General features: G+C 34.9%; 1 pseudogene; it reads left to right on the forward strand.

Moving 5' to 3' along the window:
- The first annotated feature begins 29165 nt into the window (after positions 1 to 29165).
- Positions 29166 to 30629, forward strand: LOC115301279 (annotated as a pseudogene).
- Positions 30630 to 144179: the final 113550 nt, after the last annotated feature.

The raw sequence follows: 144179 nt of genomic DNA on the forward strand, positions 1-144179 counted from the left end.
AAATATAAAAAAACAGTACTCTGTTTTTACTCTTTCTCTCTCTACCTCCTCCTTCTTTCCTTCTCTTGCCAAGAACTGATGCTTTGTTACCTACCTTCTTTTTATAGGTTCAGGAACAGTTCTAAATGGAGGGGGAAAAACACCATAGATTAAGGTTATTCTGTTTCAAGGAAAGGATTAACTTTGGTCACATGATAAAGAAGCCAGACTCTTCACAGCAATCACATGGTGTTTTTAAGGGCTATAATAATATCTCCAAAACCAAATAAATAAACTAATGACATGAAGAGAGAAAAAAACATTACCAAGGGAGCAAAAAAGAATAAGAGTAATCCATTAGCCATTTCTGGCAGCCTGAGGAAGAATGACAGTGAGCAGAATTATAAAGCAAGGAATGTCAATATTAAAAGAGGCATAAGCAAAAAGGAAGAAACATAAGGAAAAATGCTAAGACTCTAATCATTTGCTTCAAGCTACCTGAATATGAATTCTATTAATGACCTTAGAGGTCATTTTTTTCATTAAACTAATATTTGAAATTATGTCTTTAACTCTAAACCATGAACAATGAATTGCCTTTTTTTAAAGAAGAGATAACATATTATCTGAGGTTCCTTTGTAGAATACTTTCACAGTAATTGTTATTCTCTGCTGCAAATGGAAATGTTAATTTTACAAATCTTGCCCACTTTTAAATCAAGCTGAGTACTTTAAACGTAAACTTTTAATACTCTGACATATGCAGATCAAAATTTTGTGTTTAAATAGCATATATTACTGCCTCTAAAGGCCAAAGACATAGTATAGTCTAAGATGAATGAAAACAAACTCAATTTCCTCAATAAATGACAACTACACTGAAGGGCAAGTTACTGGTGGTCTGCATAATGAGTGCAGAATTAAAGACTTATTTCTGCCTAAACCAGTAGACAATCCATTGGGTAATTTGCTTTCAGAAATTTATATAAATATCTGTTACCTAACCTTAAAAATGTTGTTTTCCAGATAAGAATTATTTAAAAACAAAAACAAAATATCTTACCCAGTTATATGTAATATTTTACATTTGCAGTTTATTCCTATAAATTTTATGATGGAAACAAATTCATTTTAAATAACCACTAAGTAGAGCTTTCTACGTATTCTGTCATTATATGTTAAGGTAGAGATAATCACTTATTCATCTCATCAAAGTGAAATAATTCTTAGGTAATAATAATATGTTTGTCGCTCTGTTACTCTCAATTTCTCCCATTAGAATCTTGTAAGCAAATTTTAGTGATGCCTGGGTAGTCATTTTACTGCTAGTTTATGATTCTCGATATAGCCATTTCTGCACACACCCATCAATTTATTCCATAAATTACTGCACCTTCATTGTGGGCACGGCATTGTGCCAGGCATTCTGGAGCAAAGAAAGCTGAATAATTTACAGTTTCAACTTTCAGTGGGCTTACAAACAATGAAGGCAGAAGAGCTACATGCAAAATATCTATAACACAAAGTAATAAGATTGTGAAGACAAATGGATCATTGCAACCATGTGAGATCAAGTAAGATTTGAAGAATGTGGCGTTTGAACTTTACTTTGGTATATAAATAATATTTGAACAGCTAGGAAAGGAGGAAGGACAAATCAAATAAAAAGATACTTTAAGCAAATGCATAAAAACTAAGTACAGAGCATGTTTAGGGAAATAATGAGACAAAGAGGTAGTTGGTATGAAGAGGGAAAAAAAGGGAGACAAAGCTAAAATAGTACATCATGCCAATCAGTCTATGGCACTCACAATTCACTGGAAAAAAGCTGTTAAAAATGTTTGAAAAGCACACTAAGGTCAAGCTATGGTTTTGGGGATTAAGGTATAGGATGGTTTATGTAGCATTGATCTCAGAGTCAAGGAAAAAAGTTACTTACTTAAAAAGTTCTAGCAAGAGAAATGGGAGTTGAATTAGAGTAGTTACACTGGAAATGTAAAGAAGACAGATGAGAAAAATATTGTGGAAATAGAATCAATATGTTTTGGAGACTGCATAGAAATTGGAGATGAAAAGGCAGGAGAGAAAAAAGTCAATGATAGGTTTGGTATTACAATCCTAGGTGGCTAGGAATTGTGAAATAATTAGTAAAAAGTATAGATTTAGGAGTGCTATCTCGGGATGTGAGAAGACATAACTGAAAACTAGTGTTCAGGTTTTGGCTAGAAGATTTGGTTTGAGAAGCATAAGTAGCCACGGTAGCAGACTACAGTCCTGGCTGGTTATCACAGTTATCAAAGGAGGTCAAAACCAAATAAAACAAAACTCCATCGGGAAGTTGTTAGGTTCTGTCCTAAAAAATTCTGCTTCAGTAGGATTAGGTTGTACCATGGGGGTCTTTATTTTTTTTTAGCATGATTCTGAAAAACAATCAGGTTTGGAAGTTATAGATCTATATAATACTGTGCATGCATGAAATACTGAAATAATAATTCCTCTCTTTCTGGGAGAAGGTAATGCAGAAAATGTGACAAATTTATTTTCAGCTTAGAATGCAATCAGAAAGTAACTGCTCCAAAAAGAGATCTAAAAACTGTTTCCCCATGACCAAAAAAACCCACTCTGGGTCTGATTATTGCATAGAGTGATCATCAACAAATGATTCATGTTAGAAAGGTATGGCTGCGGAGGGCTATGCAGGTGTTTCACGGATAATTATCATCCGAAAACAACATCTTGCAGGGCATTTTAGAGGAAATAGAAGACTTCTTCCAACATCAACTAATAATTATTTTGTACTTCAAAACCATAAAGAAAGAACATAAAGGGGCTGTAAACAAAACTTTAGAAAACACAGGAAAAGAAACAGAGTTAAGGAAGTAAAAAGATTAAGCAAATGATAATTATTCATATGAAGCAAATTAAGATGGAAAGAATTTTGACCAAAGGGTCAAAGCTGTAGATAACTCAATGGGTAGGACTGATCAGGTGTTTCGGGATTTGGTATTCACAGTGGGTTTTGAATTAACAAATTAAAATATGTAAATCCAGTTATCTATAAGAAATCAAGTGCATTTAAGTGGCGTGACTAAATGTTAGGTACTCTATAGAATATTTGTTGAATGTATAAAGACCAAAACCAATATTTAAAAAATTGTTTTAATATTTAAAAATGTTTATTTATTTATTTTTAGAGATGCAGAGGGAGTGTGCACTCATATGAACATGAGCAGGGGAGGGGTAGAGAGAGAGAGAATCCCAATCTGTGCTATCAGCTCAGAGCCTGATGCTATGCTCAATCCAGTCCCACAAACTGAGATCGTGATGTGAGCCAAAATCCAGTCAGATGCTTAACCAACTGAGCCACCCACGCATCCCCAGATCAAAACCAATATAACAGTTGAGAAGTGAATGGGTCATAAGAATGTGAAGATTATGAGTACATACTATTTAATAAATTTAGCATTGATTATTATTTTTTAAAATTTTTTTAAATTTATTTTTGAGAGACAGAGAGAGACAGCGTGAGTAGGGGAGGGTCAGAGAGAGAGGGAGATACAGAATCTGAAGCAGACTCCAGGATCTGAGCTAGCTGTCAGCACAGAGCCCTACCCGGGGCTTGAAACCACAAACTGTGAGGTCATGACCTGAGCCGAAGCCAGCCTCTCAACTGACTGAGCCACTTAGGTGCCCCGCATTTATTATTTTTAAAGGTTGTTTACTTGGAAGAAATTTTTAGTTTTTAAGATATTTAATATTCTACTAGGAAGAATATTACAAAGGAATACAGAGGAAAAAATTAATAACCCCAAAAATCCCAGAGTGGAGATTCTTCACTTTCAATAATGGTGAATTTGAAAATTCATGCCAATCTTTCTCATTAGGTAAACAGCAGAGTTTAAAAATACTTAGATGTTTTTATTTCTTAAAAACATCAGGGATCAATAAACCAACAAAGAATTATGTGATGAAAGTCATGGAGAGGAAATAATCAAGAGAAATTAGCTAAAGCCACTTATCTATAGCCACTTTTCACTTGGAGGGGTTGGCTGATATCAGAAGAAACTGACAAGAGGCTGAAAGCTTAAGTGGTCATTTGAAAGCATCTCCAGTCTAATGTGACCAAGATTAAATATCAGGGTATACCAAGAGGGTGAAGGGAACAGACTGGTGTGCATAATTTTTTATACTTTGGTTTGAGATAGAGGCTCCACCTTGAAACTGGAAAAAGCTAATCTAGGATTACTACTCTCCAAGTAGTAGCCCAAAGCAATCTTCCTTGGAGGAAGATGGGATTATGATAGGTCTGAAATACTTTAACAAATTTTCATATAGAAATCTTGTCACACTGTATAAAACAACCAGGTATGTGAACAGGGAAGTCAGCAGGGGGAGAAGCAAGAAAAACAGTAGAAATTCAAAGCAGACCTAAAGGGACTTGATATTAGAATTTTCACCAGACTATTAAATAATCAAGCTTCTATTCCTCTAGGACAAAATAATTAATAATAATAATAATAATAATAATAATAAAGAATTTATCAAAGAACTGGAAATAATAAAAATATATGAAAGATTAATAAAACAATTACTTTTTGAACCAATAAGAAAATAATACATTAAATGCAATACTTTCACTTAATGGCACATGAAAAATGAGGTAAAAATTAGTGAAACGAAAGTTAGATTAGAGCAAGATATTCAATATGAAACAGAGAGAAAAAATAATGAATAATACAGAAGAGAGACTAAGAAACTTAGAGAATACAGTGAGATGGATTAATAGGTATATAACCCGAGTCAGAGGAGAGATAGAATAAGGCAGAATCAATATCTAAAAAGATAATGGCTCAAAAATTCTTAGTAGTGAAGAAAGACAGAATCACAACAGAGAAAAATATACACATACATATACATTATGGTGAAAGTTAAAGAGATACGTTTAAAAGCAAGCCAATGAAAAAATATATTATTCATCAAGAACCAATAATTAGATTAGTACTTGATTTTTTTCAATATGAACAGTGGATGCCAGATGTCAATGGGATGACTGATTTGTAACAAAATAGTAATAAAAAAGCAGAAAAGATAGATATATTTTTATCAAATAGTAGTAGGTCAGTTCAATATTCATTTGGAAAAGAATGAAACCTGACCCCCACTTCATGCCACATACAAACATCAGTTCCAGGCATTTTGTAGACCAACGTACAAAAGACAAAGCACTATGTTCTTAGAAAATAACACAGGAGAATATCATGAAGTTATGGATGAGAAAGATTTCTGAAACAAAATATGTAAAACATAAAGCATAAAAAAGTGATTGAACCATATCAAATTTAAGGACTTTTCATCAGAAGGCATTAATAAGAGAGCAAAAATGAAGAAAATTAAGGCAGTGGAAAAATATACCTGTAGCTTACGTTCAAATAAAAAATGCTAAAATTTAATATATTAAACTAAAAATTCTTCTATCCAAAATGCATATAGATAGGCCCTCAAAACAATAGAGTAAACCTATAAAAAATGGATGAATAAACAACATTTATTTTAAAAAAAGAGAATATCCAAATGATCACAAAGTTCATAAAAATAAGCTTAACTTATCTGGTAAATGAAAATTAAAATCACAAATATATACCACTGCAATCAATAAGAAGAGCTAAAATGAATAATTGGTTTATAAGAAGTGTTGAAGAGGATGTGGAATGTATGAAACTATACATGTTGAAGGAAGTACATATTGATACAATTATTTTGGGAATCCGGCCTTTTCAGCAAAAGTTATAATATGCATAACCTGAGCCCCCAAATTTCAATCCTAAGTATATATCCAACAGAATTTCAGGCATGCGCACATGCGTGTGTGATGTACATGAATAATGAGTGCTCTTAGCAGCATTATATTATTTATAATAGCCTCAAAGTGGAAATAATTTAAATGGTAGCAAAAATTGAAAGGATAAATAAAACATGGCATATATTTCATATGATGGAATAGCATATGGCAACAAAAATAATAAATTATTGTTATATGTAATAACATAGATAAATCTAACAAATATAAAAGTGAGTGAGAAAAAGTCACAAAAACAGAATATATAGAATGGTGAGCCTGAGTGGCTCAGTCGGTTAAGTGTCCGACTTCAGCTCAGGTGGTGATCTCACAGCTTGTGGTTCAATCAAGCCCCGCGTCAGTCTTTGTGCTGACAGCTCAGAGCCTGGAGCATGCTTCAGATTCTGTGTTTCCCTCTCTCTCTGCCTCTCCCCTGCTCACACTCTGTTTCTCTCTGCCTTAAGAATAAATAAACATTAAAAAATTTAAAGAAAAGAACCATGTGGACATGTTAAAAAAGAAAGTGTTCAGAAAAAAATGTTTTTTAGTCCATTTCTGTAAAAAATAATAAAATCAATAGCAACAACAATAAAATAACAAGCAAAAATTAAATATAATGTTTAGGTGTGCAAGGCTTGTTGGTAAAACTATGAATAAACAAACAAACAAACAATTAAGGAAATGATCACTGTAAAATTCTGGGTAGACATTTTCCAGTGGGGGTTAGTCGGAAAGCCTAATGATTGGGAAAGGAATAGGGGTTTCTTGTTCCATGGCCATGTGGTATCTCTTGACTTTGCTTTTGGTTACATGGGTTTTTGCCCTGTGATAACTAATAGTGTAGCTAATGTATTGCGCCTTTTTTCAAAGTGTTATAATAATAATATTAATTTTTTAAATGTTTATTTTGAGAGAGAGAAAGAAACAACATGATTTGGAGAGGGGCAGAGAGAGAGGGAGACACAGAATCTGATGCAGGCTCCAGGCTCTGAGCCGTCAGCACAGAGCCTGACGTGGAGCTTAAACTCACTAATGAGATCATGACCTGAGCTAAAGGACATTTAACTGATGAGGTACCCAAGCATTCCTATAATAACAATATTAATAATAATTAATAACATATTTTATAAATATAAATAAAAAGAAAGAAATAAAAATGGTCGTAGTTTTCTACAATATTTTTGTTGTAGCAAGGATGTGATCAAAGGTATACACGTAAGATTTGAAGCATGGAAAGCAAAATGCAGTTCTTTTTATCTAAGATCTTGGAAAATCGTCTGAATGTGAGTCAGTGAGGAAATTTTAACATACACAAGGAAGTGAGTCACGAAGCTCTTATGAACTCATCATTTGCTCAGTAATGGAGCACACACTTGGGTGGTGAGAAAGTATGATTAAGTAATTGTCTTACGGAAAAACAATGGCTTGGATGTGAAATAGGTATGTTACCATAGAGCAAGGGCAAATGCAGAGCCGCATCCTCGCAGGAGCAGAGTTCACTGAGGCGGCTTCAGAAGCAGAACGTAGGGACCCGGGTGTGGACCCCCTGCTGCGTATTGTCTATCTGGGGCCTCTGCGTAGCATTCTAGCACTTCAGGCTCCGTGCTGTGGGAGAGCAAATATGCCAGTGGGCCCTGGGTTTCTGTCAGCTGTGTGCTTTGATCACCCTGAAGGGACTGTAACAACAGGCGGAGACAAACCTTTGCGCCAGCGCTCTCTTGCCCGGTGAGTGCTTGTGGGTACGGATTGTATGTGAGACATGGGCCCACCCGGTAGTCTCATCAGGGGCTCCTTCCAAGTCTTGTAGCTGCAGCTTTATGACATGGCAAGGCAGCGACAGAATGCCTCATGTCAGCGCTCGTTTGGGGGAAGGCCAGCAGTTCCCTGGCATGCCCACAGCTTTGGAGGCCCAGGAATGATGAGCTGAAGCACTAGGCCAAAATACATTTCCACAGAGAGCTGTAGGAGGCCAGCATGTTTTACGACCAGTCTGACAGGACATGGGTTGTCAAGTTCATCCTTGCCACATGCTATGTCTGATTCAAACCTATGAATTTTCCAGTATGCTATGTTGGAGAAATGAAGAAGTCATATTAGGGATTGGACAGGCATGTTTGGGATTATAGTTAGTCATTTGGTGTGGGTATTAGCTGTATTTAGCTTTATTTGCCAGGCAGCATTCCTCTGTCCCACTTTTTTTTTGGTTTAAGTTTATTTATATATTTTGAGAGAGATAGAGACAGAGCAAGCAAGGGAGGGGCAGGAGCAGACAGAGAGGAAGAGAGAGAATCTCAAGAAGGTTCTACACTGTCAGGGTGGAGCCTAAGCAGGGCTTGAACCCACAAACTGTGAGATCACCACCTGAGCCGAAATTAAGAGTCAGATGTTTAACTGACTGAGCTACCCAGGTGCCCTTGCCCTACTTTTATTTATTTATTTTTTTAAAAACAGACCTTTTTTTTTTTTTTAAAACCTCAGAAGCCACTTTCCCTCATTTTTATCCTATGTGCTTTACTGAGACTGATACTTTTCCCCAACTTCACAGATAGACCAGTGGGCTAATCAGAATCTTCATGAAGAACCCCTCACCACTCTCTGAACTGTGAACTACAATTCTGGTCACGGTTCCAATGTGTGCATGGGGTGGAGAGAGGGTTTCCCCACACCACCAAGTGATTCTCTGCAACACCAGCTGGGTGTCCTACGAATTAACTCAATTCTGACACTACCTCGAGACAGCATCAGGTCCCGCAGATTGAGTTCAATCTTACAGACACCAATCACAAGTCTCGATTATGTTTTTCTTTTTAATTTTTATAAAATTTATTCATTTTTGAGAGACAGAGTGTGAGAATGTGAGGGGCAGAGAGAGAGACAGAATCTGGAACAGGTTCCAGGCTCTGAGTTGTAGGCACAGATCCCAATGGGGGGGTGCTCGAACCCACAAACTATGAGATCATGACCTGAGTCAAAGTTCAACGCTTAACCGACTGAGTCACCCAGGAGCCTCTACATTATGTTTTTCTGATCAAGTGACTATAGGTCAGAGATTCTAATAGCCTTTGTGGGTTCACCTAATTTACAGTGTCTCACAAGATTCAGAGGAACATTTTACTTGCTAGATTACCAATTTGTTATAAAAAGATATAACTCAGAAATAACCAGACAGAAGAGATGCATAAGGCAAGGTGTGAGGAAAGAACAAGAACTATCATGACCTCTCTGAGCATGCCTTTCTCCCCAAATCTCCACATGTTCACCAGCCAGGAAGTTGTCTAAACCCCATCCTTTTGACTTTTTGTGGAGATTTCATTACATATGCATGATTGATTAAATTATTGGCTCTTAAGGATTAAATTCAACCTCCAGCCCCTCTTCCCTCTCCAGAGGTCATGGAGTAGGACTGAAATTTCCTATCTTCAAATCCCATAGTTGGTTCTAACCAACAGTCCCCATCCTTAGGTGCTTTCCAGAAATCATCTCATTAACATAATAAAAGGTACCTTGGTTGCTCTTGCTCTCCTCAGTTACAAAATTCCAAGGTCTCTGGAGCTCTTTGCCTAGAATAGTGGATGAAAACCAAATATATATTTCTTATGATAAATCACAATATCCCAGAAGCCATAACAAGTATGTAGGTCTGAAGCTTCTGGGAGTCATCCTCCTCACCAACATATTAAGAACATCTGTCTGAGAATTACTGCAACACGGAAGAAAGCAGAGCCAAGAGAGGGAGAGATGAGTTCATGACAGTATGGTTTGATTACCTGGATCCCGTGGTGCCTAAAGCTAGTGTTACCCAGAGGGCTTTTCTGTTACATGAGCCAATAAACTTCCTTTTATGCTGAGTCTGTCTGGAGTTGGATTTGGGTCAGTTGTAGCCCCAAGAGCCTGAGTAATGTACAGAGGAAAGGATCCTAAGGTATTTAAGGAAGCATAATATAATAGGTTGATCATATTGAGTTATATAGGGAGATTATGATTTATAAGGGAAGGTCATCACGAAGTCAAAAAGCAGTGAGGCAGGGGTGGAGGGCTGGATAGAATGTGTGGGAAAGGTTGTGGTGTCCTGCACGGTGGTTGGGAGTGAGGGAGTTTCACTTGATGGTAAGTGTCAGTTGTGGCTGCGATTCTTTGGGACCTGGTGAATGAATGGAGAACTCCTGGAGTGAGGAAGCTGCAAAAGTATGTGACTGAGTTTTTGTTTTGTTTTCAAAGTATATTTGGTTTTCCTGCTCCTCTTTGCTCACTACTGTTGTCTTTGTTGTTTATGACATTTTTGTTGCCAAGTTCTTTTTACATCCCCTGTAATTATTTATTATGGCTGTATTATTTGAAATCATTTAACTCTCCATACTTCGGAGACTCTCTCTCCTCTTGGTTTCCCTGGTCCTATCTGTTCTTATTTTCTTCCTACCTACCCAATATTCTCCAGTCTTTTTCCTGACTTTCTCACCTGAAGCCAACTCTGTAGAATAAGTGCATTCTGTTATTTGAATAATTTGTCTGCAGTCTTTCTGAGATATCTCACCATTTCTAATGATTTCAACTATCCTCCATTAGCTGTAGACTCCAAGAGATCTACCTTCATTCTAGGCCTTTCTCTAAATGCTGTTCCTATATAGGAACTGCCTCTCTACATCAATGCCTGAATGTTGCATAGTTACCTCAACATGTAAACATCCTAAAATGTACTTATCATCAATGTTTTTTTTTAGTGTTTGTCATGTATGTCTCTTTCTCATTCTCCTGCTCTGGTGAAGTTGCGTGGCATTAACAATTTCATATGAGAGGAGTGCCTGGATGGCTCAGTCAAACATCCCATTTCAGCTCGGGACATGATCTTACAGTTCATGGGTTCAAGCCCCACGTTGGGCTCTGTGCTGACAGCTGAGAGCCTGCAGCCTGCTTAAGGTTCTATCTCTCTTTCTTTCTCCTCTCTCTCTCTCTCTCTGTCTCTCAAAAATAAACATTTTTAAAAAAACATTTAAAAAAATTAAAAAATAAAAAATGTTAAATTATTCATAGGGAATAATTAAACATTTCCTCAGTAACTGGTGTATTTTCTGGGATGATCTTATTAACTCACAGAATTTAGATACTGTCCTAATTGAAAATGTTCAATGTCATATGGTAATCTAAAGAATAAAATCCTACCTTCTTAAATAGTCTTCTAATGCTCTGATTTCTTTTTAATTTTCTGGATTTACAACTACTATTTGCAGTTCTCATAACTGCTCTGTTCTCTTGGTATCATCTGCCCTTTGCTCTCCACCCCCATGGTTTATACTTATCACCATATTTGCATAAGCCCAAGTTAGAGGTCACTTTCAGGATATCTAGGAAAGCCCTGCATCTGGGATGGGTAAGGCTTTCCCTCCCAAATGCATCTTCATATGATGTGAGCACGAATGTGCAGTCCACACTGGTCTGTATACCTATCTGTGCACTTTGTTTGTTTTCAGCACTTTGAGTGCTTTTCATCCTCAGACACTGGGCAATATGCCTGGCACTTCATCGGCGCTGAGAAAAATTAAAGGAGGAGGAAGGAAAGAAAGTAATGAGAGGGGAAAGGAAGGAAGAAAAGTAGATAATGTTAGGCACTTTGATGAGAATGTCTCATTCTCTAAAATGCATAACTGTGGATGAAATGTAGAAAAGTGTGGTCCTAAATTTGCTTTCTTTTAGCAGTGGTGGACACAGCCACAGCTAAAGGAAACTACATAAAGTGCTTGGGTTTGAATCTCATCCTAGAAGCTTTCTACAGTCTTGCTCTAATACTTAAAACCTGGGGCAATTTGCACAACCCCCATGTGCCTCAGTTTCCTCATCTGTAAAATTGTGGCACTGGTACTGCATAACTTTAGGATGATTTCGAGCACTAATATGTTTATACCTATGAGGTACTTGAAAGAGTGTTTGGCACATGGGAAACCCTACATGGGTCTAATAAGGAAATATAGGAGTTGATGTTGGGAAATTCACCATATAAGATATAGATTATTTCTCTAAAGCTACTCATTTGTTTCCTGTGCCTCTGTATATGTCTGAGTGTGGTGACGAGTATACAATTAACTACATTATTGGCTACAGAGAAATATATTTTAATATAGAAGTATTGTATTCTATGCCAGGCAAATTTAACACCTAAGATATTTCATATCTTAAAAAATGTATCAGTCTTTGGACATTTCTTACATTTACGTTTTGAAGATGGAGAAATACTCGATTCTAAAAATTATGATTTGGGTGTCTGGGTGGCTCAGACGGTTAAGCGTCTGACTCTTGGTATTGGGCTCAGGGCATGACCTCATGACTTCATGATTGAGCCCTTCCTCAGGCTCTGCACTGACAGCACACACGCAGAGGGGTGCCTGGGTGGCATAATTGGTTAAGCGTCGGACTCTGGATCATGACTCGGGCCAGGATCTCACTATTTGTGAGTTTGAGCCCTGCTTTAGGTTCTGTGCTGGTGGTGCAGAGCCTGTTTGGGATTCTCTCTCTCCCTGTCTTTCTCTGCTTTCCCCCCAACTCATATTGTCTCTGTTTCTCTCAAATAAATTAATTGATAAAATAAAGATTATTATTTGACTTTGAGTAATAAATGTCTTCACACAGATTTATGAAGAGAATGCTATTTAATACTGTTCTTTTTGTGCCCTTCAAATTCTTTGCCTTGTAATTGGTGGTGGTGCTCTCCTAATCTTCTACACTACTAACAGAATTGGCTATACATTGGATTATTCAATTTTTTTACAAATATCATATGATTTCACTCATATGTGGCGTTTAAGAAACAAAGGGTAATAAAAGAGAGAGAAACAAACCAAGAAACGGAGTATTAACTATAGAAAACAAACTGATGGTTACCAGAGGGATAGGGTGGGGGATGGGGGCGGAACAGGTGATGGAGATGAAAGACTACACTTGCTGAGATGAGCACTGGGTGTTTACGGAGGTGTTGAATCGTTATACTGTACACCTGAAACTAGTACAGTGGTATATTAGCTAACTGGAATTTAAATAAAGTTTTAAAGACAACTTTTTAAAAATTGGCTGTACAACTTATAAATTAAAATGTGATATATTTGTACCTCATTTCAGCTAAACTTAAGTGTAAGTCCAAGAGTTTTAGCAAGGTTTTGTAAGCCTGAGCTCTCATTTCTATGAAGAATATGTCTCAGGGTATGCTTTTCAGCTTTGTTTGATGTCATTTCCAGTTATAATTGTCCCATAACAGCTTAGACATGCCTTTAAATGTCGTCCTCAAACTGGGCATGTTAGTGGGCCTAGTACTGCCACAGTTACTGAGGAGACTAGAGAGAAGCCTTGTACAATTTTCCTATAGGCCTTGGGAAGTGAATGCCCTTGATGTTTGAAGCATGTATTTAAATCAAAACAGTGAAAATGGAATAAACTATTCTAAGCATGTTTTTGAACTGTCACAAGGGTAGCTACATAAATCAGTTTGGACCCACAGGCAGAGGACACAGGGCATTTAACTTCAGATATAAATGAAAACAATTTAAAGACAGGGAAGAATTTTAATTAAATTGAAAATGTGAATCAAAGTATTAACATCATTCTGGTTTGGATTCTCATTCCCATCAGATGCATCATACTTTAGACAATAGTAAAGTTCTAAAAATTCAGTAAAATTTTGTGGCATAAGAAATTTTTTATGCTCACATGCAAGGCTGAATATTTTTGGTCATTTTGTTAACTGAACTGTTAATAATATTTGCAATTAGAAATTAAAACTTCAAGTAAAATGCTTTCTTTTTTCTTTGAAAACTTCTAGTGTTTAACAGATGTGGATAAAAATCACAAAATTATGGGTAACAATCAAATATGAAAAGAAGGAAGGCTCATTCAGGTGAATTATTTTGATAATTTTTCCTGTGCATGTGCTTTTAGTTTTGATTAGATTATATGGAAAACCTGAGTATAAATTATAAATTAACATTATATAGATAGATTGCCATAATATTCAAGAGTATACTTGAATATAATTTAATTTTTATTGTTTAATTTTAAAATCATGACTTTATATTTTTCCCTAGAAAATTAATCTTTTTAAGTATGGAGAAAATATGGACTTATTTAAATAAAAGCTAGAATATAGGTTTCTAGGGGAATTAGTGGAGGAATGGGAGAGAGAATGCGTGCTGTAAGAAAATGATAGTAAAGTGATGGAATAAGGAGACATGTAAAATATGCAGGAGATAAAAGGGAATAAAAATACCAGGAAAATACAAAAAAGAAATAAAACAATTGACAGCTGCAGATTATCATATGAGTGGAACACTATTAAAAATGTTCTTTTTCCCTATTATGTTAGATTCTGAGGAACAGTAAATACCTCCTATTACTTTCAGAATTCAGTTAGTATGAGAGAAATATTTTAAATTTCAAGTGACCATTAACTGATGTCCAAAGTCCATCACCTTGTGCTCCAGACTTCTCTCTCTTATATTGTTGAAAATGGTACACACACTTTGTTACTAGATTTGAGAAAAATTATTTATCCATGATTCCACACATCACTAAAGTTCATAACATCTAATTTCATTTGGGTTTTTGTACTAAATGGTGTTCTTTTTATTCATACATTAATAAATCCCTATTCATTTCTCATTGCAGATACTGTAAGAGTTTCATTTCCCTGAATGTCCTAAAGTCATTCTACCCTCTCACTTATTAGAATGAGCTACATTTTCCTCTAATTTACAAATAAAGCCATCTATTTTGACTTCTTTAGTCTTAGTACCCATCCCTGTCAAAATTTCTTTGCATGTTTTCTATGACTGGCAATCATTTCTATTTTCTTTTCTTTTTTTAAATGTTTTAGATTTATTTATTTGCTTATTTATTTATTTAATTATTTTTGAGAGAGAGGGGAGAGAGGGCTTGAGTGGGAGAGTGGCAGAGAGATAGGGTCAGAGAATCTGAAGCAGACTCTGTGCTGACAGCAGTGAGCCTGATGTGGGGCTTGAACTCATGAGCCATGAGATCATGACCTGAGCCAAAGTTGAACACTTGACCAACTGAGCCACCCAGGCGCCCTAATCATTTCTCTTTTCAAGAGATGAAATGTTATTACCCTTTTCCAAATTAGCATCTTCCTGGGTTCCCCAGCCCCGACACTTCCAGGCTATGCTGCTGAGAATCCATCACACCTACATTCCCTTGGTCACATTTTGCCATTGATTCTTCCTTCTTCTATTCTTTCATTTTCTATTTGTTCATTTTCTATTTACTCTCTCCCTTTGGCTTTTTTCCAAGACCTTCAATCATGGTCAGTTAAGAAATACACTAAAATACCTTTCTCATTTCTGTCACCTGATCAAGCTCTCACTCTTTCCTGGAATGTGCCTAGAAAGTTATTTTCATATCTTTATCTCTTACTTACAATTCAGATCATTGAAATCTTACTTTTACACCACCTGGATTTTAATCATTATATCAAGTCAGGAATGATTTCTAATTGCCACACTTAAGCTACTGCTTCTAATTTTCCTACTTGATCTTTGCAGTATCAACATTACTGACCAGCATATTACTCTTTAAAATTCTCCCTCAGAGCACCTGGGTGGCTCAGTCAAGCATCCAACTTTTTATTCTGGCTCAGGTCATAATCTCACAGTTTCTGGGTTCAAGCCTCACATCTGTTAGTACAGAGACTGCTTGGGATTCTCTCTATCCTCCTCTCTCTCTGACCCTCCTCTGCTCATGCTTTTTCTCTCTCCCTCTCTCTCAAAATAAATAAATAAATAAATAAATAAATAAATAAATAAATAAATAAATAAACTTAGAAAAATAAATATGAAAATGTTCCTCAAATGCAAAGACAGTAGATTCTTTTTTGTTTGTTTCCTTCTCTCATAATTCCTGGGTCTTTCACTGATTCCTCATTTTAATGTAGGCATATCCTAATGGTCTGATTTCAAATTCATTGATTTCTGCTCTTTATTACCTTGTTCATCCTGCTAGGTTTAGGTTTATTTTGATCTGCTCCTCCTCCTCCTCCTCCTTCTTTGTTTTCTTAAGGGAAAAGTTTAGATTTTTGATTTGAGACTTCTAATAGAAGCATTTCTATTTCTCTCAGCATTCTTTTAGCTATTTTGTTGCTTTAGCATTGCTTCAGTGCTTTCTCTCTAAGCACAGCCACAAATATTGATATATTCTTACTTTCATTCAGTTCTAAGTATTTTTTATTTTTCTTTATACTTTATCGTTGACCTATAAATTATTTATAAATATACTTTTAACATCTGTTATACTTACAGATGTTCAAACGTTTTTCTTTTATCTTTTTGTTCTTAGTCTAGATTAATTCCTTTATAGTTAAAGAACACATGTGGTATTATTTCATTTTTTTTTAGTTTGTTGAAGTGTGTTTTATAATCCTGAAAATAATTTATTCTGGTGAATGTTCCACATGGGCTTGAAAAGTCTGTATTACCTGCTATTGTGAAGTATAGGTTCTGTAGCCATCAATTAGATGCAGTTGGTTAATGGTGTTGTTTATCCTTCTATATCTGTGCTGGTTTTCTGTTATTAGTTCTATTACAGAAATAAAAGAATGGTCTCTACTCCAAAGACTGGGTGAATACTTTACTAAATCTGTGCTTCTGACCCTTTGAATCCATTACTTTTTTTGCCACCTCCTGATCACTGTCCTCTGAGGCTTCTTCTTCCTTCCCACTGAAGCCTTGACATCCCTCCTGTGGTCTTTCCATCTCTGATTGTTCCATGGCTAAGACAGCTGCCAGCACCAGGAATCACACCATTAATATATACAGAACACATCAAACTCAACAGGGGGAAAAAAAAACCTCAACTAAATCCTGATTAAAAATGGACAGATAAACTGAATGGACAGTTTTCCAAAGAAGACATTTAATGACAGATACATAAAAAGGGGATCAACATCACTGATCATCACTCGACATTACTAATAGTCAAGGAAATGCAAAGCAAAACCACCAGATATCACCTCACATCAGTTAAAATTGCTATCATTTAAAAGACAAGAGATAACAAGTGTTGGCAAGGGAATGAAAAAAAGAAAACTTTAGTGCGCTCTTGGTACAAAAAAGAAATGTAAATTGGTACAGCCACTCTGAAAAAATACTTAAAGGTTTCTCAAAAATTAAAAATAGAATTACCATATAATCCAACTATTCCATTTTTGGGTATACATTCAAAATAATTGAAATTAGGATTTTTAAAAAGAAAATATTTATTTAGTAACTTTGAGAGAGAGAGCAAATGCACATGAGCTGGTAGAGAGAGACAAAGAGAGAATCCCAAACAGAGTCCATGAACTCCAACACAGGGCTCATCTCACAACCAGAAAATCATGACCTGAGCCAAAATCAAGAGTCTGCCATTCAACCAACTGAGCTGCCCAGTGCCCTGAAATCAGAAACTCGTAGAGTTACCTACAGTCCCATGTTCCCTGCAGCATTACTCATAATAATCAAGATATGGATTCAACCTAAGTGTCTGTCAATTGGTAAATACATAAAGAAAATGTGGTATATATTTTATATGTGATATATAAAATGTCATCAGCTTTGAGAAAAAAGAAAATCCCACCAATGGGACAACTTGGATAGACCATGATCTTATTAAGCTAAGTGAAAAGTTAGACAAAGAATGATAAATACTGTATGATGTCGCTTATATGTGGAATTTAAAAAAGACAAACAGAGAAAGAGAACAGAGTTGTGGTTTCTGGGGTTGGAGTGTGGGAGAAATGGGGAGCTATTAATCAAAGGGTAGTAACTTACACTTTATAAGATTGATGAGGCTGGGGAACTAATGTACAGCATGGTGTTTATAGCTAGTAATACTGTATCACATACTTAAATGTTGCTAAGAAAATAGATCTTAAAGATACCACAACAAAGAAATTATAACTATATGATGTAAAGGATGTAGTAGCTAATACTAAGTAGTAATCATTTTGCACTGTATAAATGTATCAAATCAACACCATATACACCATAACTTATACAAGGTTATGTGTCAATTATATTTCAATAATGCTGAAAATAATGAAAAATAAAACATGCCTAAAAAACAAAGAAAAATCACATGATCATAACGATTGCAGAAAAAACTTCATTGATTCATTAATTTCAATACGTACTTTTTTGGTTGACTTTCTTTGTTTTGGTTGAAAAAGATAATTCAGAAATTTTGAAAAGTATTTTGTGGAACATTGGTGTAAATTGGAGAAAAAAATACTCTAGAAGATTCCAGTGAATGATTCATCAACAGATGGTTTCAATTAAACTTTTTCAAAACACATATTCAGCAAGGGTCAACCAGGTGTCTGGTTTTTACATATTCTTTCTTTTTTTTTTTTTAACATAAATCAGTTAATTTGTTTCAGTATTTGTGCAGAATATTATAAAACATTGTTTTCCTTTCTGTGACATGTTTTAGCCATACAATAGAGAAATAGGTGATTGTATGTAAGGGATTGAATAGATAAAGCTGGTCACAGAGTAGGGATATTTAAGTCATATTTGCTTATAGAAAATCTTAATATGTTTGTGAAAATCATCAGCTGCCATAGAAAGCCTTGGCTAAGATTCGGAATGCTTTGTTAAGGACAAGATAAAATGAATAAATAAGACAATCTACATTTTTAAAGTTAATTTATTTTTGAGAGAGAGCGAGAGCATGCTTGTGCACGCGCAGGCACACACGTGTGCCTCCGTGCATGAGTGAGTGGGGAAGGGGTAAAGGAGGGGACAGCGTTTTCTGAATTGAGCTCTGCACTGACAGCTGAGAGCCCGAGGTGGGGCCCAAACTCATTCAGGAACCAGGAGATCATGATCTAAGCTGAAGTCTCATGCTTAACCAACCGAGACAACCAGGCACCTCCGTATTATGCATTTTTAGACAGCTAATCAGAAATATGTTTAATTGGCTCTGCTTTTTGATCATGTATTCATAAATTGTTTAAATTGTTTAATGTTAAGAATGACAGTAGTATAGTATAACAAAAATTAGCAGGAGGTGCCAAATATTTCCCAAGCTGATTCTATAATTCTGGTGTGTCACTCACTCCAGAGGAACAGAACTGACAAGATATACGTATAGTATATGTAACTTAGGGACCAGGCCTACATCAATGGGGGGACTGGAGATTTTGAAATCTTTAGGACAGGCTGGCAAACTAGACACTCAGGGTTTCCATGTTAAAGTCATATGGCAGAATTCCTGTTTCTTTAAGAAATCTCAGTTTTTGCTTTTAAGGTCTTCAGCTGATTGTGTAAGACCCACTAGTACTATCCAGGGTACGCTTTACTTAAAGGCAACTGACTTTTGGTGTCAGCCACATCAATGTAATATCTTCACAGCAATACCTAGAGTAGTTTGATTAAATAATTGGGTACTATAGCCTTGCTCAACCGGTACATAAAACTAACCATCATGTCTGATTATCTGGTTTTGTGGTTTGCTTGCTTTTTTAAAAAAAAATTATTTATCTTGAGAGAGAGAGAGAGCAAGAGAGAGAGAGAATGTAATGAGGGATGGCCAGAGAGGGGAGAGAGAATCCCAAGCAAGCTTTGTGCTGATAGCACAGAGCCCAATGCGGGGTTTGGTTGCACAAACTGTGAGATCATGATCTCAGCCAAAATTAAGAGTTGGATGCCTAACCGCCAGAGCCACCCAGGTGTCCCTTATTTTCTTTAAAGTAAGATGTATTTTAAATATATTCGATATAATTGATAGTCATTAATCCAACTATTAATATGAATATTTAATGTTAAAATTAATCACTATTTATTACTACAAACAATATATAAAATACATAATATTTTATATTCATTGAACTATTTTTTACTTAATGTTTACTAGCTACTAGGTACTATGCTTTGTTATGAGACACATACAATAAATATATCACTTCCAAACACTTAAGAATCTTATTTTCATTGAGATGAAATATTGTCTTGATTTTGTAAACATACATATATCATCCCAAATTTTCAGCTTAAAACAGCTCTAAAATATATTGTACTCATTAAATATTAACTAGGGACTATCTATACAAGGCATTATAATATGTACTCTGTAAACTTTAAAAGGCTAAAAAAATGACCTTCTCTCAAAGAGTTTATTATCTGCTGGGAATCCATTTGACTCTTAATTTTGTTACTCTATGATATGATCAAATTATTGTAATTTGAGGTTCAGTTTACTTATCTATGCAGTGGGAGTAATACTAGATAATATTTCAGTAAAACTTCTTTATAGCCTTAAAATATTATCATTTTGAAGACTCTTTCTTTAGAAAATTATTCTCCAGTGACTAGGAATAGGATAAATATTTTATAATTTTATTCCAAGTAGGAAATTAGTAATTGATGACTTGCATACAAGTATTGAGATCTAGGCATATTTTCTCTTATTTATATCCACAGCTAAACTGCCTTCATAAAACAATGAAAGTTAACCTCAAAGACTGATGGAGAAAATCACCAATAAGTAGAAAATACAGTGGCAAAGAGCAAAATGTTAGCTTTAACATGATGTCAACATTAAATAAAAATTCCTATTTTGAGATAGTCAACTGGTTATGAACTATATATAAGAAAAGTGGAGAAGTTACAATTTGAGAATTTAAAAAACTATATTTTGTGTTAAAACTCATTAATTGGAAGTCATATTATATTTGGTCTCAAGTTAAAACTTTTTTGCAAACCTTGCCCCTCCAAATTTAAAGGAGCTCCTGCATTCTAAAGTACATAGTATAATGATATAAAGTATTTAATACTTGTAAGAAGTGATTCACTTTCATTGTTTGTACTCATTTCCATAAAAAACAATTGCATAGGGCAGTGATATTATCATGATGTTGTTAATAATATGCACACATCTGATGCTTTCTGAATCTGAAGGTAAAGGTGCGCCATTTTATGTATACTTCCTTCATGAGGAGAAAGAAAACCTTCCTTTCAGTAAGGGAACTGCCTGCAATTCTCTGCACCCACCAAAACGTCATTCTTCATACTTGCTTTCTATTTTCATAGCAATGGGAATGGAATGCATTCCTCAGTACTCCGCCATTTTCCTGACCTCTGTGTCCAGAGCATTTGACTCAGGCCTGAGTTCACCATAACCTATTTTTACAACAATCCTGAGATGCAGCCAAACCACTTGGCCATAGTTTCACTCCTACTCAGCTTGTTTTCAAAATGGGGATTCTCACTGTTTTTCTTTTTAGGGCATTTCTAGTTTCAGCATGAAACCTTTAAAATAAAACTGCTGTTATGCAAATGACTGAAGACAAAAGGCATTCTGTTCAACTCCCAGATTCTGTCTTGATTATTAAGCTCCATAAAGCCCTCTACTTTCCAGGCTTATTCACAAAGCTATTACCCAATCTGGCAATATTTTCTCAAGAAATTTCTGGTTAGTACACACTTGTTTTATGATGGCAAATTGGTTCACTGTTTTCATAAGCTGCGTTGTAGAGTAAATCTTCAACATGTGCATCCTGAATTCTTGCCTTGTTTGGTAGTAAATCACTGGAATTGTTTGTGATTAGCAGTGAGTCAAAGGGAACATTGCAAGGCTTGGGGTTGGGGCTCTTTCCCTTCTGATGTTTGCTGTTCTCCTAAGGTTTCGTTTTGCTGTTTAGTGTGTGTAGTTTAGCGCTTCCTTCCCCCCTGCACTCCTTAGTGGGTTTTTATAATAGTGTGAGTTGATGGGCTTCAAAATCATAAGCTATCATTTTCTAGTTTTTTCTTCTAAAAACAGCCCACTTCCCTTAAGCTTAGCTCTAGTGTTCTTTAAATAAAACTCGAATTGAAGAAATAGTCATATTTCTGACAAGCTGTGAGCCTTACCAAGGTCATTTTTGTTTGCTGTATCACTTAAAATACAATTCTACTTACAATTGCCTGGCATGGATGAGTGCATTTTTTTAATGTACATAATACTTTTTGACATTGGGAAAGAAGAAGCTATGAAAATAAGGTTGATAAACCAGTAAAGAAGTTTTTCCTTAAATGGTCACAATCTGCCAAGAGCTGATAAGGAAAAGGATCCTGTGGGGACAATGACAAGAAACTTACAGCCATCAACCCCATGTCAGCACTGGGCAAGAAAACAAATAGAATTCCAGACAGTTCAGAACAAATGCTGCAAATCAGAGATGATCCCAAACTCCTTTCAATCTTACACTTTTGAAACACAACTAAGAAGCACAAAGGACATTGGACAACTCCACACAAATAGTTACACTGCACCTTTTCTTTCATCTTTCTTATCTTGATCTCAAATTAGATTTGTTTTCAGTAAAAAGTTTTCTCTATGGAGTATATAATTTCATCTCCAACATAAAACATCCAAGAAGAGACTGAGGCAGAGCAAAGGTAAGTTAATTATTGCAATTACGTGTTAATGATGATAAATCATTTTTGAGCAATGAATTAACGCTTAGTAGATGTCTGTTGTGTCTTCATATACTCTGTTCTAGAGGGTATTGAAACTATCAAGTGTTATTGGAAAATGATATTGTCAGATGAGGTTAACATATCAATAATCATAGATACATAGATCACAGATATTGCAATGTGCTTAATTATTCATCAAGATAGTAAAACATTTTTCACAAACTTAGGTGTAAGAGGTATGTATCTGATTTCTAATTAGTTTTATTTTGACATTAGTATGGGTTACATGACAGATTTTGATGCTACTTCTGACACAGGATAGATAAAATAAATGGCAGCAGATAATCCATTTATCCAAGCTTGTGAAATATTTGATACTATAAAGTATTTTCAGAGTGGTTGTGCAGCAAAACTAGATGAAGGATAAAAGCTCATAACACTAATGTTTCTTAATCATTGGAAGAATATGGTGTTCAAGACATTTTTCTAAATACACGCATTACATACTTTAACCATCCTTCTCCACCACAAAAAAGACACAATAATGAGGTATTACCAGTCACATTCCAGAGAATAAAAGAAAAGTTTCTTTGGCTGCCATATATTACTTCCTGGGCTCTGAACTCCACAGCAGATGGCATCCATAAAGTCAGTGGGATCTTAGATTTAGGAAAGCCAAATAATTTGGGAAAACCCATGCAAGTACTAAATGTTAAAGCTAGAATTTGAACCCATGCTTATTCCCTTAATTTACATTAATATAAATTTATACTAATGTTTTCAAGACCTTTATATGTCTAAACAAATCCTCCCTTGTTGATAAAAATAAATCAGTTAGCATAATTCTGCCAGGGCAGAACTTAGAAAGTCAACAGAGAAGGAAAATTGTATTGAAACATGGGAGATAGGAGGTAGACATATATCTTCTCGGTACATTTGCACAATATGGAAACATTCTGCTTAAATTACATGCAGAGTGATTTAAAAATGCAACGTTCCATGGAATTTTATTATTTTTAAAAATTTTATTCTATTTTTAAACTTTATTGTTATTTATTTTTCAGAGAGAATACATGAGTGCATGTATTGTATACACACACACACACACACACACACACACACACACACACACACATGTCGGGTAGGGGCAGATAGAGAGGGAGAGATGCAATCCCAAGCAGGCCTTGCACTGTTAGCAGGGAACACGGGTTCAATCCTATGAATTGTGAAATCATGACCTAGGCAGAAATCAAAAGTTGGATACCTAACTGACTGAACCATCCAGGTGCCACAGTTTATGGAATTTAATTTAATTTATTTATTTATTCAATTTATTTTTGAGAGACAGAGAGACAGAGCACAAGTGGGGGAGGAGCAGAGAGAGAAGGCGGGGTGGGGGGGGGGCACAGGATCTGAAGCAGGCTCCAGGCACTGAGCTGTAAGCACAGAGATTGATGCAGGGCTGGAGCGCATGAATGGTGAGATCATGAACTAAACCGAAGTTGAATGTTTAATCAACTGAGCCACCCAGGAACCCCTGTAAAATTTTAAATGAGTAGGAGATACAGGGTAAAATAGGTCAGTGACAGTCATTTTTTTCTGAATATCTGTGAAGAGAAAATAAAGACTCCCTAAAATAGAGCCATGAATATTTATTTTGGATATGTTTTTCTTTCTTTCAGATATTTCTTTTTCTTATTTCAAATTGTGAAATAATACTTGCACTTATATTCCTCAAAAGGATTGTCATCCTGAATTCACTGTTTAATGTGTCAATAGTAAAGCTATTTTCTACGAAGACTTGGTAAAGTTAATTGATAGTATGAGAATAAACTAGCTTCTGGGAAAAAAATTAAAGACATGCTTCCTGAAGGGAAGCTTCTCCCTTGGTGTTGCTATGGTTACCGGGCTCAGCTTTACTCACTATTTTACAGAAACTCAGAAACTGTCAGCCTCCAGATAGCCTCTAGCCAACATAGATTGAATTAAAGAAAGAATACTTAAAATCATGTCTGCTTTTCTTTTAATTAATTCCTGTGACCTAGAGGAAGAAGAGAATGTAGATAAAAAAATTTCTTCAGAAAAGTAGTAGAAAAATGGAATGGCGTGAAAGTCCGAATATTTGAATCAACTTACAGGCAGCATAAAATGAGAATGGGGAGACTGGCTAAAATGACAATGATGCCAGTATAATAAATAATGTACTATGTTCCAATAATGGCCAAGAAGTGGAAAAGTATAATAAGTTGATAATAAAGCTAAACTTTTACAATAGAAATGATAGGGCAAAACAAACTGATATTAACTTAAAATCCTCTGAAAAAGTCTGACAGAGTAGAGCTATAATTTCATTACATTGGTTATCACATAGTGTTGGTCAGAAGTTGGGAAAAATCTTCTAAGTCATGAACATTGTATAAAATATTTGATTTTAACTAGCTGAATTAACAAATATCTTATACTTTTTTAAATTACAAAAGTGAGGTATTTTATTAAGATAGTAAATGTTATACTCACTGCATAATTTTTAAAAGACATCTACATATGGACAAATGAAAGCAGGCAGGTGCAAATTGTTTCTTTTCAAATGAACAATGTTATTCCTCACTATTTAATTTAATGCCCATAACTGATTACGGCATTTCTTCCTTGTTAACTGTAAGCTTGGTAGTAGTAAGTTTCCTTTTAAAAAGTAATGTTACAGTAAAAAACATTGACATTTTTCTAAAGAGAGCTTTTATACATCTAAAACATAATAGTAATAATTAGGCTGCATCTCAGTTAAGGATTACTGACAGAAGCAAGGAAGAATGAATAGACTATTTCATAACATAAAATTTATCTACTATATATACAAACCATTGAACAAGTATGTATGTAGTATCTTAACATTATCTCAGAAATATAAGAAAGACAACATTTTTGATGTACTGAATAAAATATAGATGCCAAATATGTAAATAAAAACCTTTTTGATTCATTAATTCATTCAATTAATATATTTGTAGAATAACTAATATGATCTTTTTCTCATGGAATTTACATTAATTGAATTTTATTGAAGAGAGTATTCAGAGGCTTATTTATTTACTTATTGGTTAATTTAACTTTTTTGAGAGAGAGAGAGAGAGAGAATAGAAAGGAAGAGGCCAGGAGAATCTTAAGCAGGTTCCACACTGAGTGTAGAGCCTCAAGCAGGACCTGAACTCACAAACCTCAAGATGATGACCTGAGCTGAAATCAAAAGCCAGGTGCTTAACCGACATGAATATGTGCTCCAAGAGGGCTTTTTTTTTTTATCTCCACTTTTAATACTGAAGAAAGCTTAAGGTATTTGTCAGCCGGGGAAACTGTCATTAGAGCTGTTCCCAGAATCGCACACGTGAAACTCAGGTAGTAGCAGGTTTAAAAGTGAGGAGGAGGTAGGCTGGTAGAAAGGGCAAACATAAGGGAGGCAATCTCTTTCAACTCAACAGAATGTTCATGTCAATGGGAAACTGGGTGCAAAAAGTTGGGGATGCCAGACACAATCTCTCAGAGGTCCTATTTCTACACGTAAATTTAAGCAACGACTAAGTCAGGAGTAAATTCAGTGCGTAAACTGAAATTATTCGGTTCTGCTCTGTCATCGCCATTGGTGGTGAGAAAAATCCCCCTTTATTTTTATTGTGGTAAAATTAACATAACAGGAAACTAACCTTCTGAAGTGCACAATTCAGTGGCATTTAGTACATTCACAATGTTGTGCAACAAAAGCATCACTTTTAATACGCGTAGCGTGTTTCAAAACTAAACCAAAACTAAACCAAATAGCTTGAAAAAATCTGATATGAAAACTCTTTGACTCTAGAGAATATAAGAGCAAAAGAAAGTAAATATGAAAATCTGAAATCAGCAAATTGGATGAGTTCAATTTGGATCAAATTGATCATTCTAATCAGTACTGGAATGATTTCACTCTGCTGACTCATGACTGTAAGTATGGTACAAAATATATAACAGACTGTTACTCCAGCTAATCAAGGATTGTGGTATAGCCATGGTTTTCATGATAGTTTTACGTTTCCTTACAGTTTCGTGTGCATAATTTTCCAGTCTTTTCTTATCTGGGAGTTATAAATCATTTAGAGCCTGTTAGGTCTTTTGTGGGCTTCGTTTTTGGTGGATTTTTTGTTTGTTTTGCTTCCTCTAACAACAAGAGTGTCTCTTCTACAACAGGCTATTGAAATCAATGTTTAAAAATAATATTTATGGTTTCTGTCTATCTCTTTCAAAAAATTCAACATTAAGATAAAATCCCTTAGTTTTTATAAAAAATAATAATATTTAAAAATAGAGTGGTAAATTGATTTTCCTAAACCTATAATTAGAGAAGTTGTTCCTGGGAATTACATTTGATGAAATTGAAGCTCGGGAAAGGATTTTGGTGTCTGGAGTGAAATGGAATAACTGCCGCATATAAGCGAGGAGATTAGGTGGCTGGCTGTTTGGGGAGGAGCAACAGAGGCTGGTGAGAAATGTGCAGAAGAGAACAGGGTCATGAGGATTACGCACGGTAGCGGAGCCGCAGATGAGTCCAGCTGGCACTGTCCTCAATAGGAAAGGTTAGTTGAGTGTTTACTCCTTTCTTTTATTAAAAACATGATGTCCTAGGCTGATTCAGAGTTTCTTTCCTGCTACTAACCTGAGATTATATGTAAAATCACACTCTAAAAAATAATATCTAGTCAAACACAAAGGAATGAAAGGAAATATTCAAGAAGTACAAAGAATAATAAAAATAAACATGGTGTGAGTTGATGGCCCTAACGTCCACAGATTCTAATCTACACAGGAAGACAAGAAAGAAGGCCTCAGGCTCTGTAAAATACTGCTTGAAAATCTTTTCATAGATATTCTCCATCCATTAAAAGTAAACTAGAAAAACTCTGTACACAAAGATGTGTTCATAATGTTTCTGTTCTGTCTAGGGTCTTGAGTACAAAGGTATAAAGACAGCTGGGAAAAATCAAAGCCGTGGGGCCAAACAGGTCTAAACCCAGCTTTCAAATTTATAATATTCACCTACATCTTTTCCTGGAATACTGAAATCTATGTAACCTTGTCAGAAACAAGGAAACTGAAAAAATATAATGAGCTGTGAAAAAAAAAAGTTTGATGAAAATTAACTCCTAAAACTCAACTTTAAAATATGACATGTGAGCCTCCATGAGAGTTAGTAGTTGCAAGATATGGAAATTGTTATTAAAAGCTAAAATAGTAGGATAATAAGGGTACCATTAAATATACACACTTAAATCTCTTGAGGAGCTAAAAAAGGAAGAAAAGAACAAATTTGAAAAAGTAAAATAGAACTAGTAAATAGTATGTGTGCAATAATGGAACTGAAAACTCAATGGAAAGATGAAAGAGATTAGCTGAAGCCAAACAGAGAATTCCTTAACTAGGAGACAGATCTAAGGAATTAGATTAACATACCGTGAAGAATACTAAGTAGCTAGTGATAGTGACTGGCAGGAAACACCAAGGATTTTCTGGAATGTCTGGAATCTTTGGCTCTTAATCTGGAGGCTGGTTATAAGGACATGCTCACTTTATGAAAATTCATTTGCGTTGTACAATGAAGAGTGATCTATTTCTCTAAAGAGGTAAAATATGTTAGGTATAGGTACATGAAATTCGGAATATAAATAACAACTGAAATTATAATAGGGGAAAAATAAAAAACTGAACAGTTTTAAAGAAGTCAAAATGGAGTAAAAACAACAAAGAAAACATGATGAGTTGATCTACAAAAGAAAATAAAAAGATTGAAATAAGTCCAAATATAAATTTGCCTCTTTATATACAGAGAATGTTAGAGTTGATAAAGTTAACAAATTTTATTTAAAAAAATCATACCTAAAATATAATGACTAATAAGGTTTAAAATTCAAGAAATGGGAAAGGATCAACCAGGTATTACACATATAACAATATTAATATACAATTACTCTGCTTTTATACAAATAAAGGGAGTCATTAATGACAAAACATAATTCATCAGGCAGACGTTGTCTAGTTCTACTTGAATGTCTGTGATTCAGGACTGATAAGAAAAATATTTTCATGCAAAGAACATGTGAGACTTTAACACTGTTGAAGTATCCACTGATGAATCTCAACAAAGATGAGGTAAAGTTTAGAAGAAAAGAGGGGCATGCAGGAAGCAAAATAAAACATACAATTGAAAGCTTATGTAACATTCTCTATATCATCACTTAAAATTGAATTTAAGGAATAACTCACTGGAAATTATAAAATATCAATAACTGGGGATGCCTGCATGGCTCAGTCAGTTTAGTGTCCAACTTCGGCTCAGGTTGTAATCTAGCAGTTTGTGAATTCAAATCTCCAGTCTGGCTCTTTGCTGATAGCTCGGGAGCCTGGAGCCTGCTTCAGATTCTGTGTCTCCCTGTCTCTCTCTGACCCTCTCCTCCTCGCTCTGTCTCTCTGTCTCTCAAAAAATATATATATATTTATATAAGTGTATATATATATATATATATATAATATATATATATATAAAACTAAAAAAATTTGCAAGCTCATGTGAATTTTTTAAAAATTGAGAAAAATCAGATTAAATGACATAAGTGTTTATTTTAAATTAAACTGTGAACTAATATCAATAATAGTGTGTGGGGAACTGCCAGAAGAAAAGACACGTGCCTTGACCTGCAAGATCAGCCACCCGCACAGCTGAGCTGCATTATCCCTCCCAGCACAGCAAGAGCTGCATTGTCACCTTCAGCTGTGGCCTTCTTGTTTACCTCCCAAGCCTTTCTTGTTAGCCTCTGGGCGGCGTGCTGACGCTGCAGTCCTGCCCTTGTTTCCTAGAAACTAACTCACGTCAACTGCCCGCCTTCTACCCTTTATAAGACATGCGTGGTCTCTCAATAAAGGAGCAGCCCGGCTTGACAGGAAGCCTTGCCTTGCCTTCACTCTCTGTGTTCCCTGCCCTGCCCTATTCTTCCTCCCTCAGGTTGAGGAACCCGCGTCAACCGACCAAGGTGGTAAACAGAGGATAGTGCTCCCACAGAATCTAGAAATATGCATATAAGTATGATAAAATTAAAGAAAATTTAGGTGATCACTTCTAAAATTAAAGAATATGTATTAAAATAAAAACAGGTTTTTGTAAAGGCTAATGAAAGAGGAAAAAATTTACGAAAGATGGAGCAGCCAAGAAAAGCAAGAGGCACAATTTTAAAATGGTAGTCCCAGGAGAAGAAATTTTTCTTGCACAGAGGGCAGTTTCAACCCATTCCACAGAGGTCCAGCTTGCCTTTCCTGATAGCCTGACCTACAGATTCCACGCTTGCCTCGTCGACCTCCACAGTCTCCTGAGCTGGTTTCTAACAGCTTGCAAAAGGGTAAGGGGCTGTGAATAGTGGCAGGCAGACCTCAGTAGATACAGCAGGAAGGCTACATGCAGAGAGCACAGCTACCTCAGTGAGAGCAGAGCAGGAGGATGGCTGCCACCGTTTCTAACACCAGTCATTGTAAACAGTCCAAAGAGGCATTGATATATATCATCTTTTGAAGGCATGGGAATCTGAAGGATAGGAAAGAGTCATTAATCTGGAAATGTTGCCCCTAAGCTAAGCTTCACCATCTTGTTCTACCTGAATGAAACAGACTCCCGCAATGGGGTCATGCGTTTGGCAGGACCTTGTGAATGATGAACTTCTCCAGCAAGAGTTGTGTAAATCCACTTTGGATCACTGTTCCACATACAATAAGAACCCATCCTTAAAATTTTCTTTCAGAAAATTGTATATATAGCTGGATGAAGACAGCCTCACCTTTAATGCCAACCCAGAGGGGGGAGTAAGGTCCAAGGGTATCTTAGATGAGTCACCAAAGGAAATAGCAAAGTTTATCTTCTGTACAGGAATACTAAATTACAAAAACAAAACAAAACAAAAGACACAAGACTCTATCTTGATGGAAAAAAGAGATGTCTTGGATGACCTTGTGATATTGCATAATATTAGAAATCAGTTCTTGCCCAATGCACTGAGAGAATTCTCTTGTCCTATCAATGCCCCTGAAGGACAGGGGAGTATCTTAAAACTCTTACAACAAAATTCTCGCAACAATTCTGTGCTTGTAACACCGATTTAATGCAAAAACTCGGCCTCAGTCCTGATGCTATCTACATACTGGGCTACTCTTTGATTCTACTTTCCCTTGACCTCACTAGACCTCATGTAAAGAATAAAATGTCAAAAAGAAATATCTGTCGTGCTGCTCAAAACATTAGTGAAGATTTTGTAGGGCACCTTCCACATGGCTGTGGAAAAGCACAATTGCTAGTACTTCAACCATTAACTTCAAACTAAAACTACCCAAGGGCTTATTTAGCAGACGTGAGGGTTATATTAGCGTTGGTCATTCTAGCCTGTGTATACAAACCAACTCGAATGTACTCCGTTTTTTGTTTTGTTTTGTTTTGGTTTTGGTTTTGCTTGTTCTATTTTCTTTTCAAGCAATTTCCTTGAGGAACTCAGAATTTTACAGTTTTTTCCTAATTTTGCTTATAACGTTTTGTGCAAAGCAAAGCCATTGTCTCACATAGCCATTTAAGAATGTTAAACTGGCATTTTCCTCTAAAATATGATACATTTGTGTATTAGATTTGCTTAAAAACTATTCATTTCTATTCTTTTTAAAAATACCATATAATGTGTACATATTTAACTAAAATGAGTTATAATCATAATTACTTTATTGTAAAGATTTTAACTAAAGCCTTTCCTTTTTTTTAAATAAATAATAAATAAAAATAATGGAGAAAAAATTATAGGTACAATAGGACAAAAACAAAATGCAATAAAACAGTTTTGCTTTTAATATTAAGTACTAGAGAAAAAAACAGACATCTATTCACAAGGGAATTGATCAATAATTTGGCATAGCTATTCAATGGACTATTACATAGCAGAAATTCGTGAACATATATTTATATGGATAAATGTCAAATATAAGTCTTCATACAAATTCAGTTTGAAGATTACACATTGCGCTATCCATTGAATGATGCTTTTAAACATACAAAATAATTATCAGCTTTAAATCTTATGTCTTCAGAGGATTCTACCCATTCTTTTTGTGTTGTCATCTAAAGCCCTAATTAGTGCTTCCCAGTATTAGTGTCATATTTGGACTTCCACATTCACATCACTCTCTCTAATATCACTACTACCATCATTCTTGATGGTTTTAACATCCACAAAGATAAACCTTAAAATTCCCTGGCATCTCAGTTTCTTGAGGTTCTCTTATCCAATGATCTTCACACTCCATCTGCCACTCTGCCCTAGATAAGCCCTCAGTCCTGAGCAGTCCTGCCATCACATCCTGTCTCCATGACTAAATATCTCTGGTTTGGCCACAACTTTGATCTTTCTCTGATTTACTGTGTTAGTTCACCAGGGCTGTTATATAACAACGTATCATAAACTGTGTGGCTTCAAACAACAGACATTTATTCTGTCACAATCCAGGGGACCATAATCAAGAGCTAAAAGGTCCATAATCAAGGGTCAGCAGGCTCCCTCAGAAGCTTTTAGGGAAGAATCCTTCCTTGCCTCTTTTAGATTTGGTGGTTTCTAGGCTTCTTGGTGCTTTGTAGTTTGTGGTAGCATAATGCCATTCTCCACCTGTGTCTTCTCATGGCTGTCTTACCTCTGTGTCTGTGTCAGATTTCCTTTTCTTATAGGTTATCAGTCATTAGATTAAGGCCACTCTAATCCAGCATGACCTCATTTTAACTTCATTACATCTGCAAAGACTATTTCCAAATGCTGTCACCTTCACAGATACCAGGGGTTAGGACTTGAATGTATCCTTTGGGAAAAACAGTTCAACTCAGAACTTACAAAACATTGGTCCTCACATTTTCTCTGTGCCTCACACTTGGCATAACCTGCTTCTCTTTTACTAGTTTATAATTCTAAACTATTACCCTCCCTGATTTCATTATTATGTTATGGACAGATTTGCTAACTTTTTTGTTATTCCACATAGACACTTGTACACCACAAGTGGCTAGAGCACACACACATACACACACAAAAACACAGCCTGCTCTCAATTAAAATTTCTACTCATAAACCTTGATTATGTGCTTTCAAGTTGTTTGACAATAATATTACATTTCATTATTCCATTTATACTTAGAAGCTTCCCCACAAGTATTTCAAGCCCACTTCTTACTACCTCACTCTCAGTTAGTGACCTTACCACCCAGTTCACTAAGAAGATAAGGACAATCAGAAGAGACTTTCCACAAGCCCCCACCATAACTTCCAATCATCTACCTGCATCTGAGTTTACATATGCTGTCCTTCTCTGCCACACATCTCCACCTTCTCACTTTGTGAACTAGATCTCATCATCTGTCAGAGACAATGTCTTTGCTCACCAGTTTTCCCTTTTTCTTGTCACCAAGTTTCTCTCTCTGCAAGTAACAATAACAACAACAACACCTTTCTTAACTCTACATCCCTTCCAGGACTGCTCCGCCTGTCTCCTTGTCTTTACTCACTTTTCCCAATTTATCTTTTCCCATTCTGTACTGAACCTCCACCTATAGGCTTTCATTGCCAACACTCAACCAAAATGGGCTTTTCTCAAGGTCACTGAGGAATCCCAATAAGAGATTTCCATGGTTATTTCCCTGTTTTATTGTATTTGGTTTACTATCATCACTTGATGTATTTGTAGCTTTGAGGGAATTATACTCTGTTTGTTTTCTTTCTAAAAAGATAATTCTTTCATGCACCTTACTTGCTTTCTCCTTGTCTCACAATCACACTGTTGGGCTTACTGGGGATCAGTACCTAGATTTCTTTTCTTTTCTATTCCTGCTAATACCCTTGGTGACCTTTATATGTCATTTATATGTTAATGCTTCCCAATTATATACCTGCAATCTTCTTTCCCCTGCAATTAGCTTCATTTGGACAGCACCTTTGACATCTTCACCTGGAATGTTGAACCCACCTATCTAATTTACTATACTCAAAGCTGAGCTTCTAATATGTTTACTCCACTGCCTCTGCATATGCTCTATCTATAGATGTTTTAGAAAATTTCTAAAATTAGTGGTAACTCTTGTCTAACTGTTGAGGACTAAATCTTTGACCTGAGCCACCATTATTTTTGTCTGGATTCCTGCAGTAGTTTCCCAAATGATCTTTCTGCTCTGCATCCTTGTCCCTACCCCTACTGCAGTTTATTTTTAACATACTAGAATTTTCCTGTCAAAAGTGTGATTGGGCTAATGCTTCATTTTTCATAATAGACTACCAATAGGTTTCCACCTTGCCAAGAGTTGAGAGTCCCTTCAATGACTTGTGAAAGGACAAAGAACATGTCTCAGCTTCTCTCAGAGTTTATGTATAAACTTGATTTTTTTTAAATCCTGACAGTATCAAAGTATAAAAAATCAGTCCTGGGAGAAGAAGTTAAGATGGCAAAGAAGTAGGAGGACCCTAGACTTTCTTCATCCCTCACATGTCATGTTCCCTCACTCAGCCCCACGTTCGGGTGCCACTTGTCATGACCGCCCCGGCCAATGGGATGGTCGATCCTTGTGGGTTCCTGAGAGAGGGAGAGAGAATTGAGGGGCAGGAAGCACAGAGAGTGGAAGCAAGACAAGCGTTTCTGATCAAGCCCCTCTTTATTGAGAAAAATACCCAGACCTATATAGGGTTTAGGGCGGGAAACTGACTGGGTTGGTTGCTAGGAAACAGGGTCAAGCTAGGGTAAAGAAGGAAACAAACTAAAGTGTTTAGCACAGCACGTGAAGGGCGGGCAGATACCACCCTGCCTGTAGGCAATTGATCTTTGTTCTTTTGGCTTCTCCTGACAGGGAGTGGCCCTTCCCTGCTTATTTTTGTAACTCCCCTCAGGGAGTGACATTTTCAGCTAGTAAATGGCCTAGCAGCTGAATCTTTGCAGCTTCCCACACTCAAACACAGCTATATGGAGTTCAGATTACTTGGAACACCCAAGAAATTGGTCTCCAAATGGTAGAAGGCTATCCACAGTTGGAGGGAGAGAGCTTGGCCAGGTGTGAGGTGGGTGGTTGTAAATTGGGGGAGAGAAAACACCAGAGCCACTGAGAGGAGGGAACCCTTTCTGTGAAGAGAAAAAAAAAAGGGAGAGGGCGTTGAGATAGTGTGGTGCCAAGTTAGCACAAGAGGAAAACCTCTCTGGACCATGGACTGGAGAGTAAGAGGTACTGAGTGTCCCAGATCTTTTTTGTAAACAGCTTTTGGAGCTGAAACTCTGAGGTTTTAGAAGTGCCAGACTTTCTCCAAAGCAGAGCCCTGGCATGCACGCCTGGGGAGGTGGGAGCTGGCCTTGAAATGTATACTGTGGTGTAGTGATCCCTGGGGCACTTTGGGAAAGAATAATCCCCTTCCTGGAGTACTTTTGGAAGAGAGTTTATTGACTCACCAAGGCCTACAGGTGTCAGCCAAAGTCCTTTCATATCAGCAGGAGGCAGAGAGAAGATCCATGCTGTGCCAGGTCCTTTAAGACTTTGGGTTTTGAACCCTGCCCACACCAAAGAAAAAATGCAGGAGAATTTTGGTGCAAAATGAGCGGACTCCCCCAGCTATTCTGTGAGAGCTGCTGGAATAGCAGGAATTGTGATTCCTGGCCCAGGGATGAAATATTGGGGTGGTGCCATTTTCTCCACCCCCATCAACATGGTGGGACTTCAGAGAGCAACACAGCAGCCCCCAGTTGAGGTGAATACAAGACCAACTTACATTAAACCCTGCCTTCCACCTCTCCCCCCTCTCCCCCATGCCTGCAACTGTTGACTTACTAGGTCAAGACTGACTCTGAGCCCACACAGCCTGCCTCTCCTCCAGAACACCAGCACAACTACCACCACTCTGGAACCAACATACAAGTCTCTTTTACTTATTTTCCTCTTTAAAAAAAAATTTTTTTACATTTATTTTTGAGAGACCGAGCAGAGCATGAAAGGGGAGGGGCTTAGAGAGAAAGAGACAGAATCTGAAGCAGGCTCCAGGATCTGAGCTAGTGGTCTGCACAGAGCCTGATACAGGGTTCAAACCCACGAACTGTGAGATTACCTGAGCTGAAATTGGGTGCTCAACTGACTGGGCCATCCAGGCTCCCCTCCTCCTTTCTTTCTTTCTTTCTTTTTTTTTTTTTTTTTTGAATTGAGTTCCTAGTTCTTTTTTGATTTGTTTTGTTTTACATTTACTTTCTCTCTCTCTCTCTCTCTGTATTTTTTGTTTTTGTGATAAACTTTTTAAAATTCTTTTCTTTTTCTTTCTTTTTTCTTTTCTCCTGCTTTTCTTTCTATATTTTCCTTTCTTAATCATTGAAATCAGCCTTACAGTTTTTTTAAATTATTCTTATTTACTTTTTCTCCTTCTTTTTCTCTTCTTTTGGGATCAAGCTTCACTCTCTTCTTCCCTCCCCTCAGGTTACTTCAACAAACAAATCAAAGCACACCTAGTTAAAGGTTCAAACACTCCACCACTGCAGGCAAGGAGGAGCTCTAGTGGACTGACCAATGGGAAAGAGGAGCCAAAACACAAGAGCAGAGTGCATGCAGCACACACCAGAAACACTTCTTGGAGTGCCAGGCCCTGGACCATGTATAATCCCTTTTTAATATAGTACTACTCTCAGGTTAAGGAAACCTAAAAAGCTTTTAAAACACTCAAAAGGACAGAGACTTATCCAAAATGGCACGATGGAGGAATCTGTCCCCAAAAAAGGTCAAGAAGAAATTGTAGGCAGAGATTTGTTCAAAGTAGATATAAGCGATATATATGAATAAGAATTTAGAATAACAGTCATAGGACTACTAGCTGGGCTTGAAAAAAGCATAGAAGACACCAGAGAAACCCTTGCTGTAGAGATCAAACACTAAAGAATTAGATGAATTAAAAAATGCTATAGCTGAGATGCAAAATGAGCTAGATACAGTGACAGGAATGATTGAAGAATGAGAGGAGAGAATAGGTGAAATAGAATATAAAGTTATGGAAGATAATGAAATTGGAAAAAGAGGGAAAGGGGATTGTTACATCATAAGAGGAGACTTTGAGAATTAAGTGATTCCATGAAATGAAACTATATTCATATCATAGGAGTCCCAATAGAAGAAGAGAAAGAAAATGGGGCAGAAGGTTTATTTGGACAAATTGTACTAAGAACTTCTCTAATCTGGGGAAGAAAACAGGCATCCAAGTTCAAGAGGCACAGAGAACTCCTTGGAAAAACAAAACAAAACAAAACAAAACAGACTAACACCATGATGTATCATAGTGAAACTTGCAAAATAAAAGGATAAAGACAGAATTTTGAAAACAGCTAGGGAGAAAAGGTAGTTAACTTACACAGCAGCAAGGTAGACACATAAGGGTAGTAGCAGACCTGTTCCCTGAAACTTGGCAGGACAGAGGGAGTGGCCAGAAGGCCATGTACTGAATAGGAAAACTATGCAGCCCAGAATCCTTAATCTAGAAAGGCTGTCATTCAGAAAAGAAGGAGAGATAGAGATCTTCCCAGACAAACAGTAACTAATGCAGTTTGTGACCACTAAATCAGCCCTGCAAGAAATTTTAAGGGTGACTCTATGAGTGCAGGAAATGGAAAAAAAAGAAAAAGAAAAAGAAGACTAATGCAGCAGTCCAGAGAACATCACCAGAAACACCAATCCACAGATAACACAATTGCATCTTTCAATAATCACTCTGAATATAAATTGGCTAAGTTCTCCAATCAAAATATATAGGATATTGGAATGGATAAAAAACAAATCCATATATATTCTGCCTACAAGAGACTCATTTTGGATGACAGAACTCCTGAAGATTGAAAGTGAGGGGCTGGAGAACCATCTATCATGCTAATAGAGGTTAAAAAAAGCCAGAATAGCCATATTTATATCAGACAAACTAGATCTTAAAACAAATACTGTAATAAGAGTGGAGAAGGCCATTATATCACAATTAAAGGATCTATCCATCAAAAAAAATCTAACAATTGTAAATATTTTTACCTCTAACTTGAAACACACAAATATATAAATCAATTAATCACAAACATAAAGAAACTCATTGATAATAATACCACAATGGGTAGGGGATTTTAACACCCCACTTAAAGGAATGGACAGATCATCTAAGCAGAAAATCAACAAGGAAACAATGACTTTGAATGACACAGTGGACCAGATGGACATATTCAGAACATTTCATACTAAAGCAGCAGAATACACATTTTTCTCAAGTGCACATGGAACATTCTCTAGAATAGATCACACACTGAGTCACAAATCATCTCAAAGCAGGCACAAAAATATCAAGATCAAACCATACATATATTCAGAATACAATGCTATAAAACTTGATATCAATCACAAGAAAAAAAATTGGAAAGCCCTCAAATATATGGAAGTTAAAGAACATCTACTAAAGAATGAATAGCTTATCCAGGAAATTAAGTAAGTAATAAAAATATATATGGAAGCAAAGATAGAAAAGCAGAAGCCAATAAAATTCAAAGCCAACAGAAGGAAATAATAAAGATTAGAGCCAAAATATGCAGTATAGTAACAAACAAACAACAGTATAAGATTGATGAAACTAAAAGCTGGTTTTTGAAAGAAAAAAAATAATTGATACATCCCTAGTCACACTTCTCAAAAAGAAAAGAGAGAAGACCCAAGTAAACAAAATCACAAATAAAAGAGGAGACATAACAACCAACACCCCAAAAATACAAGTAATTATGAGAATACTATAACAAACTGGACAATTTGGAAGAAATGGACAAATTCCTAGACACACACTACCAAAACTCAATGGGAAGAAATAGAAAATTTGAACAGGTCCCAAACCAGCAAAAATATTTAATTAGTAATACAAAATCTCGCAACAAATAAGAGTCCTGGGCCAGATGGCTTCTCAGGGGAATTCGACCAGACATTTAAGGAAGAGTTAATACCTATTCTTCTCAAACTGTTCCAAAATAGAAATGGAAGAAAAGCTTCCAAACTCATTCAATGAAGCCAGGATTACCTTGATTCCAAAACCAGACAAAGACCCTCCTAAAAAGGAGAATTACAGGCCAATAAACCTGATGAATGTGAATGCAAAAATTCTCAACAAGATACTAGCAAATTAAATTCATCAATACATTAAAAGAATTTTTCACCATGATCAAGTGAGATTTAATCTTGGGCTCCAGGCTTGGCTCAATATTTGCAAATCAACCATTGTGATACACCCCATTAATAAAAGAAAAGATAAGACTCAAATGATCCTTTCAAAGGTTCAGAAAAAAACATTTGACAAAATACAGCATCCTTTCTTTATAAAACCTTCAGGAAAGTTGAGATAGAAGGAAATAGTTCAACATCATAAAAACCATATATGAAAGGCCCAGATCTAAAATCATCCTCAATGAAAAAGAAAACAACAGAGCTTACCCCTAAGGCCAGGAACATGACAGGGATGTCCACTCTCACCACTGTTGTTCAACATAGTACTGGAAGTCCTGGCCTCAGCAATCAAACAACAAAAATAAATAAAAGACACACTAATTGGCAAAGAAGTCAAACTTTCACTTTTTGCAGATGACATGATACTCTACATAGAAAATCTGGAAGACCCTTCTAAAAACCTGCTAGAACTGATATGTGTATTCAACAAAGTAACAGGATACAAAATCAACACAAAAAAACCAGTGGTATTTCAATACCTCAAAAATGAAGCTGAATAAAGAGAAGTCAAGAACTGATTCCATTTGTAATTGCACCAAAACCTATAAAATACCTAGGAATAAACCAAACCAAAGAGGTAAAAGATCTGTATGATGAAAACTACAGAAAGCTTATGAAAGAAATTGAAAAAGACACAAAGAAATGGAAAAGCATTCCATGATCATGGATTGGAAGAACAAATATTATCAAAATGTCTATAACCCCAAAAGCAACATACACATTTAATACAATCCTTATCAAAATAACACCAGCATTCTTCACAGAGCTAGAACAAACAATCCTAAAATTTGTAAGGAACCAGAAAGGACCCTGAATAGCCAAAGTAATGTTGAATAAGAAGAGCAAAGCTGGAGGCATCACTATTCTGGACTTCAAGCCGTATTAAAAATCTGTAATCATCAAGACACTATGGTACCGGCAGAACAAAACAAAACAAAACAAAAAACATATAGTCAATTGAACAGAATAGAAATAGACCTGCTAGTGTATGGCCAACTAATCTTCCACAAAACAAGAAAAATATCTATTGGAAAAAGGACAATGCTGGAAAACCTGGACAGCAATAAGCAGAAGAATGAACCTGGACCACTTTCTTATACTACATACAAAAATAAATTTAAAATGGATGAAAAGAACTAAATGTGAGATAGGAAACCATCAAAATCTTAGTGGAGAAAACAGACAGTAACCTCTTTGACATCAGTCAGAGCAACTTCTTACTAGATATGTCTCTGGAGGCAAGGGAAATAAAAGCAAAAATGAACTATCAGGACCTCATCAAAATAAAAAGCTTCTGTACAGTGAAGGAAACAGTCAACAAAACTAAAAGGCAACCAATGGAACGGGAGGAGATATTTGCGAATGACATATTGGATAAAGGGTTAGCATTCAAACTCTATAAAGAACTTATCAAACTCAACACCCAAAAATCAAATAATACAGTGAAGAAATGGGAAGAAAAGATGAATAGACACTATTCAAAGAAGACATCCAGATGGCTAACAGACATATGAAAAGATATTCAACATCATGTTGGTAAGATGTGGAGAAAGGAGAACTCTTTGCACTATTGATGGGAATGCAAACTGGAGCAGCCACTCTGGAAAACAGTAAGGAGGTTCCTCAAAAAGTTAAAAATAGAACTACCCTACAACCCATCAATGGCACTACTAGGTATTTACCCAAAGGATACAAAAATACAGATTTGAAGGGACACATGCACCTCAATGTTTATAGCAGTACTATTAACATTAACCAAATTATGGAAAGAGCCCAAATGTCCATTGATGATGAATGGATAAAGAAGTCGTATCTATGTACAACAGAAATCAGTGATCAAAAAGAATGAAATTTTGCATTTGCAACAATATGGTTGGAAGAAGAGTTTATTATGCTTAGTGAAATAAGCCAATGAAAGACGAATATCATATGATTTTACTCATATGGAATTTAAGAAACAAAACAGATGAACATAGGGAAATGGAAGAATAAAATAAAAACAGAGGGAGACCAACTGTAAGAAACTCTTAAATACAGAGATCAAACTAAGGGTTGCTTGAGGAGAGATGATGAGGGGGGGATAAATGGGTGATGGGCATTGAGGAGGCCACTTGTTGGAATGAGCACTGGGTGTTAATTTCAGGATAAAATAGAGTTAAATCTCAATACGAAATGAAGATTTCATATTCACTATATTAGTAGATTAAAAAAGAGAACATATAGTATCCTTAAGATAAGAAAAAGATTCACAATATTAAACATTTATGATAATAATGTAAAATTTGTAATTGAAAGGTCTCCTTAATTTGTTAGAAGCTACATACTTGTAACCTTCAACAACCCTTATAAGTAATAAAATAATATCAGTATCTTTGTTTTTTAATATACTTTATTGTCAAAATTGCAGTATGTAAAGTGTGCTCATGGTTTTTGGGTATATTTCTGTGTTCATCGTTTACATACAACACCCAAAAACTGCTCATCCCAAAAAGTGCTCTTCTCAATGCCTATCACCCATTTTCCCCTCTCCCCCACCCCCTCTCCAACCCTCAGTTTTTTTCTCTGTATTTAAAAGTCTCTTAAGGTTTGCCTCCCTTCCTATCTGTTTGTAACTACTTTTCCCCCTTCCCTTCCCCCATGGTCTTCTGTTAAGTTTCTCAAGATTATCAATATCTTCTTTGAAACCAGGAGCAAAACAAGACTTTTCTTTTCTTTTTTTCTTTAACCTTCTGGGTATTCTAATGAGTGTAGAGACGATTATGTTGAATAGAAGCAGTAAAAGCAAATAAGCATTGCCTTGGTCCTAACCTTAAGGTAAAAGCAAATATTCTTGCTTTGGTTCCAATCTTAGGGCGAAAGTATACTACTTTCAATATGATGGTTAATGCCAACTATAGAATTTTTGTAGATAACTTTTATTTATTTGCATTTCATTTTGCATAGTGCCTTTTTTTGTCTTCAAATTGGCAAATCTTTTCTACTGCAACCTATGATATTTCATTAATCTCATTCAGTATGTATACTTTATTTATTTATTTATATTATTTATTATATTTAGAGAGACAGAGAAAGAGAGAGAGAGAAGGAGAGAGGGAGAGAGAGAGATAGCATACAAGCACATGCACGTGTAGGGGAGGGAGAGAGAGTGAGGGAGAGAGAGAATCCCAAGCACCATCAGCACAGAGCCTGATGAGGGGCTCGAACCCATGAACTGTGAGGTCATGACCTGAGCTGAAATCAAGCATGAGGTGCTCAGCAGACTGAGCTACCCAGGCACCCCTTGTGTATATTTTCATCCCAGAAATATTTTTTTATCTCTAGAACTTGGAGATTATTTTTTATTTAAATATTCATTATTTTCTTTTCACATATGAAGTACAGTTATATTATGGCTTAATGTCCTTTTCCACAGAATCTAACACTTGTGTCAGCTCTGTCAGATTGCAATATTATTTTTTCCTCTCATTAGAGGTCATATTTTTATGTTTTCCTTTTTCTTATCATGCCTGGCTCTATGTTTGGATGCCAAATGTGTCAAATTTTATATTCAAATGGTTCTATATAGTTTTCATTTTCTGTAAACATTTTTGATCTTTGCTCCAGGAGTTTAGTTAGTTAGAATCAGTGAACCCACTGAGTCTTGCTTTTATGGATTTTTTTAGGTGGTTCTAGAGCAGTGCTAGGTATTAGGCTCATTATTCCCCATTCCTGAAGCAAGACTCTCCTAAGCACTCCACTCAATGCCCCGTTAATCTTCAAATTTTCAAGTCTGCCTGGCAAAACAGATATTACCAGAGCACCAGACACTGTCCCCTCCATTTGAATGTTTTCCTTCACATGCTCAAGTATTTCTCTCACATGCATGTGCTGCTCAGAACTTTGTTGAATACCCGTGTGGAGACTCACTGTAGATACCTGAAATTTCTCCTGGGGTGTTTCTCTCCCCTCCAATACTCACTGTTGTAACCATACAAATTACACTTCCAGGGTCTCTGCGCAGGGAGTCTTTAGGGCTCTGCACCAGACTTGGAAGTTTTCTCAAGTCAATAAGCTGGGATCAGCCTCTTCTGGTGCTTCTCCTCTTTCAGGTCTCACTGTCTTTGGTTGTCTAATGTTCAGTGTCTGAAAATCTATCTTTCTAAGGTAGTGAAAATACTCTGTCTGGAAGCATAATGATGGGTAGATGTCATTATACATTCAGCCAAATCCAAAGAGTGCACCTCACAAGGAGTGATCCCTAATGGAAACCGTGAACTTCAGGTGATTATGATGTGTCAGTGTAGCTTCATGAATTGTAGCAAATGAATCATTCAGTGGGAGTATTGATATTGGGGAGCAGGAAAGATGATAAATCTCTCTACTTTCCTTTCAGTTTTGTGGTCTGTCTAAAACTGCTCTAAAAGGTAAATTCTTAATTTAAAAAACAGAAGGCACACTACCAGGAAAAATAACTAAAAAAGACAAAAGTAGGAAAATAATGACAAAAATATACATATTTTTCAATTTAATTAATCAAGAAACAAAAATTAAACCAGTAAGTTCTCATGAGATAAAATTTTTATAAAATGGCCAGAGGCTATCTCACATATAGCCTAAATATAGGTCTTAATACATATCAAGTATATGTATATATTAAATATATATTTCTCACATATATTTTAATACTGGTAAAATATAATTTAATACAATATTTCTGCAAAAATATGGAAATAGATTTTAAAATATGATTAAACATCTTTCTTTCTCTTTCTTTTTTCTTTTTCTTTCTTTCTCTTTTTTTCTTTCTTCCTCTTTCTTTCTCTATTCTTCTTTCTCTATGCTTTTTGGTTGTTTCAGGTGGGATTATAAATCTGTCCCTTATTATTAAATCTTTGCCACGGCTTGTACTTTATCACCCAATTTTTAAATATATTTAAAATTTATTTTCATTTGCCTTTTAAAATGCTTTTTTCTTGGGGCGCCTGGGAGGCTCCGTCGGTTAAGTGTCCAACTTCAGCTCAGGTTATGATCTCACGGTTCGTGGGTTTGAGCCCTGCATCGGACACTGGACCCTGCTTCAGATTCTGTGTCTCCATCACTCTCTGCCCCTCCCCCACTTATGCTCTGTTTCTCTCTGTCTCAATAATAAATAAAAACCATTTTTAAAAATTTAAAAATAAAATGCTTTTTCCTGTCTCCCTTCTGTTTTTCTCATTTCTTTAATACTTTTATACATCCCCTTTTTCCATCTTCTGTTTGCTCCTTACTCCTTTTTTCTATGGCATCTCTTTACTCTTTTGCTTTGTTTCCTCCCACTCCGCACCCACTATCTCTTTCTTTTTTTTCTTTTTTTTTTTTTAATGCTTTTTAATTTTTGAGAGACAGAGAGAGAGACAGCATGAGCAGGGGAGGGTCAGAGAGAGAGGGAGATACAGAATCTGAAACAGGCTCCAGGCTCTGAGCTAGCTGACAGCACAGAGCCCAACGCGGGGCTGGAACCCATGAACTGTGAGATCTGACCTGAGCGGAAGCTGGAAGCTTAATCCACTGAGCCACGCAGGCGCCCGCACTATCTTTCTTAATACCTGACGAGTTTTGTTCTATGCCATTGGTCACCCAGACATATATTTCTTCTTAAAAAATATTTATTGTAGGTATGCACTCCTATCACATTTATTTACATTGTTTTATTAACGCTGTTTTATTATATTCCTAAGGTTTAATTTGCTTAATGATTCTTAGCCCTGATTACAATGAAGTACACTAAAATTTTGAAATCAAGGAGTGCTAAATTTAATGCTATATTTCTAGTTTAGAAAAAGATACCCCTATTGAATAGCTTTTATAATAAATTATCAGTGGTCTTGACCAACATCTCTGTGTTTATTTGTCTATTTATTATTATAGTTTTACCCCTTTCTCTTCATTTCTCTCACCCTCTGCCCCCTTTCTCTGGCAACCACCAATCTTTCTCTGTTCCTATGAATTTGGTGTTTTGCTTATCTGTCATTAGATTCCACATATAAGAGAATTATAAAAGAAATAAATCTGACTTATTGCCCTTAGTATAATGCCCTCGAGACCCATCCATGTTGTCACAAATGGCAAGATCTCATTCTTTTTTATGGCTGAATAATACCCCTGTGTGTGTGTGTGTGTGTGTGTGTGTGTGTGTGTGTGCCTACTTCAAAATAGTTTTCTTCTCATTTACCTGATGTATACTCATAGCAGCCAGCATTTAAGATACTTTAAGGAAAAAATGTTCTATATATAGCCATTGACTAAGTCTGTTGGAAGAGATGAGTTCAGGATCTTCACGTGTAACCATCTTGAACTAGAAGACATTTCTGAGTCTTACATATTAAATGTTAGTCAACCTTCCAATGATTGGATAATTTTTTAAAAATTTTCTCCACCTGTATTTATCTTTGTCACTGAATTCCTGGTGTTTTTCCATTACTCATTCAAACATAAAGCTTATTTTTATTGTTTTTTCTTGTAATAAATGTGCATAGCTTTAGATTTTATTCTATTTATTACTTTCTTTGTATCCTATGTTAAATAATGAGATTCTTCCAGAAAAAATGATGGGTAGAGCACATTTTCAAACTTCACGGCTTTTTCAAGCATATGCTATCTGTGATAACCTCATTGAACTGAAGGTTCACTGTTTTGGTCCTGTTCGTTTTCTCACACTTACCTGACTGAGCCCCCCAGAAAGCCCTATCCTGTTCATTTTCAATGTTGTCATTAGTATTTGTTTCCTATGTGAGCCATTTTCCTTTGCAAGGGAGTATGAGCTTGATATAATGAAATTCTCAGGAGGATGCACTGATATAGCAATAGCCAATCTTCTATACCTGCTCTGAGGGTTTTGCATTGCCATTATCCTCTGTGAGGAATTTTCCCAGTTTTACTAGTTAATTCTCATTTCATCTGTCCAGGTTTCCACTCAGGATAAAACACATTATGTTAAGTGGTAATCATTTTTTCTGGCTTTGGGGTAAAGGAGAGGTATTTCCAGGATTTATGATAATTTTATACTCTATCATCATACCTGCTATTCTACTGCTGTTCCTTTGGTGGTTTGGTCAACCTCATGTTTATTCTGAGATTTGTAGGGATTCTTATTGACTACTTTTTAAAAGATGTAATGAGTATTTATTTTTTCCTGTCATGTAGATTTGCTTGAATTTAGAAGGAGTTTAGAGACAATTCAAAATTACACAAGTTTAATATATGTATAATTTTGACAAAATAAAATGAAAATGAAAAGAGGAAAAAGAAAATTTAATTTAAAAATTCCACTAACCATCAGGGTGCCTGGGTGGCTCAGTCAGTTAAGTGGATAGCTCTTGGTTTCAGTTCAGGTCATGGTCTCACATCCATGAGCTCAAGCCCTACATTGGGCTCAGTGTGGACAGTGAGGAGGCTCCTTTGGATTCTCTTTCTCCCTCGCTCTCTGCCCCTCCCCTACAATCTCTTTCTCTCTAAAAATAAATAAACTTAAAAAAATACCAGTAACCACAGTAAGAAATATTGTTACACAGGAATAAATGGAAAAAAGGGAACGTAATATATTTATGGGAAAATCTTGTAAAGCTACTTATAGAATAAATAAAAGAATGCTAAATGAGTGGAGACACAGATTGTGTTTGTGGCTGGCTAACCTCAGCGTTTTAAGGATGCCAGTTCTGGCCAAGAAAATCTATTCATTCATTATATTTCACAGAATTTGATTAAACTCTTCCTGAAAAATATACAAAACTGAAAAAAGCCAAAATAAGTTAAAACATTGATAAAGAAGAAAAATAAAAGGAAACTATGAATAGTTACTATAATGATGGTTTTTGTATGATTATAAAAATGTATATATACATTTGTTAGTATTACGCAAAAGAACATTTATATATACTCACATGGCAAATTTATTCAAGCAAGGGTAGAATTATCAGAAAAATGAAATAATGTTTATTTCATTAAAGTAAAGGTGAGAAATAAAATTTTAAAGATATTCAAAATGTCTATGTAATTAAATTTGAGTGATTATTCCTAATGCATTTGTTATATTTTTTCCCCCTTGCCCTTCTTTTCCTTCTTATTCTTCTTTCTTTCTCTTTCTCTGTCTACCCTATCTCTCTGTTTTTTCTTGTGATGCAGGAAATGTGATTTTTTTTTCTTTTTGTTCAAAGATACCGTAATTATTTTTTCCCCATTGGTCAATAGGGAACAGTCCTGATTTTAAAAGAAAAATATTTATATTGTTCTATTTCCATCCTCTAACTTCCTGTTTTTGTCTTGTTTTGTTTTGTTGATAGTGTGGAGGGAATCTATGAAGAGAATTTATGAGAAGAAAACAGCTGTTAGCACCAAACTGATAGAGTCCATTAAGTGTCCTTATCAGATACATTGTGCATAATTGCAGGGTTCAAGTTTTAATTTAGGTTTAAAGTCTTTTAAAAAGAATCACAATAAATTCTGGACCACCAGGCACCGAAATCCATGATGAGTAACCACTTTGGGATTACACTTTAACTACTGTAAAGCTATTTATCCTTAAAAAGAGGCAGAACATGAAATATTCTATAATCAGATTATGTAAACACTATTATACATAGAAAAATTCCTGGCTGGGGATTTCTGTGCCTGTTGTTAGGAACTGTATTTGAGGCAGAGTAAAGGCAATACAAATAATACGGCAGACAAAGAAAAACGGTTACTCACGTGGAATCACTGAAAAGATGATCACTGAGGCAGAGCTTCGTATTCAGCTACACTAGGATTCAGTGGACATTTCTGAACTGTGGGTGAGGTCAGTCTATTGCCAATGAAATTTAATAAAATGGATTGCTAGAAATAATGTCACTTTATACATTATCTTTTAGATCATCTGAAAGAGGTTTAAAACTGAGATAACATAAACCATGACAGTTGATCTAATTTCTCGTATAGCATGTTAGAAAATCTATGGAATCAAAAATGAGAAAGAAGAACATTAAGTATTTTCGGTGACTTTCAAAATGTTTGGTCATAGCTCTATAGGAGAACTCCTCATGGCACCTTGGCAAACTTGCACCTATCCATATGGGTCACACAGGCAGAAATATGAACCACAGCTAATCTGAGTCCTGACAGGATGCTGTACAATACTACCAGCACACAAGAGATAAGAAGGCATGTGGAGACATCCATAAGGCCAAACCACTCAGACCTTTCACCCATATTCCCCGGGAGGTTAACATGACACAGTTTCTTATCACCTCCTGGGTTCTGAGGAGATATGAGGCTTCCAGAACTCCACACTCAGAGCGAAACTCCAAAACATAAAACCGTGCATTCGCTGTGGAGAATGAGCCCCTCAGCAACAGGGTGTCCCACGCCCACGTTTTAGCCATTCCACTTCTTTTGTTTCAGTGTCATTCTTTCTGGTGTTGGGACAAAGACCATGGGGAGCTGGTTCCTTTAGCCAGTCATTTTATTGTCTATATAAGTAATAAAGTCTCTGAGTCTAAAAGTGACTCACTGTATCATTATTAGTAAAGTTAGTCAGGGCTTGGTCTGGCTTTGTCTTGTGCGCTCTTGACAGAGTTAAATTAAGAAATTCACTTTGCTTCATTGAAAGAGGACAATGGGTTATCTTCCCAGCATTGAATCAATCAAGTTGGTTAATCTTGCTTCATGGATCCTTTCTTTCAATCCCTTGTAACTAATCCCCTGTCCAGCACACACACACACACACACACACACACACACACACACACTCACACATTGTATCCATAAGGCAGAACCTGAAGGTTCCCTGACATCTAGGTTCTTATCCTCCCATTTAAGAGCATTATTTTGTCCAGAAATGTGATGTCACTTTTCCTGGGAATTGAAATAGTGCCCTCAAATACAATTCTTGCAACTAAGTCTCAATATTTATGTTAAATAGCTCTGAATATGACTCTTCAACTGTAAGAAGTACCTCAAGTCACTTGTTAGTCTACATCATCTCTAACTAAATTAAATTAATTTAACTTCTGTTGTTTTTACTGTTGTATTCTCATAGTATTAGACAAAGTATAGGTGCTCAATTATAATCTTTGGCTAAATGAAACATAAAATAGTATTACATAGCATAGCACACAAGGAGAATTTAAGCCAGGGTGTGATAAAACTTGCCTAGTATTTTAGAAAGTTGCTGTCCTTTTTTCCCTCTTATGAATTAAAGTGAGAAAGAATGATACTATCAGGAGTTTATATGACATCTTCAGTGCCTTGCGTAAGAAACAGAATGTGTATCTGAAAGAAAGTTAAATGCTCAAATTGTATCTAATACCTCCATAAAAAAAGAAAGAAAGAAAGAAACTGTGAAAATAACAGCAACAGGAGGAAAGCCAACCTCTATGTTTATTTAACATTTTCTATGAGTATATATTATCTGTTCAATTTATAAAGTGTCAAATATGTTTATAAATAATTCAATTGTAACATATCAGGGTTGAATGAAATAAATTTTAGCTGAGAAATGAACATGAAATTTTATTGAAAAATATAAGAATTCTGGGAGATAATAAGCTCAGTTTGTGCAAATCATTAAAAAATACTACTAAAATCAACAAATAAAATATTTCAAGTCAGTGTTGGTTTGCAACCAGATAACATCTGAAACTGACCTCCATTCATGGAGGGCAAGGAGAGACTGAAGAAAGAGACCACACTCCAGACTTGGAAGTGGCAAGTTTAATACACACCTGAATTTATATGCTAGGCTTGTCTTCAGTGGATGCAAGACAAGATCTCTGCATCCACCAGCCATAATCTTAAAAGTTTATAAAGAGTCTTAGTGGGGTTCAGTCACCTGTACTGTCCAGATGGTCCCAACTCCACCTTATGTTCTCAAGACTAAATGTTGTAAACAGATGCACGGGGGGAAAGAGTGGTGTGAGCATCTATTCCAAGGGCAGAGAAGAGGGTAAAGAGGCTCTGATGGCCTTAGCCTGAGTCCAGACTGTGGGTCAACCAGCAGTCATATCCTGTCAATAACCTCCTCTAACACATCAAAAGATTGGCACCAATTTTAACATAAGTAGAGTGTTTTTATCAGGAAAAACTGCTATTTTCCACTTCTGGAAATGTTCATGTACTGGGTGACAGATTTCAAGGCTATATATTCAAAAGTTAATTGAAAGGATTCATAACCAGAAATAAAAACAAAAAATGTAGATAAATCTTAAAGAAAAATGATATATAAAAAGTTTATAAAATTTTGAAAACATATGTAATTTCAAGAATTTTAAAAATATGAATCCTCATTTGTTAAGTTTGATAGCAATTCATAATATGATATAAGTGTAAGGGGAGCATATTGAGTAAATTACTTTGTCTACAAAAATACTGGAGTCATTTATAAAAGGAAGAAATTAAACATCAAGAATTAAACCAGTCTTTAAATTTAAATTTACCAATGTTGTGCGTACATACAACTGATTATAATTTTAATTTTAATCCTTGTTTTTTTTTCATGATTTGATATCTGAATTTAGTACAGAGTATATTAATGTTGCACAATGCTGCGCATATTGTTCTCATTTGTTATCTATTTCCTTGATAGAACTATTTATTTCTTTATAGACTTGAATTACAGCTTCTGCTTTGTTTTGTTTTGTTTGTTTTGTTTGTGCCATTACTTTTAACCATTAAGCCTCACTATGTCTCACAGTTTTCTTTTTGAACTAGCAGTTATTTCCCTAAAGATTAAAAAAATACTATTTTCTTTTCCTTTGTTTGGAAATTAGGTCATCTGAACATTTGGCAATCTGCTTCAATTACATTGATAGGACTTCGAGGAACAAGTACCATTAAATTTCAATGTCCTAAACTAAGTTGCATTGCATGTTGAGTTCCAACTCAAGGAGGATAAAGGGACACATTGTCTTGATTGGACGAGTCTAAGAGAGACATCTGCTGGCTACACTGGGAAATTTTTATCAGAGTCACTAGTTCTTTTTAAAGTACAATCTGAAAAGAAAAAAAAGAGAAAAGATGTGGCAAAAATATCTGACAATATTTCCAGGATATGATTCATTCTAATAATTTTGATAATTAGATTGTCAACAAGTTCACAAAAAGACAAATATGTATATGTTCTATATAAAAATGCTTTAGTGGTACTCAATGACAATGTCTGTCTTTCTTTTAAATAGTAACAATTAGGAGGGTCCTGGGTTGCTTAGTTGGTTGAGCACCTGACTCTTGATTTCAGCTCAGGTCATGATCTCAGGGTTGTGGGATCAAGCCCCACATAGGGCTTTGCATTGGGCATGGAGCCTGCTTAAGATTCTCTCTCTCTTTCCTCTGCTCCTCTAACCTGCTTGTGCTCTGTCTTTCTAAAAAATTTAAAATAAAAAAATAATAAGAATTAGACAATAAAGTTATATATAATATAATCATAAGTAATAGCCAAAAATAAATACTCATATAGTATGTTATTTAACTGGACAAAAATTAGTTTTTACAAGTCAAAAAATGAAACAATAATGCTAGATAACAAATATTTTACAAATACATTTTATACATTTATATGTATTTACATGATATATAATATAATAATAGCAGTTGTATAATTCATAATTATGATTTATAAAATATGCATATGCTATTATGTTTTATATTACATATTATTTATTATATTTTACTCAATGTATCACATCACTTATATATCATATAATATTATTTTGTATTATGTATAATACATAATTGCACAATTAATAATTATATAAATTCATATAGTATAAATATTTGCATTTGCGTTTGTAAATTATATATTTCATAAAATACTATTTTTGGATATTAATTTTTAATTTTAAAAGTGTCATGTATTTATATACTCTGTGTCTTAAAATCTTTCTTCTTTTGCTATTCAACTTCATTAATATACTTATTTGTATAAATATACCCCAAATGCTAATAATTATTATTATGCCTTTTTGGTTTTGCTATAACCACCATTTCCAAAGATACCAAGGAGTGGGTATAATTTCATAATTATATCTTTGTGCCACCTTCATTATACATACATTCTTATGAAAAATCCATATAGACAGAAAATTTAATCTTAAAGAATCAAATAGTTAAGGTAATTGAATTAAAAAAAAACAATGTCTTATATATGGGATTGAAATTCTGAAAAGGATTTAGCCACGTGAAAAGTCTTTCTCCTTTTATATTAGTTCTGTAAAAATAGCCAGTGATTACAGTTTTAGAAGTTGCTTATTCCTTGACCAGCTGTGTAAAAGATAAAAGACAGACTCAGTCTCTTCCAACAAAAATTTTTTTGCTTCCTATTTGGCTTATCTGGTTATGTCATCTAAGTCTTTTTCCCAAGGACACTGTTGCTTCATTGCTTTTTCTATCCTTTCCCTCTGGAGATGAGTTGCTCATCAGTGATCTTTATTCTGTTTTAAGAATTGTGTCATTTTTGGGTGTGAGAGTAAAAAGGATTAAAGACATCTTCCTGAAACCTTAGCTACTTTCTTGAATGAACAGCCTCTTAAGTCATAATGATACTTCAAGGCTGATGCATGAAACACTAGTTCTTTGCATCTCAAAGAGTCTGATATCTTTTTTCCTCTTACATTTTTTGGTAACAAAAATAATTATTTGCATTTGTATAGACTATAACATAGAACACAGTTTTGTGTTACAAAAAAAGTTATTCTAGTAGTCATACTAGAGTAACCAATTATTTTCATTTCCAACTGAGAAAATTGAGATTAAGAGAAAGTAAGTGATGTTCCCAGGGACTTTACTTAATCTTTGTTGTTGTTTATTTTTGTATGTTTATAATATTGCCCAGGCTGTTTCTCTACATATATACTTTTAACATTTCTTTTGAAAGATGTTCTCTATTTATTAAACAATAAATATGTCAAATTAAATTTGAGAATAGTGTTAAATTTCAGGACATCTGTGTGGTTCAGTCTGTTAAGCATCTGACTCTTGATTTTGGCTCAGGTCATGATCTCAAGGTTCATAAGATTGAGTCTCATGTTGGGAATTCTTGGAATTCTCTCTCTCTCTCCTCCTTCTGCCCTCCCCTCCCCCTCAAATGAATAAACATTAAAAAAAGAGATCAGTGGTATATTTTAATAACTATTCTACATCTCCAACTCAATTCTTCTCCAATATCCATTATTGGCACTTGTTCTTTCATTCTCTTGGATATTAATCTCACATCCATTCTTATTGTACAACCATGAAGATATCATGGTAGGCATTCTCAATACATTTTTTGCATATTTATATGTGCGATAAGATAGTGCTATACAAATACATGTATACATTGTGAAACATATTCTCAACATTTTAATTGGTTAAATAAACATAAAAATACATACATACCTAATGATTATTATGCTCATTCCAATTGTTAGTATATTTATAATTTGACCTAGATACAAATTATTTATTTAGTAATATGTGAAATAGGGCAAAATAAATTATAATATATGAAAATTATACAATGAACAAAATGCACCTAATCATAGCCCTGTTGAAAGATGAAGTATAGAACTATATGAGTGTACCGTTTTCAGCAACCTAACATTCTATCCTTTCACTATCTTAGCCCTATATTCTATCTATCTATCTATCTATATATTCTATATACTATATATATATTCTATATGTATATATCCTATATTCTCTTTTCAAAATAAATAAATATTTTTAAAAAAATAAACTTTTTATTTTAAGGTAATTATATATTCCCATGCAGTCTTCAGAGATAATAAATACAGAAATACTTTGTCAGCTTTTCATCTATTTTTCAAATAATAACATTTTACATGATTACAGTTTACTATCTCAACCAAGAAATCAACATTTATAAAATTGGCCAATGTTCAGTTTTCATTGGTTTTATACATACTTTTTGTGTGTGTGTATTTTTAAATGTTTGTTTGTTTATTTGTTTGTTTGTTTAGAGAGTGGGGAAGGGACAGAGAAAGACTGAGAAAGAGAATCCCAAGCAGGTTCCTTGCTATCAACACAGAGCCAGATTGGGGGTGGGGGGTGTCCATCCCACGAACTGGAAGATCATAACCTGAACTGAAATCCAAAGTCAGACCCTTAATCGACAGAGGGCCCCAGGTGTCCTATGTATGTGTATATTTCTATACAATCTTATCATATGTAGAGTCACATGACTATAGTCATAAACCATAGCCAACATACAGAACAATTCCATCACAAGGATCACTTATTATACTCTTCTCTGGCCATAGATACCTCTCTTCTTCTTCCTTTTATAATTTTTGGAAACCACTAACTGTTCTCCATTTTTTAAATATTATAATATGAAGGGTATTATATAAGTTGAATGTGTGCAAGCTTTAAATATTTTTTCTTTACTGTTTTTTGGTAATACACTTAAAAATTTTTAGGACACCTCGAAATTTACAGGGGGTTACAAAGATGGTTTAGAGTTCTGATGTACCTGAACCAAGTTTCCCTTTTATTAATACCTTACATTAATATAGTACAATTATTATAGTTAATGAAACAATATTGATACATTATCACTAAAGTAGAAGCTTGGTTCATATTGCCTCAGCATTTACCTAAATATCATCCACCTTTTCTATTCCAGGATTCTATCCAGAATACCACACTAGGTTTAGTTGCCAATTCTCCTTACTTTCTTCTTGACTGTGACAGTTTCTCAGAAATTTTTTTAAATGTTTTTTAATTTATTTTTGAGAGAGAGAGACGGGAAGTGCAAGCAGAGGAGAGTCAGAGAGAGAGGGAGACACAGAATCTGAAGCAGGCTCCAGGCTCTGTGCTAGCTGTCAGCACAGAGCCCGATGCGGGGCTCAAACCCACAAACCGTGAGATCCCGACCTGAGCCAAAGCCAGATGCTTTAACAGAATGAGCCACCCAGATGCCCCTCTCAGAATTTTTTTTATAAACTTGACAGTTTTGAGAATTACTGCACAGGTATTTTGAAGAATGTCCCTCAGTTGGATTTGTCTGATTTTTTTAATGTTTATTTATTTTTGAGAGAGAGAAAGAGACCCAGGCCATGAATGGAGGAGGGGCAGAGAGTGAGAGAATCTAAAGCAGGCTCCAGGCTTTGAGCTGTCAGCACAAAGCCTGACATGGGACTCATACCCACAAGCTGTGAGTTCATGACCTGAGCCGAAGTTGGATGCTCAACCCACTGAGCCATCCAGGTGCCACTCATGTTTTTGTTTTGTTTTGTTTCTCATAATCAGACTGGATTTATGAGTTCTGGTGGGAAGACCACAAAGGTAAAATATCATTTTCATCACATCTTATCAGGGGTGTATGCTCTCAATATGACTTATCACTGCTTATATTAACTTTATCATTTGAGGTAGTATTTGTCAGGTGTCTTCACTGAAAAGTTTTCTTGTTTTTTTGGGGTTTTGTTTGTTTGCTTGTTTTCATTTTCCAAACTCTCGGGGAGTTACTGTGTGTAGTCCACCCATAAGAAGTGGGAATCATGCTCACCTCCTTGATGATTAAGTGTGTTATAAATTATATAGACTTTTTCTTCCCCATTTATTTTTTATTTATTTTCTCAATTATTATAAACTCATGGATATTTGTTTCATACTTGTATTCCAATGGAATTTTATTTTGCTGTTTAAATTGTTTCAGCTTGGGCCATTGGAACCTCTTGTGTCTTTCATGTACCTCCATTATTGTGTGGGTATATTTTCTTCCTTGTTGTTGTTGTTGATTCCTTATTTTCTGGCAATAAAAGACGTTCCAGGCTCATCTTTTATACATACTTCATCAGTCATAGAATTAGCCATTTATCTATAGAGCCCTGTTCCTCTTACTGGAAAATGGAAACAGAAACTAAACTCTAGGTGCTAGGTTTGCTCGGTATGTATGTAAATTTCAGTAGTTTGTTCCATTTTACTGGTGAGTAGTATCACATTAGGGTAAGTCGATCATAGTTTGTGTAATTAATCACCTGTTAAAGGATATCTGGGCTATTTCCAGTTTGGGGCTGTTAACAAAGCTGCTAGAAACATTCATGTTCTCTAGGTTAAATGCCCAAGAGTGCAATTTCTGGGTCACATGGTTAGTGCATGTTTAGTTTGATAAGAATCTGGCTAAATGTTCTATGGTGTGGCTGTATCGTTTTACAATTCATTCCCACTACCAATTTATGAGTGGTCCAGTTTCTTACATCACTGCCAGCGTTTGATATTATCTTAAGCCATTTTGATAGAGGTATAGAGATATTTTATTTTGGTTTTACAATACTATTTTACTTACATACTACTGAGAAATAAGGAAGGACCAGATGAAGAGCACTAGTGAGCCTGCAGGCCTGAGAGGGTGTCAGAGTGCCCTTAGGGATGCTCCACTGACTGTGAGTTACAGCCAGATTTTAGAAATGTTAAAACTTAACAGAACAAAACTGCACCACAAAATCAGTGATTAGTAACTAATGTCTCTTCCTTATTCATATTTTAAGTAAAGGCCATTTTCTTACAGAAGCTTCACCTGATCCTGGAGGCTTCCAGTGGTCACGTACTTTAGGTGTAGCAGTTTGGTGTTTATTTTCTCCACACTACTCATAATACCGTGGAATTATATCCCAGTGTATAAATTGATGCTTTCTTTTTTCTCACTAAACTGGAAGCCTCACAAAGGCAGAGACTTTCTCCTTTGTTTATCACACTCCCTCCAATACCCATTCTAGGTTCTGGTACATAGGTGTTTAAAACTATTGCTAAATTAATACAGAGACATATTCTTCAAGGTTTCAATCAAGCAATTTAATGTTTTTCAAGTTCTATTTACTTATTTATACAGTAGAAAATTGATTTAGATCTATTCTAAGACTCTGGACTTCCTGTTACAGAAAAAATGGCATGATAAGCCACAAAGATAAAAAGAGACAATTTTATTTTCAAACTCAATACTACTACAAAAAAGAAATACCATTTAAAACTATCAATAAAGTATACTATCTTCACATATTTTCAAAAACGAGGCTAGACAATTTTTTTTCTTTTGCAGAAATTACCTCAATCCCCATCCTCAACCTGGTTGAATATTCTGAGACACTTTTGATTAAGGCACCTATCAAGGAGCCTTCAGTCTCTAGTTATCTTGTGGAAGGAGGCTACAGTTCTTGCTGTTTTTATATCCATCTTAAAGTTAACATGATACTAAAATATAAAAAATATAAAACCCTAGTACCCAATAAATATCTGGTTTGATGAAATTGCCAATAAGCAAATATTTGTCAAAACAGAGTGGTTTTGAATTTTGTTAGTTATTGATCTATAGTTATAAGATATTTCACAATTGCTTTTAAAATTCATTTTAGTGTATTTATTGAAAATAGTTTCATGACACAAATATATTGCCAAACTTATGACTAGTGGGATAAAAATTAAATTATGTGCCATGGTTCAGGATAGCCAATGCATTAAAATCTGATGTGCTTGACATGTACCCAATAAAAGAGAATGTAATAAATCATACTCAATATAAAATATTCATCAATAAATGACACATATGTGTCAGAAAAGTAAACTAAGAAAAGGAAAACTAAAATCCTGGAAAAAGGGCATTGGTCATGATAAATACATTTCAAATTAAATATATAATATTCTTCAGGCAATTTGTAATGTGTTTAAGTAATTTTAGTACATTTTTGTTATATAACTGCACATTTTTCAATAAAGATTGATAGAGTATAGCAACCTTTATATATAGAAATAATTTGAGGGATATGGGAATATTTACTAGTACATATGATCAGTGTAAATAGTTTAACTGGATAATTCAGGCCAAAGTGTTTCATATTTAAATATGACTTAAAAAATAAATAAATATGAATTTAATCAATACAAACAATTCTACTTATCTACAAACTGGTATGCCTGCTTGATCTTTATATGTCTACATTATGTCCAACTAGATAAGCATCTATGTCACAGCCTTAGAAAAAGTTGCCCTTGAATCTCTTTATTTCCACTGACTGGGAAAATAATGGTTTATTCCTCAGAAGGGAAAGGGGAGAATTAAAAAATATATAATGTATGTAAAAAAAGATATAATAAAATCAATTATTATAAGTTATTATACTATTATTATCTACATAATAATTATTGTTTTTTTCTTGTGAAATAGTACTAAATAAAAAAATGCTATGTTGCAGCTTCAAGGAAAATGTAAATGAATGGGCAAAAATGTCCCAAGCATTACAAAATGTGTTCCCAAATTTGACTTTGAATCTCCTGATAGCCAAAAAAAAAAAAAAAAAAAACGCAAGAAAATGTGATTAGTTGTATAATTTTCTTTGTCCATAAGAAAACGATGTGGTAAGGAGAAACAAGGACTTTAAATATTTATATTTTGAAGTAATTTGTGCCATGGACTTTTAATAAATGCATAGTAAGTCTGCATCTACTTTCATCTCTCTATCTGTATAATTTGAGCTAAATCTTCAAAGCTCCATGAACTGAAATCAGTTCTGTAGGAGTCCATGACAATGTATAGGCAGCATAGGAGAGTCAGGAGAGTGACCTAGTTTTGCTTGTGGATGCCCAGGAAAGTATGTGCCCAAGAAAGTATATGCCTTAACTCAAGCATATAAAAAGCCTTGGATTAGCTTGAAGACTGATAATTCAAATTCATTCAGTGTCGAAAAAGTTGATAATATTAAATGAAATTATTTGTATTAGTTATTTATATCAATAGGTAGCCAAGTTCTCCAGAAGAATCACCAAGACAGAGTTCTTTTTATAATGGCAAGGCAAGTTTCTTATGGCTGGAAGAATCTTCTGCAGAAATAATTTGTTCTCAAGGGGAACTGAGAACATAGAAAGCCTGAAGATACTTCTTGGTTCTGGATTTTTATGGTTGTCTTGATAGTTTTTCACTTACTTTCCGTTTAAGAAAATTTGTATCATTTATCTTTGTCAGCCGACATTTTTCCATCACTCTTGCCATTGACCTCAAAGGTTGGTATCAGAATATGGTTTAGCACAAAAGCTTAGAATCTGAATATTAGGTTGTTTTGGAGTAATTAGGAACAGCAACAGCAACAAAACTTGGGAAATAAAATAATACTAGATGGCTAGAATTGCACCCAGACCATTCTAAACAGAAAGCCTATAAATATTTATCAGTGATGAAAGATTGCTTCAAAAGAATGAGTATTATTTCCCATAGTTTGTGACAGATTTGCATACTGGATTAAAAATAAATTGTCACCTAAATGATAGAGATCAATTTCTCCCTTGAGATTCTAGACTCCACAGGCTTTAACCAAAGAAGTAGAAATGCCTGAAAGTTTCCAACAGATTGAAACTGAGAACCACTAGACCAGGAATTCAGTAGATAAGCAAAACCACAAATAAAACTGTGGATTCTCATATTTTTGTGCATAAATATTTGGGCTGTTAATATTAAAAGTGTTGCTGGGTCAGAAGACCTCCTCAACCCCCATTCTCTCTGAAATAGAAGTTTGTCATAAATAAAAATATACAAGAATGAGATGTTGTTTGTCTTTAACCAACTCGAAGCACCATGCAGACAGGAGAAGGAAGAGGCAGTTTGCAGAGTAAGGAAAATAAAATTTCAAGTATGGGAATTGGTATTATCTGTGTTCTTAAAATTTATTTTACTTTATTTTATTTTTTCATTTTTTTATCATAATAAGTATTCCCCTTAGTTCTCATCATCTATTTCACCCATCCTCCCCCCAGCTCCATTTTGGCAACAATCAGTTTATTCTCTACAGTTAAATGTCTGTTTTCTTGGTTTGTCCCTCTCTCTATATATATTTTTTCTCCTTTTGCTCATTTGTTTTATTTCTTAAATTCCACATATGAGTGATGTACTACGATATTTGTCTTTCTCTGATTGACTTCTTTCACTTAGAATTTTACTCTTTGGCTCCATTCATGTTGCTGCAAATGACAAGATTCCATTCGTTTTTATGGCTGAATAATATTCCATTGTATATACAACATCTCTTCTTCACTTATTCATCTATCGTTGGAAACTTGGGCTTCTTCTATAGTATGGCTATTGGAAATAATGTGTAATAAACATTGGGAGGCCATATATTCCTTTGAATAAATGTTTTTGAATTTGGGGGTAAATATCTACTAGTGCAATTACTGGATTATAGAGTAGTTCTATTTTTAATTTTTCAGGAACCTCCATAATATTTTCCACAGTGGCTACATCAGTTTTTATTCCCACCAAGGGTTCTTTTTTCTCCACATTGTTTCCAACATTTATTGTTTATGTTTTTGATTTAACTATTCTGACAGGTACAATCTCATTGTAGTTTTGATTTGTATTTCCCTGATGATGAGTGATGTTGAGCTTCTTTTCATATGTCTGTTGCCCACCTGGATGTCTTCTTTGAAGAAATGTCTGTTGATGTCATATTTTGCCCATTCTGCCCATTTTTTAATTGGATTATTTGCTTTTTGGGTTTTGGTTGTATCAGTTGTTTATGCATTTTGGACATTAGCTCTTTATCAGATATGCCATTCTCAAATATCATCTCCCATTCAGTAGGCTGCTTTTTGGTTTTATTGATTGTTTCCTTCACTGTGCAGAAAAGTTTTATTTTGATGTAGTCCCAATAGTTTATTTTTGCTTTTGTTTCTTTTGCCTCAGGAGACATATATAGAAAAACGTTGCTATGGCCAGTGTCAAAAAATTACTGCCTGTGTTCTCTTAATAGATTTTTATGATTGTGGGTCTTACATATCAGTCTTTAATCCATTTTGAGTTTTTTTTTTAAGTATGGTGAATGAAAATGGTCCAGTTTCATTCTTTTGCTTGTTGCTGTCCAGTTTTCCCAACACAATTTAAGAGATTTTTCCATTGTATATTCATTCCTCACTTGTTGGAGATTAATTAACCATGCAATTGTGGGTTTATTTCTGGGTTTTCTATTCTATTGGTCTAGTGTCTATTTTTATGCCAGTGTCATATTGTTTTAATTCTACTGCTTTGTAAGAAACTTGAAATTTGTATTAATTGGGTTTTAATATGCAATCTCTGTTTGGACCTTTTTTTTTGAATGAAGTATGAACATTTAGTTTCATGACCTATGAAACTAATTACTATAATACAAATTATAAGATAAAGGCATACTTTTTTTTTTACTTTTAGAAAATTATCTTCAGAGTATAGGATCTCAGAAATTCCTTCATAGTTGGACCATATTTCTTTGAGTGTAGAGTCAGAAGTACTTAAGTGACACAGAATTTTTATTGCTAAAATGTCTATAACAGTTTTACACCCAAATTTCTCTTTAAATGACGAATGACTTCATGATGCATCGCCAGTTAGGAATATTTATAGAATGAATGTTTGCTTAACATGTCAAAACAGTTTCACTACTAGAAGAGTGATCCATGATTCCAATGTAGAATGTAGAAAGACATGATGATCAAAGGGTTAACTAACTTTCTCCTTCAGGCTGGTTGTGTTTAGGGGAAGATATTTTGTTACATTGGAGCCAAAAGAGATAAGTGGGGGAGGCTGGAACTATGCCCAGCTTCTCCAATACCAAGATCCTTGGGAAAATAACTTTTTTCCTTTTCTCATCTCCTTGAGGTGTTTTGCTAGTTACGGTTTTTACTAAGCTTTCTTAGAAAAGGAAAGAATCTGGAAAGAAGCTGGAAGTCTGTCCCTCCTTTCTCCACTACTTTTATTTTTTTTTAAGTAAAAAGTATGTAAGTGGTGAAGTTACATTAAAAATATTCAATAAAAATAAAATCATTATATAGAAAAGACAAGTTTTTAAGTTATTATCAAAATATTAAGCTACAAGAGATCTGACAGTAGTACTATTGACCAGGAGCAGCAAGAGAAGCTGATAATAAGAAATTAGAATAAAGATCAAGGCAGTTTCTGGTTCTACATGTAAAGAGCTTAGAAGTTGTCACTGTCCAAACAAGTAAAACTAATATTACACTCTATGTTAACAGACTGGAATTAATTACTTATTTACTTGTTTACTTATTTGTTTATTTTTGATAGAGAGAAACAGAGCATGAGCGGGAAAGGAGCAGAGAGAGGAAGACAGAATCTGAATCAGGTTCCAGGTTCTGAGCTGTCAGCACAGAGCCCAACATGGGGGTTGAACTCATGAAGTGCAAGATCATGACCCCAGACAAATATAGACGTGTAACCTACTGAGCCACCCAGGCACCTCTCCCCTTTAAAAGAATAACAAATTTAAATAAAAAATTAATATATATATTGATTGATTGATAGAATTAGAACATGTGCATATGCACACATACACACATCACTAGCAGGAAGCAATTTGAAATCACTGATCAGGCTATTCACCTTTCCCATTGTTAGGTAGAATGAGGAAACTTAAAAAGCAAACAGTAGTTAGTTTCATTCTTAATCCCTCCTTTGATTAATTCCTATTACTGCCCACACCTTCATTATTCCCTTGTCAAAATTTTACCAATCTTTAATGGCTCATTTATCTCAAACATAACGTAATGTAAAAACATTTAATTTTTTCTTCCTGTCCAATGCAATGTATTATCTTTCCTTTGAAGCCAACTGTATTTTATAATTCTTGTCTTGCTTATCTTCCTCTTCCTAAAACTAAATTTGTATGTGTATGTTTTAACACTAGTAATAAATTCAAATAATTTATTGTCCTCATAATATATGTTGAATACCTTACCAGGGTCCTATTTTAGGTTCATCCTTAAACAAAATGACAAAATAATTTTATTGGTGGAAATTATATTCTGTTTGATGTAGACCAATATAATAAATACATGAATTAATTAGAATGTTGAAAAAAAATAAGTGTTACTGGGATAAAATTTATAAAAAAAGTGTAAGGGAAATGGAAGTGACAGGAGATGAGGGTTGCAAATTAAAATGAAGTAATCAGAGTAAGCAACTTTGAGAAAGTGACATTTTTGTGAAGATTTGATTGGGGTGTTAGCTGTATCCCACTCTGGGTGTGGGGGAGTTTGGCAGAGTGCGTCAGGAAGAGGAAGGAGCTAGTAGTTGAAAGACCCAGAGGCAGAATCATGGCAGGCAAGTCAGAGTGATAGAGGCCAGTGTAACTGGAGGGGAGTGTGTTTGGGAGATTGGGAGTGTGGTTGTAGATGAAGTCTGGATGATAATTAGGGGCTAGGTCGTTAGCATTTATAAATGCTTTAAAGGATTGTGCATTTATTAAGTGAAATATGGAGACACTGAAAGAATTTTTAATAGATGAGTGACATGACTTTTGAAATGATCTCAATGTAATTATTGTACTGAGAATAGGTGTAAGCAGTGCCAGATGCAGAAGGAGAAAGACTATTTAGGAGGATATTGCAGAAGAAGGATGATATGATTTCAGAACCCAGAGTATCTCTGAAAGCAGTAAACAGTAGACACAGTCAAAGGAAGTTTGCAGTGGACAGATTTGGAGGAGAATATAAGGAGTTTGGGATGCTCCTTAGACATACTATGTCTATGTTGAGTAGGCACCTGTGCTTCGGCAAAGTGTTGTTTACACATAGTCATATAGTCATTTATTATATGGGAACTAGCTATATAAAACAAGAAAGCACACTATGTTTTCTTCTTACTTAATATAATAGTATTATTAGATAATAAGAAAAGCTTATGTTCTATCCTAAGGTAGTCTACTTAGTACTTTGAGGCCTAGAGTAAATATGTCTCTCTTTTTTTTTAAAGAAATATTTTTTAATGTTTTATTTATTTTTGATCCAGAGAGAGACAGAGCATGAGCGGGAGAGGGTCAGAGAGAGGGAGACACAGAATCCGAAGCAGGCTCCAGGCTCTGAGCTAGATGTCAGCACAGAGCCCGATGCAGGGCTCAAACCCACAAACAGTGAGATCTGACCTGAGCCGAAGTCGGAGGCTTAACCGACTGAGCCACCCAGGCACCCCTAAATATTTCTATTTAATTTCTGATTCTCTGATACTGATTTTATCAAATGTATAATATATTAGGAAATTAGAATTTTGAAACTTAGGGCATTGGGGTAGCTCAGTTGGTTGAGTGTTGGATTCTTGGTTTCAGCTCAGGTCATGATCTCACGATTCATGGGTTCGAGCCCCACATGAGGCTCTGTGCTGACAACATGGAACCTGCTTTGGATTCTCTCTCTCTTACCTTCTCTCTGCGTCTCCTCTGTTCTCTGTCTCTCACACTCTCTCTCTCTCCCTCAAAATAAAAAAATAAACATTTTTTTAATTTGAAAAAAATAAAAATTAAAACTTCATGGCCTATATTCTGTAGATTGTTGCCATGCAGTATTTTTCACTGTGACAGTTTTAAGATATATCTATCATATTAACTTTCTGGTAAAGTTTCTGGTATCCTGAAAATTAGCACAACGAATGAATCAGACACACAGAGATAATGCCTCTGCCAGCCCAGAAAATATATGCAGTGCTCTTATGCTTGAGTAGCCCTTTATTCTTTTCATGATTTATCATGGAAATGTGAGTTGACAGTTTTATGTATGGAATGCAAACCTGGCTCACTTTATCAATCCCATGCATATTAATATGTATATATGGTAATTTTTGTTGCTTGTGGAATGGCCCTTAGATACTACCTCAATTCTACGCAATTTAACAGGTGAAATATTGTAAGGTACACATTTCATGAGCTATTTTTTATTAAACCAGTAAAATGTTTGTAGAAATCTGTTTGGTGATTGTAATTCTTTTATTATATTCCCATACATGATCAAAAAAGAAGTCATTGAATTATCATATATATGCATGCATAATATATTTAGCAATATATATGTTTCTATTTATAGTATTAATAACTTTATTGAAGCAAGAGAGTCATCAAGAAAGAGTTGTTACATAATGAATGCACACATTCTCATCAAGTTCCAGAAATGATCTGAATTAGAGTAATTATGAACTACCAAGTGATTTTTAGCTTTCTAATATAATTATGAAAGAAAATAAAACTTCATAATTCCTAATTATTCTTTCCACATGTCATATATCATTATCCACTAGACTTGGTTATGAAGATGAAAACCTCCCTCCATCTTTTAGCTTTCCTCACCACTATACTTCACAGATTTAAAAAGTTTTGCTTTGCAGTCAAAAAGTTACATTTGAATCCCAGATCCAAGCATTTACTAGCTGGGTGACCTTAGACAAATCTTTTAAACTTCTAAGAGTTTGGGGCCTTTGGGTGGCCTAGTCCATTAAGCATCTGACTCTCAGGGTCAGCTCAGGTCATACTTCGTGATCTCATACTTCATGAGTTTGAGTCCTTCACTGGGCTCTGCACTGACAGTGTGGAGCCTGCTTGGGATTCTCCATCTCCCTCTCTTTCTATTCCTCGCCCATGCTCTCTCTCTGTCTCAAAGTAAATAAATAAACTTAAAAAAACTCTCTATGAACCCATTTCTCCAACTATAAATTGTATATATTAATAATAATTACTTTATAGATTTTAAGGATATGATTAATAAAAGAAGTAAAGTGTTTTCCCACAGAGTTAGCACTCAATATGATTTCAATCAGAACTATCATTATTATTATATGTATATTATTTATACTTAGAGATATACCTTTACTTGTTTACAGACCAGTAAAAGTACATAGATTCTATATTTGCTCAGAAAACTTACCCTTAAAAGTATTCTCTCTGTTTTATATTCTGTAAATTAAACTGATCCATTTCTCTGTGCATGTGTGTATATGTGTATGTGTGTGTGTGTGTGTGCATGTATCTATAGATAGATATCTACATACACAGATATCTATAGATAGCTCTAGATACATATGAACTTATATATGCGTATATATTAGCATGCCCACATTTTTCCATTAAAGATGACAATAAAACCCAACTTAGATCCTGTCTTCTAACCTGCACTCCCCTCTTCCTGTTGTCATATCCTACCTCTCTGCACTTGCACCATCTCGATTTCTTGAATTGCAATGTTTTTTTCTTTTCCTGGATTCCCCATTTCACATTCACTTCTCCATGATGAACTTGACCCTCTTCCCTCCCTTCAAGTCCATCTGAGTATTCCATAATTTTTCTAACCTATAAGTACAATGAATATTTTCTCAGCATTTTCTTGTCTTACTTCAAGCAGCATTTGACAGAATAAGCTGCTTGCTTTATTTTTAACATCACATAGAATGACATCAGTTTTCTTGTTTCTCTTCTAGCTTTTGGACTAGTCTCTTAGTCTCCTTGCCTCATCCTTCAAAGCTTTTCATTAAGTGTTCTGGTTTCTCATCAACTCTTGATCATTCACCAAAGTTTACACTTTTTTTTTCCCTCAGTAAATTGTAAACAACAACAAAATACAAACAACATAAATATCTGATTCTTCTGGCTCAAAAAGTAGAGCACATAATTGATGTATTTCTTTTATTCCTATCTTATTTCCAGTACATCAATAAGTCCAGTCACCTCTACATATGAAGTATTATTAAATCTTTTATTTATTTTTTAAATGTTTTATTTATTTTTGAGAGAGAGAGAGTGTGAGCAGGGGAGGGTCAGAGAGAGAGGGAATCACAGAATCCAAAGATAGCCTCCAGGGTCTGAGCTAGCTGTTAGCACAGAGCCTGATGCAGGGCTCAAACCCACGAACTGCAAGATCATGAACTGAGCTGAAGCCAGACGCTCAACTGATTAAGCCACCCAGGCACCCCAGAAGTATTATTAAACCTAATGACTGTTCTCCATTTTCAGTCCATCATTATCTTCACTGGTATATTACAAAATAGCCATCTTATTTTTTCCTATGTAGCTATAAAATAAACAAAATTATCACATACATAGACCAAAGTTAGGTTTGTTTTGTAAAAGTGATATGGGAAAAATTAAGAAAGGAATGAACTAATTATGATCTGGAAATAGACATGGTTTAAATTGTAAATAAGTACTTGAACATAGACCACATTGAAAAAGTGACATATGAATGAATGTTCAAATGTATTTACTCCAAATAAATATCCTTAAATAATTTAAACAACTTTAAATTTTGTAAACTAAAATAAATAACTCAAGGGCTTTACAAAAATATGATTCATTGTAAAGCATAATGTGTGAAGAGGTAATATATGAACCAATGCTAAATGTGATCTTAAACATTTTTTTCTAAGTTTTCACAGAAACCCATGAGAGCAAATGGAATAGGAAGAAATTCTCAGTGGAGTTTCTGTTTATGCAAAGTCTAAGATATTGTGAAAGAATATCTGCTGACTTTAGCCCATAATGTACTTGTGGTCCACATAAAAGCAAGGGAAGACATGCAGTATGAAGTTGAAGACATTGTAATGAAAGTTTTCCTAAGAGAAGAAGAGTTGCTGATACATTGTGCGTTTCCTCAAACCTCCTATGATGAGACAGTGCCTCCTCCTTATCTCAAGCAAAATAAGAATAGACTCCAAGTGAACCAAGTCTGTATTAAAGTCTGAGAAGTCTAAATGCAAGAGGCTAGAGTTGGTTCCACAAGATTAACAAGGTCAAAAAGTACTACTCTGAGAGAGATCGGTACTTCAGCTAGCTGCCAAACAGCTCTTTAGTTTTCATGCAATAGAGAAGAATACCGACCAAAGGAAGCAAGAGGGAGCCATCTCTAAAGGACACTTTCCTTGATCCCAAGGACTATTAATTAGATCATGGACTGAGCCAAAATCAAGAATTGGATGCTTCACTGATGGAGCCACACAGGTGCCCCAAAGACCCTTTCAAGGAGGACTTCCAACCAGGAGTAAAGTATCCTCCAGAGGAAAAGCTAGAAGTCTAGTACGGACTATAGGAGATGACACTTGAGTGATAGGGACACAAATGACCACCTATGAGAAGGAACACATCAACCACTTTAGGAATTCTAAGAAGCTATGCAACTACGACAGAAGTCTCACAAGAGAAAAAGTTAGCTTTTGGGATATATTTAACCCAAATGGTACTAATATTGGATTACAACATTTCCAGGCAAATGAGACCTTCTGATACTTCTCTCCCCCCACTTCTGTTGGCTTTGAACCTGGAGAGTTCCCTGAAGATCCACAGTGTGGGGAAGGAGGTCAGGAAAAAGCAACCATGCCTTTCCTTTCCTTAGCTTGCTTGTTAGCTGAGGAGAGAGACTCAGTAAATTGATTTGATGTTAAAGTGAAAGGGATTTGTTTCATCTTAAAATAGCCAGAAATCTGAGATCTTCTTGATTTTTTTTTTGTTTAGACCTAAAGAAGAAAATCAGTGTAAAGGGTACTCTGAAAAAAGAAGTTAGGTGGAAGAAAGTTTCTCCCCAAATGCATCCTACCTACTACATCCACTTTTTCATTAAACTAAATACATGTAATTTTATACATTTCATTGTTTTTTATTGAGTTATAATTGGCTGCTTTGAGAACTTAATTGATTAAATATATTTATTCTTTATCTGAAATTAGATATAAGTTAATAGGAACACATTTGCAAATTATTCTCAATAATATAGTCATGAATAATTGTGAATGACTTTGAAATGCACAAAAAAAGATTACTGGGTGTCCTGTCTAGTTCATCCTTCAGTATCATTGAGTTATGTTAAGATTCTGAATTGTAAATAACTGATAGCAATGGATATGATTTTTCTCATAGGCATGAAAAATAAATTTTCTCCTGTGGAGGTACTATTGATCTTCTTTTCCTCCCTCCCAAAAAAGTCAGTTTTCTATCTATTGATCAAGTTCATTACAACATTCCTGATTACTTAATATGTACCTCTTAATTCTCCCTCAAGCTGTTTTGTAGTATCAAACTGGTTCTCTCATTAATGTATGATGATCATGATTCCATCCTTTAAGAAAAAATATTCTTTAAAATATTGGAGGTCCCCCTGGGCAATTCAGTTGTGTTGCCTGGCAGAGCAGGTGACAAGGAAATACATTTCATGCTGCTGGTCTGCTGATTTTTTTCCTGGCCTTCAAAGTGAAATCCCAGTGGTAATAGAACTTTAATTGTATTGATTTTGTATTTCCTTCATTTTTTTCTCTTCTCCTCATTTTATGTTTTATTTTGGTTTCTGTTTCACTTGTGTATTTTGCCTTCTATTGTCACAGTAATGATTAGGAATTTGGTTTTATGATTGAACTTTGGTGATCTTTGTAGATGGAGTACAGAGACCTATTCTCAATTGTTGGGTGAGAGATGACATGGAATAAAGGTTTTTTAAATTGCTATTTTTTTTTAAAAATTTGAATTCAAATAAATTAAGAAGTATGTGTCCACAGGAAGGAAAATTGTTCTTTAATATCTATAATTCTATATTTACTTTTGACCTGTGGCTGAAATTAAACATCTGAAGCTATAAGCATTCTATGTATCTTTTTGTCTGTAATTCTGAAAGTTCTTTACCTTCTATTGTGTGGGTGTGAAATGTTTTACTATCTCTAGAGAATATGAACAAACTAGATTATAAAATACCTTAAGTTATAGGAACCCTGCTCTGATTGGCTTGTAGAGATAATATATAAACATTTATGTGATTTAAATATTCCTAAAATTTCCAGAAAATTGGGGCTTGGCTATTATACGTATTTAGTTTTCAAACTTCATGAGGTAGGTATAGATTAAGTAAAAGACTGAAGGCCACACAACCACAGTAGAAATGGATGGAAAAGTCAGGTTCTCTGTGGCTTAGAAAAATCTAATCATGTTCTGATTGACTTCTGGAGATAATATATAATCATTTATGTGAGTTAAATGTTCCTAAATTTTCCAGAAAATAAGAATATTAAAATGTTAATAATTTACATGTCCTAAACTTAAAAAAAACCTTCTTCTTAAAGAAAATAACTCAGAAATGTTTTAAGATACTAGCTAATTAGGATGACCTTTGATAAGACTAGTTGAATAATTTTTTTGTTTTAAAAACATCTAGCTGTGTCTTATCTCTGATTTCTTACTATTAAGTATAATAAAAGTATTTATTTTATTCTACCTGGGTTTGTTTTTCCTAAAGTCTTATAAATTTACTGATTAAATAAGGTAATAGTTTCTCATGAATTTTAAGATTAAAAAAACTTTGAATTTGTTCAACTAAGTTGAATAATTATTTTGTCTAACTTTTTATTTCTATGCTAACTATGTTTTGTAGTATTCCAGCTCCAAGGAAATTTTCTGAGATCTTTAAAAATTTTAAAACCTCAGTCTTATGTTACCTTGCATTAATTAATGGATACTCATTGTATACCTAAATAATTTTTAAGAAAGATAGATTATCAAAGTTTGGTTACTAAGCATCGTTTTTATTATATACTTTTACTTCAATATTTTATACAGAAGCTGTGTATAGCCTTGAGTCATAAATGTGTAAACAAGATGTTTTTGACCTTAAAAAGTTTCATTATGTGTCTATATATAATTGCTAATTTGAAAAATTCTTGTGTAAGACAGACAATTCTCATTTATCCAATACCTTGCTTTTACTGTGAAGTAGTAGTTCCTTCAGTTGAAAGTTATAAACCTTTATAGAGTAGGAGCAATGGTGGCAAAGAAATACAGTTGTGTGTGTGCTTTTGTTTATCAAAGAAAAAAAGTCTAGGTTTTTCCTACCCCAGCATTTCTCAGGCTTCTTATGAACCTTATATATTTTTGTGAGCCTCAAACAGCTTTTGCTTATGTGTGTTCAGTATCTATATTTTATGTATTAGAAATAGAAACTGGCATTATAAACACATCAGTTTGTTTGAAGATAGCAATAATGAACACAAACATAAACATAAATGAAATCTTGGTACTGTTATGAAATTATTTTGACCTTGCAGACTCCTTGAAAGAACTGCTGTCCTAAAGTGAAGTGTCCTTTGGTTCCAGAAAATGAGAGGACATAATGAAGGATAACATTTAGAAAATGTATTTTATTTGTCTTGGCTTATAATACCTGTGTTTGGAAAGAAAAAAAAAGCTATGTAATATGTTAAAATTTTAGCAAAGTCCACTCAATTTAGATGGGCTTGCTTTCATAGTTTCTAATCAGTGCCTTTAGCTACAGTAGGAGAGGTTACTTTTCAATTTGATGCAGTCTGCCTAGATGGAGATTCTGTGTTGTAGCAGATTAATTTTCTCTGCCTTATGCTGAATTTATAACCTTCTTTAAAATATTACTTACAAGGAGGAATCTACTTTGAAATAAAAAGAAGGAAAAAAACACTAGAGGTTCTGTATTTATGGAATAGCTATAGTTCTTTACAATTATTTTATTTTCTATTTGTCCTTAAAAAGTTTTGTCATTCAATTAAATTTAGAGCCAACCATTGCTTCTCACACACCCATGATCCTATCTTAATCAAACGTCTTATATCGAACAGCTCTTGATTTTGCGTTGCCAAAATCTACAGTAAACTTGTAAAAAACACACATAAAATTTTCTTTGACATTTTCCAGACAGCTTGTGAAAAATCATGCATGTCTCTTTTCTCTCTCTATATATAAAAGGAGATGCTAGAAATCATTAGGATTTTTATGTGTTCCTATTATAGGGGTCACACAGAAAATTGTCACATTAGAAGATATGCTCAGCCTTCCCTAAGTTTGTATAGGTAAAGTGTTACTAATACAAATATTTTTTAAACTGTACACCTTATGGGAAGACTAGGGATTTGCTAATATGCTTCTTTCCATTATAGTGATTTATCCTCAGGGAAAGCACAGATCAAAACTCTTATGGTATAGTTATATATTATATTGCAATAGAGAATTTTTCTCTCTTCTGCACTGTTGGTTATAGAAATAAACTAACTACAAACAGGAATAAATCTTCTACCTACAGATAGTTTTTATTTTACTATTAGATTTTCTTGAAAGTTCTGGTACAAGCTATAGTACAGAGAATGTGTTTTTAAGAAATAAAGAAATTTTTTTGTGGAAAAAGTTCTGTATCAGATATTTCAGGCTATTGACACTAAAGAGTAGACTTAGGATATAGGCTCTGGGCAGACATCACTTAGATGACTTTCAGACCATATCAGTGACCCGAGTTAGGAATTCCAGGACTCTTTTTGATCCAGAAGTCAGTCACCTGCAAATGGATGGGTAAACTAGGATCCAGCAAAACAAAAACTAATTACCTAGGACTGAATGAACTGATGAGAGAAATTACATTGTGTTCATTTATTTCCAACATTGTTGATGTTGTTTTAGTGTTCTATTTTCCAGGTATACACGGAAGTCCTTTTCCTTTTTTCTTAAGCTATGTACAACTCACAACAATTTAATAACTCTGCTTTTATGCTTGGGATAAGACATTTTTAAAATGATATTTGATTCTCATTGATCTCCTAGAATTCATAAAATCTTACTGAGTCTCTTTACTTTTCATGGTAAAAAAAAGTAGATTGGGTAAATTCCATAAGAATCTGGACATTTTACCGGTACATAATTGACAAGTTATATAATACCAGCCATACCTGCAGGGTCATATTTGAAAATGATGCTCATTAACTCAGGCATGACAGGGTAGTTTTAAACAACAGTGTTGGTTTTATTGACAGGCTCAATTTCTGCACAATTCTTTTAGGAAAACTGACCTTACACCTCCTTTCAGGGTTGGGCCTTTTAGGTGTAACGAAGATAAATATCTGGCAGACCAGAACCCCAGTTTTGAGTATCTTTGGAAGAGAAGTCACTCAAATTTATAGACACTGTAGTTGAAATCTGGTGAAGATAATTTCATGGATTTTTTTTCCTCTCCTCTATATAGCAAATAAACAGTCATTTAAAAGCATGATCTGAGATTCTTTTTGATCTTAGATTCTTCCAGACAGAAATGAATTTTGGCCTTGTGGGTTGTTCAAAGCTTTAAGGCATTCAATTTGCAAAAGAACACTAAAGAAATTCTACAGCGTTAGTTAAAACACTTACCAGACTGAGATAAGTGACCAGACCAAACCTAAAAAGAAAGACCAGTCTAATTTCTCTTGACTAAAAATAGCTTCCTTTAATATTATTATGAACATAAGTGAGGGGAAATTGTCAAAAAATAAATACAAATGGGAAATTAAAATAGGCAAAAATTATTGTTGGGTGTCTTGTTTAGTGCAAACATTCTACTTATCTCTGTCTTTTGTAGTTTTTGAGCTATGTTACAATTTTGTAGGTAGTAGATATGTGATAGTGATGCATATAAATCTTGTCCATAGATAGAGAGGTAGACAGATAGATAGATGCATTTTGACCAGTGGAGATATGAATGATTTCCATAAACTCTGTTGAATAATCAAATTCTTTTATCTATTAAGCATATTAATTTTAGCATGCCTGTTTGCTTATATATGTCTCTGCTTTTAGGATAATCCAATGGCCAGATATAATAATTTTCATGCTTTCTTATTATTAAGGAGTGAAACTATACATATGAAATGGTGATCATATTATATTTTGATGACAATCATTTTACCTCTTAAAACTATACTTTAATATGTATCATTTCAATTCATGTTTCAAGCTTTTTCACCAATTGTTACTATTCAAGTAGATTTACAAGTCCTTTCGAGTCTAAGAGCCACTCTACACCGTAGGTTATTACTATGCTTATTTTATATCTACTGAACTGAACTTTCAAGATAGTAAGTGGTGAAGTTATGGTTTAAACTGTTTTCAATGCTTATGCTTTGAGTAAAAGTTTGTAAACTTTAAAAATGTTTAACAAAGCTCCCAAGTGAAAACAATTAATATTACCAGTCATTATATATCTCAGTGCAATTGAATTTGGTTTGTTTTGAGTATCAGTCAGGATGTGAGCTATGTAAAATATTACTCTGGAAAATTTCTCAGTGAGATGAAGGAAGTTGGTGGCATCTATTGTACGCATTCTGTTGGCAAAACACACACACAACCTTGTAAATAACCCTGGAGAATTTACTGGCATATCATTAATAGTATACCTCTATAAAATTGGCCAAGTTCCTAACTTCCAACCTTCCGGCAAGCCTATTAACCTTAGCTGGTCTTGTTTTGAACAATTTTCAGACTCATCTACTTTATCACCAAAAGCCAGGAATTGCTTTTTCATTTTTACGTTGTTTTCAGGGTTTTTTTTTTTTTTTATAAGAATAAAATCCTTGATGGAGGTGGCTTTCTTACATACTTCAGCAATATAGCTTGCCCATGCTTAGATATGAGGTAGCATTTTGAAGTTTTTTCTCTGTCTAAATTGCAGTACCTTTGCATTTTGCTGTCTTTTCAAAGTTTTCCTTATTCTATAACTATAGGTTTTCAGGAACTATTTTTGTGAGAACAATAAAGCATTACTTCTTCTTGTCCCCGAATTCTGTTACCAAATGTCTATTTGTCTTCAGATATTCACAAGTTTTGGCTTTCTCCTAAATTAGAAAGTCCAGAACAAAAACTTTTCTTAGGCTTCTGATAGTTCCGAATAGCTTATATGTTAATTTCTGTTCATTTATTTTATCCTTCATGATTAGATTTTGATAAGCCGCAAGAGAACCTGACTTTCCCATTCATTTCTACATGTCCAGCTGCAGTCGTGTGGCCTTTATCTTTACTTAACCTATGCTTACTTCATAAAGTTGTGCGAACTAAATACATACAATAGCTAAGCCCTTTCTGACAACATAGCAAACTTCAATTTCCTCTCTCCCTTCTTTTTCCTTAATGTCTAATTTTGTCTTTATCATTGTAGAACTAATTACCAACAATGCCCTACACAGAGACACTACACTCAGTCTCTTCTTATCAGGATTAGTTCCTCTACACATTTGAAAGTTGTCTTCCTCCTCTACCTGGATATTTCTTTGGAAAAGTGTGTTTATGCTTTTATGATTCATTGATCTTCTTTTTCTGCTTGTTATGTGATTTTATGTTTGTTTTCTTACTCCATGACCCCATATTTAATTCTTGAGGCAATGTGTTTTACATTCTATTCTCTCCTTTATAGCCTTCACACATTCAAATAGTTTCAAATATCCTCATTGTCTCCTTATCCTGGGTCTTTCAGTTGTATCAGGATATTTCCAATATGTCAGTCCTTCCTCAAAATTAGCAAGCCAGAAATATGTCATTTGAAAATCCTTGATTCAGTATCACCCTATCTTAATACCAATCTCTATTCAAAACTGGTATGGGGAGAGTTTGGGTGGCTCAGTGGTTAAGTGTCTGAGTCTTGATTTCAACTTATGTCATGGTCTGTGGGACGGAGCTCACATTGGGCTCCTTGCTGACGGTGAGAAGCCGGCTTGGGATTCTCTCTCTCCCTCTCTTTCTCTGCCTTTCCCCTACTTTCTCTCTCTCTCTCTCTCTCTCTCTCTCTCTCCCCCTTTCTCTCAAATAATTAAATAAACATTAAAAAATAAGTTGAACTGGCAGAAAGCAATCCTGGAACTATGTGACTTATCTTCTCATGTACTTCCCAAGGGTTGATGCCCTCATTGGCCTCTGCTTATCTTTTCTCAAACCAGGATGATAATTTATTCTTAATGTATTATTTTTTTCTACTTAAACAGGTAATATTTTCATCAAAGCCCTCATCATTTATGTCTGGCTAGTTGAAAAAGAGCTAATCTTTCTGTTTTCTATTGTCACCTTGCTGTAACACAACTACATCTTACAATTTCTTAAACAAATTTTACTTTCCACATATTCTTCCATTTTATCATGTTTCCTCTAAACTCTTAACTCTTTATTTGAAACTCATCATTCTTCAATGCTCATATACAGATTCACCTATTAAATTCTTTCATTTACCACTGGCTCCTTAATTTGACTTATCAGTTATATTCTGTATGCTTCATAACCATTAAAATTATATTGCTGACAAGTCCAGCATCTTTTTTATTTCTTTGTTTGCCATATAGGTAAGTGCTATAATTTTACAATGCAAGTAATACAATAAAATGGGAAACAATTTTTTGACAGAGGTATGGTCTAATATTAAAGTCTGGGAGGAATTCCTTTTTTATTATTATTTTTAAATAAAATTTATTGTCAGATTGGCTTACATACAACACCCAGGGCTCATCCCTACAAGTACCCTCCTCAATGCCCATCACCCATTTTCCAACTCCCCCCACCCCTCCATTCACCCTCAGTTTGCTCTCTGTATTTAAGAATCTGGGAGGAGTTCTTGAGAAGTTGCCATCCATATTTGAATTCAGAACCAAAGGAATTCTCTTTATCCATTCTGACTCTGGCACTGAAGGCAGAGTTTTCATTCTACCCAGTATTATAAAGATACTGTGGATCATATTTTTTCTTCTGTCAATCATTCTTTCATTCCTTTATTCATTAATTAAGCACTTTGAGGATGAGTTCTATATCAAAACCTGGTCAATGTATATAAAAAACAAAATGTCACTGTATGATGTTTCATGACTAAGGTGTGGGGAAATGCTATAGAAGAAAAACCTCTGGAAGTCTTGGTATATTATAAAGGAAAATGAGAGCATTGACTTCTGTCTGGAAGGAGAGATGGCATAGTCTTCCAGGAAGAAAGATCACTTGTAAAATGGCAGATAAATGTGGGAGAGCAATGCTCAAGAATGATGAGGAGTTTAGTTTGACTTTGTATGAAATAATTGTTCCTCCCCCTTACTGTTCTTGTTTCTTCCAGTATTTCACTAGAACTTTCCCTTAATTAGGACCAATTCTAATCTGATGCTTTGTTTTCATGAAATGATAATAATGTTAAAACTAAATTTGAAAACTGTAGTTGGATATACTTTATTATTCTTTATAGTCATAGCATTTGAACTGAACTGTCAAAGTAACCTCTATTTAATAAATGGAATAGTCATGAAGTAAATTAATGAGTGTTTCAAATGTACACATCTGCACCTTTATCTAGACTTTCACACAGACAGCTCTAACTGGTTTGGCTCAGATTCTCTTCAGTTCATACACTCAAGAACACATTTATCAGGCACCAGACAGCAAGGCTCCTTTAGACAGTCAATATACTGCCGGAGAGACACTGAAAAGTGAAATTCTAATTAGTCTTGACATAGGGCATTTTAAGGGTGTTTCATGCCAAAGTAATGAAAGTTATTTTTCTTCAGAAATCTGAAAGATGATGCAGGAGGTATCTTGAGGTTTCCATAGAAATGGAATTAAATAAAAAACATGTGGCACCTTCTGATGGATACAGATCATACTGAAATCACTTCACATCTGTTGGTTAAACAGAGAAATAACTATAAATCTTTTGAAAAACAAAGGAGAGAAAAATGTAGCAGATCTATCAAGTAATATCTTTATGGCATAATTTAGAATGAATCTATAAAGAAGGTTAGTTATAATAGCAGAATTATTTGGCACATAACTTTTTTTTAAAAAAGAAAATAAAAATTATAGATGTGTTATGATGTTTAACTTGGTCTTTAAACTCTAGATATTTCACTTTGCTGTTTACAAACCTTATTTTTAATCATTAGCAACATTGTGAAAATTTAGAAATGTTTGTATTACAACATGATGTAAGCTTATATCATTAGGATATTTTAAGCTTTTTTAAAAGTCCTCTGTCAAAATTTAAATGAGTCTTTCTTGCTTTCACATGTGCATGCATATGAAAAGAGTTATTCTGAAAGAGTGTTAATAGTGGATCAACGTATGTTTCAGAATAAATTATTTATAACTATATAAATAAATCGTGGGAAAAGTATATAAAGCTCATAGTTAGCAATTCAGATATTTCCACCTTCTAAAACTGTTTCTGGAAAACACTTCTCACCATGTTTCATTTCCAGTAATATACACTTTAATTATTCAACACAACTATGTAAGAATTTTTATGTTTTAAACCTAACAATGGGATTAATTTTTTAAAGTTTTTTAAAAAATCTTTATTTATTTTTGAGAGGAAGAGAGACAGACAGAGCATGAGCAGGGGAAAGGCAGAGAGAGAGAGAGACATAGAATACAAAGCAGGCTCCAGGCTCTGAGCTGTCAGCACAGAGCCCATAGCCTGATGTGGGGCCTGAACCCATGGACCATGAGATCTTGACATGAGCCAAAATTGGACACTTAACCAACTGAGACACCCAGGAGCCCCTGGGATAAGTTTTTACTACTTTCATAACACATACATTATAATATATATATCCATGAAGGTTAAAATATACATATTACTTAACAATTTATCATTATATTACAAGTCTTATACTTCAAATATATGAGGAACATATATTATCCCTAGGTAAGTGCTCTCATATGACAAATACAAAAATGACAGATTCTCATAGATATGCATATAACAAGAGAAGATTATGACCTTCAAAAAGCTCTGTTTTAAATATTTTTTAATGTTTTTTATTTATTTTTGAGAGACAGAGAGAGTGCTAGCAGGGGAGGGTCAGAGAGAAGGAGATACAGAATCTGAAGCAAGCTCTGGGCTCTGTGCTGACAGCTCAGATCCAACGCGGGGCTCAAACCCACAAACCATGAGATCATGACCCGAGCCAAAGCCAGACGCTTAACGGACTAAGCTACCCAGGTGCCCCTTAAATATTTTTATTGTAATACAGATTCATGTTTCCCTTAGCTCTTAGAAACAAACTATTAATTTTTTCATAAGAATCAAGTAAGAAAGAAAGGAATAAAAGTGACCTCCTATTCCATTCAAACTTAACCACGTAGACCTGGGTATCGGTGGTGTTGCTGGAGGCAGAGATGCTCTGGGAATTTTCATCTAGCAGCATGGCTTTGTATACTAATAAATACCAAATTTGCTTCTTTGTCCTCTCCTTTACTTTTTCAAATAATTTTCCAATGGCCTCAGCTACAAAAGTGAAAGCTTCAAATTTGACTGAGAAATGAGAAAGGACTACACCCTGGGTGAAGCATCTGTCTGATTTGAACATTAAATTGTAGTTTTGTATGCCATGCTTTTTTTCTCATACTAGAGGTTGACCCCTATTAAATACCAGGGTCTGTGATAAAATTCTAGACTAGTATGAATTTTCAGCCAAAGAAAAGAAAACCATTTCGGGAAACTGCTATATAAGATACTGAAATGTAATGATATAATTTAAGTGGTGTAACATTTTGAAGGGATATTAGAGGTCAGAGTTAAACTTCCTCATTTTCAGATGTAGGGAGACTTAACAATGAGTTTTAATGACTTGTTCAAGGTCATTGTTAGCTGCCATTAGATGTAAATTGCATATTTTATTTAGTTTCTTAGCTTTTTATGCCTAGTGGTAATTCTCAACATTTTTTCCACTCCAACGTAAGATTATTCATGGGGATGGGGACTGCATAACAGGGACATAATCCTACCTCTCAAGAAAGAACAGAGTGGTCATTAAGAGATGCTGTGGGGGGATGGCTTTCGTTTAGAGATTCCCCTTTTTTCCTTCTTGTCATTCAGGTTTAAAGGACATCATTTATCAATCATTGTTCTAGACTAGGGCTTTAATTAGTTCCCAGAATTCTTAGAGAATTCACAGGAATGATGTGTTATATTGCAACAAAGTCATTGAACCTTAACATCCTGTACCCTACACTTTTTATGGTATTTCCTTAAAAGAGGGAGAGGGAGAGGGAGAGGAAGATGGAGAGGAGAAAGTAACAGTTAAATAAAGTGGTAGAAGTATAATTTCAAGCTGCCTGGATGTGTTTCATGTGCTAAGAGATGACACTTGGTATCAATAGTCTCCTGAATATTTCTTCAGCATTACATAGAATGAGTGTCTGTCCACTTCATAGTAAAGATAAATGGAGGGCATATAGCTCTTTTGTTAAACCCTGATAACCTTTTTAGGAATCACTGTAATTGTTTTGATGGGAAAAGAAGAAGATTTGAATGAAAGGCAACAGAAGGGCATCTGGGTGGCTCACTTGGTTAAACATCCTTTTAACTACTCTTTCTCAAAAACAAACAAACAAAGCATGAGAAATTCACAAAATGAGGTGTTAATGGGTCTCAAGAGTAGAGTGGTATGTAAAGAAGAATTTATTACCAATGTCTACTATATATCTGGTCTCTTATTTAATAGCTATAAAGAGCTTAATCACAATAGCACTGGTATAAGTGGCATGGAAACTGTGCCACCTCCCCCCAATCCCACAAGGAAGTGATCTGATTACTTTTGAATGGAACAAAGAGGTAAATAGGAGAGAGAACGCAAACTGTTAAGGTAGCTCTAATTCACTGACTGTCAAAATCTTTACCATCTGATTAAAAGTGACACCCTCATTCATTGTCTACTTTTCTGTGTATTGTCTCATTGCATTCCGTCTGTGACAATTCAAAATTTGTTGCCAAAGTTACTGCATGATCTGTGGTCAAATCAGTACCCTTTCTTGTACTTTTTGAGAACTGCCTGAGTGTGGACTATAATAATGAGAACCACGTTTATGAAGCCTTGGATGACTTCTATGAAAATCACAGATTTTTGGCAGTGTATGGAGATTACGTTGTAACTTTCCATTTCCATTCCCTTTCAACAGGACTTGGTCTTAAAACTTCCAAGGAAGAGAAGTTGAAATATTTTACTTCAGGAGTTAATATATAAAATGCTCACTATAGCAAAGCTACTCCTTCAGTAAATATGGAGACTTGAAGAGAAAAAGTATCCATTTTATATGTGCTTAAAACAAAGAAGCTGGATATATTCCTCATGATGCATTAGACTTGGACACTTCTAAGCAATCTGAGAAGTTACAAGTTCTTCAGAGCCTCTAATCTTTGTCATTAATAACATGTTTACAGATTTCCAATATGTATTTTTATCTAATTGCTCCACGACACATCTCACCTGGCTGTTAGCTAATAAAGAGTTGGGGTAAAAAGAAAGGAATTGGTATTTACTGAGCATGCAATCTGTGCCAGGAACTATATTTCATGTTTCACATTTTTAAAAAGTTTAAACAATAATCTTATCAGGAATATATATATTTTTTTATTATTTAGACCAAAAAAGAAAAGACTCAGAAATTTAAGGAAATTGAACATATATCACTTTCTAGGACATGAAATAATTCTTGAGATATTAAGGCTCTTTATCTTTGCCAATTGTGAGCTGTGATCATTAGTTCCTCCCTGATTAATTAAAGTTCTAATGGAAAAGATAAAAGCTTCTGACTTAATATTTGACTGATATCAACAGATTGCTAATACTGGTATCAGAAGTAAAGAGAATCATTTCACAGCTGGTCCGTCTGTGATGCCGAAGGGTGTAAGTGGAGAAGATGGTCTATGATTTAACCAAAAGTGTCCATCACGGATATCTTTGCAATTAGAGAACACAAAATGAAGAGGAGGCACAATTGAATTGCTCTCAATTCTCTTCATATCTTTCCAGATCTGGGGCAACCACTTTACTCCAGGGAGCCGTCCTTTCTTTCCTGCAGTCCCATGATACCTTCTTAACTGAGCTTCCTACAATAATATACATGCCCTTTTGATGCAGCATTCATAGAGATATTCCCAATGATATTCCCTGAACTCAATTTAGTCATGTTACTCTCCAACTTTTTAATCTTTTCCTGGCTTCTCATTTTTTGCATTTGCATGACTGAAATACAACATTCTTAAAGTGTTCTTTCTATTAGCCCTTATATCATCTGGTCCCTATAATCTGGAAAATTAGGATATAATTTTCAGGAGAAAAGTAAACAGACAAAAGATATCACCAGATGCAAAACAAGTAATTCTATATAAATATATTGAAATGTGTTTGCAATAAATATTCATAAGTTTTCACTTTATCACAAAGCTATCCTGATCTTTACAGATTTTGAAGAATTTTAGAAGATGCTGGAATTTTTTTTTCTTTCTAACCTTTTAGAAAATATCTGTGTTGAGTGCAAAGCACAAGAAACAGTTATGTGTTAGTAGACCTCAGCCTATTATTTTGACACCATTTTATAAAACTTTCTGAGTAAAAAGTATTCAATTATAAAATATAAAACATAGAGAGCAGACTATAAAATATATTCTGTTCTTGTGAGAAAACTAAGTATCAGAGAGAAAAAAATCACCAGGGTCAGGCAACAGTTAGAGCTGAGCTAGTCTTCAAAGTCAGTGGCAGAATTCAGGTATAATTTGTTGCTTTTTCAACCACTCCATAACCACCTGCTTTCTATTTAAAGATAGATTTCAGAAAACATTTAGAATCATCCTTTCTACTCTTTGTTCTACCAGACTAATACATTGCATTAGAGGTTATTTAAATAGTTTCCATTCAAATGAGCCTTGTTTTTCTGCCAGGTACTTTGGACAGATGATGAAAAGGGTCAAACTTTAGAATATGCATGGTGCCCTACATTGCCATATAATTATTTAACAATTACACATATATGTTTATTTTAAAATAATGAATAAAAGGAGCTGAGCATTGAGTGGAATGTAAGTAGGTGAAACCACTGTTAATGCACTAGGAAAAAATTTGTAATAGCTGATATGTTTCCTACTTAACCTGGTAATATTTAATGAACTAATTTTTTTCTGTATGCTAAAAATCATAAAGTTGTATTGTGTAGTTCCAAATGAAATATGCTTTGTTGTTTTTTTAATTTTAAGTTGATTAATTTATTTATATTTTAGAGAGAGAAAGGGTGAGAGAAAGAAAGAGTGAGGAGGGGAAAGGGCAGAGAGACAAAGGGAGAAAGAGAGAGAGACGCCCAAGCTGGCTGCACACTGTCAGCATGGAGGCCGATGAGGGGCTCAAACTCACAGAGAGCTCATGAGCTGAGCCAACGTCATATACCCCTGCTTTGTCATCTTCAACAACACCGTGGGTAGTCTATGTATCTGCCATCAAACTCCATCAGGAAAATTTTTAACATAATATTACCTACTGCTTACTTATAAAAATGAGAAATTTATTTAAGTCACTATATGCCCCAAATCCAAGTCACTCTTTTGTATAGAGATATAAGCAGTAGGCTACCTATTTAATTGATGATGTACTAAAAAGACTAGTCTGGAAACATTTAATGGAGTCATTCCTCTACTACTTAACAACTGAATAACAGATGCTAAGTTGGTAAGTTATTTTAGCTTCAATTTCTCCAACTAAAGACTATCACTAGCTTTTGATAGTTTTAAAAGCATTTAAATCTATAATTTGTCCTGAAAATATTTTATACATGGTGAAGAGCCTTTTCTGAGAAATGTAGGGAATAATTTATGCATTTTTTAATAATGAAGTGTTTTGGTCAAAAGATCATAAGTTGTAAGTGCATTAAAATAGTAACAGAAGAATGATGCCATTTTAATTACAATAATCTGCATCACAGGATCATTACATACAGAATGATTCACCATATCTTTATATGTCACAGTGCACTGTACATAAATGTGAAATATCCGTTGTAGCACTAAATCACCAAGAATTATTTTTATTATTGACATATAATCTAAACTATGTTTTCTTACACATCCTGTGAGAAATTTATTAAATTGTCAAATGCTTACTATAAATGAGGTTATTAGTAAATGTGATTGTGTTAAAAGCAGACAGCATTGAATGTAAATTTAAATGACTACTAAAAGACAGTATGCATTAAACAAATATAAGGCAAAAATAATTTAAACTTCAAGTATATTAGATCATATAAACTAATAAGAAAAACAACTAGTAGAAGAATTGGTTAAAACATAACAGGAAAAGCAGAACTGAAGAAACTATGGAAACCAATACATTTGTAAAAAATAAATGGAATACTGAATTGTAAATTCAAAATAAATATCAGATATGTTCCAGTTTGACAACTGGAAATAAAATGATAACATTCTGAAAATACCAAGTGATTTTAAGGATGTAGAGCAGAGAATTCAGATTTTTTGCTGCTGAGAATTTAAACAATTACTTCGGAAAGTAATTTAAAAAAATTTAGTAAAGTTGAAAATGTACATATCCTCAAACTCATCATTCCTATTTATAGTTAAATCCCAGAGAAAGTTTTTACCTGTAGGGATATTTATCAGAACATTGGGCATAAGAGTAAGTATTTGATATGATCCTAAATGTCCATTGAAACCAGAGGCTTACTAAATTTTCAATATATGTTTACAAACACTATTTAGCAGTTAAAATATTGAAGCGAACTATATATGTATATATCAACAAAGGTAAATTTCACAAATATTTTCAAATAAGAAAATTAATGAATGAAACTTCAGCATTATGTCATATGTAAAAATATAAAAACATGCAAAATGATAGTATTATTTTTGCAGGGCCTCACATATATTGGGTAAAATTATGACATGTAAGAGGAATACAAAGCACTAAAATTCAGGATAGTGGTTTTGTGTTAGAGAAGGAAGGAGGAAAATGAGATCAGGGAGGAGACCACAAGGAATTTTAATGTATTTATAGTATTTTTATTTGTTAAAAAGGAATGATGAGACTTTAGCTTCCAGAATTGGTACACTGGTTATTTTGATCAATAGTTTTCCCTCAAAAAACTGGAAAAGCTGAGCAAAGCATAAATAAGCATGTGTTTGAAATAATTGAAAATTAGCAAGACTGTGAAGAATTAGTAGACCAAGCATTGGAAAAAACACAATTGAAGCAATTTAAATTTGGAATTTTGGATTGCTTTAGCCTTGGGATATTTGTCAATTCTGGAAAAAGTGACTGAGAGACTTTATTCTGAGAACTGCTTTGGCAATCTTGTGGGACTAGGGAAACAAAAATTGGAATCCGGGAATTTCCATGAGGAAGATGCCCCAGATAACTCCACCATATTTGGGTTAGTATGCTGAAATGTTTGGAATGCAAGAGCAATTTTAAGCTAGAGGTCGACTGACTTTCTGAGAGATTGAAGCCCACCATCAATTGAATATCATTACAATTACTTGATTTAGTTGATTTGGTTTTACTGTCGTCTCTAGATTCCTAATAGAAAGATTGTGATTACTTTTGAAGGGGAAAAGGAGGTGATTAGTGATAGGAGAGGCCAAGAGAAGAGCATGTTGTTGTTGGCTAATGTTTTGTTTCTTTGCTAGAGTGATAGTTACAAAGATAATTTTGTGATAAACATTAGGCTATATATTTTTGTTTTATGCACTTAAATGTAAGAACACGAGTCTGAACCAAACAGGTGCCATGACAGGCTTTAAGTTTCCCCTCTAAACTAGAAGGTCTAAGGGTCAGTCTCTCCAGAACTATTAGGTGGTTACACATTGCCCAAGGCAGAAGAGACTACCTTGCGGTATCCAATCAGAAAAGGCCAGTTACCTCTCCCCATATTCCTAAGGGTGAGGCCTACAGATAGAAACTTTAGATAGGACCCTGTTACCTAATGTTAAAGTTAACCTGATAGTCACTGAATAAGACCCTGAACTTGTTCTGTAATTGGTTAATTTCAAAGATACCCTAAATGTTGTAATTGGGTCCCACCAAAAGTAATGAAAGCTATGAACTATGTGTATGGTTAAACCTGTTGTCAATGATACTGTACATTACAATTGGATCGCTGCGCCTGTGTCGCGATTTCCTGTAACTCCCCCTTCCCAAAACTCATAAAAGCCCTACCCCGCCATGTTCGGGGCTCTCAGTACAGATCCACTGTGTTAGTGAAGTCTGTGAGCCAGAGCCCGAGCCCGTAATAAAGTCCTTTGCTATTGCATGTGTGACTCAGTCTCCCTGGCTGTCTCTGGTCTTTGGGGGATATTGTGACTTGGGCGTTACATAAAGACTAAAGACTAATTGAAATATTTTAACCTAAATAAAGCCAAATATAACTTATAAAAAACCGGTGGGAGTTCAATAAATGTTAATTGATATTCAGAAAAAAAAGTCAAGCAAATAAAACAAAAGTATTTATATTTAATAAAGCTGGCCCATAAGATCATGAATGTTTGTTTTATTACTTTTCTGTAAGCATTATAAAAATGATATTCTTCACAAATAAATCTTTGTCAATGACAGCTTAATGAAGCTGGAAATAATTAATAAAAGACTAAAAAAAAATAAAACACCTGTCAACAAAATGTACTTCCCCTGAAAAGAGTAAGGAAAACAAATCATTGTCACATTCATTCCAAGGAAACTAAGTATTATAACTGGCATATAAACAACTCAGAGGTGATATTTACAATAGTCTCAAGCCATTTCTGAACATTGTTTACAGGATCCAGATATCTCACCTCATACAGTGTAAGTTTTTATTGAGCTCTTTTTGTGGTCCAGAGGAGGAAAAAAAAAAACACACACACACACACACACACACACAAAGGAAAAAAATACCAGGAAGTCATTTCACAGGTCTTAGAAACAGCACTAGTTAGTGCAGCTGTAGCTCATTAAGCTAATCAAGAATCCAGCAAAAAAGACAACTAGAAACCAGGATTACAACTTTTGCCCTTTGAATTATCTAGAATAGTTGCCCAGTAGAGTAAGCTTGGTAAAAGTAATATGAATGAAAATCACATTTTGGAATCATACAACTTGATAACTTTTTATTTCCACTGCCAGAACATCTCATTTAGCATGCTCTATGTATTTTTCTTCACTAAGAGGTCAACAAAGTTGAAACTTCCTTTTCCCTATCATTGATTTTGAAAAGTCTCCAACTGAGTTACTAGGGCATTTCCCCCCCCCCCCCCCCGTTTAAAAGGAAAGTTTTATTTTTAATGATCAAGTATAGCTCACTCCCTCTAGTTGTCTGGGAAGAACTGTGTCATATACTGGGAAACATATCAATTCATTTCAAAACTAAACAAAATAGGTTATTGAGAATAATTTAAAAACATCTTAACAAATCAAATATGCCACAGGCCGGCTCCAGCAGGTCCAGGGCCCCCTGAGGGATGAACAGTGTCGGCGAAACAGAGTGAGAGAGCCTCAGTTTCTTTCTGCTCACCAGGCAGGCGTCTCTGCACTGACCAGAGTCAGCTTTATTTATTGAAAAAAATGTATGGGGTGCAAAACAGGAGTGGCAGTTGCGTTAGACAATGATTTCTGATGACAAATTCTTTGGTATGTAAAAATTTCCCAGAACATAGATTGGTAGAAGACTCCTGCATAATCTTTATTTCAATAGTGATTGAAGTAGGTGACTAGATGCTTATCACGTGGGGAAGGAAGGGATCTTTAGCATTCAAATACAAGGCAATGTTTTTAGCATAGCAAAAGCAAAGGTTAGTTCTTTGTGAGCAGAGGTCAATAGCCTGTTTTCCCTAGGGGAAGAAATACAGATTTCTCAGGAAATGTAATATTTGCTCCTATAATCACAAAAGAAGAAACTCCTATAATAAGATTTTTCATAAGGTATAATTCACATATTTTTAGCATAAGAAGGCAAGTCACTCCTGATATCAGTCAGTCAGGTGCCATGGGGGTCGGTGCTCAAGCAAAAATTGAGTGAGGGTGTAGACATGGGTAGTCATCTGACAATGGGAGGCCTTACAAACCCGTCTTACCTCACACGGAGATTTTTTCTCAACTTTGTGAGTTCAGAATCTGGCTTCCAGCACACAAAGATGTAAATTATTCATAAACCTAAGCACACACTCTATATACAGAGACTTAAAGATGTTTGGGGGTGCCTGGGTGGCTCAGTCAGTTAAGCCTCTGATTCGGCTCAAGTCACGATCTCACATGATCCCACACCAGGCTCTCTGCTCACAGTTCAGAGCCTGGAGCCTGCCATTGGATTCTGTGTGTGTCTCTCTCTCTGACCCTCCTCTGCTCATGTTCTCTCTCTCTCTCTCTCTCTCTCTCTCAAAAATAAATAAAACATTTAAACAATTTTAAAAAATGGTGTAACAAATATTAAACTTATCTATGAACTTCTAGTTTCTTCACTAGGGCATTAAGGTAAATGCTTATTTATTTACTTTGAAGAGACAGAGCAAGCAGGGGAGGAGGAGAGAGAGAGGGAGAGAGAGAATCTCAAGCCGATTCCACACTGCCAACACAGAGCATGATGTGGGACTCGAACTCACCCACCCTGATCATGACCTGAACCCAAATCAAGAGTGGTGTTTAACCGAGTGAGCCACCTCGACACCCCCCACCCACCCACCCGAGAATTTTTCAAGGCAGGTGTCTTTTTTGTTTCTTCTCAGTATTTCTAATATTTAAAATATGTATACATTTTTATTCTCCCCTGACCCCATATTCAAAACATGTCCTGAAATCCCAAGGCAGCATTTGCAGCCTCAATTGCTCAGCTCCTATTTCATTTGGGATCTTCTACTGTTGCTGTTTACTTCTCTTTGCAAATCTTGGCTTAAAAATCTGTTTCTTTAGGGCATCTGGGTGACTTCGTTGGTTAAGCATCAGCTCTTGGTTTCGGCTCAGGTCATAATCTCACAGTTTCATGAGTTCCAGCCCTGCATCCAGGCTCTATGCCTACAGTATGGAGCCTGCTTGGGATTCTCTCTCTCCCTCTCTCTCTGCCCCTCCTTCTTTCATTTATACTCTCTCAAAATAAGTAAATAAACTTTAAAAAATATTTTTAAAAATCTTTGTATCTTCTTTTAAGTAAGGATTCAATAAACACCAACTGAGTCAGTAAATAAATATGAAATCTCAGATATATTTTATGTTATCTATGATACAATCACTGTTTCCTGGAGATTGAGTGCACTGATTGGCTCTAATTTTATTGAGTCCTAGAAATGGAGGCAACCGTCCAGAAAGAAATGGACTCCCAAATGGAAAATCAGAGTTGTCAGTAGGCGAAGTGATGCTGGGGGCAGAGGGGTGTAGAGAAGTAAGGTGAAAGAAAAATGAGTATTAATTAGAAAGAAGAAAAAAATTGTGAATGTAATTTCCTTTGGGAAATGACTTTGTCTTTTTGTTCTTTTTAATCACTATTGATCGTATGGAATTCACAGTGTTATCTCATAAATTATGACATCAACAAATGTGTCATAATAAATTAGACAAGTAAGCATTTCATTATCTCCAAATTTTATTGTTGTAAATATGGAAAACCTGAGACTCTATTGACAAATTATTAAAGTTAATAAATTAATATTGAATGGGTACTGTACCAATTCTGATGCAAAATCAATGTATAAAAATAAAACGTACCTAATATTAGCAAAACATAAATTGTAATTTTCAAAAAATGCTAAGTATACAATTGTGGGAAAATTTGAGCTCTGCTGTAAATGTTGCTTGTTTAGATTAGGAAGTTAAAAAATAAAATTGTGCCCCAATCTCACACAATATTTAAATGATCTCTAGGTAGATGAAAGTCTTAAAATCACAATTTAACAAATTTTATCAATAACTTTGACAATTAACAGGTGTAATAAAAGGTTTCTTAAAGAATGAAAAAGTAAAAACACAAAGGTAATTTTTAGGATAACATTATTTATTTATTTTTATAGAAGGATAATTGACACACAATGTTACACTAGTTTTAGGTGTACAACATATTGATTCAACAAGTTTATACCTCATGCTAAGGGCACCAAAATTGTAGTTACCATCTGATACTGTACTGTGTACAATACTATTGACTATATTCCTACAAAGGTAGTTAGTGATAAATGTCACTATGAAAAAGTCTAAAATAATATTCTGTATAGGACCCCTCAAATATAAAAGAAAATCTTTGTATTGTAGTATTGACCAACGGTTAGTATTTACATTATAGGTAACTTTGACAAAACAATAAGGAAAGACAACAGTAGGAAAATAGACACAAGAAATGGGTTTTCAAAGAGATATCATAAACACTAGCCTATGAAAAATTATTCAATCTTACTAGTAATCAGGTAACTAAAATTAAAAGCACAATGAGGGATGCCTCAGTTGCTCAATATGTTAAATGTCTGACTTCAGCTCAGGTCATGATCTTATGGTTCATGGCTTTGAGTCTGTTCTGTCAGTTCAGAGCCTGGAACCTGCTTAGGATTCTGTGTCTCCCTCTCTACTCTTCCCCAATATGCTCGCTCTCTCTCTCTCTCTCTCTCTCTCTCTTTCTCTCTCTCTCTCTCTCAAAAATAGATAAACATTAAATAGTTTTTAAAAAATGCAAACTATTTCATACTAATCAGATTGGGAACCACCAAATATTTTAGATGTGGCACAACAGGGAAACCTATGCCCATGGTGAGGGTATAGACTGATATAATCACATTAGAGAACAACATGGATATAGGGTAAATATTGAAGAGCAAATTCTAAGGTATAAGTCTGTCTCTTCGTAGCCAATCTGGACGTAATTTTGCGTATGTATACACAATAACCATAAAAGTGAGATAATTATACTTTTGTTTTCAGTGGTGAAACAGAACATATCCAATACCAATATCTGGTAATGAAAATAGTATGAATTACACACACACACACACACACACACACACACACATGCACACACACACACACACACACACACACACACATATATATATATACATATATATATATATATATATATATATATATATATATATATATCTATATACCATTGCCTGAGTTTCTTCAACAACAGAAATTTCTTCTTCAAATTCTGAAGGCTGGAAGTCCAAAATCAGGGTGTTGGTAAGTAGTCTGGTTTCTCCTTTGGACTCTGTTTTTGCTTAGAAATGACCATCTTCTTCCTATATTCATGCATGGCCTTTTCTCTAGGTGCATATCTCCTCACTCTCTCTCTCTTCTCTTAAGGCCACTTTTATGACTTCATGTAACTTTAATTATTTCTTTGAAACCTCTATCTTCAAATATAGTCACATCAAGGCCTCGGCATATAAATTTTGGGGAACATAATTCAGTCTGCAACAGTGACATATTCATATAATGGATCATTGTAGACCAGTGAAAATAAATGAACTATCAATAAGGATGAATTTAACAACATAAATGATAAGCATAAAAAGCAATATAATATTTACTGCTTAATAATAATAATAATAATGTGTAGTAAAATCATTAATAGCTTTATGGGAGTAAATAATTCAAGATAGTCATTTTTTCAGCAGGGGGGGATCAGATGATTTCACAGCTCAACTGTGGCTGGGTGGTGCATATTTGTTCATTGATTTCTTTTTCATTTGTATTAACACTTACATTCAAGACTGTATCTTATGCAACAATTTTGTGCTGAGCACTTTTGTAGAATTTTGGGAAATATTGCTGAGTACAGTAATGTTACCTACTCTTAATGAAACTTACATTCTATTGCAGTACATGAATAGTAAACATAAGAAAAAGGCAAAACAGAGGCACCTGGGTGACTAGGTCAGTTAAGCAGCTGACTCTGAGTTTCTGCTTGGGTCATGATCTCATGATTTCATGGATTCGAGCCCCACATTGGGCTCTGCGCTGACAGTACAAGCCTGCTTGGCATTCTTGGTCTCCCTCTCTCTCTGCCTTCGCCCAACTAGTACTGCCTTTGTCTCTCTCAAAATAAATAAATAAACTTTAAAAAAATCAAAATGTATAGTCTTTAAAAACAGAAGAAAAATCAAGCGTATACCTTTTTCAACAGAATATTTGTTTTTCAATATTTGTTTTCATCCACAAGAATTATATTCTTTCTACTTTACACAGTTTGCAGGTTTCATACTTCATCAGAATTTTTTTGTCACTTCTACTGCTAGAGTTTAGATCCAACCTGAATAAATATGGAAGCACTTGTTATGCTGTGTGTTATGCACTTTAGACCTAGTTCTAACCTCTAATTAGATCTCTAACTTTAATGCTAACATTCTAGTAAGCTGCCTTACTTCTGTCTATAGAAACCTCTGTAATATAAGCAAACATAAACCAATGAATAAGGAAAGAACAGAAATCAGATAATTCTTACATTGTCAACAGATTAAGTACAAAAGAGCATCTGCAGTTATTCATTTATAGCATACTATGTATTTTCTTATTTCAGTAATGTTAAAAGTGCTGATCAGATATCAGCAGCCCAACTTAGAAATAAAACAATAACTGAGAACAGCCAATTCAGAAAACAAGTAATCCATCGCCAATAAGTGATAAAACTATTTTATCACATTAGTTATTCAACAAATACAAATTAAAATATAATTTAATTTATAATACAGGAAAATATATATCTATACCTGCATATATAAATGAGAAGATTGGAGAAGTAAGTTAGCTTTTCCAATGTTACTAAGTAAAATAAAATATATATACATATAATATCAAAATTGTAGTTTGGAAAAATGTTAAAGCGCATTGAAAAGACACAGAATGCTTAGTGAAAAATAGATGATACAAAATTTATGCTGTAAGAAATTCTTTGTTCCCAATTGCACAATATACACATGTACAATGAAAGGTATAAATAATGGTTGACATTTAATGAGTGTTTACTTTGTTTTAGACAGGAGCTGAGGATTTTACCAGGATTATTTCACTAAATCCTCATAAGAACCCTATTCATGTAGTTACCAATATTATCTGCATTTGACAGATGAAATGAGTTTTAGAGAGATTAGTTCATAAGGCTAGATGTTGTGGAATCCAGGATGTGAACCAAAGCAGTAAGATTCCAGCACCTTAATTACTATGCCAACTTGGAGGTCAACTGAGGTTAGTCTTTATGATAAAAATATAATTTGTTAGAGATTAAAATTATAATCCTGATTCTAATGGTAAGGCCAATGCTGCCCCCAGTATAATGCCAATTCCAGGGGCTTATATTATTTTCTTTTGATTGATAGAAGTGATATTCATCATAGCAATAGAAGCTGTGAATGTGAGAAACTTCTCTCCTTAAGAACCTTAAGTCATTCTGACACTGGAAAATTGCTGCTTGCTGCCTTTTCTTCAAGGTAGAGTCTCCTGACCCTGTTTTTCTTCCCTCTCTCCCTACTCCTCTTTCCTCTTTGCTTTGCCCTACTATATCCTGAGAAACTGTTCAATTTTTTAGCATAGTAATTTAACATTCATTTTGTTAATTCCTTCCAAGCCATATTGCCTGAGAATAATAAGACATTTTGCTAAGTGAAAACAGTGTCCAAAAACAGTGATGCTAAACATTAATGGTTATTTACTGCTACATTATATAAATATGAGAATTTAAACAGAAAAAACATATATAGTAAGCCATGTCAAGATGAAATAGAAATGACCAATATACATTCAAAAAACTTCTCAAGCTTACCAGAAATTTTTAAAAAATGCTAATATAGTCACAATACAATATTGACTTTAAAAATTTTTTAAATAGCTTTAGCTTTAAAAATGTATTACTCCTAAAATATATTACTCAAGAGTATAAAAGGTGTTTTGGCAGTATTCACTGGTGTGAGCTTTGCATTGCTACTTCTGGCAAGTTCTTTGGCACTATAACAAAAGGAATCTTCATACTAAATTTTGACCCTATAATTATATGACTATCTTCTAAATGGAAGAATATCCTTCTGTTCTTTATATATAGACAGTAATTCCTATTGCCTCTTGTCACCTCTATTTTTAAGACTACTTATATTCATACTATGGAGTTAATATTCACCAGTCTCAGAGAATTACTTTATACCGTAAGATTACATTATGCTCATTATAAGTTTTAGTGATTTATATGTGTGTTTATATAGGTAAGTACATAAGTATATACTCACTTTAATTCTAATTTTATTCACAGAGATTTGCCCCTACAGATATACAACTTATTTCTTCTTCTCATCTATACCTATGACAAATACAGTCATACTTTCTAACTTCATCTCTGAAACCAATTATCTTCATGGGTTTGCCTACCATTTTGTTCAGAGTCTCTTCATGTTTTTTTTAAATTTATTTTGAGTGAGAGAGAAAGTGCAAGCAGGGCAGGGGCAGAGAGAGAGAGAGGAGGAGAGAGTGAAAATCCCCAGTAAGCTTTGCACTGCAAGCATGGAGCCTAAGGCAGGGCTCAAACTCATAAACTGTGAAATTATCAAGTAAGACTTGAGCTGAAGTCCAACGCTTAACTGACTGAGTCACCCAGGTGCCCCATTTCAAACACTAGAATTTTAGTATTTAGTGAGATTTTCTTTCTCTCTCTCAATTCTCTTACCTGGACTGTTTGGCCCTGTGCTGTGTCTTGTTCCAGTTCCTCTTGCCCACATCCCTTCATTTCTGCTTCTTCATGTCCATTTCCATCTCTAATCCTTTCTTTATCTTAGTAGCATTTTTATTAGCCCTTTAGATAGATCTATATAGCATATATGCTCAATGTAGCACCATTGTAATGACATTTTATTTAAATTAAATATTTATTTATTTGTTTGGTTGTAATGGCATATTACAGGCAGATAATCAACCTTTCCTTTATTACTAAAATATTCTGATATTCAGTTTGGGAGGACTTAGCAGGCAAATTAGGGCCTTCAATTGATGTTTGGGAGGTGAAGGATGAGGGAAAGGCTCAATGGAAACTTTTTCTGCATGGAGGCCATGGTATATGCTCGCACAGATTTTGAATATAGTATAGTATATAATAAACTCATGTTGCATACTGTATTTAATGTAAGTGGCAATAAGGCAGCAGAGGAAAGGGTCTATATCTGCAGGCAGCCTGATCTAGAATGAAGCAAAGCATTCTTAAGCTTACTCTTGTATGGAAAAGCAAAGGACTGTCCATACATGCCTTGAAGTGACAAAAAGTATACTAGTGCCAATTGTGGGTACCTTCCAATGTTTTGAGAAATCACTGATTTCTCCAAACACTGTAGCCTGAGACTGAGCTTCTGAGCATGGGAGACAATCTCCCATGATCCTGTAGCAAGAGAGAGAGAGAGAGAGAAGAACCATTGGCTCATTGGTCATGTGACATTTGGCGTCATGTACTACTCATAGAGCAAGACATAGCTCATTTACCAAGTTAAAATTATTTATTTAAAAAAATTTGGTTTTCTTACACTCACAGGAAAAGTTACTAGCAACCCAAAGTTTTACTGTACAGTTCTACTTGGGTTGTAAAAGAAAAATTTCCCACTTGAATATGTTAAAAATTGTTTTTATGAATAACTGCAGCACCTCAAGTTTCATGTTCATAGATGTAAAGGAAACTACATCTACAAAAACAATCCAAATCTATCTCTATGCTGTTGTTATCTTTCAAGTGACTCAATGTAGGGGTGCCAGCCTTAACAAGGGATTTCTGCTTCAAATTTCTGAAAATCCCCAAGATTGCTGCAAATGAAACAAAGGAGTTGTTTGTCAGTTTTGAATATATTTGGAAAGTAAGATCCTCCAGAGACTTAAAGGTCATTGAGTCCAAGATGTCACTCTAAATGAGTACTAACTGCCCCTTGTATGTCTGCTTCCCCTGTAATATACAATTGAACACCATTAGCCCTCCTCACTGGCAACCTCCTTACCAAGCCAGAAAACCACAAACACTGTGGGTAATTCAATTAACACACACCATTGCTAGGTTTACCACAAGATGGTGAAACGCCATAGCTCCATGTTTCACACAATCAGGAAGTTTTCCATAGCAAACTTGCATAGGGAAAAAATTACAGCTATAAATGGTGAATTTCTTTCAATTCACAGAGTGACTGACACAAACAGAAAAACACGGATGTTCACCTCAAATTTCCACCAGCACCAGCATCAAAATGATGATCTGGTGACTCAATAACATTTAGTGCGGCTAGTAGACACAACACTGTTTATCTTTGACTTCCTTATTATTGATAGAGTTTTTGTCATCACAACAGAACCCTATTTTGTAGTTTATTTAACTGAGGTCAGTTTAGTTCACATCAAAAATATTTTATATGATAAAGCTTTATTGTGGTTTGAATCCAAATCCCTTTTTATCTTCAAAGGACCCTACAGTTGATGATGTAAATTTGCAGATATAAATCAATATGTAGAAACAAAAGAAGGAGAAATTCTGACTTGCTAACATCTTTTAAAGCATCAAATTCATGTAGATATTGGAGGCTGAATATAACCAATTCCATTGAATATAACCAATTCCATATATAAATAATGATATGCTTTAGGCCTAGCCAATATGTGTTGTGTTATATATATATATATACTTATATTTTATAATTTGGATGCCTCTCAATCCAGAGTTCTCTATGTTTAGGATCAAAGGTAGAAGACAAAACATGGTCACTGTACTTCCATCCCCATTTGATGGTGACTACTTTGAACTGCATCCAAAGACCCTAGAGGGCTAATCCTGCCCCTTTTTCTGGGTTGTTACACTGAAGTTTCAATAGACAATTTTGAAAGGGGAAAAGTCAGTATCATACAACTTGTTCAGTAGCGTTCTAATAAATGTAGAATTTATATATAAATCAATAATTAAGGAAGACATGAAAGAAGTTTATACATAAACCCTTATCGTATAATTCTTCTGAATCCTGTGAGATTCTATGTTCTCGTATACTAGAAAACTTAATTACAACATATTGGTTTCTAATGGATAATTTTTCCTCAGCATATATTTATATACTAGTGCACTAAATGCAAAGAGAAGTTTGTAAGTAGCTTATGGTTTATTTTTAAGATTGCAGGTGTTCAGTTCATCTGCATATAAATATGACACCCACACATGAATGCGAGTTTATTCACCAGAGTAAATGAGACCCCTCTAGCTACATTCCTTGTACTTTCTTCAGAGATCAATTCAGCACAAACCACATTATTTATTCAGGATGGCATTAAGATGTTCACTCTTCACAAGAATAAACACATTAATGATGTTAATGCCAGCACTTCATTTTCTGTGGAACACTTACACTTAAATACAGCAGAGGAGTGCATGACATTTTCTTTGCATTTTTTATTTCAATGAGTGATTATAGCTTTCTATTTGTGCTAAGTCACTTCTGCAAGATTTTCCAGATTTAATTTAAACTTTAAAATATTGTATGTATTTCTAGGTTCTCAAATAACTAAACTCAGCATAATTTAATCATTGCACTCATCGGCAGAAATGTATAGTAAAAATTTAAAGATACCCGAGGACACTAAATTTTACTTTTCCAAAAAAGCTAAAAATGAAAAACAAAAATGGAGAACACTGAAGAGGAAAGTCACGATAGTCATATAAAACTCTGGGTAAAAAAACCTCCTAAAGAAGCAGATGGGTCTTTTTACAATGAACTGAGCATTTTTATGGCCCACTGGAGCACATACTATAAAGTGTCAATGAAGAAGTTTAGGTAAGTCTATAAACTAAGATTCTGTCTTTGTGAGGGCTAGTAAACAACTCCAGGATGTGTTCGCACGGCTTTTTAAGCTCCAGCTACACAAACAATGGATGTAGAAGGCAGCATGTGGCTGCAGCAACATCCATTTTCCCCCCCAGTTTATATGAAGACTGTGTTCCCAGGCTTCTAGCTCTAGAAGTTTGCTGTTGACTGTTTAGGGTTAATATCATTTACACAATTAACTCTAGAGACTCTTGGCCCTGAAGTTATTGCTGTTCATTCAATTCTGTGTATATCACTTTCTGAAAGAAAAGAAGCGATTTCCATATCTAATTGCATAACTTTCTTATAAGATATATAGCCATGCTTTGAAAACCATTGGACAATTTCCAAATGTCAAATATAAGTAAATTTTTAAAACTGGAGGAAAAAATATGAAATAGATATTCTTCAGATCTCTGAAAGAAAGTCAATAAAAGTCAAAGATCTAAAACATATCCCAGATAATTTAAGGGATAAGTGATACCACATTGGTCAATGTTGAAATAGATACTTAAGCATATCTCTAAAGTATAGTCTTAAAAGAAAAATTTAACAGAAAATATTTTGTTCTAAGTAGAAATTACATTCAACAATATAATCATACTTAACTAAGTGAACAAATAAAACCCAATTCAATACTTAACAAAATATTCCAAATAATTATGAAGCAAATATTGTGCAAAATATATAGTTAATTTAAGTCAACTTTAGGAAAACCTGCAAAAAAGAAGGAAAATGATGATTTCATACTCTAATATTAAGGAGAAGAACTCCTACTTCTTCAGGAGCCATGTAACTGGAATCAATCTCAAAATAAGAAAGAATTGCTTAAAGGAAGCATGTTGTTATGGATACAATAGTTTCAAATAATATTTTTAAAATTTTTTAATGTTTATTTGCTTTTGTGAGAAAAAGAGAGAGACAGAGACAGAGCATAAGCAGGGGAAAGGCAGTGAGAGAGGGAGACAGAATCTGAAGCAGGCTCCAGGCTTTGAACTGTCAGTACAGAGCCCAAAGCTGGGCTCAAACCCGACCAGACTTGAGATCATGACCTGAGTCAAAGTCAGATGCTTAATTGACTGAGCCACTCAGGAGCCCCAATAGTTTCAAATAATATTTTAAAAGGGCACCTGGGTGGCTCAGTCGGTTAAGCGTCTGGCTTCAGCTCAGGTCATGATCTCACATTCGTGGGTTCGAGCCCCACGTTGGGCTCTGTGCTGACAGCTAGCTCAGAGGCTAAAGCTTGCTTCAGATTCTGTGTCTCCTTCTCTCTCTGACCCTCTCCTGCTCACACTGCCTCTCTCTGTCTCTCAAAAATAAATAAAAAACATTAAAATTTTTTTTAATATTTGATTACCTGAAAGGTAAAACTTGCAGCTAGAGAAAAATTCAATATTTACAAAAATGGTATACAATGAAAAATCAGTTTTTTCCCATTCTTATCACCTAATGTTTCCCCTTCCAGAAACAAACATGGCATCATTTAAAAATATATATAAATATATAAATATAGTATATAAATGTATAAGCATATATAAATATTTATTTATTTGTTTGTTTTGAGAGAGAGAGAGAGAAACAGAGAGACAAAGAATTCCAAGAAGGCTCTGTGCTGACAGCTAACAGCCTGATCTGACCAACCATGAGATCATAGCCAAAGCCTAAATCAAGAGTCTGACTCAGCTGACTGAGCCACCCAGGTGCCCCAAACATGGCATTGTTTTTATACAATGTTTTTTGACATGCTTTTCTACATATTATTATTATATAAAGTTCTATAAAGTTCACATAGGTCTGCCTTATTCTTTTTAAAGACAACAAACTACAAAAATTTATGTGTACATCATAATTTATTTTAGAATTTCCAATATTTTAGTGTTGCAAATATTGTTTACTGGTGATGATACTAATTTACATTTGTGTGTATATGTGTATTTCTAATTGAATATATCTATAAATAAATAACACATTTCACCAAATTTTAACTACTTATTATAACATATGCCTTTATTTTGGCTATGATAAAGAAAGAAAAACACCAGCTCATAAATAATATACACCATCAATTATAAGATACACTTCAACTTTAGAGATGTTAAAATATATCTTATAATCAACAAAATGTGGGAAGATTTGTGCATCTTACAGTCAAAGAAATATTATAATAAAAGTAACATTGCTAAGTAAAATTTCCAACTGCCACCTATCGCAGTCTAAATAATTCAGATTCCATTGACAAAGCAGGACAATAATAGTTTCTTCTTTTTTCCGAAACGCTGCATATCAAATTTTAAATCCTGGCCAATCTCATATGTTAAAAAATAGTATCTTTTAATATGTAGAAAAGACATGGGTATTTCCTATTCTCAAGGCTGCTCTACATTTTCTTAAAAGTTTGCCACAAAAAAATAAATGTGCTGACTCCCTGACAACTATTGAATTTATTTAGAGATCTTCCTAAAATTGAACTTTAGTTATTCAAAATTCTGTGTGATCTGGGGCCATTGACTTTATTATTTTAATCCTCAGTTTCTCTTTTGGCAAGCTGAAGATAGTAACATCTTATTCATGGATTTTCATGAGGATTAAATAAGATAATGAATGTAAAATATCTCTGGAACATAGTGGGTAATTATATATTAAGTATTATTCTTATTATCATTAATACTATAACTGCTATAATATCTTGCTTATGGACACACAGAATAATTTTAATGTATCACAACAGTTTTTATTCAAAGAGCTATTTTTATGGAAAGAATGCATATATAATGCCTAAAGAAAAAGACGACTCAATTTTGGGAGATGCTTTTCAACAATAGTAAGTATTATGTTCAGATATCCAAAGTGATATCAGTGATATCAGATTTTAAAACAATAATTACCACACTGAAGTTTTATGGCAAAGATATATTTGTTCCTTTAAGTTCTGATGAGTCAAACCTAATATTAGTTTTACATATTTGTTAAATTTTAGAAAAATAATATACATCTCATTGTAACAAAAAATCTTATTTATGCTAATGTGTATTTCATAAACTAGAATACAAATTAAAAGCTTACCTGCCATGAGAAGGACAGATACGATATGTTTGCACACATAGGTCTAACAGGAGAGCAGGAGAAACCTAATGGAGGACCATGGGGAGGGGAAGGGGGAAAGAGAGTTGGGGAGAGAGAGGGACATGAGAGACTATTGAATACTGACAAAGAACTGAGGGCTGAAGGGGGAGGGAGGAGGAGGAGAGGGAAAGAGGGTGATGGGCATGGAGGAGGGCACTTGTGGGGAAAAGCACTGGGTGTTGTATGGAAATCAATTTGACAATAAACTATAAAAAAAAAGAAAGCTTACCTGCCATGACCTTGAAACACACATTTCAAATAGTTTTATGTAGCATGTCTTGTGTTAACATATATTTTCATGGTCTTGTCACTTTTTTTAAAAGAAGGAAAGGTTATAAGAATATATATCTATTTATAATTTGTAAACTCTTAAATTTGGTTGGGCATTTTCCTTAAAAATAGCAATAATTGTTACAATGATAACAAAGGTCGTAATTTCTGTGATTTGTAGATTTGGTTAATGTGGTTTTTTCTGTACTTTTTTTTAATGTTTTTTTAATTTATTATTGAGAGTCAGAGGATACAGTGCAAGCAGGGGAGGGTCAGAGAGAGAGGAAGACACAGACTCCAAAGACAGGTTCCAGGCTCTGAGCTGTCAGCACAGATCCCGAGTGGGGCTCGAATCCATGAACGGTGAGATCATGACCTGAGCTGAAACCTGGCGCTTAACCAACAGAGCCAAACAGCCGCCCCTCTGTACTTCTGTGTGTTGTTAACATTCATAAAAAATTCTAGTCTTTTGAGAGGTATAGGCCCTAATATCAAGTTACATTTGTATTGTGGACTATAAAATAGACATTCTAATAAATGATTTAAAGACATTATTTTATTCAATTCTTACAATAAACCCTTGAGGTAAAAAATATTATTATACCTACTTCTTACAGAAAGAAATGAATCTTAGAGAGATATTTTTTCTCTCATTATTAGACTTTATCTAATTATATATAGAGATATATGTCTTTTGACATACTATATACTATATATTGAAATATATAATTACATTTGTTGTACTTGTTTTGTATAGTACTACTAATCATTCCATTGACTTACTTATTCATGCCACTAAATAAGAAACTTTTATGTTCCAAAATTGTATAAGGGATTAGGGACACATTTGTGTGTAAGGGGCAGTGTGCATTTCAGTTTTTTCAAAAGGCAATTAAATTTAAAAGTGATAAGAAATTATAATTAATGTTATAAAGTAGAAAAGACATAGAGTTTTATGAGCCTGTCTCTTTTATTGGTCAAGATTTTAGTCATCAATCACAAAATCCACTTTAAAGGGATTTACCATAAAATTTTACAAGTTTACAGTATTAAAAAAGAAAACAAAACCACATCTGGATGCTACACATTTAAAAAAATAATTCTTGAGGCAAATTGCCTTGCGCCTGCCAATCTAGAACATAAAATAGTATAATTTAACACAGATTTATTAGAGTACAATACTTCACACAATCTCATCTCCTTAATGTCATTTTCTTTTCCATGTTCATTATCTATAAGTGGTCATATGAGAACCTCAGATGAAAGGGGATCTAGAAAACTTTGTGTCCAGGAAGTTTTCTGTGATTAGGTGACATTTTATGGATAGATATCTGAATTGAGGTAGGGACGAAGGTGTGTGGAAATTTAAGAATAGAACATTGCAGACAGAGAGAACCAGAAGTGCAAATGAAGGGGAAAAAATAATCTTAACAGTATTACAATGACATTGATACTTTGGAGGTTTATGGAAATAGTCAATACTTATTGTAACATTGGGCACACCCCAGGCAGGAAGGCAAATATGACCATCCCTGGAATGTTGGAGTAACAATGGTTTTCTAAAATCATGGATTTAAGTACTATCTCTTTTTTTAAAATGTTAAACATTTTGAAACAAGATATGTTGGTTAAAAACTGAAAGCAAAGCGTCTAGGGGTCCCTGGGTGGCTCAGACAGTTTAGTGAGGGACTCTTCGTTTCCGGCTCAGGTCATGGTCTCACAGCTTCAAGGGTTCACACCCCGCATAATCAGGCTCTGCACTGGCAGTGCGAGTCTGCTTTGAATTCTCTGTGTCCCTCCCCAACTCACTCTGTCTCTGTCTCTCTAAAAATAAATAAATAAACACTTTTTTAAAAGGTTAAAAGTGTCTGTATTTTCTGGAGTCTTATTCCCGTTGTTTAGCTTTAGAGAGAATAATAATTACCATAATAGTTTCTTGTGTATGTCTTTTGAAATAGAAAAATAGTACATATTTGCATAAATAAAAATCAAGCACATTACAAAATTTGTAATAAAAAAGATTCTTGAGTTCCACACCTCCAAATATCTGACTACATCTAAGATGGGATTGAGAAATTGCATTTTATTTTTATTATTTTTTCAATTTTTTAATGTTTTATTTATTTTTTGATACAGAAAGAGACAGAGCATGAGAGGGGGAGGGGCAGAGAGAGAAGGAGACACAGAACTGGAAGCAGGCTCCAGGCTCTGAGCTAGCTGTCAGCACAGAGCCTGATGCGGGGCTCAAACCCAGGGACGTGAGATCTGACCTGAGCTGAAGTCGGACGCTTAACTGACTGAGCCACCCAGATGCCCCGAGAAATTGCATTTTAAACAAGCACCCCAGGTAATAAAGTTGCAGGTGGTTCAGGAATTGGATTTTTAGTGACAATGGCCAAGGCAGTGGAAACCCATCTGTTTCCAGGGAGAAATTGGCATAAAGAGTAGGATTAATCACAATAGTAAACAATGGGCAATTGTGGTGAGAAAGGAAGTAGAGTGCATTGAAAAGCAAATAGTTTTCATAGCTTTGGTAAAAAATCTGAGAAAAAAATTGAGTGGAGAGTCCTTCTAACCTCAAAATTTAGATGTGTGTGAAAATAGTATAAATTTATGATTATGTTTTAAATTGTGATGATTACAGGCAATATGGTGTTGTGTTTTTAGAGCAATACCATCTAGGTTGGAATCCTGGTTCTGACAATTCCTGGTGATGTAACTCTGAAAAGTTGCCTTTACATGTCTCTGCCTCAATTTCCTTATCCATAAAATGGATATAAAAGCAGAATATGCCATATATGAGCATTAATTGAATAGCACACTAGATTCATAATAAGGGCTCAAAGAATAAAAGGTATTATATATTATGTTTAAGAAAGAGAGTGCATAAGCTGGGGAGAGTGACAGAAGGTGAGAGAGAGAGAGAGAGAATCTTAAGCAAGCAACCTCCACACTCAGCATGGAGCCCAATGGGGAGTTCAATCTCATAACCCTGGGCTCATGATCTCAGATCTTAGATGGAATCAAAAGTTGTACGCTCAACTGACTAAGCCACTGAGGCACCCCTATATTATGTTGTTTTTAAGCATACAGGTTCTCTATTCAATAGAAATTATTTTATTTTGCATTATCAGGCAAAACTGATATGTACAATAGACCTTCTGCTTTAGCTAAGATACACACTTGTGTTTACTTTCTAAGAATGTGAATGTATAGTTGTGCTAAATATGATGTGAAATAATCTAGTCAGTGGAAACGGGTTAGTCATTCAAAATTAATGTTTCCTTGTATTTTCTGTTTTGATGGTCTGTCTGTTGATGTAACTGCGACATTAAAGTCCCCTACTGCTTTTGTATTATTATCAATGAGTTCCTTTTTCTTCTTATTAGCTATTCTATATATCTGAGTTTTCCCATGTTGAGTACATAAATGTTTACTATTGCTATCTTTTCTTGTTGGATTGTATCCTTTATCATTATATAATGTTCTTCTTTGTCATTTGTCACAAGTCTTTGTTTTAAAGTCTATTTATCATTTATAAAAATTGCTTCTCTGGTTTTCTTTGGACATTCATTTGCAAGATAAATATTTTTCCATCCCCTCACTTTCAATCTCCAGGTGTCTTTAGGTCTAAAATGAATCTCTTGTAAGAAGACTATAGATGGGTGTTTTTTTTTTATCCATTTTGACACCCTATGGTCCCTTTTTTTGTTGTTGTTTATTTATTTTTGAGAGAGAGAGAGACAGAGAGACAGAGAACGAGCAGGGGAGGGGCAGAGAGAGAGGGGAAATAAAAAATCTGAAGCAGGCTCCAGGTTCTAAGCTGTTAGCACAGAGCTCAGTGTGGGGCTTGGACTCACAAATAGCAAGATCATGACCTGAGCAAAAGTCAGATGCTTAACTAACTGACTGAGCTACCCTTAAAAGTTTGTTTATTTATTTATTTAAAAAAATTTTAACATTTATTTATTTTCGAGAGATAGAGAGACAGAGAGTGAGCAGGAGAAGGCAGAGAGAGAGGGAGACACAGACTCCAAGGCAGGTTCCAGGCCTAGAGCTGTCACCCCAGAGCCTGACTTGGGGCTCAAACTCACAAACTGCGAGATGATGACTTCAGCCGAAGTAGGATGCTTAGCCGACTGAGCCACCTAGTGCCCAAAATTTATTTATTTTTGAAAGAATGACAGAGAGAGAAGAAGCAGGAGAGAGGCAGAGAGAGAGAGACACTTGACACCCTATGTCTTTTGATTGGAACACTTAATCCATTTGTATTCAAAGTAATTATTGATAGATGTATATTTATTTTCATTTTATTAGTTGTTTTGTGGCTGTTTCTCAAGTTCTCTAATCCTTTCTTGTCTTCCCTCTTTCACGGTTTGCTGGTTTTCTTTTGTGATATATTTAGATCTCTTTTTCTTTATTCCTTGCATATTTATTAGAGTTCTTTTATTTGTGTTTACTATTAGGTTTGTATGTCATCTTCTGCAGGTAGCTGTCTATATTATGTTGATGGTTGTTTAAGTTTGAATCCATTCTTCCTCTCCTCCCCACATTTTAGTTTTTGGTGTCTTATTTTACATCCTTTGTTTTGTTAATTTTTTGATATTTTACAAAAATGTTCATTTTTACTGCTTTGTGATTCCTACCTTCATACTATCACTTTTGGTCTTTCCTTTTCACTAAAAGTCCCATTTAATATTAATGGTCAGGTACTTTTTTGGCTTGTGTTTTGCTGGGAAGCTCCTTGTCTTTCCTACTATTCTGAAAGATAGCCTTGCAGGAAACAGTATTCTTGGCTGCAGATTTTTTGCATTCAGGAATCTGAATTAATCATGCTACTTCCTTCTGACTTGGAAAGTTTCTGCTGAAAAATCTTCTAATAACCTTATGGGGTTTCCCTTGCATATAACTGTCTTGTGTTGTGGCTTTTACAATCTTTTATATATCAGTATATTTTGTCATTTAATTATAATATGTCTTTGTGTGGATGTGTTCTTGTTGATTTTGTTGGAGGTTCTCTGTGACTCTTGGATCTGAATATCTGTTTCCTACCCGATTAGGGAAGTTATGAGTTACTATCTCCTCTAACAGTCTGCCTCCATTTCTCTCTTGGCTTCTTCTGGGACTCCTATAATGCAAGTGTTATTATATTTGATGTAGTCACTGAGTTCCCTATGTCTATTCTTGTTTTAAATAATTCTTTTCATTTCTCTCTCTTTTGTTTAGCTTGACTACTTTACATTACTCTCTCTTCTAGGTCATTAGCTCATTCTCTGCTTCTTCCATCCCTTCATTCCATCAAACGTGTTTCTCATTTTGTTTGTTGAGCCCTTATCTCTGCTATATTATTCCTTATCCCTGTGTAAAGGGTCTCATTAATGTCTTCCACTCTTAAGTCCAGTGAGTATCTTTATGATCATTACTTTAAATTCTCTATCAGGCATATTAATTATACCTGCTTCACTTAGGTCTTTGGCTATGGATTTGTTCTGTTCTCTCATTTGGACAAATTCCTTTGCCTTCCCATTCTGCCTAGTCTTTATGCCTGCTTCTCTGTGTTAGGAAAGTCAGCAGTGGGGCGCCTGAGTGGCTCAGTAGGTTAAGTGCCTGACTTTGGCTCAGGTCGTGATCTCACAGTCAGTGAATTCGAGCCTGGCATCAGGTTCTGTGCTGACACCTCAGAGCCTAGAACCTGCTTCAGATTCTGTCTCCCTCCCTCGCTCACTCACTGTCTCTCTCTCTCTCTCTCAAAATAAAATAAAGACATTAAAAATTTAAAAAAAAAGAAAGTCAGCAGTGTCTAATGGTCTTGAAAATAATTGCTTTATGAAAAGATGTCCTTTAGTGCCTTGCAGTGTAGTATCTCCTATTCCCCAGGGCCTTGTGCTTCAGGAAGTGGTTCCCATGTGTGCTGCATGTTCTCTGCTTTTGTGTTCTGGCCACTTTATCCTTCAGGCCAGTCATCTCCAGAGGAGTGTGGTGGCAGTGTTTGGTCCTTGATCCAAACGTGACAGTTTAACTAGGTGTGCTCTGTCTGCTTGTGAAATGAAACCTGTCACCAGCACCACTGGGACCAAGGCCCTGCAAAACTCCTGGTCAGCAGATGCAGTGTGGGTGGGATTTGGGCTGGGAGGGGACCAACTGTGTTGGGACTGAGGAAGTGTGACTGAGAAGGACAGTTCCCCCAGAGAGTGGGAGTGCAGAGCTTAGTGTAAGTATGTTAGGTAGCAAGTGTCCACGCTCCACTGGCCCCCACAGGTTCCCCTATGCTATGCTGAGGGGAGTGGGAGGGAAATGGCACCTGCTAATTCCTTCGTTCTTGGAGTGGTCTCTCTACGAACACTTCTTCTCTGGGACACACTCCACGATGCGCAAATAACCTTCCTACTGTGTGCTCCAGGTGCTCTATATATCACTGTTTAGCAGACACTGTGTGTCTGTGAGATGTTTGCCCTGCCTTTTCTCCAAGAGCGACCCTAGTGTCTGAGCTAAGCCCTCTGATCTTTAGAACATCAAGATTTAAGCCCTGCTGGTTGTAAGAACAGGAAAATCAGCCTTTCTCATTTTCTAAGCCAATTGCTATGGGAATTCATTTTCCCTATGCACTCCCTGTCTGCTAATCTGTCTCTTGCTCTTCTCCAGGATGGTGGCTCCTTCCCACTATGGTGGCCATGACCCATTTTTCTCCCAAACTATGTCTGTACACTTCCTACCTTCTTCGATGTGGCCTCTTCCTTACCTTTAGTTGTGGAGATTGTTCTGTCTTCAGGTCAATTTCTGTGGTATTTAGAACGATATGATAGTTATCTATTTATATTTGTGGGACATGGTGAGCCTAAGGAGCTCATAGTCCTCCACCATCTTCCCCTCTCTCTTTTAAGCCTATGTTTTAGAGCAGTTTAACATTTACGACAACACTTGAGAAGAAAATATAGAGGTTTTCCATATGCCCCCTGCACCTGCATAGCCCTTCATTATCAATATTACTCACAAGTTTAGTACATTTATTATCAAAGATGAGCCTACATTGACATGTCATACTCACCAGAAGTCTATAGTGTGTCTTAGGGTTCACTCTTGGTGTTATACTTTCTATAGATTTGTACAAATATATAATGATAATATCACATAGAGTAGTTTCAATGTCTTAAAATCCTCTGCACTTTGCCTATTCATCTTTTGCCCTCCCCCTACAACAACCACTGGTATTTTTATTGACTCTATAGCTTTGCCTTCTCCAGAATGTTGGACAGTTTAAGTCATATAGTATTGTAGCTTTTTCTGATTTCCTTCTTTCACTTCTTAATATGCATTTAAAGCTTCTTCATGTCTTTTCGTGTCTTGATAGAACATTCTTTTAGGCACTGAATAATGTTCCGTTATCTGGGTGTGTCACAGTATATTTATCCATTCAGCTTCTGAAGGGCATATTGTTTGATTCAAAAATTTAACAATTATGAATAAATATACTATAAACATACATGTACAAGACTTTGTGTGGGCATGTTTTCAGCTTCTTTTGGTAAGTAACAAAGATTGCAATTACTGGATCTTGTGGTAAGAGTATGTTTAATTTTGCTAGAAACTGTCAAACTGCCTTCTAAAGTGGCTGCACCATTTTGTGTTCCCACCAGCAATGTGTGATATTTCCTTTTGCTCCACATCCTCACCAGTATTTGGCACTGTCAGTGTTTCAGAGTTTGGCCACCCTGATAGGCATATCTCAATGTTGTTTTATTTGCATTTCCTTAATAGAATATGATGTAGAGAATTTTTCAAATTTAATTTTTTTTGAGAGAGAAAGAGAGTGGGAGCAGGGGAGGTGCAGGGAGAAAGAATGACAGAATTCAAAGCAGGCTCCAGGCCCTAAGTCATCAGCACAGAGCCTGAGACAGGGCTCAAACCCACAAGCAATGGATCATGACCTGAGATGAAGTCAGACACTTAACTAACTGAGCCACCAAGACACCCCTGATTTTATGTTTATTTGTCATTTGTGTATCTTCTTTGATGAGGCATCTCTTAAGGTCTTTGGCCTATTTTTAAAATAGGGTTGCTTTTCAACTTACTGTTGAGTTCTAAGTGCTCTTTGAATATTTTGGCAATTGTTTTCTTCCAGTTTGTGTCTTGTGTTCTCATTCTCTTGCTGTCTTTACAGAACAGTTTTTAATTTTAATGAAATTCATTCAGGTATCAATTTTTTTGTTTCATTGGTAATTTCTTTAGTACTTGTCTAAAAAGGCATCACTCTACCCAAAGTCATCTGAGTTTTTCCCACATAATCTTGTAGGTGCTTTATAGTTTAGTGTTTCACATTTGGCCTATGATACATTTTGAATTCATTTTTATGAAATATGTAAGGTCTATGTCCAAATTCATTGCTTTTGCATATAAATGTTTAATTCTAGCACCCTTAGTTGAAGAGACTACTTTTGCTCCATTGTGTTGCTTTTGCTCCTTTGTCAAAGATAAGTGGACTCGATTATGGTGGCCTATTTATGAGCTCTCTAATCTTTTTTCATTAATTTGCTTATTCTTTTGCCAATACCATGTTACCTTGATAACTGTAGCCTTATAGTAAGTCTAGGACCTTAAGTTTCTGATGTAAAAATAACAGTCTAAGAACCTTAATATGATTTTAATTATTGTAGATGAAATTCAGAAGTTTTGAAAAATGATTAAGATATTCTATTCCATATAATATATACTAAATTGTTTTATTGGAGGACAATGTAGGATCATCTAGGATCTTTCTAACATGTCATGGATAACTTTTTCAGAATTTTCTCAAGGCATTTAACCCTGGGGGGAAACGTGTTACATTCAATGATCTGGGTCACATATAATTACTCCTGGATGCATGCTACAAGTCTGTTATTTATCATTCCATAGATATAAAATGTAAATATTAGACATTCCTCCATCCATCTGTTACTCCTCTAGAAATGAAGGAAAGGCAATTAGCAGCTCTAGTCTGAGTGCAGGTGTTTGAAATCATGGCAGAGAACTGGCCTTCCATTGGGAGACTCCAAAATCCAAATTTAAAAAGATAATTTTCTTTTTTTTTTCCTGTCCTTGACAGAATGTATTAAATAAGCAAACACCAAAAAGAAATATTTGCCTACTTCATGATTGTCAAGACAGTCTAGGTTTTTTTTTTTAGAAGCTATAAATTTAGCTTTATGTTTAGTTTTTTGATTTACCTCAAATATATATTTGGGCTTGGTGCTTGGTAGGGGTGAGAATTACTTTCGATTTATATATCCTGGTGTTCCAGCATCATTTGTTTAAAAGATTTCTTTATCAATGATTTACCTTGGAAATGAGGAAAAATGTTTAACCTTATGTATGTGAGAGTAATCTCTGGATTTTCTGTTATATTCCATTAATTTGTCCATTTTTAAATTAGTACAAGACTGTTTTGATAAATGTTTTACATGGAGTCTTGAAATATGAAAAAAAATTAAAAAAAAATAAATAAAAAGATAATTTTCAAGGTGATATAGTTCTCCTGAAAAGAATGATGTAATTTCCTTCCTACATGGTATGTGTTCTCAGCCCAGATACATCTGACAGGAGTCACTGTGTTATTAAGGTGATTCTTCCTTCTTTTGCTTCATATAAGGAAGCTCTCTTTGTTTCATCTCTGTCCAATGTTCTCAGTGCCAAAGACTTTCTAACCTGGTCTCCACAAAACACATTTTCTAAAGTGGGAGAAAATATATTACCTAGAGAAATGTAATGGAGGACATGGCTTATTGAAAATAATCTTTATAACAGATATTTGACCAACCCTCTTTTCGGTACCTAGCTCTACCTACATGTATCCTTTTAGCTAGCGCCTTCAGTTCTTGAGCCTTTTTCTAGTTCTGCTGCATGGACTATCTTGCTTCTTGCCGTCTTCCTCCTCTGTAATCAGTTGGTATTTAGCTTTCTCTATTCCCTTCCCTTTTTATTCTTCATTTTATATCAAAAAACATTGAAATCCCATCTGCTGTGGTTGTGTTTAATATTCCATGTTTAAACTAAAATTATATTATAAATAAATACATTGTTTCCTTTGTACAGTCCTGAATTTTTGCATGAATATTGCTAGTATCATTTCAGATTAATTAGTTTATCAGAACTGCCTAGTGAAATTAGTTTACCAGTTATTCATTTAATTAAATTGTGTTATATTCAAATAGTTCAGAATCCTGAAAAAGGCTATTCTGTTTAGCAAATGAATTTTATGAAAAGTCTTCTTAATCTGATTTTCATAAAGACACTAAGCATATTTTTACTTTTCTGGTTTGCCTATTCTTTTAGGTTTCTCATTTATAAAAATAACCTTATTGTGCATAAACAAGTGCCTCATGTTAATTAAATTCATTCATTTATGTTTCTTCTTTTTGTATTAAGAAATCTACATTTCCCCAATTTATCTATGAAATCTTATCTATCCTTTAAAACACAATTCTTTCCTTTGCTTTATGTGTTTTCCTTTTTGAAAATATTTTTTAACATTTATTTATTTTTGAGAGACAAACCATGAATGGGGAAGGGGCAGAGAGAGAAAGAAACACAGAATCTGAAGCAGGCTCCAGGCTCTGAGCAGTCAGCACAGAACCCAAAGTGGGGCTCAAACCCATGAACCATGAAATCATGACCTGAGCTGAAGTCAGATGCTTAACCAACTGAGCCACCAGACAGCCCTGTGTTTTCTTGCTTTAGAGTATCAAGTCTTCAATTTATTAAACATTTTCAAATATTACTATCAATACCCAATTTTATATCCTCATTGTCTATTTTCTGAATTCTAGTAGGAGATTTCTAGCTGGTTTTCTACCACTAGTCTCTCCCTTTAGGTCATTCTCTGTATTTCCACAAGAATTATTTTCTCCAAAATTTTCTTAAGTAATTTTTTTCCTGAAAAACGTCTCTGTTCATAACCTCAGATAAAACCAGTAGTAGAGTACAGATGTTTTTCCAGTCTTATTCTCACCTGGCCCTCTGATCCCTTGTGTTCTTCCATCTGCCATATCTATGTTTCTACAATAAAACCCACATTATGAAATATGCATATTTAACATAAAAATAGGCAAGTCCTCATTAATAGAAAATTTAATTTTTCTTCTGACATTGCACAATATATATTGGACCTATATTTAAATTAAAGGAAGACCAAATTATTATTTTTCTGGGAAGCTCAATAGAATTAGTTAATCAAATAAATAATGCTGACAAAAAAAAGAAAAAGTCAAACATGACACTCATAATTGAGCCTAGGTGATTGGGAAGATAGTGTTACTGGTAGCAAAATTCAGGGAATATGTTAGAATATGCTAGAATAGAAAAGTTTAGAGAAAGCTAGTGAGTTCAGTGTGGAAATACACACACACACACACACACACATATAATCACATATATATAATTTTAAAAACATATTTGAAGTTTATTTTTTGAGAGAGGAAAGAATGCATGCAAGTGGGGGATTGGCAAAGAGACAGGGAGAGAGAATCCAAAGTAGGCTCCACATTGTCTGCACAGAGCCCATTGTGGGACTCGAACCCACAAACCCTGAGATCGTGACTGGAGCCAAAATCAAGAATCAGACACTTAACTGACTCAGCCACCAAGACACCTCCAGTTTGGAAATATATTGATGTGCTTATAAGGATACTCTAGTGGAAAAAGCAAAGCATATTTGGAAATGCACCCATGAAGATTTGCAGAGGGGTTATGTTTGGACATGTCACTGAGAGAAACTTACATTAGTGCAGTTATTGCAAAAGCATTTAATTCACTGAATATTGTATTCATTTACACCTTTTTTATATGAAGGAAAATCTCATATGGTGGCATATTTATGCAAATCAGAAATTTTAGAAAAATCTTGGAATTCCTTAGAATGATTCGTTTATTGTATATCTGTATGCTTTTTCTTAAACCAACCTCTTGTGTTAAAATGATAATAAATACATCTACTTAAAAACAAAATAAAGGACTAACTTATTAACACATAATGTAGTAGATTTTTCTGATATTCACATCTCAGTTGAATAGTGGTACGCAGTGCTGTGCTTCTTGGTTGTCATGGTAACTGCATCTCAAGTTTACAGCATCAAATCTTTATTTTCTATGCGTTTTTAAAATACAAGGATGTGTAAAATAACAAGTTATATAATGGATCCTTTATTTTTTATATTAATATAGCAGGTGGAAATACATCTCTTGTGATATAAAATATAGTTCAGTTATAGAGGAAGTGCATTTTAATGGTGAAAACTTAGAATTAGACTAACAGGCTATTATTGATACATACGCCAACATTTAACAGCAGAGGCTTGAAAAAAAATGTTAGCTACCAGAAAGTTACTTCCATTTTCTGCTAAATATTAGCTATCTCTGAAATAATTGGTAGATGTTTTACAAAGATGTAGTAATTATGACTTTGTCAAGTTATATTTTAGCTACAATAATGTTATATATTAAATGAAAACTTAGTACTTTCTTGTTTTTTAGCTTTCTTTTTGACACACAGATGTCTAATAGACTATAAGTAGCCTCTACTGTTAGTGTTCTCTACATAAAATAGTAACAATCTCTGTAATAGATAAATACAAATGGCTTATGCCAATATTTTATTTATCAGGTCTAAAACATGGTAACTTTCCAATTCCAATAAAGTGCTTTTATTTTTAACTTATAGTAAATCAAGTGTATTTTGGCATTTAAATGAAGACACAGACTTCTTTAATGGTAGCTACAGGTGTAAAGGGTTGAAGTATGAAGAAAATGAAAAATTTCAAAACTTTAGGCAAAGTGTCTGTTTGTTACATAGGTAGATATTACCTTCTTAGTTGGAGCATCCATACAGAAGTTGAATAAATATATAATGTAGATAATTTCCAAGATAATCCTTTGTTTAATGCACTTGCATGGATGTTGTCCCTGGTGGACTCTAATACCCTCTCTTACCTGAAAGCTTCAATAATTCCATGCAATTATTTGCCTTGACACACACTTGTGAAAAGAAAAGCATAGAACCTGATATATTATAAAAGCCAACAGTGGCTAAAATAATATTTTTATTTTTAATGATTATTTTATTCAGAAAGCACAAATAATTTATATATAAGCAATTAGAATATTAAAATTTATGCCTCAAAATTGACCTTCTCTAAAATAAGTTTCTATGAATATTTCAAGTAATGCTGGGCAAAAAGTGGCAGCATTGATTTCCCCCTCGGAAAGGAAATAGGCAATGCATACAGAGAGTGACAATGTGCAGCCTTGTGTTGATGGAGATAGCTCTCTCTTCTATTTGTGACCACATGCAGCTAGGGAATGAACCATTTGGGCTGAAATGATTGGTTTTGTTGCCCTTCTGATTTTGCTGAACTCACTATTTTAAAAAATCTGAATCAATAAGCTATTCAGACAATTGTGCAGATATGACTTCTTATTCTTAAGTTGATTTGACATGTGGTGGATTTTAGCATGAATCTAATCAGAGGAGAGGCCCATTTCCAAACAGGGAGCTTCAGGCTAAGATTTCTTTTGCAGTTAAAGCCAGAAACCCATGTATTAAAATGTGACTCTGCATTAACAAGGGAAAAAGTCATGTTGCTGAAAGGCACCCCCAAAAGTCAAGACTTTTAAAATAAAATTTGATTCAGTTGTCCAAGTACTATTGTCCATCCTATTTTTAAACTCTGAGCCTCAAAACTTCCTAATTTCTGGGTTTTTTAAAGTTTATTTATTTACTCAGAGAGAAACAGTGAGAGAGAGAGAGAGAGAAAGCAAAAGTGAGAGAGAGCAGGGCAGGGGCAGAGAGAGAAGAGAAGAGAAACCAAAGCAGGCTCCGCATGGTTAGTGCAGAACCCAACACAGGGCTCAAACTCATGAACCATGAGATCGTGACCTTAGCTGAAATCAAGAGTTGTGTGCTTAACATAATGCGCCACCCAGGCACCTTGTAATTTCTGGGTTTTTTTTAAACAAATATTTTGACTTTAAGCCACTGGTGTTTTAATTATTATTCTCTTACATATTAGAAAAAGCACAAGTCTGAGTCTGAATATTCCAACATGATTCCACCACTTTGAAGTAGTGTAATCTTATACAATGAAAAACTACACTAAGCTACATTTATCTGAAAAATCAGAATACTTGTAATAACTCAAAAAGCTGTTGTGAGGGGAAAAAAATAGTAAGCCATCTGCCACCTGGAACAAAACAGGCATCTGATAATTATTAACTCTCTCCCTTTTCCCACTTTCAATTCTGGTCTTTTTAAATGATCATTTACTTTGAACTCTGTCTGTCATTAATGTACAAGTTCCACTGGACAATAAGAAACGAATCAGGCTAAAGAATACGTTGAATAGAGAAGGAAAATTTCTTGGAGCAAGCATTCGATTAGGTTATAAATATCACAAAGAAACACATGTAATGATAGTTTTTGGAACATCTGCACAAACAAAATAACCATCTAAGTAAACAGAAGAGTAGGAAATGTGATTTTTTTTTCTGCAGATATTTGGCTCCAACAGCTACTCTTTGATTTATGTAATTTTATCATTATGCTGCAACTGCTTTCATTCTGAATTATTCATTCAACATAAGCTAGCAATAAAGGCAATGTCTTTCTTCAGCTAAAAATTCTCTGACATTAAGAAGGCTGTTTAAATGAACCATGGAGTTTTTTCCCCTTCCATTTTATGGTCTAAATAGATGTTGGTCTTAGACAAACCACATTTAGGGGGAATTTATCACAGCTTTAAGAAAAGCTACACATACACTAATAGAATAGAATTGTTTTTGAGCCATGTCCTTGAATGGCCACTAATTTCTTTTCTTGGCTCCTTGCTTGTCTGGAGTGAGTTTCATTGAAAGGCCTATGAAAATAACAGCACAAATATTGGCTTCTGCTGCTAAAGATACTCCAGATGGTTGCATGTTTCTGAAAATGTATGTGCTCAAATGATTAGTTTTCTCAGCTTACACTTTCAAATGTGAAATCAAGAAATAATGGATCATTAGTGTAATATTTTGTGTCTTTATCAATAGAGCTCATATTAATATATGTAGTGCATTGAAACACAACCAATTGTTTTTTTAATTATATATTTTAAACCCAAATGTTTACAGAATATGCAATACATATTCTTTGCACAAGGCTGTGCCTCACTGAAATTATGTAAGTCCTATTATTTAATATTACTCTTTACATTACTACAAGTTTAGATATACTCTTTAAACTGGAATTTTGAATCTGCTGAAAGATATGGCAATTTTCTATTAGTATTCCTATTTTGATCTTTCATCTATATTTTAAAGATGATCCTATCAATTTTATTTTTATTAACAGTAGCTGACACAGCACTGGAAAAAAAGACATGCTTACCTAATGAATTAATTACTTGTATGTGTCTCTGAGACATAAATCAAATGTGTACAAAATGATGAAATGTGATGAGGCGCCTGGGTGGCTCAGTCGATTAAGTGTCTGACTTTGGCTCAGGTCAGGATATCACTGTTAGTGGGTTCAAGCCTGCAATGGACTCTGTGCTGACAGCTAGCTCAGAGCCTGGAGGCTGTCTTCAGATTCTGTGTCTCTCTCTCTCTCTCTGACCCTACCCTGCTCCCACTGTCTCTCTCTGTCTCTGAAAAATAAATTAAAAACATTAAAAATTGTTTTAAAAATGATGAATTGTGTAAAATAAATTAACTACCACTTGAGACAATGCATACCAAGCTTCATTATAAGCACTGAAGTAAATGCTCATAATTACTATTATTTATATAAAGTTCATATTTATCCAAAAATACATGTTATAATAACAAACATGTTTATTTATTATTTACTATGTGTTATGCATAAGGTTATATGTTTTATATTTAATCATAATCTCATCACACATTAAAAGAGGAATAGTTACCTCTATTTTTCGGGTAAGGAAACTATAGCTCAGAGAGTGCAAGTAATTTGATCAGGACACACAGAATCAGATTTCAAATCTGGTTTTATCTGACATCAACTGATACCTATCGACCAGCCAATCTCTATTGACCAACTGACTCACTATTAGCAAAGTTTCAGTTTAACATACACATTGATGAAATTTTTTCTAAAATTTGAATGGCTGCATTTAATTCATTTATAAAATTCCAAATGTTAATGGCATAAAACATTCATTTATTATATTCACTGATTCTGGGAATTAAGAATTCAGTCAAGGCACACTCCAAGGATTAGACACCGAAATGTTTCCATCAGATTAAAAGAAGGCTGAACTGAGGACTAGAATTAGCTGAAGGCTTGCTCACTCACTTTTCTGTCAATTGATGTTGGCTGTTGCCCAAGGCGTACCTGCTGCCCCTCCAGTAGCCTGAGCTTTCTTACAGTAAAGGTTAGGTTCCCAGAGTAACAAAGAGAGAGAGTCAAAAAGACATCATGTCCTTCCACTGACCCAACTTCGAAATGACAGAGCAGGGACGCCTGGGTGACTCAGTTGGTTAAGCATCCACCTTCGGCTCAGGTCATGATCTCAAAGCTTGTGAGTTTGAGCCCTGCATTGGGTTCTGTGCTGACTGCTCAGAGCCTGGAGCCTGTTTTGAATTCTAGGTCTTCCTCTCTCTGCCCTTCCCTTGCTCACATTCTGTCTCTCTCTCAAAAATAAATAACCATAAAATTATTTTTTAAAGTTACAGAGCATCATTTCCTCCATAGTTTATTGGTTGGAACAGTCACAGGCACTCTTAGGTTCAAGGGAAGAGGATATAAATGGTGCCTCTTGAAGGCAAGTGGCAGTGTTCTGAAATAACATTTGGGATGAGAAATAAGCTTGTGGCAATTTTGGAAAAATTCCATCTGCCACTCTTTTATGAGTAGCCATTGTTTTAACCAAAGGAATGTGATAGGCATATAAACACTACATAAAAATGTAATGGCCTACTATGCTATAAATTTATGGAGATTTCCTGAATATAATATATATTTCAAAGGCCTTTTACAACATAGTAGGCCAATCTTGTCTAGTAGAATTTATTTATATATATATCTAATAAATACACATCTAATAGAAATGTATATCTAATGAGAAATGCTGTTTAGATATATACAATAAAAGTAAAAGGTAAGCCCTAATTTTTCTCTTAAATTGAGCTTTCCCCAAATGATTTTTGTAGGAAGTTATATGTGCCAATAATTAAAGTACTATGATTTAGGGAGATCACTAAAAACTTTAAAAACCTTGATCCAAATTTTTGCTACTGTTTTGCTCTTTTTCCAAACTGATAGAACAGAATACAGAAAACTAATAAATTGAATCATTAAGCAGCAGCAAAATTCACATAGGAAAATCCAATTTGGATTTCTGTTTCAATCATAATTCGGCAAGTAAATCTTCTGATTTAGAGATTTAGAGCCTGCCATTCCTTTGGAAATGCCTCATCATCTGTCTGTAATTTACTACCACAAATCTACAAAAATTATCCCATCTGTGGATTTAGTATTGTAGATTTAAAGACAAATAATGTGGTTAATCTAGCTATTGATTCAAATGATTATTTTAAGTACAATATCTGTTCATATTAGTAACCGAGGCCGATGAAAGTAGGTCATCAAGAAAGGCTTGTCATCTCATTAGCAAGCATACCGGAAGCAGAGGGTTTCCTGGGCTAGATAAACGTCATTTAAGGGCTTAGTAGCTCAGCTTCTCTGCTCCTCTCTTGTCTTCTCACAGTCTCAAGAGGGTCGTGGCCATTGCAGATGTTATTTGCAGAATGAGAATATCCAGAGTCTAAAAGGAGACATCCTTGCTTTGCACACCTTTTTGAGAGCACTGACATTTTTTTCTCTAAGCCCCCCTCCAAATGTTTTCTACAGTGTTTTCTTTAAAGTTGCATCACATGCTTGTACTTAAACAGTCTGAGGAAAAGGAAATTAAATCATCATGTGTGGCTTAGTCTAATCAACTTCGTTTGCCCCGGTCTTGGAAGGGATCATGATTAACATGACCACTCAAACTGTGAACAAAACACAGGTCCTGATAGCATTGACGAAAGAGAAGGAGAGGTGCTGCGCAGACCAGACTGTCCTCTCAGGTCCTAGTGGTCATACAGTCATTTGGGGGTCTCTGAAAATGCAAATTCTGATTTTAATATGCTCCCACGTGATGTTTATCCTGCTAATTTCTGGATCACACTTTAAATAAAAAGGATAAAAATTGCCAACTATATCATCTATTAATCATATAGCATTTCCCTTTTTCTTTTATTAGTGATGTTTTCAAGTGATACAGAATGTTATGCTGATATAGAAAAGTAAAAATCAAAGCAGAATATGCAAAGTCCTTGTTAAAATGAACCCAAAAGTAAAAAAATGGGTATTTTTCAATATATATAGTATCATTGTATAATTAAATATAATTTGTGTTTGTTATTGACACAGGTACATAAACTTATGCTTTACCAGCAAACAATGGAATGGAATGTATAAGCAATAGCATCATATATGAATGAAAAATATTTATGAACTTTTCACTCAGAAATGATTTTTCTCTAGTATGTATTAAGTATAAGCCAAGACATAGTCAAAAGTGTTTTACACAACTTATCATGAGCTTTGTAGAAATTATATTATCTTTCACTCAACCCATCTTTCAATCATTAAAATATATTGACTCCTTATGTTACCAACATTAAAAACTGACTCTTCTCCCCAAATAGGTTTTAGTAAGGGATTTTCACTTTTAAATTGCCTAATAATTGTTAATTATGACCAAAATACGTATAAGTCATGAATCAAAAAGCCAAGGTTACTTTCCAGAGATGTAACACATGTCTTGACTAAATTCTTATCAGAAGAAACCTGGCCCCAACTTCATTAACTTCTAAATATGTTACCCATCGTATACCAAAAGGTAATTCCTTTAAAGAAAAATAATTTTATGATTATATATTTGGGCACTGGTACATCTTCATAACCAAAAACTTATGATGGCTTATTCTTTTAAAAGTCTATAAGTATTTCTCAAATCCTAGTGCTTGGAAACACAGTATGTTCAAGGGTATTTTCTCACCAATGTACTTCATCTCCCTTTTCTGGCTCTTCCTCTGAATGCCAAAGTTGGCCCTCACCATTTAGTGCAATCCCTCTGCTGGGATTTCTGGCTATTGTAATTAATCTTGTCCACCTGTATTTTTACTTCACACCTAGTGAAAGTGCTGATATTCAAAGAAGGCAACCCACACAAATTCATTTCTCAAAAGACAGCTTCGTAATTGGGTATAGTATTGCTCAATTTGTTCCTGAAACAGGGTGCCTGGGTGGCTCAGTTGGATAAGCGTCCAACTCTTGATTTGGCTTGGGTCATGATCTCAGAACCTGTGGGATCAAGTCCCCTGTCAGGCTCTGTGCTGACAGCGCGAAACCTGTTTGGGATTCTTTCCTTGCCTCTCCCCCTGTCCTTCCCCCACTTGCATGTGCACTCTCTCTCTCTGAAAGGAAGGAAGGAAGGAAGGAAGGAAGGAAGGAAGGAAGGAAGGAAGGAAGGAATGATGGAAGGAAGGAAGGAAGGAAGGAATGATGGAAGGAAGGAAGGAAGGAGAAAGAAGAAAGAAAGAAGAAAGAGAGAGAGAGGGAGGGAGGGAAGGAAGGAAGGAAGGAAGGAAGGAAGGAAGGAACAAAGAAAGAAACAAAGGAAGAAAGAAAGAGTTCCAGGTTTATAAAATAAAGAAAAAATGGGCAACTGGGGAAGTCATGTATTTTGTTCCACACTATATCCATAGTATCCAGAACATCCATAACCTGTCTGGCACCTAGTAGGTGTTCAGTTAGTGGTTGGATGAATAAACATATGTTAATATAAAATGATATTCCTTCTGCATTTATTCAATTAGGATTTGAAAACAATTTAATCTTTTTAGTAAAAATCCCAGTAGATATAGTGATGAAATTTCAATAATCAACACATCTGCATGAGAGATTTTTTTCTATACTACAGTATCTTTGATAAGCTTCATAGAGTCTTTCTTTGAATAACCTTGTAATATTTTATATGCAAAAAACATAATTTTCCTGCTGCCTCAATAACTGAATGTAGATGCAAAGGCCTTCAAATGTATACTTAGAAAAAATATTTGTGCTGATTAATGGAGAACTTTGGAATAAGTTTTGCAAATTCAGCTTTGAGAATTTTTAGCATCCTCCATTTCAATTGTATTCTGCACAGTTAAACTGTGGCTCATGCAGCACAGGCAGTTCCCATTTTTCTACTGTTTATTCTGCAGGCAGCATAAAACAGAATAATGTTTTTCATTATCATGATGTATGCAACAAAGGTGCCAAATTCCTAAATGAAGACTCAGCACCAAAATCATAGATCTTCTGAACAATGTCATATTTTATAATAAATCTTTAATACTAAATAATTATTTTAAAAGGAAAAATGAAATGCTTTGTCTTATAATTAAATGTAAATATATTGACCAACATTATTGTGTGCCTAGTACAATAATCTAACATTTTCTCCTTTCACACTGTTCACAGTTTAATGAAGTCCTACCTACTGAATTACTAAATACCATCACCATCAGATCAAAGAGACACCATGAGAAAACAATAGCTATCTAACTTGAATTCACAATTGCTGGATCTTAAATTTCCTCATTTGTGAATGACAGTATTGGATTAATGTGACTGAATTTGCTAGCTATTGACCAAAATTTATGGTCCTCCTTCCAGAGCACAGATTTTTCACTGAAAGGCAACTAGCTTTTCACATGCATGTATAGTCATGTGAAATGTGAACAGAAATAATAAGTACCCCTTTCTGACAAGAGGATATAAGGAACACATGAAGCTTTCCACAGTTTCTACTGTCTGGATGCAGAGGGCTCTGAGCCCTGGAGGACTGGGGGGTCACCAGATGTTGGGAACCTGAGTCTCTGAGTCACTGTAGGGGGAGGTAAGCCACCCATCCACTAAACAGGAACATTGGGCTGCATTGGACTATATTAAGTGGAAAAATAAACTGTTATGTGAAGCACTGAACAAAGTTGCTTGTTCCAGTACCTATGATTACCCCAATGAAATGACTAATCACTGTATTCTACTTTATATAACTCAAAATATTAAATGAATAATTGAATACATAAAACAAAAATAAAACCTACACCCAGTATAACACATACATAATTAAGAGGCATTAATAACATAGCATTTGGTTTTCAAATGATGGATAATTAGTACATGATGATAAAATGCCATAAAAATGCATGTTCTGGGTCAGGAACTAAACATTCATTTCAACATTACAAGGATTTGTGGATTACTTATTGTTCTCCAATGTACACATGTACTACCTGAAGCTCATGAAAGGTGATTATCTCACATTTGTAGACTTAATACGTGTTGGAATTTGGAATTAAACAGAAATCTTTTTACCACCAAAACTGATCAAGTTCCATTATTATTTGCTGCCTTCTAAATTAGCCCTTTAAGCAATTGTCTCTTTTTGCTGCTCTCTCTTACCACCACTACTTAATGGTAGTCTGCCTCAGATGCCCCCACTTTCTGGGCAGAAATTTAGCTCTACAGATCCTTGAGTCAAATCACAACTCACTACTTTGCTGAAACCAGTCAACTCAACTTTCATTTTTTTATAGATTTAAGAAGAATGTAACTCAAGAACAATATCAGAGTGAGATGTTTAAAATTACAAAGGATAAGAATATGTCTTATGCTACTATTAATGTAAAAGTTAAAACAGGAATTAACCTTGTATATGCCTATGTATGCAGAATATATTTGGAAAGATATATAAGAACCTTGTGACTGAATTATCTGGCTTAGAATATAAATGAAAAAGACACATTTCTCAGTAGGCTTTTTGTTACTCTTAATTTTTTTATGTAATTCAGGAAATCGGATAAAGACAGATTTTTCACAGAAATATGTCCACATCGTTTTTTAGTTTGCACTGTATTAGATACCTGTGACCATATTTCTTTCTAGGCAGCACGTTTTGTTCATGTTCATGCTGATCCTTCAATCTGGAATACTTTATCTTTGCCAAAATCTAATTCTTCTTTCAAAGTCATTTGAAATCTTGTCTAAATATTTTTCTCGATTTCTCCTACATGAACAGAAAAATAAAATCATACTCTAATGTATAGTTCTTTCTTGCATATTTCTTTTGATCTGAACTATTTCCTTATAAGGTCTGGATACATGAATTATCAGATCATAAACCCTTTGAAATTCAGAATATTCATCTTTGTTCCACAAAGTTTGGTCCTATCTGCAATAGAGTAACACAATAAATTATTGAGCTTTGGTTGAATCATTCTTTACTGACACGTGAAATGATATCTTCCAATTTACCCAACTACATTCAGATCTCAAGGGCTTCCCTACACTTACCCTTCCCTCCCAAATCTTGTATCTTCATCCATTTTTAGACTTAGGCTGTATTATTATTATTATTATTATTTATTCAGAAGATACAGATCTTCCTTCCAATATTCTTCATGACTGTAAGAGAGAGTTAAGGGTTTTATTTTTTTGGCTGTCACACAGGAAACACAGTGAAGTGCAAGATATGGTGTCGGTGTGCAGATACATGCATTCATCACTGTAAACATGGTATTATGTTTTAATACAAGTTTGTAAAAATATTCAGTCTTCTAAAACTATTTTAGTCCTTTTTCTCCATGTTTGATTAGCACAGATGTTTGAATATGTTTAGTATAAATTGGCAAAAGGCACACAAGTAGGAAAATTGGCATGCTTATAAACCAGAGTAAACTCCCTAATGCTCGTCTTTGTCAGCGGAACTAGCAGTGGTCTTACCGTGTACCAGCTACATACCAGTTCCTAGCGTTCCCTTAAGTCAAGCTCTTTCAGCATTTAGTTTTATTGGTAGTGATGTGATAAAAGGAACCAGCTAGTAAAATGCATATTAACTACGTCTATCTTTTCTGGGTATAGAAATTCCTTGGGAAATGAGAAAAATACATACAGTGAAAAAATTTTACCACAGGGTTGTTTTTAATAGTAATCAATAATAACATTGTGCTTGAACCATTTATAGAATGTAAAATCTTTAAGGCAAGGTAAAGAGGTAAAATTCCATTTTATGAAGAATATTTATTAAGCATAACATTTTTATAAACTTACCTTCTAATTCTGAAACCAGGAAAACACTAAGAACAATAATAGGAAGAACATTGAGCAGATTATTGAATGAATATAAGTAAAACATTTAGAACAAGTAAAACCATTATGTAAATTTTTATCAGGATAGATTTCAAAGCAGTAAAAAAAATTGTCCACAACTTGAGTGAATGATGTAATAAATGGCTAAAGCAGATGACTTAGGTCATGGCTTAAAAATTTGCTAATGATAATGGATGAGAAACTATGGTTAAAACAACTTCCCAGACAAAACTACTGAGATGTGAAAAACACGGAGAGAACTACATCCAACAGCGGCACTCAGGCAATAAATCTCCTGTATCCTCCCAGATGGCCGTGTTGTCCAGTATAAAATATGTATGAGAGATTTATATGCATTCCTTTTATGCAGTGTTTATGTAGCTTTAGCTGGGAACCTATGCCACATCATTAATCTTCAGGGAGTCCTTTCTGTTAATTATTCTCAAAGCACTTCTGGAGAAGTCAGTGTGAGTATTCAGCTCATGTTAAAGATAAGCACTATAGCATAGGTGTGTGTATGGCTTAACAACAATCAGAAGAGACGAGAAAGGCAAAGTCTGCACATTTCGTGTTGCCTTTTCACCATACACTCAATATAATTGTGGTTTTTACCTTTCACCCTAAAAGTCTATTGAAACAGTATAAATCTAGTGATACTCTCTGGACTATTTGTACATCAGTTTCCTTTAGTGTTTTTTCTGTTGTTTAATTCTTGAAGATAAAGGAGAAAGAACTAAAGTGTAATGAGCATGGTAGATTTCTGATGCATTACCCTGCATTGTGGATGGAGGAGAGAACTATTTTAAAATATTTGCCTGAGTTTAAAACATACCTTTTGAAAATGTTTCGAAAAGTCTTCAATTTTTGGAGAATTCTCTGTGTTTATGCCTATAAATAAAAAATGTGAACAACTCTAGTAATCTTGCTAGATATCTTTTGGATAATTTGTAGAGTGAGTTTTGTTTTGTGTTTTCTTTTTTCTTTTTCTCTTAATGTTGAGGTGTTTAAGGTCAGTAGAAGTGTGTGATATTAAATTCTGGCTGTTATATAGTAAACTTATTTCACAGTATAGGTAGTTAGTTAGCAGCTTTTAAAATTCTCTTTGCCATTTCTTTATTTTGGTATTTTCATTGTGTAAAAAATAACCTGAGAGTAGAATGGGTCTCAAGGGCATCTGTGGCAAGATCTATGGCACTGTTTGGGACCCAAGGGCTGTTGCTACTGTTTGTGTTGCTGGCATGCACGTCAGATGCACCCCCTCCCACCCCAAACCAGGGCTATAGCAGGTCAGGTCAACAACAAAAGGAAAAGTATTATCCTTCTCCTTTCCCTCTGTGCAGCAAGCCATTCACTAGTTGCCTCAGTTTCTGAGAGGGGCAATAACCTGCCCAGACCTATGACATTCCTGAAGACACTCAGGCAAGGCCCAGAAGTGTTGACAAGTTTAATCAATTTGGGACATGTCATGAGTTCACATCACCCAAAATGTCATATAAAACTATATCCTCTAGGCCACTGGAGAGTATAGCATGCTTGCTAGTGGTGAAATATGATGGCCGACATCTATGTAAATGGTGTCATGAACTGCTTTATATTGTCAAGAGCAGAGATGCATAATTTCAGTAGTGATATCTTTACTGGACTTTATCTAAAGACTATTTTGTTTATGTTGCTGGGTGGTGTGTCGGCAGCTGGATTGAGAACTAAGTTGTTGGAAAGTTATGGAGTAAACAATGAGATGAAATCTTGGATGAAGATTGAAACTACCTACATAAAGATATAAAAGAATTTCATCAAAGCCTTGCCTATTGGAATGTTTTGTATATTTGAGAATTCCAGAATTTAAGTTTCTTTGTAGTATGAATTTATTACAAATGAAATCATAAAAAGCAGCCATAGTGGATTGTATTGGCATGGGGAGCAGTGTCAACATTAAAAGTAAAATAGTTATTTCACCAGCAAAATGGGATTATTCAAGAATAGAAGAATAGTTGCGATTCAGGGCATCTAAATTATGACAAACCATGGGCAGGTCAGGAGATCAGAAAAGAGGAATGTTACTTTATAGAGAAAAGGAGAAAATTGGAAGGGGCTGCTTTGAACAAAGTCCACTGGAGGAAAATGAGAGGTCAGGGTGGTGATAGTTTGTCATTGGCCCAGTTGTGGACTTTTCTAATTGGATAAGCCTGTTGTGCAAGGAGAAATTTTACTTTCCTCCTACTGGAGTAACAAAGTAGGCTTCTTCCTGTTGGGGTTTGGAATTGACCAAGAGTGGTAGGATGGGAGAGCTCCCCCTTCTGGCCTCCTGTCTGCATTTTATTAAAAATACTGTTTTAGTGTTTGTTTATTTTCTTGGGAAAGAGAGACAGAGCACAAGTGTGTGAGGGCAGAGAAAGAGGGTGACACAGAATCCGAAGCAGGCTCCAGACTCTAAGCTGTCAGCACAGAGCCTGAGGCGGGGTTCGAACTCACAAACTGTGAGACCACGACCTGAAACGAAATCTGATGCTTAACCAAATGAACCACCCAGGAGCCTCATCCTGTCTGTATTTTAAATGAGGGGTTTTTTTACTCAGTCTTGGAGTAGATCAGTTTTGTTATAGTTGGAAAGGATTAAGGTAATATTCAAAATAATAACTGATATAACACTTAGTACCTAGGATAAATTCTAGTGCTGGTGAATAGAGGCTGAATATTATCCCTTGGGAAGAATGAACAATTCCCCCCCAAATAAGTGTTTTTGTTGTTTTTGTTATTTTTAATATGGAATGTCACTTTACAGCCTGTATAAAGTATTCCACTTATACAATGAATATATTATAAATATCTGGCAAATATGTATGATTTTTTAGGAGACATTTGGTTCCTTGATCTTGTTTTTCTTTATGAGAATACTTTGCCTTTTACATTTGGAAAATCTAATTCCTTAAATAATAGTTAAGGGGAAGAGAGTACAAATTTACAACCAACTTTTAATTTAATTTTATTTTATTTTTATTGAGGTATAATTGACAGCCAACATTATATTAGTTTCACATGTACAACATAATGACTTGATATCTGTTTATGTTGGGAAAGAATCATCACAATGAATCTGGCTAACATCTGTCACCTTACATACTTACAGGATTGTTTTCTCATAAGAACTTTTCTACTCTTGTAGTAACTTCCAAATATGCAACACGTTATTATTGACTATAGTCATCATGCTGTACATTACATATCCAAGGCTTATTTTTTAACAGCTGAAAGTTTGTACCTTTTGAGCCTCTTGACTCATTTTACCCATCTCCGCCTCTCCTCTGGCAACCACCAATCTGTTCTCTGTATCTATGATATTGGGTTTGTTTTTGTTTTTTTTTTAGATTACACATATAGGTGAAATCACACAGTATTTGCTCTTTGACTGTTTGACTATTTTCACTTAGCACAATTCTCTCAGGGTTCATCCATCTTGTCACAATACATTCAACTGTTGGGGTGCCAGAGGGGCTCAGTCAGTTAGCGTCCGACTTCAGCTCAGGTCATGATCTCACAGTTGCTGGGTTCAAGCCCCACGTCGGGCTCTGTGCTGACAGCTCAGAGCCTGGAGTCAGCTTCGGATTCTGTGTCATTCTTTTTCTGCCCCGCCTCCACTTGTGCTCTGCTTCTCCCGGTTTCTCAAAAATAAATAAATGTAAAAAATACAAGAAGAAAAATTTTAAATAAGTATAATCAACTGTTATATCTACTAGGAATCAATGAGGGAGAAACAAGTAATCAGAGATTGCTTGGGAAATGAGGAAACATAAGACCGTGGAAAAGAAAAAAATGACACTAATAAGTTATAACAAAAATCTTGCTGCATAGCTTTATTTGGTATATTACACCTAGAAAAATATTACTATGCCATATAAACAATACATTCATTGCTTTAATAAAAATGTTATTTTTTATTATGTGAATATAACATTGTTTCAGTGGGCATTTATTACATATTGCAGTTTTTTATAGTTCCTAATTGTTATAAGATTTTATTATTTTTTTCAAATTAGAATTCAGTAGGTAATATTTTCTTTCTTTGCTTAATTGCAAATCTTGATACTGTATCTCTGCAAGAAAATACTTTTAGCAAGGGCTGTATAAATGTCATAAAAATACTATCTGTTTCACTTTAGATTTAGCTACATGCAACAGAAATTGCAATTAGTAGTTTAACCCAACAGGTACTTATTATCACATACTAGGTTTCTCCTGACATTGTTGGAAGACCAGATAGTTGACTACATCCTGTGCCTCTAGACATGGCTTTTAGACCCCAGTGTCACTCTGCCTCTGCAAGGCAGTTAAAGCTTTCACAACCCCGGCAGGAAGGTGTGAAAGCTTCTGACATGTGTTGACAGCGAACGCTGCCACGTCTACCACTATCCATGCCGGCATAGCAGTGCTTCACATCCTGCTCTTCTTCACGCCTCACCGCGTTTCACAGCCAAATGCCCTTATGAGAGTATCTGATTCGTGAAATTTGAAATATATACAGGATCCCGGCTACATGTGAATCGGGGAAAGACAGAGATGAGCATTCCAGAATCTGCAACACTGGAAGGCATACTTACCGGGAGTTGGAACAATCTTTGAAGGAACCATGCCACAGGATCTGCCGTAACTTACTCATTAGGATGTTCCACAACAAATTTCAGAGGTAGCAGAAAAGTAACTAACATACTGCAACCTAACATAGTGCAACTATCTCTCCTACAAAAAAATGCATTTATAGTTTGGTGACAATCACTCTGCCTGTGGTTCAGGTACAATCTCAACTTGATATCTTATAGCTTATAAATTTAAATGTTATTGCCACTACCATGACCTATTCAGTGTATAGAACAAAGGAAAAGTGTGTCATTCTCACAGTCCTTTTTAATTTTTTAAATGTTTATTTATTTTTGAGAGAGAGAGAGAGAGAGAGAGAGATTGTGAAAGAGGAAGGGTCAGAGAGAAAGGGAGACACAGAATCTGAAGCAGGTTCCAGGCTCTGAGCTGTCAGTACAGAGCCTGATGCAGGGCTCAAACTCACAAATTTGAGATCATGACCTGAGCTAAAGTCTGATGCTCAACGGACTAAGCCACCCAGGCTCCTCATCACAGTCTTTTAAAGTTATGAAATCATAGTTTAGGAGTTTCCTTTGACACAGTTCTATCACTGGTTTTGTGCTCCAAGAATGTGCCGTTTACATGATTTCAGTGTGAGCGATGCCTGACTAATGCATTGTAGAGGTTCTTCTAATCTTACCATGGTTATTTATGATTTCCTCTGTTCACTGACCATTATGGTTTCCTTTATTTTCAGCCAAAAGGTCAACTCACTTATCTGTGCTTGATAGGGTGAGTCCATAACATTATCCCTGAAAATGCTGACCTTTAGTATTTCTGTCTGTATTTGGTTGATGTAGTTTTTCCACCAACATTAACCTTAGATATATGATACCAAAAGAGACCCTAGAGAATCCTCTAGAACTCAGACATGTCCTTTCCCCCATTATGTAGCAGAAACCCTTACTCCTCTTGATAGTAGGGATTGATCGCCCAAGCCAGTAGAGCAAACTCTTCTCTGACCCTTGGCTCAGAGACTCAAAGAGCCCAAATGACTAGGATTTCAGTCTCAACTTGCAGCTAGGTAGAACAATCATTGTGTCCCTGGACAGAAAGACCACTTCTTTAGAACTAGCTCTCTAAACTAAAAGACTGTTAAGTATAAAAATAAGGGAAAATAAATGTGAAGGATCATTACAAGTACAGGTGAGAGGAATAATTTTCTCTACAACTTTTTGGTTCCCAAACTAATGTATCCCAAATAAAAGAGAATTTATATCATATATTGTTATCAATTCAAAGAAATATATATTGCATCCTATAGAAAAGATTCCAGCCACTGTTAAATCTTTTTATCTAACTGGAGCCATGGCCAATGCTTCACTAATAAAGAGTGTTGAAAGCAGTAAGTAGTCATGTGATAAAAATAAAATAGTATACATTCTTCACCAAATCTGTTGAGATAAATTTCAAATGGGTCAGACTTTGAAAAACAAATATATAAGTGTTAAAATAATAATAATAATAATAATAATAATAATAATAATAAAGTGAACATATTTATAACTTTTATTAAGAGTAGGGAGAATTTTTCTAACCATAACTTTTATCCCCCTTGAAGACATGAAAAAAAAAGTTGGATAAATTTGTCAATATAGAACCTAAAAAAGATATTAGTACAGGAAGTAACGTTCTAAGAGAAGTACACAAACAAAAGTAAATTTGACAAATTGAAAAATATATTTTCATATTATACAAAAATATTAAATATTCCTAATATGGGATGAGAGGCTATAAAAAAGAAGAAAATGAAATGTGACACAAAAATGTGCAAAGAAAGCCCCAATTACCAAAGAAAGATAAAGAAATGCCAAATTTTATGATATTCTTGCCAGCCTAAAATGGAATAATTATGGCAAAATAAAAATGAATAATTACTAAAATGGATTTCACTCACTCATATATACAAAGTCCATGTGGGTTTTTGTTTTTTTGGGTTTTTTTTTTTAAGAGAGAAAGTGAGAAAGTGTAAGCCTGTGAGCAAGGGAAAAGCAAAGGGAGAGGAAGAGAAAGAATCTTAAGTGGGTTCCAATCTCAGCATGAAGCCCAATGCAGGGCTTAAACTCATGCTCTCACAATGAGATTGTGACCTGAGCAGATATAAAGAGTTGGACACCTAACCAACTGAGCCACCTAGGTGCCACTGAAGTCCATGAATTTTTAATGATATAAAAGTAAAACTTTATTGGCTATTTTTAGTGAACATTTTTAGGAAAACCAAGTGTGTACTGTTAACCACTATACTACTTAGCCACTAATTATTAGAATATTCTTTTTTTTTGGATTGACTTCCAGGAAATCAGAAATTAATTTGCAAATTAACCTTAACAATTTGTCTTTCCTGTGATCCAACTTACTAATTTTATTTATTTATTTCTGTGGTTTATAAAATCCACTTACATGTTTTCTGCAAGCCACTTCCCTTCCTTTGTAGAAGAAAATCTCCTATAAAATAATATCTTTTTCTCAATAAGTGTGACTATATACACTTACGGACATAAAGAAAAAGATGAGAGTTTGAATGACAGAGATTCTGAGGAGAAACTGGAATAAAATTTTCCCTGTATGTAGGATATAATTAGTTGTGCTGCAAACTAATAGGTGCCATGAAGACTGAGGAAAGACAAATGGAAGGTCAGGTTTGGGAGACGCAGACATAGTTCATGTTAGCAACCAATGATGTGTTATAGGGAATGGTCAGGGAAAGCCATCCTTCCAAGAGGAATGTAATGGAGCCGTGACAGATTGTATTTGGCCTGAGTGTAATTAGATATAAGCAAAGTAGAAAAGAGGAAGTGAATGAATTAGTATCACATTTAGTAGAGAGATAATTTACCACATCACTCTCTGTGTAGGACAAAACTGGTTAATCAGATTTATTTAGCAATTCCTCTCTTTCTCTCTGTATCTCTCCCACTCAGTACTGTGGCAATTTATCTACAATTTTCAAAACTATACTTAAATGGCATATAGATCAGAAATGTGACAAAATACATGTTATCTTCAGAAAAGTATATAAATAACTACTAAAAATTATTGAAGTTAATGTTGATAGAAGCTGGTAGATGTAAATAGGTTGCCTATTATTAGGTATAAACTTTAATAAACCACAAAGATGGTATCAAGCAAAAGGTAATAAATAAGAAAGTGTTATCTATGGCTTTTATGAAGAACACTGAAATTAATTTTCAGTGCAATCTAGGAAAGGAGGTGTAATTTGAATGCAGAAGATTCAATGGAGAAGGTAAACACAAACCCTGGAACTTAGAATAAAGAAAATAAGAAAATGAAGACATTAATGCAAGGAGTTCATCAGTCACAGAGCTATGATGATTTCATGAAATTATTACAGATTTGGAGACATAAAATAGACTCTCAAAAAGATGTAGAGAAGATGTGAATAAGCAAGATGGAAGGGAGATGGTAAAGTAAATGGATTCTATCATAGGACGTAATCACCTGTTTAATTTAAATCCCATATGCCCCATTTGATTATGTTGACAGTGAAAAGCACATTCATCTAAATTTTTAAAGTATTTGGACATTAACCAATATAATATGAGTCATCTAAATGGTACATTGCAAATAAAAATTAGATCAACCATTTAAATTGAGGCAATAAAAAATCACATTAAATTATTCAATGACAAATAACTCTATCCAGTTAAATGTCATGCACATTTTTAAGGAATTCACTTGTCAGAAAGATAGCTAACTGCCGAAATGATAAAGAGTATGGTAAATGCAGAAAAAGGTCAATTAGTAACCTACTGTTTTTGAAAGCAACATCTTCTGGCATTTATTCTATTATAGTTGTACTATTCTGCTTTATTTATAGAATGAAGGTATATAACTTTCATGACATACATATCTCTCATTCAGACTGAAAAGAAATTATGTTTAATATTTACATTTAATGAAAATCATAATACAGTGCTAATCAAACTGTTTCCTTTTAAGTGTCTAGATGGAAAATCAGGTGCCAAAAAAAAAAACACTTGGAAGGAAAAGAAAATAGCTATTGTAATATTTGTGACACAGACTTCAAATTAGCAAATGAAAGAGCTCATTGCAGTAATATTTAGCCAAATCTGTTTTGAGTTTTTTTTTTAGCAATTGCCAAACTATTTTTGATTTCACTTAAATGAGTTTAGTTGTAATTACAACTAATTCAAAAGAATCAAAAGTAACAAGAATAGCATTCTATGTTATTATACAGAAAGGACTGATGTAAAATTTTTAATGTTTATTTATTTTTGAGAGAGAGAGAGAGATACAGAGCATGGATAGGGGAGGGGCAGAGAGAGAGGGAGACACAGAATCTGAAGCAGGCTCCAGGCTCTGAACTGTCAGTACCTAGCCTGATACAGGGCTCGAACTCTTGAATCATAAGATCATGACCTGAGTCAAATCAGATACTTAACCAACCCAGCCACCCAGGTGCCTCAAGAAAGGACTGAAGCAATTCTGAATGATGACTTGTTATTTTCAGTGTGAAAATAAAGTGTTCCGACTTTATGATTTTTAGATTGCTAATGAATTGTTTTTGTTTGACTGAATAATACCCCCTCAGAGATACCCATACCCTAATCCCTGGAACCGGTTAATATGATATACAGTAGTCCCCCCTTATCGACAGAAGATACATTCAAAGGCCGGCAGTGGATGCCTGAAACCACTGATGATACTGAACTCTCAGAAAACATCATATATACACATCTGAACCCTATATATACTATGTTTTTTCCTATACATACACACATATGGTAAAGTTTAATTTGTAATAGGCACAGTAATAGATTCACAATAAAAACAATAAAAAGTAATAATAAAATAGGACACCCATAACAATAAGAGTAAAAAAAGTTAAGTGTGTATGGTCTCTCTCAAAGTATCTTACCCTACTGCACTCACCCTTCTTATTCTTGTGACGATGTGCCATGATACACCGTCTCCATGATGAGATGAAGTGGGTGAGTGATGTCAGCACTGCGTGGTGGTATTAAGCTACTACTGACCTTCTGACAATACACCACAAGTATCATGTCCTTCCTGACCAGAGTTGCTGGGGTAAATGAAATTGTGGAAAGGGGAGGGACTACTTGCATGTAATATGTCACAAGGGACTTTGCAGATGTGATTAGGCCATGGAATTTGAGATGGGTTGATTTATCTCGGCTATCTGGTGGCCTCAGTTTAATCACAGGCGCCCGTAAGTGAGGAACTTTCCCTGCTGAGATTAGAGAGATGCCTCAGAGGAACTGGAGGCAGAGAAGGCAGAACATTGCGAGAAGTATTCCTTCCACCTGTTCATGTTGGTTTTCAGATGTACCAGTACTAGGAAAGAAGCCTCTGAGAGTCAAGGTGGGCCTGAGGTGACAGCCAGCAAGTAAACAGGACCTATGCCACATGCCAACAACTTGAATGAGCCTGGAAACAGATTTTCCCCTTGTTTCTCCCGAGAGGAGTACAACTCTGGCAAAATCTTGATTTTGGCCTTGTCAGACATGAGCGGAGAGACCAGCTGAGTACATGGGACTTCTGATCTATAAAACTGTGAAAAATAAATTAGTGTTGTTTTAAGTGATGAAATGCTTAGTAATTTGGTATAATAATAGAAAATGAACACAATGTTCTTATGGAATTTTTATATGAAAATATTTTTCCAATTAGCTGGAGTTTTAAAAAGGTATCGGTACATATGATCTTGAGTTACTTGTTATAAAATGTCCTCTATTTAATTGTCTATATAACATTGTTTTAAAGGGGTTGAATGATAGCAAGACAAAATAGAAATAAAGGCTTAAAAATTTTTCAGTAACTTGTACAACTTGTTAGCTCTGTTCATTTTGGTAAACATTTCTAATATTCCATTTACCCATGTATTATTTGGTAACAATGATGTCTATACAAAATAGAGAGAATCTGAATAAAAGTAGCACAACATAGGACTTGAAACAGGTGTACTTGATAAAGTCAATTTCATTATCATATGACTTTCTTGGACAAAATTGTCTTCCCAACTTTTCTACACAAGACTCCTGATGACTTATTTGGGTTAAGAAAACTTTCTTTGTATATTGATTTACTTTGTTTATGACTTATTTGCTTCTAATAATAGTGATGTCTTTGTTTAAATTAATACATAGACAACTCAACAGCCATCACATTTTCATTGTTTGCATTTTTGTAGATTTGTGTGATGAAAGTGTTTTTTTAGTTTATGAAATTTTGGGTGCTGGGCCTGTTTTGGTGGAAATAATGAAAGTTAACAATGGGGGTTTTGGGGGTCTCAGTCAGTTAAGCAACTGTCTCTTGGCTTCGGTTCAGGTCATAGTCATAGTACGTGAGTTGGAACCGCATTGGGCTTGGAGCTTTAGTGTGGAGCCTGCTTCAGATCCTCAGTCTCCTTCATTTCTGCTCTTCCCCCAGTTTCTCTCTGTCTCTCTCTCAAAAATAAATAAACTTAAAAAAAAAGAAAGTTTACAACTGTTCACTGTAAGGAAGATACATTCAAAGGCCGGCACCATTATACCTGAGACAAATAGTCATAGTTCTAGGAAATCTATACAGATGGAGTAGAAAGAGAGAAGACCATTCAGTAAGGGAAAATGAGAAAAGACGATGCAAGAATAACCTTAACTTACTTAGTGATTTTTTCCTTAAAAGATTAATCGTACCTTAAATCACAGCTTAATTCAATACTTTCTATAGTTACTCTATTTTCTTTTTTAAATGTATAATAGTTTATTGTCAAATTGGTTTCCATATAACACCCAGTGCTCTTCCCCACAAGTGCCCCACTCCATGATCATCACCACTTGCTCCCCCTCCACCTTCAGTCCTCTGTTCATTTTCAGTATTCAATGGTCTCTCATGGTTTGTGTCCTGCTCTCTCCCCAGTTCTCTTTCCCCCTTCCCCTCCCTATGGTCCTCTGTTAGGTTTCTCCTGTTAGACCTATGAGTGCAAACATATGGTATCTGTCCTTTTCCGCCTGACTTATTTTGCTTAGCATGACAGCCTAGAGGTCCATCCACTTTGCTACAAATGGTCAGATTTCATTCTTTCTCATTGCCATGTAGTACTCCACTGTATATATATATACCACGTCTTCTTGATCCATTCATCAGATGATGGACATTTTGGCTCTTTCCATGATTTGGCTATTGTAGAAAGTGCCGCTAAGAACATTGGGGTACATGTGCTCCTATGCATCAGCATTTATGTATCTTTTGGGTAAATCCTTAGCAGTGCTATTGCTGGGTCATAGGGGAATTCTATTGATAGTTTTTTGAGGAATCTCCATGCTGTTTTCCAGAGTGGCTGCACCAGTTTACATTACCACCAACAGTGTAGGAAGGTGCCCGTTTCTCCACATCCTCACCAGCATCTATAGTCTCTTGATTTGTTCATTTTAGCAATTCTGGCCGGTGTGAGTTGGTATCTCACTGTGGTTTTGATTTGTATTTCCCTGATGATGAGTGACGCTGAGCATCGTTTCATGTGCCTGTTGGCCATCTGGATGTCCTCTTTGGAGAAGTGTCTGTTTATGTCTTCTGCCCATTTCTTCACTGGATTATTCGTTTTTCAGGTATGGAGTTTAGTGAGTTCCTTGTAGATTTTGGATACTAGCCCTTTATCTGATATGTCAGTTACCACTATCTTTTCCCATTCTGTCAGTTGCCTGGTTTTTTTTTTTTATTGTTTTCTTTATTGTTTCCAGAAATGTTTTATCTTGATGAGGTCCCAATAGTTCATTTTTTTCTTGATTTCCTTGCCTTTGGGGATGTGTTGAGGATAAAATTCCTGCGATTGAGGTCGAGGAGGATATTTCCTGCTTTCTCCTCTAGGATTTTTATGGTTTCTTATCTCACATTCAGGTCCTTTATCCATTTTGAGTTTATTTTTGTGAATGGTGTAAGAAAGTGGTCTAATTTCATTCTTCTACATGTTGCTGTCCAGCTCTCCCAACACCACCTCTTGAAGAGGCTGTCTTTTTCCATTGGATACTCTTTCCTGTTTTGTCAAAGATTAATTGGCCATACACTGTGGGTCCACTTCTGGGCTCTCTATTCTGTTCCATTGGTCCATGTGTCTGTTTTTGTGCCAATACCATACTCTCTGGGTAATTACAGCTTTGTAGTAGAGGCTAAAATCTGGGATTGTGATATCTCCCGTTTTGGTTTTCTTCTTCAATATGACTTTGGCTATTTGGGTTTTTTTTTTTTTTTTGTGGTTCCACATGAATTTTAAGATAGTTTGTCCTAGCTTCGAGAAGAATGCTGGTGCAACTTTGATAGGGGATTGCATTGAATGTGTAAATTGCTTTGGGTAATAATGACATTTTAACAATGTTTATTCTTCTGATCCATGATTATGGAATGTTTTTCCATTTCTTTGTGTCTTCTTCAATTTTCTTTATAAGTCTTCTATAGTTTTTAGCATACAGATCTTTTACATCTCGGGTTAGGTGTATTCCTAGGCATTTTATGATTTTTTGTGCAATTGTGAATGGAATCTGGTTCTTGATTTCTCTTTCTGTTGCTTCATTTTTTGTGTATAGGAATGCAACCAATTTCTGTACATTGACTTTGTACCCTGCAACTTTACTGAATGCATTGATCAGTTCTAGAAGGCTTCTGCTGGAGTCAATCGGGTTTTCCATGTAGAGTATCATGTCATCGGGGAAAAGTGAAAATTTGATGACTTCTTTGCCGATTCTGATGTCTTTTATTTCCTTTTGTTGTCTGATTGCTGATGCTAGGACTTTCAACACTATGTTAAACAACAGTGGTGAGAGTGGACATCCCTGTCGTGTCCCTGACATCAGGGGGGAAGCTCTCAGTTTTTCCCCATTGAGGATAACATTGGCTGTGGGCTTTTCATAAATGGCTTTTATTATGTTTAAGTAAGTTCCTTCTATCTTGACTTTCTCAAGGGTTTTTATTAAGAAGGGATGTTGTATTTTGTCAAGTGCTTTGTCTGTATCTATCGACAGGATCATATGGGTTTTTTCTTTACTTTTGTTAATGTGATAGATCACATTGATGGATTTGTGAATATTGAACCAGCCTTGTAACCCAGGAACAAATCCCACTTGATCATAATGGATAATTCTTTTTATATGCTGTTGAATTCGATTTACTAGTATCTTGTTGAGTATTATTGCATCAGTATTCATTAAGGATATTGTTCTATAGTTCTCTTTTTTTGTTGGGTCTCTGCCCATCTTAGGAATTAAAGTGATATTTGCTTCATAGAATGAGTCCAGAAGTCTTCCTTCCATTTCTGTTTTTTGGAATAGCTTCAGAAGGATCGTGTTAACTCTGCTTTAAATGTCTGGTAGAATTCCCCTGGGAATATATCTGGCCCTGGGCTTTTATTCATTGGGAGATTTTTGATAACTGATTCGATTTCTTCACTGGTTATGGGTCTGTTCAAATTTTTTATCTCTTCCCATTTGAATTTTGGTGGTGCATGTACATTTAGGAATTTGTCCATTTCTTCTAGATTTTCCAGTTTGTTGGTATATAATTTTTCATAGTAATCTCTGAAGATTGCTTGTATTTCTGAGGGATCTGTTGTAATAGATCTATTTTCCTTCATGATTTTGTCTATTTGAATGTTCTCTCTTTTCTTTCTGAGGAACCTAGCTGGAGGTTTATCAATTTTGTTTATTTTTTCAAAAAACCAACTCTTGGTTTCATTGATCTGTTCAATTGTTTTTGTGGATTCTATCTTGTTTAATTCTGCCCTGATCTTTATTATTTCTCTTCTTTTGCTGGGTTTGGAGTGCTCTTGCTGCTCCCTTTCTAGTTTCCTTAGGTGCTCTATTAACTTTTGAGTTTGCATTTTTTTCTAGTTTATGAAATAGTCCTGGATTGCAATGAACTTTCCTCTTGGGACTACCTTTGCTGTCTCCCAGAGAGTTTGGATTGTTGTATTTTCCTTTTCATTTGTTTCCATATATTTTTTAATTTCCTCTCTAATTGCCTGGTTCACCCAATCATTCTTTAGAAGGGTAGTTTTTAATCTCCACATTTTTGGAGGTTTTTCCAGACTTCTTCCTGTGGTTGATTTCCAGTTTCATAGCATTGTGATCTGAAAGTGTGCATGGTATGATCTCAATTCTTTTGTATTTATGGAGGGCTGTTTTATAACTCAATATATGATCAATCATGGAGAATGTGCCATGTGCACTTGAAAAGAAAGTGAATTCCCTAGCTTCAGGATGCAGAGTTCTAAATATATCCAATAATTCCCTCTGTTCCAATGTGTCGTTCAGGTCCATTGTTTCTTTAGTGATTTTTTGTCTGGTTCACCTATCCATTGTTCTAAGTGGAGTATTAAAGTCCCCTGCAATTAGCACATTCTTATCAATAAGATTGCTTCTGCTTGTGATTAGTTGTTTTATGTATTTTGGAGCTCCTGAATTCGGCTCATAAATGTTTATAATTGTTAGCTCTTCCTGATGTAGAGACCCTGTAATTATTATATAATGTACCTCTTCATCTTTTGTTACTGCCTTTATTTTAAAGTCCAGTTTGTCCGATATAAGTATGACTACTCCAGCTTCCTTTTAGCATCCAGTCACATGGTAGATATTTCTCCATCCCCTTACTTTCAATCTAAAGGTGTCATCAGGTCTAAGTGAGTCTCTGTAGACAGCAAATAGATGGATGTTGGTTTTTGATCCATTCTGGTACCTTGTGTCATTTGACTGGAGCATTCAGTCCATTTACATTCAGTGTTATTGAAAAATGTGGGTTTAGATTCATTGTGTTCTCTGTAGTGTTCATGTTTGTATTGATATCTCTGGTGTCTTATATTCCTTGCTACCTTTTTTCTCATAGAGTCCCTCTTAGGATTTCTTGTAGGGCTGGTTGGGTGGTGATGAATTCTCTCAATTCTCGTTTATTTGGGAAAACCTTTATTTCTCCTTCTTTGAATGACAGGATCACTGGATAAATAATTCTTTTTTTTTTTTTTAGTGTTTTTAAATTTATGTTTGAGAGACAAAGAGACAGCACGAGCAGGGGATGGTCAGAGAGAGAGGGAGCCTCCAGGCTCTGAGTTAGCCCTTAGCACAGAGCCTGATGTGGGGCTCTAACCCACAACTGTGAGATCATGACCTGAGCCCAAGCCGGGTGCTTAACCAACTGAGCCACCCAGGCACTCTGGTAAAGAATTCTTGGTTGCATATTCTTCCTGTTCAACACATTGAAGATTTCTTTCCATTCCTTTCTGGCCTGCCAAGTTTCAGAAGATACATCTGTAACCACTCTGATAGGTTTCCCTTTGTATGTTAAGGCCCTTTTATCCCTAGCTGCTTTCAGAATTCTCTCTTTATATTTTACCAGTTTCACTATGCTATGTCATGCTGAAGGCTGGTTTACGTTACATCTTAGGGGCGTTTGGTATGTCTCTTGAACTTCAATGTCTTTCTCTTTCCCCAGATTGGGGAAATTTTCATGTTTAATTTGGTCCAGCACCCTTTCAGGACCTCTGTCTTTATCTTCCTCTTCAGGAACTCCTATGATACGGACATTGTTCCGTTTGATTGTATCACTCAGGTCTCTGATTCTTTTTTCATGTTCCTTTATAGATTTCTCTCTCTTTTTCTTGTCTTCCTCGTTTGCTATAACTCTAATTCACCTATTCTCCTCTCTACTTCTTCAATATGTGCAGTGGTAGCCTCCGTTTTATTATTCATCTCATTTATAGCCTTTTTTAACTCATCACAGCTATTTTGAAGGTCCCTAGTCTGTGTATCAATAGCTTCTCTAATGGTTTTTTCAAGCCCAGTGATTAATTTTATGACAATTGTTCTAAATTCTTGTTCAGTTAAGTTGTTTATGTCTGTTTTGAGCAGCTCTGTAGCTGTGATTTCTTCCTGGAATTTCTTTACAGGAGAGTTCTTTCGTTTTGTCATTTTGGCTAGCTTTCTGTCTCTTGTCAGTTTTAAAAGCTCATTCTACACTGTGCATCTGCTAGTATTTCTCTATTGAAGGAAGTTCTTTGACTGTGTAGGGTCTGTCATTTCAGGAGATGTTCTTTTAATGGTGTCTCTCAGTTTCTCTTCTTATGCTTCTGATTAATTTATTTCCCTACTCAGCAATATTTGGGACTTTCCACTACGTGTGCTTTAGGTTGTTTCTTTAGGTAGCCCTGAAAAGGAAAACAGATAGACAAACACACAGAGAACACAAGCACACAAATGTACTGAAAGAACAAGTAAAGAAGCAAACCAAAAGGGGAAAGGGGAAAAAAAAAAAAGGAAAAGAAAGGAAAGAGAGGGGAAAAAAAGAAAAAAAAAAAAGAGGCAGGGAGGGAGGACGGCAACAGCCAGAGATAAAGGACAGTCTAAGAGCTTAAAACCTGCAGAGGGGGGAGATAATGATTAGTTAAAGGAAAAACTATCTGGACGGTAAGAGTTGATTTGAGCACAGCAGCGCTTAAATGTTGGTCTTTCCTGGATCACTCAGGCATCCATGAGATTGCTGTTGATAAGGGGTCTGTGCACACATCTCCGTTCTTGGAGATCAGAAAGCCATGGTTTTTAATTCTTCTCAGTTTGATAATTGCAGGCAGATGGAGGTAATGAGGCTCCTTACTTCTCTGCCATCTTGCCACTCCCTCTTACTTTATTTTCTTAAGAAACCAAGGAGAACTTGTAATAACTGAAGGTCTTTAAAAATGTGAGAATATTACATGTATTTCTCTTTATTTTCTTTTATGAAGTAATAGTGTAATACTCCTCTATTCCCTTCATATATCTATAGTGACTGTGGGCACCTATATAATATATAATATCAAGAAACAACAGATTATCAATGCATAGTTTTATTATCTACTGTGATAAATTTCTTAAATACATTTATTTAGTCTAAAAAAAGCAGAAAAATAAGAACAGTAACATTTCTACTCTCACTTGTGAAAATGTAGACAATTGTTTTCATATAATACTATATAAGTAACTTACGTATAGATTTCATTTTGGGAGGAAGTGGTTTCAATGCTTATCTTTTGTTTTGTTTTCATTTTCTTATTGCTAAATCAAGCAGTAATTCTATCCATTATTTATTTTAAGTTGGGAGGTAGAAAACAAATGTAGAATATGATTTATATCTGCTCTAAGATCTAACACAGACTTCAAACACTGTCCTGAGTAGATCTAGTGTCTCAGATGTTATAGGTACAGAGTGGCCTCTATTTGCTGGAGCCTGTGAGTGTCAGACGCTGAGACCCTTACCTCAACCACATTTTATACACAGTATGTGTGAAAACTAAACTTTTTGTTGTTATTTCTAAGCCACCAAGATTTAGGAGGTGTTTATCATCACAGTGTAATTTAGTCTGTCCTGACTGATATGAATGAACATTGGTAGGTAGAGTTATGGTTCTATCCTAACAAATATCTTCATATGTGGTATATACTTAGTGCTTGGGGAGCAGTGCTGGCAAAATGGTGAGTGTGGTACACAGTAACAAAACATTCGGTAAAACTGTCCATCGATAACTTAAGGAGTAGATCAAATAACAAGTGGACATTAGTAGCGTGTGTTGGATGCTTTTGACTGCTTTTGTCAAGACTTTACATGAAAAAGATGAACTCAGGGAAGAAATTCCTGGAATAAAAGAGAATAGAGCAAGAAAAAAAAAGGCTTTGAGGGCTGGAAAAGTCAACTGCCTCAGGAATTTAAATAATAGGACATATATTTAAGAAGATAGTTGCGATATGAGAGCCAATTAATTCTGGCCTGGCAACAAGGATCAAATCACATTCATGGCTGTCATAGATTGTTAAAATCTCCTTGGGGATTAATGTGGTACTAAGTCAATTCTTTCAGTTTAATAAGTGGTCACTTAGTCTTCCAATATTCCACATAGTCCTGTTCAACTCAATTGTGCCTATCAGACCTGCCCTGGACTGAATATTTGGGTACCATCCACCAAAATTCATGTGTCAAAGTCCTAACCTCAGTGGAATGGTATATGGTGATGGGGTCCTTGGGAAATAATCAGGTTTAGATGGAGATCATGAAGTTGGGACCCTCACGTTGAGATCAGTGCCCTGGTGAAAAGAGATATCAATGCACTCTCTCCCACTTTCTCTCAGTCTGCCACATGACGAGACATCAAGAAGGTGACTCTGAGAGACAGGAAGAGAGCTTTCATGTAAACCTGACCATGTTGGCACACTAATCTCAGATTTCCTGCTTCTGGAACTGAGAGGAAATACATTTCTATTGTGTAAGCCACCCACCCAGTCTATGGTGTTTTGCTACAGGAGCCCAAGCAGACTAAGACAGATCATTACACAGATTTTCTGTTTTACCATCACCAGAAAATATGTGTATAGTGTTTTTGCATGGAACATGGCTTTTTCATCGAGTGCAAGGTCATTGAGATCCATCATAAGTGTACCATTTATTAGTAGTTGTTTCTTTATTCACTGAGTAATATTTTATTGTATGGATGAACTGCATTTTACCCATTCACCAAGTTTTCCATTTGGATTTATGATCCACTTGAGTCTAATGATTTTTACTCTTGTTCTTCTGTTTTCAATTTTATTGATTTATCTTATTTCCTTTCTTCTACTTGCTATGGGTTCGCCTTGCTCTTCTTTTCCTAGCTTTTAGATGTAGAAGCATAGATTCTTGATTTGATATCATTCTTACTTTCTGATTTAAAAATTTAGTGTTATAAATGTTTCAGCACTGCATTACCTACATTCCACAAATTTTGATAGGTTGTACTTTTAAATTTTTATTGAGATCAATTTTTTCACTTCTACTGAGACTTCCTCTTTGACCCACAGATTATTTAGAAGTTTATTGTTAAATTTTCAGGTGCTGAAGATTTTCCCATTATCTTTCTATTATCAATGGCTCAGTTGATAACATTATATTCAGATTTATATGCTATATTTTAATTCTTTTAAGTTTTTTGTGGTGTGTTTTAGAACCCATGATATGACCCATCTTGTTAATTGCTTCAGTGGAACATTTAGACTGAATTCTGCTATGGTTGGGCTAAATGTTCCACAAATATCAGTTAGATCCTGTTGGCTAGCAGTGTTTTCCAATTTTTTTATATCCTGTTGATATTTTTTTTAGGAACTTGTCTTTTAATTTACTGTTTGAAATTTATGTCAAAGTTAGTTATCATATAGTGTAACAATGATTTCAGGAGTAGATTCCTTAATGTCCCTTACCCATTTAGCACATTTCTCTCACAACCCCTCCAGCAACCATTTGTTTCTTCTCTATATTTAATAGTCTCTTATGTTTTTCCCCTGTTTTTTATATTATTTTTGCTTCCTTTCCCTTACGTTCATCTGTTTTGTATCTTAAAGTCCTTATATGAGTGAAGTCATATATTTGTCTTTCTCTGACTGATTAATTTTACTTAACATAATGCCCTCTAGTTCCATCCACATAGTTGCAAATGGCAAGATTTCATTCCTTTTGATTGTTGAGTAATACTCCTCTTTCTTCACATCCTTGCTAACACACAGACACACACACACACACACACATACATATATATATATATATATACCACATCTTCTTTATCCATTCATCCATCCATGGATGGATGTGTATACACACACACACACACGCACACACACACACACACACACACACACGCACACACACATATATATACACACCACATCTTCTTTATCCATTCATCCATCCATGGACATGGACATTTACATTTGGGCTCTTTGGGCTCTTTCTATACTTTGGCTATTTCTGACAGTGCTGCTGTAAACATTGGGGTGCATGTGCTCCTTCAAAACAGCATACCTGTATCCCTTGGATAAATACCTAGTAGTGCAGTTGCTGGGTTGTTGGGCAGTTCTATTTTTAACTTTTTGAGGAATGTCCATACTGTTTTCCAGAGGGGCTGCACCAGTTTGAATTCCCACCAGCAGTGCAAAAGAGATCCTCTTTCTTCACATCCTTGCTAACATCTGTTGTGTGAGTTGTTAATGTTAGCCATTCTGAAGAGTGTTAGGTGGTATCCCATTGTGGTTTTGATTTGTATTTCCTTGATGGTGAATGACATTGAACATTTATTCATGTGTCTGTTGGCCAACTGGATGTCTTCTTTGGAGAAGTGTCTGTTCATGTCTTTAGCCCATTTCTTCACTGGATTATTTGTTTTTCCGGATGTTGAGTTTGGTAAGTGCTCTATAAATTTTGGATACTAACCCTTTATCTGATATGTCATTTGCAAATATCTTCTCTCATTCTGTCAGTTGCCTATTAGTTTTCTTGATTGTTTCCTTTGCA

This window comes from Suricata suricatta, chromosome 1 (genome assembly GCF_006229205.1).
Source record: "Suricata suricatta isolate VVHF042 chromosome 1, meerkat_22Aug2017_6uvM2_HiC, whole genome shotgun sequence".
Classification (NCBI taxonomy): domain Eukaryota; kingdom Metazoa; phylum Chordata; class Mammalia; order Carnivora; family Herpestidae; genus Suricata; species Suricata suricatta.